General features: G+C 35.8%; 2 protein-coding genes and 1 non-coding gene across 11 annotated transcripts; 2 read left to right on the top strand and 1 right to left on the bottom strand.

The window, feature by feature from the left end:
• Positions 1 to 13,938: 13,938 nt before the first annotated feature.
• Positions 13,939 to 112,091, bottom strand: Bdp1 (BDP1 general transcription factor IIIB subunit). Of its 9 annotated transcripts, none has more exons than XM_076857119.2 (39): positions 111,735 to 112,091; positions 106,630 to 106,906; positions 105,177 to 105,286; positions 103,640 to 103,699; positions 100,846 to 100,977; positions 97,911 to 98,044; positions 96,352 to 96,446; positions 91,558 to 91,612; positions 89,432 to 89,575; positions 84,665 to 84,934; positions 82,300 to 82,447; positions 76,737 to 76,892; positions 75,372 to 75,531; positions 72,447 to 72,538; positions 71,297 to 71,498; positions 70,392 to 70,531; positions 62,736 to 64,179; positions 61,543 to 61,730; positions 60,460 to 60,682; positions 57,743 to 57,921; positions 56,600 to 56,810; positions 54,995 to 55,134; positions 50,444 to 50,642; positions 49,353 to 49,546; positions 47,985 to 48,372; positions 43,314 to 43,436; positions 38,321 to 38,357; positions 37,764 to 37,856; positions 35,929 to 36,157; positions 35,366 to 35,526; positions 33,703 to 33,853; positions 33,302 to 33,482; positions 30,276 to 30,339; positions 29,691 to 29,871; positions 28,376 to 28,580; positions 24,066 to 24,102; positions 22,233 to 22,500; positions 20,509 to 20,758; positions 13,939 to 16,887 (listed from the first exon to the last, which is right to left on the bottom strand). In XM_076857119.2, the coding sequence occupies exons 1-39, from the start codon at positions 111,944 to 111,946 to the stop codon at positions 16,756 to 16,758; spliced, it is 7,665 nt and encodes a 2,554-aa protein (XP_076713234.2). In that variant the 5' UTR covers positions 111,947 to 112,091; the 3' UTR covers positions 13,939 to 16,755. The 9 variants fall into 9 exon arrangements, with proteins under 9 accessions (XP_076713234.2, XP_076713237.2, XP_076713236.2 ...); XM_076857122.2 differs by having other exon boundaries at positions 35,929 to 36,094; XM_076857121.2 differs by having other exon boundaries at positions 60,460 to 60,679.
• Positions 83,844 to 83,951, top strand: LOC143400550 (U6 spliceosomal RNA). Its single transcript, XR_013091470.1, has one exon. It is a non-coding gene; the product is annotated as a U6 spliceosomal RNA (small nuclear RNA).
• Positions 112,092 to 116,705: 4,614 nt separating the features above from the next.
• On the top strand, positions 116,706 to 123,676 carry LOC143399362 (small EDRK-rich factor 1). Its single transcript, XM_076856072.2, has 3 exons — positions 116,706 to 116,882; positions 117,663 to 117,771; positions 123,412 to 123,676. The coding sequence occupies exons 1-3, from the start codon at positions 116,876 to 116,878 to the stop codon at positions 123,482 to 123,484; spliced, it is 189 nt and encodes a 62-aa protein (XP_076712187.1). The 5' UTR covers positions 116,706 to 116,875; the 3' UTR covers positions 123,485 to 123,676.
• The last annotated feature ends 9,596 nt before the right edge of the window (positions 123,677 to 133,272 follow it).

Here is a 133,272-nt window from a genome sequence, read left to right as displayed (position 1 = left end):
TTACACACTTTTCTGATTATTTTCACTACGTGATAGATTGTGGATCTCAGTGTTGAGATTTTTAGATAGAACCCTACACATATTCATAAAAATTAAAAACACTCTACAAAATGCCTTGAAACTTTTTAATTCAAATGTGTATTGAACATTTACTGCCCACTACTCGATTGGTTGCTTAGGCGACTGAATAAAGGTAAAAATCTGAGGAACCTAGGAAGAAGCGGGCAGAGAGAGAGTGTGTGGCTACCAGCTAGAAATAAACCTGGTTCCAGACTTCAAGGTGCTTTGGAAAAAAAAAACAAACCGAAAAGCGGAGAGGGTGGGGAATGATAGTGGCCAAATTATATTGTTATATTTTGTGCATGTACAATGTATAAAGCTAATCCTATCATTAGGTACAACTATAATGCGCCAATAAAAAGTGTGGGAATTAAATTAAAAATAATTTTTAAAATAGAGAACTTCAGATGGGGCAGAGTACATCTCTCTCAGAACTTGATCTTCCGCTCAACAACGACAAATACAAATCAAATGATAATATTAGCTGTGATATCACCACAATTAATATTGTCATAACATATTAATGGCAAAAACTGTTTATAAAATGATTGCTTTTAAAAAATAAAAATAAAATAAAAAAATTTTAATGTAATACAATTGACCACCTAAGTGTCAGATTTGTAGGAAAGACATTAAAGGAACAGAATGCCATGAGGAAAATGAGGTAGCTGAACAAAGCCTTGCTGAGGCTCCTCAACACCCTCTACAGTACTGGGGATTGAACCCAGGGGCCTCTACCATTGAGCTATATCCCCAGCCTTTTTTATTTTTTTATTTTGATCCAAGGTCTCACTAACATGCCCAGGCTGACCTAAACCTTGTAATCCTGCTTGAGCCTTCTGAGCCACTGGTATTACAGGCTTGAGACACCACTGCAGCTGGCTTTGCAGCAGCTTTGAATATGAATAGAGCCCCAAACTTGGCTAGGCTTGGTGCAAATGGAGAACAGCCAGCCGCATATGGGGCAAGCACAAGAGCAGGAGCTCAACTGGAAAGTTCTGATTTACAATGTGTGTGCTGCCAGTGTTCAATAGAAAAATGGCTCTAAAAACTGACTCTTCAAATGCATCAAGGTAACAGGAGACTGTGTTTGACATTCAAATTGTCACACTTTTTCTCTAAATAGTTCTTCAATAATGCAAACATACTAAAAAAAATCACCTTCTGACCACAGAAAAGACAGGATAGAATATAATTCCTTACTTTCTTTAAAAATCTTCCATTATGTTTATTTATTGTAACTCGATGTTGTTGTTGTTGTTGTTCTTGTTCTTGGTGGTGGTGGTGGTGGTGGTGTTTTAATACCAGGGATTGAACCCAATGGCACTTAACCACTGAGCCACATCCCCAGTCCTTTTTACTGTATATTTGTTTGTTTGTTTGTTTGATTCAGGGTCTCACGTTGCTGAGGCAACCTTTGAACTTGCTATCCTCCTGCCTCAGCCTTTTGAGCCACTGGAATTACAGTGTGCACCATTGTAATCACATGAAGCTCATTGGAAATTGTATAATGCTCCCAGAATAGGGAAGTAGAAAAATGCAAAAGGTCAAGTGACCCCCAAATTACCTAGCATTTGTTAGTGTCTGGTATCTATATTCACTACTGAGATTATACTCAGAGGTTAGAGTTATGACTTAGCCATCTGATGATTTTTTTAAAAATAAATTTTATGTTGGAAATAAAAGAATTGAATTTTCGTCCCCAGGGCCCATCTCTATAGCCTGGGGTCCTCCTTTCCCCTCTCCCCTCAGCCCCACTCCCATGCATTGCTTATTCCCATGGGTGGCCCTCCTCTACATGCTTTCTCTCTGCCCAGGGCAGCTTTCCACCACCACACCTTCCTATTCTAACTACTACACATGGTGGGTTCATACACAACCTTCAAAACATGGCTTAAGAGTCCCCTCTCCCTCAAAGTCCTTCCTGACCTGCCCTTTTTACTTCTTTCAATCTCAAGTAGACCTCTATTGTGGCTCAGGTCACACCTGTGTGGTTAGGGCTCATTTAGTTTACCCAACTACAGATCTTGTCAGAGTCACCTTCTCCTTTGTCCCATGCCCAGCCAAGTGCATGACAGATGCTAAATTTGTTGAATGAACACATGAAAAATAAGTTCCTTTAAATAACTCTCTCTCTCAGGACACCTGAGAGAGAGAGTTATTTAAAGGAAGGCAGGAAGGTGGAAAGTCAAGGTGGGCTGCTGGACTTCTACAGGCTCCCCTCTACCATCAGGTGTCCTGTTTCCCCTTTCTGACCTTACCTAGGATATTCCATAGCATCACTTTGGCATAACTCTACTGAATTCAAGGGGAGGGGACATAGATTCTATGTCTCCATGGGAGGAGTGTCAAGGTCACTTACAGACAATTGGGAGGTAGTATGTGGTTGTTTATACCAGATGACTGCATCCGTGTTTTACATTTAGCCCAATCCAGTTTTATATTTTGTTTGCCTTGTTCTAACTCCTTTAATCGATATCCATATCCCATAACTGCTGCCCATATAAATTGGCAAGCAACTTTCTCTTTCTAGGCCATGTTTAGTACTTTTTGGTTTATGTTGGAATTAACTCCTCTTAAGATCCAGAGGCAAGGGGCTGGGGTTGTGGCTCAGAGGTAGATCACTTGCCTGCCATTCGTGAGGTCCTGGGTTCAATCCTCAGCACCACATAAAAATAAAATAAAGATATTGTGTCCACATATAACTAAAAATAAATAAATAAATATTAAAAAAAAAAAAAAGATCCAGAGGCAAAGAGATGTGATAGGGCCCCCAGGAGAACTGGAATCAGCTCATAAGGCAAATACCTCATATGAAGTGACTGACTTTACATAGAGGAAGGCTATTTAAGAAGGGGGTGTGGGTATGAGGGTGAGTTGCTTCCACTTCTGGGAAAATCTTAAGGGGTTCTGGGCATTTGAAAATCTTGGTCTAAACCACATCTACCCAAATGTTTCCATGCAATTTTCCCAGATTTCCATTCCTTCCTATATATGGTCCCTTTGGCTGGGGGGAGGGGGAAGGGTGGGGGAGGAGATCAGGGAGAGCACAACTCCAGTCCTTTTTATTTTTTTATTTCAAGACAGAGTCTCTCTAAATTGATGAGTACTTGTACTTGGAATCCTCCCGCCTCAGTCTCCCAAACTGCTGGGATTACAGGTGTGTGTGTGTCACAACAGCTGACATGTATATAGGGTCTTTATCATCTATATTGTGCCTTTAGTTGGCACCTCAACTCTGTATCCATTCTGTCATACCCTGGCCTTATCCTAAGCCAAAGTGCCCTGGCATCTATAGAAGACAATACACTCAAAGCTGTGATGGAGGCTTTCTGAGGTTTCACCCCTATCATAGAAATCTACTCAAGAGAAAAGTAAACATGCATACAAAAAGTTGTGCAAAAATATTGTTAGTAACTTTATTTGCAATATACAAAAACTCTAAACAACCCAAATGACCATTAACAGGTCAATGGATGAACAAACTATGATTGATGTACTCCTCTTGATGACATTCAGATGCCAGGGCCATTCTCTTGGACTTCTTGTTCTCCAGACCTGTGAGCTAAATAAACCTCTCTATTTTATTTTTCAGTACTGGGGATAGAACCCAGGACTTTCTGCATGCTAGGCACACACTCTACCACTGAGCTTCTCCCCAGCCCTCTATTCTTTATGAATTTAAAATACATAAGATAAATACTGCCTGTGGGAAAATAATTTATGTAAAAGACCACCTCAAAAGATTAGTCAACAAGGGCTTGGGATGTAACTCAGTGGTAAAGTACTTGCTTGCCATGCATGAGGCCCTGGGTTCAATCCCCAGCATGACAAAATGCATTTTTTAAAATGGTTACACAAGACCACATCAAATTTAACAATTAACTGGAAGGAACTACAGAACTCACAAAAGCTGACAGATACAGATTAAAATAAATAACTATAAAATTGTTAGCCCAAGGCATCAGGTATTCAAAAGCACTTTTAGGCAGGATATTCCAAGGGCTTGAACGTCCCAAGCCTATTAATTAAATCTGTACTGCACAGATTGCACTGTAAGATTCCATTTGTACTCTATTCTCAAATGAAAAATTGTAATGATGGAGAACAAGTTGTACAGGTATTAGGGTTGAAGGAGAGAATGCCCAGGAGAACAGCATAAGGAAGATGGGGGGGTGGTGATGGAACAGTTATGATTATAGTGAAGTTATGAATCTACAACATATGAGATAAAAGATAAAATTTCATAGAATTGTATATACACACAAGTACCTGTAAAAATGACAGTCTCAATAAGATCTAATATGAAATTGAAAATCAACGATAAAAGAAGTAAGGAAAAATCATGCATCACTTGGAGAATGAACAATAGGTTACTGAATGATCAATGGGTTATAGAAGACATCAAGGAGGAAATTAAAAAATTCTTAGAGATAAATGAAAACACAGACACAACATATTGGAATCTATGGGACACATTGAAAGCAGTTCTAAGAGGAAAACTCATTGCTTGAAGTTCATTCCTTAAAAAAAAGAAAAAACCAAAAAATAAATGATCTAATACTTCATCTCAAAATCCTAGAAAAAGAAGAGCAAAACAACAGCAAAAGAAGTAGAAGGCAAGAAATAATTAAAATCAGAGCTGAAATTAATGAAATCGAAACAAAAGAAACAATTGAAAAAATTGACAAAACTAAGAGTTGGTTCTTTGAAAAAATAAATAAAATCGACAGACCCTTAGCCACGCTACCGAAGAGAAGAAGAAAGAGAACTCAAATTACTAGCATACGGGATGAAAAAGGCAATATCACAACAGACACTTCAGAAATACAGAAGATTATCAGAAATTATTTTGAATCCTTATACTCCAATAAAATAGAAGATAGTGAAGGCATCAATAAATTTCTTAAGTCATATGATCTGCCCAGATTGAGTCAGGAGGATATTGACAACCTAAACAGACCAATATCAATTGAGGAAATAGAAGAAACCATCAAAAGACTACCAACTAAGAAAAGCCCAGGACCGGATGGGTATACAGCAGAGTTTTACAAAACCTTTAAAGAGGAACTAATACCAATACTTTTCAAGCTATTTCAGGAAATAGAAAAAGAGGGAGAACTTCCAAATTCATTCTACGAGGCCAACATCACCCTGATTCCTAAACCAGACAAAGACACTTCAAAGAAAGAAAACTACAGACCAATATCTCTAATGAATCTAGATGCAAAAATCCTCAATAAAATTCTGGCGAATCCGATACAAAAACATATCAAAAAAATTGTGCACCATGATCAAGTAGGATTCATCCCTGGGATGCAAGAATGGTTCAATATACAGAAATCAATAAATGTTATTCACCACATCAATAGGCTTAAAAATAAGAACCATACGATCATCTCGATAGATGCGGAAAAAGCATTCGACAAAGTACAGCATCCCTTATATTCAAAACTCTAGAAAAACTAGGGATAATAGGAACATACCTCAATATTGTAAAAGCAATCTATGCTAAGCCTCAGGCTAGCATCATTCTGAATGGAGAAAAACTAAAGGCATTCCCTCTAAAATCTGGAACAAGACAGGGATGCCCTCTCTCACCACTTCTGTTCAACATAGTTCTCGAATCACTGGCCAGAGCAATTAGACAGACGAAAGAAATTAAAGGCATAAAAATAGGAAAAGAAGAACTCAAATTATCACTATTTGCAGATGACATGATTCTATACCTAGCAGACCCAAAAGGGTCTACAAAGAAACTATTAGAGCTAATAAATGAATTCAGCAAAGTGGCAGGATATAAAATCAACACGCATAAATCAAAGGCATTCCTGTATATCAGCGACAAATCCTCTGAAATGGAAATGAGGACAACCACTTCATTCACAATATCCTCAAAAAAAATAAAATACTTGGGAATCAACCTAACAAAAGAGGTGAAAGACTTATACAATGAAAACTACAGAACCCTAAAGAGAGAAATAGAAGAAGATCTTAGAAGATGGAAAAATATACCCTGTTCATGGATAGGTAGAAGTAACATCATCAAAATGGCGATATTACCAAAAGTTCTCTATAGGTTTAATGCAATGCCAATCAAAATCCCAACGGCATTTCTTGTAGAAATAGAGAAAGCAATCATGAAATTCATATGGAAAAATAAAAGACCCAGAAGAGCAAAAACAATGCTAAGCAGGCAGTGTGAATCAGGAGGTATAGCTATACCAGACTTCAAACTATACTACAGAACAATAGTAACAAAAACAGCATGGTACTGGTACCAAAACAGGCGGGTGGACCAATGGTACAGAATAGAGGACACAGAAACCAATCCACAAAATTACAACTATCTTATATTTGATAAAGGGGCTAAAAGCATGCAATGGAGGAAGGATAGCATCTTCAACAAATGGTGCTGGGAAAACTGGAAATCCATATGCAACAAAATGAAACTGAATCCCTTTCTCTCGCCATGCACAAAAGTTAACTCAAAGTGGATCAAGGAACTTGATATTAAATCAGAGACACAGCGTCTGATAGAAGAAAAAGTTGGCTATGATCTACATACTGTGGGGTCAGGCTCCAAATTCCTCAATAGGACACCCATAGCACAAGAGTTAATGACTAGTATCAACAAATGGGACTTACTCAAACTAAAAAGTTTTTTCTCAGCAAAAGAAACAATAAGAGAGGTAAATAGGGAGCCTACGTCCTGGGAACAAATCTTTACTCCTAACACTTCAGACAGAGCCCTAATATCCAGAATATACAAAGAACTCAAAAAATTAGACAATAAGATAACAAATAACCCAATCAACAAATGGGCCAAGGACCTGAACAGACATTTCTCAGAGGAGGACATACAATCAATCAACAAGTACATGAAAAAATGCTCACCATCTCTAGCAGTCAGAGAAATGCAAATCAAAATCACCCTAAGATACCATCTCACTCCAGTAAGATTGGCAGCCATTAGGAAGTCAAACAACAACAAGTGCTGGCGAGGATGTGGGGAAAAGGGTTCACTTGTACATTGCTGGTGGGACTGCAAATTGGTGCGGCCAATTTGGAAAGCAGTATGGAGATTTCTTGGAAAGCTCGGAATGGAACCACCATTTGACCCAGCTATTCCCCTACTCGGTCTATTCCCTAAAGACCTAAAAAGAGCATACTATAGGGACACTGCTACATCCATGTTCATAGCAGCACAATTCACAATAGCAAGACTGTGGAACCAACCTAGATGTCCTTCAATAGACGAATGGATAAAAAAAATGTGGCATTTATACACAATGGAGTATTACTCTGCGTTAAAAAATGACAAAATCATAGAATTTGCAGGGAAATGGATGGCATTAGAGCAGATTATGCTAAGTGAATCTAGCCAATCCCTTAAAAACAAATGCCAAATGTCTTCTTTGATATAAGGAGAGTAACTAAGAACAGAGTAGGGACGAAGAGCATGAGAAGAAGATTAACATTAAACAGGGATGAGAGGTGGGAGGGAAAGGGAGAGAGAAGGGAAATTGCTTGGAAATGGAAGGAGACCCTCAGGGGTATACAGAATTACATACAAGAGGAAGTGAGGGGAAAGGGGGAAAATATAAGGGGGAGAAATGAATTACAGTAGAGGGGGTAGAGAGAGAAGAGGGGAGGGGAGGGGGGAGGGGGATAGTAGAGGATAGGAAAGGCAGCAGAATACAACAGACACTAGTATGGCAATATGTAAATCAATGAATGTGCAACTGATGTGATTCTGCAATCTGTATATGGGGTAAAAATGGGAGTTCATATCCCACTTGAATCAAAGTGTGAAATATGATATATCAAGAACTATGTAATGTTTTGAACAACCAACAATAAAAATTAATTAAAAAAAATAAGATCTAATATGTGATGTACATCCCAGGCAATGTGCTTAAGAGACTACAAAAACAGAAATAAATCTCATCCTTTTATACAGCCATGTAGATGTGCTCCATATCATACATGTTTACAAGATAAAAACTAGTCCTCAAGTAAGGGGACTTGGCAGCACCATCACACAGAGTTCATACTAAATTCACCACCAGGTGAAATGGGGTAGTTACTTGTGTTTGGTAATTGCCTTGATCCAAAAGAAAATTAAATTCATCATCTTAATAATAGAATGTAGGTTGCAATTTACTGGGTGCCAGCTGAAGTTGGGCTCCTGCTTTTCCACAGAACTGAGAAATAGGGACAATATCTCCCTTGGTTTCATGTTAAAGAGATGTTTCTTGGTTCCCTCAGAAAGATTCTTTGGTGGGGGTGGGAAGGAGGAAAAGAAGAAAAATCTGGCTAAGGGTGGTAGTGCACTTCTGTAATCTCAACTACTTGGGAGTGAGAATTGCAAATTCAAGGTCAGCCTGGGCAATTTAGCAAGACCCTCAAAATTAAAAATAAATAAATAAATAAAAAGGGCTAAGGATATACCTCAGTGGTAAAGTGCTCCTGGGTGCAATTCCTAGTACCACACACACACACACAAACACAAAAAAAATTCTAGACAATTCATCATGACTAAAAGCAAATTAATGGTTACCTGGAGAGCTGGGAGAGGTTTGGGACACAGAGAGGAGCAAGAAGCAAGGGGAGAGGGACAAGGGGAGTGGTAAAGATCTATCTTTATTGTGGTGATGGTTTATGGGTATACATATATCAAAACTTAATTATATACTTAACATATGCAGTTTGTTGTATGTCAAATATTGCCAAGGCTATTTATAGAAAATCCAGGCATAGTACCATATATCACTTAATTGATAATCTCTGATGCTAGAATCTAAGCATCAGTCATTTTTAAACTTGCCAGGTGATTTCAATAGGTAACCACGTTTGGAGGGCCTCTTAGAATTTTTGAGGTAACATATATTTGGGTTGGCTGCTCCAACCTACTGACAGGATAACCCATAGCCTGCGATAACCAAAGTCTCTAAAGTGAGAAAGAGGCTCTGCAGAAGATTCTGGATGCGGGAAAGATGCTCTATGGAATGTCGACTAAGAACTATTAGGACAATCACATTGCAGACTCCTAGATTTGGAGTAAGGACAAGCCCTTTGGGGCTGTGGATGTAACTCGGGGTAAAGCACTTGCCTAACGTGCAATGCCCTGGATTCAAAATATACAAAAAGTATTCTACCTTTGCAAAGCAGTTACTGACTTAACACTGCTAGAAACTAAATGCTTGACCTAGTGCATTGCCCATCATACAGCAGTGCTATTTGATCCAATGAACTATAAAATGGGACATGCACAAAAGAATTGCAGTGTACAGGAAAATGGATGGAACTTGAAAGCATTATGTTAAGCAAAATAAGTCAGACCCCAAAAGTCATGTGTTTTCTCCCATTACATGGAAGCTGGAGAGAATCTCATGGAAATAAAAGGGAAACCAGTAGAGTAGAGGAAGGGGAGGAAGGAGAGGGAAACAGGAGGTACTGGGGAATGAAACTGACCAAATTACGCTGTGTATATGTGTGAATCTGTTACAACAAATTCCATTATTGTGTATAAATATAATGCAGCAATACTTATTTTTTAAAAAAATTCCAGTGTAAAATGGAAGTAATATATAGAAAACCAGGCTCAAGGAGGTCTAGAATGCACTAATGGAATTTTGGAGGCCCAAACTCCATTTGCTCACCCCTCAATTTATAGCTATGGGTGTATGGAAAGTTCCCAAGAAAGGGGTGGAGGAAGTATGGGCTTGGTTTAAAGATGAATCCACAGCACTGGCTACTGAGACTGGTCACTGTAAAACAGCCCACTCTCTGTTGGCCCTAGAAAGCAATACTAAAGGGAAACTTATAGAGTAAAAAACTGGGCAGCATATTTGGTAGTTCCTTTGAAGTGGGAGAAGAGATAGCCTGAGGTCTGATCTACATCAGTTCAGAAGCAGTGACTAAAGATTGACAGACTATTAATAAATTTGGAGAAAACAAAAATTGGTGACCAGGAAATCTAGGGCAAAATATGAGGCTGAAAATAAATGTCCACAGGAGTAGACATTTCTCAACATTCAAATGGATAAGTAACCCCTTTTTTTTGGTACTGGGAATTGAACCTAACCTAGGGGTGCTTAACCACTGAGCCATATCCTTACCCCTTTTTATATTTTGTTTAAAGACAGGGTCTTGCTGAGTTGTTCAGGACCTTGCTAAGTACTCGAGGCTGGCTTTGAACTCATGATTCTCCTGCCTCAGCCTCCCAAGCTGCTGGGATTACTTGCTCACTCATCTTTTTGATGTCAGTCTCTTGCCCTGCCTCCCAGGACTTGCTAAATGGGCTAATGCATGGATGGATTTCATAACAAGGCCTTCTCCTTACCAAAAATGATCTGGTTCCCACCATTACTGAGGGCCCAACCTGCCAATACTGAGCTCCCGATATGGCACCATTTATCAGGGAGATCTGGTGGCAGGGTGGTTACATAAGGTTCCTCCCATCATCACAAAGGAAACAGTCCTTTGTTTTAATAGGCACACACATATATGCTAGGTATGGAATTGTCTGCTCTATTGACATTTCTGCCAGCAACCATTGTTGGTCTCATAGAATGTGTTATCATCATTGTATATCCACACAAACACACACACAAAATTGTTTTAGACCAGAGAATACATTTTACAGCAGTGGTCTCAAGCACTTAGAATTCACTACTGTACGTATCTTATCACCCAGAAATAGTTGGTGTGATAGAACAAAATTGGCTGCTATAGTTCCAATCAGGAAAAGCTCGGGATACAGTATATACCTTAAATCAGTAGCCAATACAAGCTGCCATTCTCCTTAGTCAGAATCCATGGGTCTTGGAACTAAGAAGTATAGGAGGGAGGTGTCCCTCACTATCACACCTATCTATCACTCATTTGGAGAATGTTTGCTCCCCTCTCAGTACCCTTGGGCATTTGGAGGTCCTGGTGCCTAGTAGAGGATACTCTCAACCTCAACAGGGAACATAAAGGCTACTTCAGGCTCTTCATTTTGCTAAACCAACAGCTTGAGAATGGTACAACTTACTTGAGAAAATGAACCCAATTAATAGAACTGTAGGATCCAGCAATTCTATTTCAGGATATGTACATATCCAAAGGAACTGAAGTCAGTATGTTGAAGAAATATCTGTATTCCCATAATCACAAAATCCTAAGTGTCCATCAACAGATGAACAAAGAAAATAGTTTGTGTACGTCACACACACACACACACACACACACACACACACACACACACATTATTTAGCCTCAAAAAAGGCAACAAACCTGTTCTTTGTGACTACATGGATGAACCTGGATAATGATGAAGTGAAATAAGCCAGGCACTGAAGAAAAAACCACATTCTCCCTTACATGTGGAATCTAAAAACCCCAACCACCGGCTCTGGAGATGTTGGTCAAAGGTTATAAAATTTCAGTTAGAAAGGATGGTGACTAGTTATTAACAATGTATCCTTGAAAAGCACTAAGATTATAGCCATACAAAATGGCACACACCTGCAATCCTAACTACCTAGGGATGGCCAATCAAGGCCAGGTTGGCAAATAATCTAGACCCTGTCTCAAAATAAGGAGCTGAGAATGAAACTCAGAAATAGAGTATTCCTGGATGAAAAAAAAAAAAAAAAGAAAAAGAAAGCAGCATTGTGGGAAGGAGGGGGATCAAGGACTGAGGTTTTAAGTGTTCTTACCATTAAAATAGTGAAATAATGTATATGCTAATTAGCTTGATTTAGCCATTCTAAAATGTACACATATATCAAAGCATCATGTTATACATAACAAATATATAATTTGCCATTAAAAATTAATTAATTAATTAGAGGGGGCTAAGCACAGTGGTCACACCTCTAATCCCAGTGACTCAGGAGACTGAAACAGGAGGACCAAGAATTCAAAACCAGCCTCAGCAAAAATGAGGCTCAACAACCGAAAATATTTTAAAAAGTAATTAGAAATAAAAAGGGGGAAAACTGGGTTTCTGCTACACAATGAAAACAAGGACAACTATGTCTAGGAGATTTGAGGAAGTGACTTTTTATTCTGTTTTATTTTTGTGGCACTGAGGATTGAACCTAGAGGGGTTCTGCCACTGAGCTACATCTCTAGCCCTTGTTATTTTTTGAGGACATCCTTAACCTGCTGAGGCTGACCTTGAACTTGCAATCCTCCTGTCTCACTCTCAAATCGCTGGGATTACAGGTATGTACAATGATGCCCAGCTCCCTATCAAGCCCTTTATGAGAGTACCTAATACAATTCATAAGGGCAGAGGCCTCATGAATGGATCCCCCTGTAAAGACTGCACATCTTAATACTGTTGCAGTGGAAACAGTTTCAGCATGAGTTTTGGAGGGGACACCATCATTTGAGTGGACAGCATTGAGGCTGGAATGTACCTAGCACTTGTCTAGCATGTACAAGGCCCTGGGTTCAATACCTACCAATACCAAAACAGAGAGGAGGGTGGGGAATGGGAAGAGGTAAGCACAGTGTCTACCGTATTAAATGGTAGCTTGTCATTTCATTCATTCATTCATTGATACCAGGGATTGCACTCAGAGGTGCTTTACCATTGAGCCACATCCCTAGCCCTTTTTATTTTTTAAGACAGAGTCTAAGTAGCTTAGGGCCTCTCTAAATTCCTAAGGCTGATTTTGAATTTGCACTCCTCCTGCCTCAGCCTTCTGTGTTGCTGGGATCCTGCCTCAGCCTTCTGTGTTGCTGGGATTACAGGTGTGCTCCACCACACCCAAAAGTAGCTAGTTATTTTTAAAAAGTTACAAATTTTTTAAAATCTACGCAGGGGGAAATGAGGATATATAAATCAGAGTTAGTTTGAGTTTAGAACACAAAATGTGTGACATAAAGTATTCTATTTTGCTAAAGGATGTTTCCAAATTCGGTTTTGCAGTGCAAAAGAAAATAACATAAGAATTCACATAGCCCAACCAGGCACAGTGGCATACACTTACAATCCCAGTAACACGGGAGGCCAGACTCAGCAACTTAGCAAAGCCCTAAGCAATTTAGCAAAACCCTGTCTCAAAAGAAAAAATTAAAAAAGCACCCTTGGGTTCAATCCCCATTACCAAAAACAAAGAATTCACACAGTCATATAAGCAAACAAACAGAACAACAACAAAAAACAAACAAACAAAAAACCAGACCAGTTGAATAGAAGCACAATTATTTCCGTCACTGAGACCAAAGAGAAATATTTCCTATAGGTTTCCATAAGAAAGATATGGGGTAATACAATAAAGTCCATATTTTTGTAGTAAAAATATCTTTAGGCTTTTGTACAATTTCACAATGTTTCTAAAAGTGATCAAATAAGACAATGTAGTCCATGTATGTATCTTTGATGGTGTAATAGAATCTAAGACAACTTAGCCTTTAGGAAAGTTACCACAGATATTTCTCTCAGCTATATTTTTTTGGCTGAAATTTTTCCAATAAACACTTCAGAAGTCCAAGTTTATATTACATTGATAATTAGCTTCCCACTTGTCTTTCTTTACAGAGAAAAAAAAAATGGGGAAGAATGGGAAAAGCATTATTCAAGCAGTAAATAACTAAAAAAAGTAAGCAACCTCTCCTTATATGTCCCATATTTGTGTGTGTGTGTGTGTGTGTGTGTGTGTATGCACGTACATGTGTGTGTTCGGAGGTGGCAGGGGCATCTGTTCTTTATTCTTGCAAGATCAAAAAAATTCAATCATAATGATCATATAAAAATAAAAATTTATTCTTTCAGCTATACTTCATTTTTATGAAAAAAAAACTTGAAAACAGCAACTAGTTTCAGTTAACTGAAATAAAGATCTTCCTTACTGTTTGAAAAGAATACAACACAAATGATATAAAATAACTTTTATTTACATAATTTATACCTATAGAACATAACTGCTTTCTTTAGAACAAGAAAATTTACATATGACAGATATTGCTTTTTTTGTCAACAACTTCTTCAAGCGGTAGTATACATGGTTGCGTCTTTTTAAAATAATATGGTGGTAAACAATGGATATTAATATTTTTATCGGTGCCTCAATCATTTACCAACAATTAGGCTTTGAAGCCATCATGTTGATCACATGCTAAGATATAAGTGTTTAGGAGGAAAAGTCAAGAAAAGAAAAGATAAAGACTTTTAATCACATCTCCTTCAAGATTTATAAAATAAATTCTTTGCAACACCATTACATCAGTCAGACTTAACACAGATCATTCTATCTTGTAGGGTAAGTACAGTGATTAAACTTCTCTTTATCCAAGATAAGTTTTAAGACTATAACAGTAGGATAATTTGTTAACTGACTTGATTCTCTATACAATGAATGCCCTATATTTGTTATACAATAAGAAATTATCATCCATAAAACTGGTTTATTGTAGATGTTAGCAAAGTTAAAAAATAAATATTATACAGGGATAAATTATAATTTAGTCATGGCAATCTAATACCCAAACTAACACTAATTAAGAATTTCAGAATGAGTTTTGTTTGGTTTGGTTTTTGAGATAGGTTCTCACCATGTTGCCCCCGATGGGATCAAACTCACCATACTCCTGCCTCAGCATCTCAAGTACCTGGGATTACAGACATGTGTCACTGTACTCAGTACAATATGAGATTTTTAAAAATTTACATAAATAGGTTATTAAAATAGCAATGTGATTTACTACCATGATTTTGTGACATTAATCAATAAAATAAATAAATGCATACTTATATAGAGAATTTCCACTCAGATTTACAGATCTTCATTCTCGAGAAAAAGTTAAATTGTAAATTTCTCTGTAAGGCAATAAATAGAAGATGCTCTAATAGCAAGTTCCAATAAACTGGCATCACTGTTAAACTTGCTAAGCCATTATCCTCTTTTTAAAGAACTTGAAAACTGGCCACCATTTTTTCAATATACAAAACCCTAAAATTATCTAGACTTTAAAATATTTTCCCAATTGAAATACTGATCATTTCATAATGCAATCAACACAGTTTTAACTTATAGGCACAACTCATAACTCCAATGACAAATAACTTATACATACAGATATCAGCACCTTAAGGTAAGAAAACTATTGTTTAATGTAAGGTTAAACTAAAAACAATCCAGCCATGGCCCTTCATTCAAGTACTGTCTGTGGCAGAGTTGCATAGCTGCCACACAGACCAGCTGGCCTGCAAACTCAAAAATATTTTGCAGAAGTTTATAACTCCAGAGCTAATATATAATGTCCACCTAGGAGGCTTTTCAAATAAAATCAGGATAAATCTGCTCTTTGAGAAATTTAATTTGAAACAGGAAAGGTTTGTTCAGGTAGAATGAATGGAAATATCAATCTCAAAATTAAAAATACTTACATTCATATTGATGACAATTACTGACCTTATAAAATCTTGTTCTTATTTTGTTTTTAACATCACATTTATGTTCTGTGGTACATGTTCTTTAAACAGGGGTTGGGGGAGGAGCTATCAAGAAACATTTTTTTTAAGGAGTGTATGTAAAGGAGACTGAGTTTTTTTGTTTTTTTGATACCAGGAATTGGACCCAGAGGTGCTTAACCACTGAGCCACATCCCTAGCCCTTTTTTTGAAAATTTTGACAGGGTCTCACTAAGTTGCTTAGAGCCTCACTAAACTGTAGAGACTGGCTTTGAACTAATGATCCTCCTGCCTCAGCCTCCTGAGCTGCTGGGTTACAGGCGTGTGCCACCGTGCCCCACAGAAGACTGAGTTTTGTGTGAAAATTTGTCTCCTAAGTGAAGTTGAGTTTTATCTCTCCCTGAAAATCCTGAGATTACCCATGAAATAAGAAAAATAAAAATTCACAGTACAAAGTCAATATACTAAACTATGAGGAAAAAAAGCATTTAAACCATACATACTACCCAAACATTTTTAGTTATATCATTTTAAATATCTACAAATAAAGAGGGAAAGGAGACAAACATAAAATTTGTTAATGCCTTCTTTACCCACAATCTGAGGGGTGCATATAATTAAAACTGAGTATGTTTTTAAATAAAAATTTAAAAATAAATAAGCTCTTTGATGTATCAACTTTATAAATAGTAAATTTAAATACTAGTTCTTCAATTAGGACTAATGGTACATCACCATGAATTAGAAAAATACATATTTTTGAGTGAGTCAGATACACAACTGATAATAGAAAAGTTTTTTAACTTTACCATACAAGTGGACAATTTGCTTTCATATACTTGGAGGCAACTGAAAGGGCCTTCATCATCTCCCCAAAAAGGAAAATAAAAACAAAAACCTTTACAAAAGAAGTTCACTGAATGTTAAATACAATCAACCTCCAATGTCGGCACTGATTTATACAGACATTAATCCACAATATTCCCAATGTCCATGTGTGCTCAAAACAGGAAGCATCAAAATGTAAACAAGAGTTGTTATTTCTGAGAAAGCAGTCTTAATTTCTTGGTATTTCCAAAATGCTGATTAATCAGAACCAAAGGAACCTCAGCAATGTTTTCCATTAATTATAAAAGCTTTAACTTGAGCTCATTAGATGTTCAAACTTGACCTAAAGAAAAATAAACAGTGATGCTTTTTTCTAACTGCTGCTTTGCTGATGTAATTGATTCTGGAAATTCCAATACTTAAAAAAAGAAGAAGAAACCCAAAAGATTGTTTCATTCTGTTTCATCTACTTCAATGAAGATATCACTGAAGAAATATTCAGAGACTGTGGTTGGCTCCTGATCAGGTGCCCGGTGTTGGCCACTTTTATGTTCTTCTTTCAGTAAGGGCTGATCACAAGAAACCTAAAAAGGTAATAAAAATAAATATGCAATACAACATTTATATATCTCTAGTGAGTACTTGTCTAGAGTGCACAAAGACCTCGAGTTTGATCCCCAGCATCACTGGGGGGAGGGGAAGAAGTAATTCTAAACACAACAGAGTTTTAACAATAAGGTAATCTGTTACATCAGTTATAACAATAAAATTGGACACATCCTAAATATACAATACTTCAACATGATTTGGCAAATTATAAGATACTCAAGATCCATTTCTTCATCTTAACTCTCAAGAAAAAGTTGTAATAACACAGAAAAACATAACATTGTTGAATCAGTAAATGACACTTCAATTATTGATGTAACAACAGATAGACCCATAAAACAGAAAAGCACCCAAAGGCATCACAAATCATAGATCTTATCAAATACTTATAAATCTATAAAAAATTAAGATAGCATAGTATTGGCACAGGAATATATACAGATCAATAAAACAAAAGATTAGAAATAACATGGAAATTTACTATCTGATGAAAGTTATATTTTGATGAACAAATGAGAAAAATTAAGATTATTCAGGAGCTGATTTAGGAGAGCTGTATAACCACTATAGGATGAAAAACCAGTCAGACCTATATTTTATCAACATAAATTCTAGATTAATCCAAAGACCTAAATGTAAAAACATTAATTAAAACAACCACAAAAAAATGTACTAAAATATGCCATAGTAAAATACTTATAATCCTGGTTTGGGAGGGGAGTGATATCTTTTTAAATGACCTGAAAGTCAGAAGCCATAAAAGAAACAATTGATAAATTCATCTACACAAAAGCAAAAGGTAAGGCACAGCAAAAGCTAACAGATGGGAATAAAAGACAAAGGGCATGTGCAAAAAAAAAAATGCAATCTATATCACCAAAGGGCATTTTCCTCCCTAATAAGAACTTCTACAAATCAGTAAGAAAAGATAAATAATTTTTTTAAAATGTCAAATTTTATCAATATATGTGTCACTGAAAATAAAGCATGAGCGGGGTATAGTGGCAAATACTTATAAACCTAGCTACTTGGGAGACTGAGGCTACTTGGAGGATCACAAGTTTAAGGTCAACCTGAACAAAATAAAATAAAAAGGGGCAGCGGGTATAGCTTAGTGGTAGAGCACTAGCCTACACGCACAAGGCCCTGGGTTCAATCCTCAGTACCACACACACACACACAAAAAAAAATCACATAGAAACTAATAAAATCCATATGGAGAACAATCAGGCAGTACCTATCAAAGGAATAATCATTCCTTTTAATATTAAATCAATTCTATTGCTAGGAATTAAACCTATGGGTATATGTGCAAAAATGAGTCATTTTTAAGTTAAGCTATTACCACATTGCTTAAAATAACAAATAATTAAGAACAACCTAAATGCCTAAGAATACTAGACTATGATTATTATAAGATACAACCAAATAATGGAATACCATATAGTCATTAAAAACAATGAGGGTACTCTTGGACACTTATCCCTGAAAAATAAAAATTAATGTTTATATGGAACATACACATGAATGATCATAACAATTTTGCTCATAATAGCAAAAATTCAAAACAACTCAGATGTCCTTTAATGGCTAAATGAATAAGTAAAACTGTGGTACATTTATAATAGGGAATATTATTCAGCAACAAAAAAATCAACAAACTATTGATACATAAAACCACTTGGAAGAATCTCCAGGAAATTGCTAAATGAAAAAAGCCATCTTGAATGTATGATTCCATTTATGTAACATTCTTTTTTTTTTGTGTGTATATATATATATATATATATATATATATATATATATATATATATATGCATGCTGTAGGTGAATATTTAGTATCTTTATTTCATTTTTACGTGGTGCTGAGGATTGAACCCAGTGCTTCACACATGCTGGGCCAGCACTCTACCACTGAGCCACAACCCCAGCCCCATTTATGTAACATTCTTGAAATGATAAATTCAATGGTGAACAACTTGCCAGCAGTTAAGAAGGGAGTGGAGGGCTGGGGATACTGCTCAGTTGGTAGAGTGCTTTCCTAGCATGCACAAGTCCCTGGGTTCAATCCCCAGCACAAAAAAAAAGGGGGGTGGGTGGGTGGGAAGTGGAAATGAAAAAGAAGTGGGTGCATCTTAAAGGGGTATTATACAAAGGACACTTGCAGTGATAGAGAACAGTTCTGCATTCTGACTGGAGCAATGTCAATATCCTGGTTGCAATACTGGAACATATTTTGCAAAATATTACCAATGGGGGAAAATAGATAAAAGGAAGATGGAACTCCTCTGTATTACTTACAACTAACTACATGTGAAACTACAATTATTTTAAAATGAAAAATTCAAATTAAGGAAGATAGAGACAGAGAAGAAGCTCTTCACTATTCTCCAAAGGTTTCTAAGACATACTGTTACATTAAAAAAAGTAGGATATAGACAGATGTGTTGGTAGTTCAAGGTACTTGGGAGGCTGAGGCAGGATCAAAAGTTTGAGGCCAGCCTCAGCAACTTAGCAAGACTCTATCTCAAAATAAAAAGTAATAAGGGGGGAAAAAAAAAGTAATAACGGGGCTGTGGTTGTGGCTCAGTGGTAAAGCACTTGCCTAGCATGTGTAAGGCACCACATAAAAATAAACAAACAGGGGCTGGGGTTGTGGCTCAATGGTAGAGTGCTTGAAACATGTATAAAATATTACTTAATTCAAAACAAAATGTAATTGAGATTCTTGCCTCATATTATATACTAAGTTGCCTAGGCTGTCCTTGAACTTGCAATTCTGACTCAGCCTCCCATGTAGCTGGGATTACAGGAATGTACCACTGGGCCTGGATAAACACAGTCAAAAATTTAAAACTGATTACTGAAAAATTTAAAGCTCTGGAGAAATATTTCTTAAATAATAAGCTATACGCAGCAAAAAAATAATCAACAAAAAATACAAAAGAAAATTCTAGTAAATATATAGGGAAAAAATCAAGTCATTAGTAACTAAAGAAATGCCAATTAAAACAATAAAACAGTGAAAATTATATTTTCACCTCTCCATCATTATATTTAATAGAAAAAAAATTTTGAAGTGTTTTTAATATCTAACACTGGCAAGGATATGATTAAACTGGCACTGCCTTACTGCTAATAATTATAACTGTTCTATAAAATAATTTGGCAATGATAATCAAGATTCAGAAGGTTCACAAATTTTTGCCATTAGACAGTTACAAGGATACAAAGAAATGAAACACTAATTCTAGTTTTAAGGTTCTAGTTTATCCTTGTGGGTGTCAGGATATTTGTCCTAAGGCAAACAAAATGCAAGCACTGCTTCATTTTGCTTCCACAAATCAGAAGCAATTGGATAAAAGAAATGGCAATTAAGTGTCCATTTATGGTTCTGAACTAAACTAGGTGTAACTTCATAATCCAATACCTTATTTTTTCCAGGATAGAGGGTTTGATAGGGGAGAAAACTGATGTGAATTGTTCTGAAATAATTTCTGATACCCAAATGAAAACAAAAGTACCATATTTTTCCTGAGTCTAATATTCAACTCATTTTATTATACAAACAATAAAATATGGTAATTGTCACATACCTGAGCTGATGAACTGTCAATATTCTCCAATTGAGTATTAGTAGCAACACTTGGAGATGGAAGCAGATCAGAGGACTCTTGATTTTTTTTCTCGCCTTCACTAAGTGGATTAGATCGTTTCAAATTCCTCCTCGATACAGGTATAAGAGGTTTTACGCGCTTCTTACTATGGATGTGAGTAGGTTCATCAGATTCCAAATTATTCTTTGAGCATATTAAAGATAAAAATCCCAGTGGTCTTCTGCCACGCCTAGAAATGCAAATGTAAAGATATTCACGAATATCCAAGGAAGACATATTCTTAATGCTATCTTCTTTCTACTAATGCTAAAATGGCACACTCACTATGTACTGGTGTCACTAAGCCATAACATACATCTCTGACAGGGTCAAGGCTTACTCTAGAGTAGAGCTTCCCATGTTGAAAAGTTCATATCAATCACCTGGCAACGTAATTAAAGTGAAAATTCTGACTGAAATGCTAGTGTGACCTGAGTCCTGCATTTCTAACAAGTTCTCAAATATGACCACACTTAAGAGAAGCAAGGCTCTGGAACAGGAGTCAGAGCAAATGATGGTCCAATCAGATTGTGTAAGTAAGTTTTACTGAAACAGCCATGTGCATCTGTCTATGGTTGCTTTTGGGGTTTTTAAAAATATATTTAGTTGTAGATGGATACAGTAACTTTAGTTAGTTTGTTTGTTTATTTATTTTTATGTGGGGCTGGGGGGCAAATCCAGTGTCTTATATGTGCTAGGCTTTGCCACTGAGCTGCAGCCCCATATGGTTGCTTTTGTATTGTAACTGTAAAGCTAAGCTGAGTAGCTGCAAGAGAAACCACATTGTCCACAAAGCCTAGAATATGTACTATATGACCTTTTATATAACAAGCTTGCTGCCCTCTGTTCTAGAACACTGCTTCTCTTAGCTTGTTTTAATCTAAACCCCTCATTCTATTTTCAGTACCACTCTAAAGACAGAAAATATATCACTGAGCTTTACTTTCTATATAGTTTAGATAATACAGACAACAGATTTATTAAATAAGCATTTTAAAGACATGTCCTTTCTCCTTAGTGGAGGCTAGGGTATGTTGCCCTCCCTTCCACTCACCATGTAAATTTTTTCTCCTTTTTTTTTGGCAATAGTGGGGATTAAATGCAGGTCCTCATGGATGCTAGGCAAGCACTCTACCACTGAGCTACATCCTCAGCCCCATATAAATGTTTTGAATGCTGCTGACAAACCAATAATTGTTGATAACCTAGAAGACTCACTTCTAGAGTATGAGAAAAAACAATGTGGGAGAAGTTGGCTTTGGGCTTAAATTTAACTCTTAGTCTTATAGAAAGCAAGCCATGGTTTAATATGAGATAAAGAAAATGAGATAAGGAAAGAAAATGAAACATTATTTGGGAATTCAATAAAACAACTTCCAGCAATACCTCTGTACCAATTCTATGTCTCTTATCATCAATGTGTTCATTAGCAACTACATATGGCAGAATGCATAATGACCTAAACAATAACCACAATCTGGGGAAAAATGTGTGCCATATATCTAAAAAAAAGTCAAAGATGCTCTTCTTTATATTACTGATAGAGAACATGTTTTTAAAACATCAACTTTTGTATTGAATTTCATCTCTATATTCGTGTTATAGCTATGTTATATTTTTTCAGAGGGGTAATGGAATATTTATTAAAGATTTGCACATGATACCTGGACAGTGGAGTTTTTGAAGGTGCCATTCTGCTACCCATTTGTTCAGATGAAGAAGCAGAATCAGTTCCTTTTTCTTTATCAGATACAACCATCTCATCCTGAGGCAACTGAGGCATATTCTTTTCTATACACATATCTCTTATCCTACCAACAGACCTAGACCCTATATTCTGAGAAGTTGTTTCAAGTTTCTCTTTTTGAGGTTCTGGAGTTGTTCGTGTGCATCCTGAGGTAGGGAAAATACCTCGTTCCTTGTAAGAGTCCCCTTCAAAAAAAGAGAACAAATGGTAAGTATGTATATTAAAATTAATACTTATTTTTAATTGCAATATTTGAAGGGAAAAACCATGGTATCTTATAACAAACCTCATCTAATAAGAGAAGCCTAAATTATAATTAGTGGAGTTATTGGAAAATTAAAAATAACTGAGAAAAAGTTATAGTAACACCTTTGACAAAAAGAGTGGTATTACTATAAAAAGTTTTTTTCCAAAAATATATCTTGAACTATCAAAATGAAAGGATGATCACTTTAAAATAATCTAAGACTCTTTAAACTATAGAAGCTAAACCAACCCAAAATATAGGTGGTCACTTGGGTATCTATAGTCTAGTGGAAAAGAAAACCCCACAGGTTCTTAAACACTCAGGTTAGCTTTAAAGAGTTTTATTTTCCTAAATAGTAGATAAAACCCAAAGCAGCAGTTAGTTAGAAATGAGAAATTTCTTGTTAAACAAAAAATAAAAAATAAATTTCCCTTTAGATAGCTATTTCTAATGCTCAGTTCCCAGTGAGAATGTCCTAGGCTCCCTGAAAAAAGAATGAAGTTGGTAAGTATACCTACCTTTAAAAAACAAAACAAAACATGATTAGGGATGGCATATGAGGGGCTGAGATTGTGGCTCAGAGGGAGAGCGTTCACCTCGAATTCGTGAGGCACTGGGTTCTATCCTCGGCACCACATAAAAAATAATATAAAGATATTGTGTCTACCTATATAACTAAAAAAAAATTTTAAAAAAGGATGGCATATGATATATCACTATATCACTAATACTTCAGAGTGTTGTGATCTGTTAACACTTTTATCAGAGAGGAGGAAATAAATGAAACAGATATTAGAACATTTCTAAAAGCTGGAAACCGTAACCAGATTACAGTTTCACAATTAAAGTTGGACAATTAAGATTAAGCCAATGACATTGTTATTATCTTGTAAGTGTCTTTAAAAAGCCAGAACCAGGTCTTGGGGAGCAGCCCAGTAGTAGAGCACTTAGTTAGCATGAATGAGGCCTTGATTTTGATCCCCAGCACCATACAACAAACAAACAAAAACCTCAAATCATCAAACCCTTCTTTTCGAATTCTAACTCTACAAAGATGTCACCATTAATAATTTTTTTAATTCTTGAGAATTAAATTTTTAAAAAAGTTCTTAACCTTTGCCATAGTTCAGCAATGGCTTAACAGGCCTAAGAAATGGTAAGTCTCAAAGAAATGAGGAATAATAAAAATTCAGGGCAAAGTTAAGGAGCTATAAGAACAACTGCCTTCATACTACTCAATTAATTCCTAAAATGTAGTTACTGAGCTTTTACAAAAAATCTTTGTACAGTCATTATGTTTTTCCATTAATTACAGGATGAAAGGAGCTTATTTTGGCTATCAATATGCCAAATCCAATGTCTTAATAGGAGAGTAAATACTGACAATAAAATTAAGGTTCTTAAAAAAATAAAAAGTGAGCAAGAGTGCTTCAAGCTCAAAATGTGTGGGAAATAATCAGAGGTACTTAGCAATGTGATCATGTTAAAATTTATTTCACTCACCTGTTTCCTCAAAAACATTTAATTTCTCTGAACACACCTGTTTTAAGAAAATTTACAAAAAAATTTAGAAATCTATTTGTCAAATAAAATCCCCTCCCTCCATTCCCTTCTTTCCTTTCTATAAAGAAGGCATGTATCTCCCAGGAAGCTCTAGAGTCACTAATGTTTTATAGAAATTCTAGCAAGCATTTCTGGAAATGATTTGGCAACTGTTAAACTGGCACACAGGAGAGGGAAAGCTGCCAAATGCCTCTTATCTCAAGCATAATATCGATACCAACTAAACATCAAACTTAAATGTCAAGTGCAATAGTACAATTGTGTGTGTGTGGTGCTGGAAGTTGAACCCAGGACCTTGTACATACTAAGCAGGTGTTCCACCACTGAGCTACACTCCAACCCCTCAAATCAAATATTACAAGTAGCACATCAATAGACTAGCAAATATATAATAATCAAATAGTTTGTTTCAGGAATGTAAAGATGATTCAACATTAGAAATCTAATATAATTCAATAGACCTAAGGAGAAAAAGCATTTATTAACAGTATTATTCATTCCTGAAAAAAGTAAATAAAATGTACTAGATGTGTTTTCTTTTTTTTTTCCTTTCTTTTTCTTTTTTTTTTTTTTTTAAATATAAATGGGGTCTCGCTATGTTGTCCAGGCTAGTCCTAACTTGTGGGCTCAAATGATGTTTTTGCCTCAACTTTCCTTCCTTCTTTTCTCTCTGTTTGGTACTGGGGATTGAACCCACAGCGCTTAACCATTGAGCCACATTCCTAGCTCCTTATTTTATTTTGAGACAGAGTCCTGCTAAATTGCTGGCTTTGAACTTGAGATTCTCCTGTCTCAGACTCCTGAGCTGCTAGGATTACAAGCATGCACTACCACACCTAGTAACATTTTCTTAATGCCATAAAATACAACCATTGAAAGGTGAAAGCTGGCATCCCACTTAATAGAAAGTATCCTCATTAATCAGGAATAAGAAAAAGATGTCAACTTTGGGATTACTTTTTTAACATTATTTTTTACTTATATCAGTCATTACAGAAAAAAATTAGGACTATAAAAAATAGAATTGAAATTTCAATTGCAGATGAGATGCCTGTTAACCTACAAAATCTCGAATCAACTGAATGCACATGAGGAAATTCATAAAATTCTCTTAATTAGAGAGAAAAGAGAGTGATTGAGCTCAAAGATAAAAACAATATGATTAAGTTCTCAAGGATAACATAATAAGAAATGTATGAATTCTATAAGAGCTTAAAATAAAATTGAAAAGTCACATAGCAACACTTAAATGGAAAGACATTATGTTTTTTGATTGGAAGATTCATTATTATAATTATATTGTCAATTTTCCTTATGTTCATCTGACGAATTAATTAATAATTAATAATTAAGAAAATTCTTAATTAGAGAATTTTCTCTCTAATTAAGAGAACTTTCTGAATAAAATTAATGCAAATTTTAAAGACTTCAACAAACTAATGCTAAAATCCATATAAATTTGAGAACACAAGCAGTAATGAGAAGTCTGAAAAAAGAATAAAAGTATATGTTATTAGAGGAGAGACTATTCCTATAAAATATTAAAGCATAAAGTTACAAAACTTAAAATAGTATGAGACTGTCCCTGGAAGATCAGGTAAATCCACATTAAAAAAGTCCAGGAAGATATACAAATATATATGGAGATGATAACTGAAAAAAGTATAGTTTTCATCAGTGAAAAAAAGATGAATTATTCAACATATGGTGTTAGAACAATTGAAAAGGCATCATGGAAAACTTAAGTCGGCCCTATTCTTTACACCAAAATAAATTCTACATAAGTCAGTAATATTAGCTAGAAATTTTAAGACTCAAAGGATTTCCCAGAAGCCACACATAAAAAGATTGATGTTTGCATGTCTTTTTTTTTTTGAGGGGGGGGACAGTGATTGAACCTAGGGGTGCTTACCCACTGAGCCACATCTCCAGCTCTTTTTTATTCTTTATTTTTTTTAAAATAACTTTATTTTATTTATAATTTTTATGTGGTATTGAAGATCAAACCCAGTGCCTCACACATATTAGGTAAGTGATCTACCACTGAGCTGCATCTCCAGCTCTGTTTTGTATTTTATTAGAGAGAGGGTCTCACTGAGTTGCTTAGCGTCTCACTTTTGTTGAGGCTGGTTTTGAGCTCACAATCCTCCTGCCTCAGCCTCCCGAGCTACTGGGATTACATCTGTGCGCCACCACATCTAGCTGCATGTCTTTTTGAATGCACTCTATGTATTATTCTAGAATGTCTTTTTGAATGCACTCTATGTATTATTTTAGAATTCTGCATAAGAAATTCTTTTAATTGTTAAAGTACTGAAAACAAAAGTTAGACAACAAAAATCACAAGTAAGCCAATAGACTATTTCTTACATATTCATAAATGTACACTTATCATATTTTAGACCTATTATAATCTGGTAATGTTATTTCATAATGTTTTGTATTTGATAATATATTATGATCTTTTTCATATGTCACTAACTATACTTTTAAAATCAAAACAGTCTCTGCATGGAATGCTAATAAATTGCTGAAACTGGTGACTAGTACATGGGAATACATTATATTCTACTGTCTATCTCTGTCTAGGTTTGAAAACTCTTCCATCAAAAAGTTAACCTTGAGCCAAGTGTGATGGCACATGCCTATAATCCCAGCAGCTCGGGAGGCTGAGGCAGGAAGATCCTGGGTTCAAAGCCAGCTTCAACAAAAGCGAGGTGCTAAGCAACTCAGTAAGACCCTATCTCTAAATAAAATACAAAATAGGGCTGGGGATGCAATTCAGTGGTTGAGTATCCCTGAGTGCAATCCCTGGTTCAATAAAACAAAAAACAATTAACCTTGGCAGGACTGGGTTGTGACTCAGTGGTAGAGCACTTGCCTAGCACTTGAGAGGCACTGGGTTTGGGTTTGATCCTTAGCACCACATAAAAATTAACAAATAAAATGCAGATGGCATGCTGTCCATATACAACTAAAACAAAATCTTTTTCATTAAAAAAAAAAAAAAGAGTTACCTTTAGTACTGTAAAAACAAAAGTTAAATAAATCTGCCTAAGAACACAGAGTCAAAAGATAAATGAGGGCTAGGGTTGTAGCTCAGTGGTAGAGCGCTTGCTTCACATATATGAAGCCCTGGGTTTGATCCTCAACATCACATAAAAATAAATAAAAACAAACAAACAAAAAAATTCTCCAATTAACTAAAAAAAATTAAAATAAAAGATAAGTGACAAACTGGAGGTAAAAATTTGCTGCTCATTACCATATCTATCTCACAGAATTTTTCCAGATCTATAAGAAAATAGCAACACTCTTTTTAAAAAATGTGTAAAGAATATAAATTCATTTCATAGTCAAAGAAACATAAATGGCTCTAAATCATATGAAACGATGTTCAATCTTACTCATTACAAGAGAAACTAAAACTATTCTGTGATACAATTTTTTTTACCTATCAAAAACATGAAAGTATACTTCCTCTGTATCTGCTCTCATCTAAGAACTATTGGTCTTCAGCTCTCCCTTTGAAGAAATAGAATTTCAATTGATTTGCCATAGTATAGTTACAAATTATGAATAGTATTAGAAATAAAACAAGAGGATACTAGGAAACCTACAACATGATAACTAGTGATTAAATCTACATCATGGAGTTTGACTTTCTTGAGGCACTGATGACTGAGCTAGAGCAGTCTGCAATGTTTTACAAGGTAATGTTTCATATAGCAGGGACAGCAAACAAAATGCCTTGGGACATGAAGGATTATAGTGCATTTAAAGATGGCCAATGTGGCTAGAAAGTGAGATGAAAACTTGCACAAAATCATACTAGAGACAGAAATGGGGCTCAGACTCTCTGGTTTTATTCTAAGAGCAATGGAAAAATTTACACATTATGTTACTATTATTTTATACATCAGAAAATCGATCCTGAGAGGTAAAGTATTTTATTTACAGTTCTATAGCTGTTGGGTGGCAGAGCTAAGATCCAGGTTTACATAATACTTTTGGCCTTATTTTCAGCTTACATCACAGAACTGAGAGTAGTTTTCCCGATTATGTCAACTGATTTTTACACTGAACTAATAAAAAAGTGATAATCCCAAACAGGCCTTATCTATTATTTATGATGATAAGTGTCTGAACTAAGTTTATGTATCTATAAAGGTTTTAAGAGCCAGAAGGAAAAAATAGAAACATGTCTCTTCCACAATGGCCATCGCACTTACCTAAAGAGTCTATCTTACCTCAGAAGTATATTGTTGACAACCATCTCCTGAAGCGAGAGACCTTTTTTTGGCAGGAGAAACATGGTTGCTTTCATCAAGCATGCAATGAGATCTCTTCCTAGATATAAGATCCAAATTAGCAGGAGGCTGTTCAGAAGCATCTCTTGCAGAATTAGATAAACACATGGCATCTTGACCAACTGAAGTTAGTGGTAAACGCTTACTGCATAGAAAAAAAATGCAGAGAAAAATCAATGAATCAAAAGTTATTTAATGATGTTAAAGACTGAGCTATTCCAATTAAATTTCTAATGAAACCAAATTCCAAATAAATAAATTCAAGATCACGGTCATTAAGATTCTAGTTCTGAGCTGCATTCATACTTAAAGGCTCACAACCTAATCTCCCAATATTTAATTAAATCTGAAGAATATGTGTTCATGTCTTTAAACTTTTAATCTAAAATGTCCCTTCCTAATATAAATGGCTTCAATTTCTAATGCTACTTCATAAGTTTTCCAATGGTAATCAAAATACAGCTTAACAGTTCTACATGAAAGAATTAAGAGTATCAAGAATATATGAAATTGAGACGGGCATGGCAGCAGGCACCTATGATCCAAACTATTTGGGAGGCTGGGGCATGATGATCACAAATTTAAGGCAAATTTGCCTGGGAAAATTAGTGAGACTCTGTTTCAAAAAAAGGGTAAAGGGTATTCCTACGGGTGTAGCTCAGTGACACAGCACTAGTCTAATGTGTGGGGGCCCTGGGTTCAATCCCCAGGACCACAAAAAAATTTAAAAATCAAAAGTATTACTTCTCTGTACTATTTTTTTCCCAACTTTTTGTGAATGTGTATTCAGTTATGTGTATATAACTATATTTGTAATAGATGTCACTATAATCTAGGCTACTAAATTTTTTGGTTGTCAAAACAAAATATTAATTTTCTTTTTTTTTTTTTAAGAGAGAGAGAGAGAGAATTTCAATATTTATTTTTCAGTTTTCGGCGGACACAATATCTTTGTTAGTATGTGGTGCTGAGGATCGAACCCGGGCCACACGCATGCCAGGCGAGCGCGCTACCGCTTGAGCCACATCCCCAGCCCCAAAGAAAAGAAAAGCAAAATATTAATTTTCATTTAAATGGTACCTTCTACCTTCATCAACCACATTATTTTTTTTTTTTTTCTTTCTGTAAGTTACCACATAATTTAAGATCTACACAATCAATACAAATTACTGGCAGGGACAAGTTCATTCAATCAATACTATCAGATTCATAAAGCATCTTTCCCCCTAGAAGAAACAGTTAACTCATTTCTTACCTCATATCGCCTATTTCTTCAGTATTAATGGATTTGACCAATATGGGTGCTGGTAGTAAAGGGTTTGGCATTAACTGAGCAGCATCCGTAAATTCTTCTGTAGCATTGGTTGGGATTTCTACCAGAGTTAAAATGAATGCTTGTTCATCCTCTCCATCTTGTACATCAGCAAACAGATTCACTATCGAAGTTGAAATGTTATTAATGAAAATCTAAACCATGAAATAACAAAAAAATCATTTATTTCATCTCTAAAAAGAGAGCCTCATGACAACTTGTCATCAAGACTAAAAAACTAAATTATACCCCCAAGCATCACTACAAATAATGTCATGAATAGTACCAAACTATTGAGTAACAGGTTGCTGGATCTTTCTGGATAAATTACTTACTAACCAAAAGAATAATTTCACAAAGGGCACAGCCGGAAGAATTTATAATTCTGAATAACAAAGCATATACAAAATAGTTTATTTGTTGCCTAACTATAAACACTATAAACAAAAAAGAATTTGTTTTCCATAGTTAAATTTAAAAATCATATTAATTAATACTATGATACCTCACTGAAGCATATTATTATACCTGTTAGGTCTTCAGAATTGATTACACTCTCTTGTTGGACTTCTGGAATACTGGTTGGTATACACTGCCATAAAAAAATAAAATGAAAGAGTTAGGTTTTAAAAAGTTTTCCTGATAATGTGATACATAGTGAAGAGATAACTTCAAAATGCAATGACTTATCTTAAACATATACAATTTTTCCAGTTGAGATGATTTTTGAAGTGACATAATAGGGAGACCCAAATCCCTCAACCTCTCTGATCACACAAGCCATATGTGACATATGAATGGAGGCAAACTGTTCTCCTCGGCTCCAGAGTGGCTTCCTCCAATTTGTTTTCCACAGAACTGCTAACACCATTTTAAAATGCAACCCTGATTGTAATTCTCCAGTGCTTAAAATCATAACACTTTCATTTTGCAAACTGTCAATAATTAATTCAGGGAAGATTCACCAAGGGATGCCAAAATTATTGAGTAACAGGTTGCTAGATCTCTCCAGATAACTTACTACTACAAAGTAGAAAAGATGCTTTTATAATGAAGAAATCTGTCAAGTACCATTCTAACCAAGTGCTCAGTCTGACATGTAATACAAAAGAAGACAAAATCACCTACATAATAATCTTGCCTAAACACTGAATCCAATAACAATATCAAGAGCCAGGTGTGGTGGTATATGCCTGTAATCTCAGCAGCTTGGGAGGCTAAGGCAGAAGGACTCGAGTTCAAAGCCAGCCTCAGCAACTTAGTGAGGAACCATCTCTAAATAAAATAAAAAAGGGATGGGGATGTGGCTCAATGGTTAAGTACCCCTGGGTTTAATTCCTGGTACCAAAAAATCAAAAATAAAATCAGAGGCTGGGGTTGTGGCTCAGTGGTAATACACTTGCCTAGCACATGTGAGGCACTGGGTTCAATTCTCAGCACCACATACAAACAAATAAAATAAAGGTCGATCAACAACTAAAATATATATATATATATATATTTTTTTTTTTTTAAATAAATAAATAAATAAATTCATACTGTGGAGCCATCTAAAATTGTTTAAAATGTTAAGTTCACAAACAAAAGAGAGCTACTGTAGATATTAAGGAGAGTAAGAAGAAATGACAATGAAATGCAGTGTGACAATCTTGATTGGGTCTTCAGTTAAAAACAAAAAAGCTCTAATGGACATCATTGGGACAAGGGTGAAACCTGAAAACGAACAATATATTAAGTGATATTATTGAATCAATGTAAAATAGTATGATAATACTACTTGTGAGAAGAGTACTCTTACTTCTCTGTAAGAGAATATCCTTGCTTTTATTAATAGATAGAAGATACAAACACACTATTTAGGGGTGACAGCTTGTGTTTGCAACTTACATGCTGCTTTTTTTGTTTTTTAAAGTACTAGGGCTTGAACCCAGGGGCCTGGTGCATGCTAGACCAAGTGCTCTACCACTGAGCTACATCCTTAGACCTTTTTATTTTTTATTTTGAAAGTAAATCTTACTAAGTTGCTGAGTGTCATGCTAAATTGCTGGGGCTGCCCTTGATTTTGCGATCCTCCTGCCTCAGGCTCCCTAGTCACTCATGGGCTTGTGCCACCAACCCTGGTTCAAATGCTTCAGGTTTTTAAGGTATTTATCAATAGAGATGGATAGCAAGACAGAGTAACAAATGAAGCCAAGTGTTAATAATTAATGAATCCAAGGGAAAAGTATGAGTTCTTTGTAAGATTCTTATAACTTTTCTTAGTTTCAAGTTATTTCAAAATAAAAGGCTACAATTTAGAAGTTGGAGGTGGGCAGGAATCTCAACTATGGAAGGAGCCAAATTCCTTAGGGAGTCATCAAACTCCTTTTATGATTTACCTTCCTAACTTCCTCTCTAACCACTTTCTTCATTTATATTCACTCAGTGATTTGGGGGGTGGTTGGGGGGACACTGGGGATTGAACTTAGGGGTATTTTACCACTGAGCTACATCCCCAGTCCTTTTTATTTTTTTATTTTAAGGAAGGGTCTTGCTAAATTGCTGAGGCTGATCTTGAACTTACAATCCTGCTTCAGCCTCCCAAGATGCTAGAATTACAAAAGTGTGCCACCATACCCAGCCTCAAGTTGATTTTATGGGTTGGGGAGCATGGTGCTGTGGATTATACTCAGGGGTGCTTTACCACCACTGAGTTATTTCCCTGGATCTTTATAATTTTTATTTTGACACAGGTTCTCACTGAATTGCTGCGGCTGGCCTCAAACTTGTGATCCTCTTGCCTCTACCTCCCAAGTCCCTGGGATTACAGAAATACACCATGGTGCCAACCCAACTCAGTGATTTATAATCCTTGAACATGTCATACTGTTTCACATCTTATTTTTTTTTACACGTGTTCTTCACCATTTTATTGACCGTTATACTCATTCTTCAAGGTCAAGCATTCTCCCACTTAGGGAACTTTTAAAAGAAAATCTTATTGTCTGGGCCTCATTCCCAGAAATGAGATTGGTTTGACTGGGTGGAGGACAACTGGTACAGAGTCCTGTTCAAATCTCCAACAAAGTATCTTTCAAACCAAGTTTAATCATTCATTTAGTCAGCAGTTTCCTGAAGATTTATCTTCCAATATCTCACAGTACCTCAATAATACTTGCTCTGTTAATAAACTCCTCAGATCCAGGAGCTAAGAAACAAGAAATGAATTCTCTGTGTATGTTTATTTAATTTTTTCTTCACAACAATCCTGAGTAACAGCTCTATTACCTCTATGCTCCAGAGACCAAATACACTCTATTGAAATTCTACCACAGTAGAGTTTACGAAAGTAAAACTATAGGGAAAATGAATCAGTGACTATCAGAAGCTGGTAGGGAAGGAGAAGGGTGACTATAAAAGACAAGTGGGGAATAAGGATGATGGAACTGTTCACATACTGGTTACATGAGAACTTCTAAAACTAAAAAGGGTAAAGTTTATTACATGCAAATTATACTTCAATTTTTCAAATGGGAAAAACCCCTCCTACCCCTTCTTATAATCTGTTCTTTTACCTCTGGCACATGATGTTTGAGCACACTGTCTCCTTCTGTGTTCTTTCTCAGGGGCTCTTCAAAAGAACTCTCACCAAGATCCCTACCCGAATCAAGGGTATGGGGTCCTTGCTCAGAGGAAACAATTGGAGTAACTGACACTATCTCAACCTCTTGAGATCTCTCCTCTTGATCTTCATTTCTGAAAGAGAGTTGTAGCATATGTTACCTGAAATCAGGCAAACCATCATGGGATTATTTTTAGAGATTGGTGTAATTAGATCATCCAATTTAATGATTTTCAAGATTTTAAAATATATTTGATGCAACAGAACTCCTCAAGCAAATTCTTACAGTTACAGCCTTTGGTTACAGCTGAAAAAGAATATGAACTGAATTTCAGACTCTATTCCCTCTTTTACCTTTCTGTTAAGTTTGCTTCTTGTGAAATACTGGTCCCTTTGATATCATGTACAGATGCCAATTTGTTCTGCTCCTTACTCTCTGTTGTTGTAACTTGCCCAAGGCTTTTCTCTCCTAATTCTGTTGCTTTGGAAGCATTTTTCTCAGTTTCTTAAATAAAAAAACACACGTAAGATACAGTTCAAAACAGAACAGCTAAAAATCTCCATATTAGAAATATTCTCTCTTAAATAATAGACCACTGTGTAGTAACTCCTCCAAACTCTTCTTAATCCAAAAATCAACATGGCAGCAGAATGGTTCTGGCCAACGAGATTGCTGAATAGTAAACAGATGTTTAATGAATCTTGTACTGTAATACATTTCACTCCTGGCTGCCACAGCAATTGTGTCCCTACTTTATGGTAACAGTACTCTAGTACTATCATCAAAATAATACTGTTGTTAAAAACTCCCACCCAAAAGAGGTACAGAGTATAGATGAAGTCTGGCTAGGTCCACCTTAGGGGAGATTTTGGGAAGGAAGTTGTATGACAAAGATGTCATAAAGGAGAAGAAAATATTTCTAGATAAATAGAACAATTTGGTTCAACAGAGTGAAAATTTCTGGATACTGCTCAAGACAGAATAAGAATGAATTAACTAAGTGCATAAGAACACTGCACCACAGGCATTGCTGGATGAAAGGAAATCCCAGAAATCAGTGAGTCCAAAATACGTAAAAGATAACGCTAACATCCAGATGTTCTAAACCTGAGATCAATATAATATAGGTAGCCTGTTGTTTGCACTACTTTTGATGGTCTTAGTATTGCCATAGGGGGTGGGCCATTGGAAAGGAAGGGAGACAGAAAAGGAAGTGGACAAGCAGTCAACAGGTACATCACAATAAGGCCACTTAAATAAAAATTAAAAAATTAAATAGGGTGGTATGTGATTATATCAAAAGATTTTTTCAACATATTAAGCCTGAAAAATAAAAGATACTGAAACACAAAGAATTTTTTTTTTTTTTAAGACTTGGGAAATCAAATTCAGGGCCTTGTGGATGTTAAATATGTGCTCTACCCTTGAGGTATACACACAGACCAAGAAGTCTTAATAATAAAAAGACAAATACTCAATTTATAAATAAGCAGAGAATATCTCTTAGAAAGATATACATGACTAAGGATATAACTCGGTGGCAGAGCACTTGCCTAGCACATGTGAGGCACTGGGTTCGATCTTCAACACCACATAAAAATAAATAAATAGAATAAAGATATTGTGTTTATCTACAAATGAATAAAAATAAATAAATAAAGCCATGCTGTTCATCTGTAACTACAATAAATAAATAATAAATAAGATTTTTAAAATGGGAGGGGTATACACAGAAGACACGTGGCAAAAATGTTTATCTTTCTAAGAGACTTTTGAGTATTCATACACACACACGTACATACACACACACCAAAAAAAGAAAAAACCTGATTAGGCAAATACAGCAAAATGATACCAATTACCGAAACCAGTTGGCAGATTTATTTTATAGCTCATGTGATATTTTGTATTTAAAAACAAAGTTAAAATAATTTTAACAAATCATCCCTTTGAAATACTAATATGATTTCTGTGTCAAAGCAATTTTATAGTTTGTAAGTGAAAAATAAAATTTACCTCTTTGAATTTCTACTTCTTCCCCTTTTAAAACACAAAAACCGGGAACTTTCTGATGAGCATGAAACCTGTTGGTCCGTAAAACCTTTTCAAGATTTGGCTTTGGCTTGACAAATCTACTTCTCATTCTCAAATTATGGGTCACTTTAGAAGTTGTATTCCTAAAATGTACAAAGATAATAGAAATTTATGAATTACTAAAGAATTCTCTTACTCTCTCACACTGATTGCAGTTAACGCAATACCTTTCAGGTATCATGGTATATATAAGTGTTCATTTCTTAATTCTAAAATTACTAATTACTACATTTACTGGAGGTCTTGAGAAGAAAACCTGTAGAACATATCTGTAGAACAGAGAATACATTTACATAAATCTTTTAAATTAAATCTTCATGACAGATAACACTGTTATAACTTTAATAAGTAAATCATTAAACTCTAGATCAACCAATTTGTAATTTAATTGGTGAGAAAATAACATTGTTACAAGCATTACTCAAATCTATTAACTAAATTTATGATGGGTTTAATAACATTTAATAATTGAATATAAAATAAACCTGGTCAACGTAGCATTCTTCTTGACTTCTTCCATTAAACCAACTTCTTCTCTAGTACTTTGTTCCTCCAGTACAATCTTGTTTTCTTCAAATGATGCAGGAGATGTACTAATGACAGGTGAAAAAACCTCCTGATATTCATGAACAATTTTGTGATTTACATTATCTGGGATAAAAGGGATATGACTTTTATCCTTTGAATGGACATCAGGAAACACACATACTCCTACTGCAGAAAAAAATAGGAAATTAAAACTGACCCAGTATAAATAGATATCCAAGTGAAAATTAATTCTTCAACATTTAATAATTATAAAATTCTACATTATTATTAAAGATTGCTCTTTTTGGATCCAAACTTAAATTCATGATCTCATATTTCATTTTGGGGATTTGACCTGTAATGAGCTTAATAATTCTTATGACTAAAATTTTGTGCTACTGAAAGTAATGCATCTCCCCACCTTTTTTAATAAAATTAATGGCCTATATACTTGAAATTATTATTATTTTTTCTTTTTTAGTTGTAGTTAGACTCAATACCTTCATTTTATTCATTTATTTTTATGTGATGCTGAGGATTGAACCCAACGCCTCACACGTGCTAGACAAGAGCTCTACCACTGAGCCACAATTCCAGCCCTGATCTCTTTTTTAATTACTTCCAATAATCAATAATTGCATAATGCCGAATGGATTTCAAGACAGGACTGTCTTCATTTATTAGCTTTTAAGATCCATATTTTATGTCTTCAAGATTTGTGACAAGCGTTACTATAATACTCTGTCATTGACAATGAAGCTCTATAGTATAGGGAACACAAATCATACTTTCCTAATAAATATAGTGTAACAAGCATAAACATCTAACAACTAAAATGAATGGCAGATAAGTCATTAACAAAGTAATTACCAGAAACACAATTAGCATGATTTTTCACTTAATGTAGTTAAAGATAATCAATGGCAAAGACCATAACTTGTAAGTCCAGCTTAATATATTAAAAAAATCTAGATTGGCATTGTCATTTGGCTTCTGTCCAAACTATCACAACAGTTTAAATTCTCTCAATGATTGTGAAAATCTTTTCAAGCAGCAAATCCTTTGCTAATGAAAGTGACAAAATAACCTCAATTAACCAATGATGCTTATGATGATAAACATAAGCCATTAGAGCAACTATTCAATGAATCCAAATTATTCTTTTCTTTTTGGTACGAAGGATTGAACCTAGGGATGCTTAACCACTAAGCCACATCCCCAGCCCTTTTAATTTTTTGAGACAAGGTCTCGCTAAGTTGCTTAAGGCCTCACTAAGTTGTTGAGGCTGGCCTTGAACTTTTGATCCTTTTAGCCTCCCAAGTTGCTGGGATTACAGGCCTGTATCACCACACCCAGCTTCAAATTATTCTTAATAAACTAAACGCACTATCTCAAAATGGTTTTCACCACACCTAAACAGGCTGACAGTGGATGAGGACAGGCACAGTGGTAGGGAGGCTGAGGCAGGAAGATCTCAAGTTTGAGGGCAGATTCCGCAATTAAGCAAAGCCCTAAGCAACTTAGCATTACCTTGTCTCAAAATAAAAAATAGAAAAGGTTGGGTATGTGGCTCACTGGTAATGTGCCCCTGGGTTCAATTTCCAGTACAATCTAAAAAGAAAAGATAGCAAGAGTGGGAGGATGGATCAACACATAAGTATTACCATTTCTGGAAAACAACAGTGATGACAATTTCAAATGTAAAAGGCTTATTTATTCAAAACATGGGTGTAATTTCTTAACAGATTTTAAGTTTTTTTTCTCATTAGTAGGACTTAGCTTTCACTCTTACCATCACCCTGTTCAGTGCTGATCTCTGACTGCAATACTAGATCTCCCATTGTTAGTAAAGTTATGGCAGCTTCAGTACTTCCATCACTGGTACCTTGTGAGGAAATATAGCAAAATTAAAACAGAAAAACAAATCTGGCAATCAGTTTACTTTAAAAAGACTGTTAGCTCTGTTGTTTATTTTCTAGCAATGGGTTTCAATATCCTCTTGTTATTCCCTTACTAGTGCTGTGTTTTGTTCAGTTTTTACAAATTTAAAAAATCATCAACTGGTGGCTCTTATTTACTAAACCATTTTCTCCCATAAATAATACATTCAAAGAAAATGTCCTCATCTGTGCAAATTAAGAGGAAACGCTCAACAAATACTTTTCTGAACTTTCATCTCACCTTTTAAAAGTAGTATCCCGAGGGTTTAAATTTATAATAAAGATAACATACAACACCTGAACATTTTTGTTCAATTCTTCAGCAAAGTGCCTCATTCACTATGACCAGTGTGCTAAATCACTGTGCTAGTGCTAATCAAGTAGTTTTAGCAGTTTCCTTAACAGTTACCTGGTTCATCTTGGGTCTGTTCACCTGTGGTTATTTCCTGAAAGAGGAAAAGATAGGGAACATCTGAAGTATTTCCCCCAAACACATGCACATTCTCTCAAGAAGTACTACATTTTATAGATCTTTCTATACCTTTAGTTATAATAATATTTTAAATTTATGATTATTCATAATATTTCATAAACAAGAAGAAAATAATAGCAAATTCTTTTCTCTCTTGCTTCTAATTTTACCTCTTCTTAAATGTAAGTTTTAACTCTAATCATACTGCTATGTACACCTAACCATTTCTACTTTTTTACTTTTATAATCCTTCAAGTCCAGTCAAATCTGTTACTAGCTTTTACTGAAATCTGAAGAACATCACAAATTTTTTACCCTACTAGGTGGCTTAAAACTTGGATATAGATGGCATAAAGCTCAGTAGATGGATTAGCCTAATATATTAAAAATCTAGTTTGGCATTTCTTTTGGCTTTATCTAAACCATTGGAACAGTTTAAACTAAATTACTGCAATGAATGCAATTGACCTTCATAACATACTTGTCATCTAATTGTGAAAAACAACTTGTGTTTAGCATGCAAAAGCCCAGAAGTTCAACCCTCAGTACCACCAAAAAGAAGAAAAAAAAATTAATAAATTGAGAAATTACAGGATCCATTTTAAGAGCAATACCATGAAGAGCTCCACTGATCCATTCCCCAGTAAAACTGGTGAAAATAACATAAAAAAGCAAATCATTTAAAGCCTCTGAAAATGGCCCTAAAAACAAAAGGTGAATGTGAAGAAACATCAATTCAAGATCTATAAAAATTTATTTATAAATAAAGGCAACCATTTATGTGAACCTTGGGTGCTCTCTCCTCCTTTTCCCAGTTCTCACGATAGAGATGGCACCTCAGACTGCTACAGCCAAGAAAACAGGGTCCCTCTCCCATTGGTCCCAGCTGGAAAGCTTTCTTCCCAAGGGGAGTAGGACTTCCAACATTACAAGAAAACCACATAAATATGGACATAGAAACCTTCAATAAAATAATAAACTGAATCCAGCAACAAATAAAAATGACACATCATAACTAAACAGGTTTTATCCCAGGAAAGTAAGGTTGACTTAACATCCCAAAATCAATGTAATACAACTTATCAATATAATAAAAGAAAAATCATACAATCATCTCCATGGATAACAGAAAAAAATATATGATAAATTCTACCATCCTTTCCATGATAAAACACACAAAAAGCTAGAAATAGAAGAAGGGAATTTCCTCAACCTAATAAAGGGCATCTAGGAAAACCCACAGCTAACATTATTCTTCAGTGAAAAACTGGATGCTTTCCCCAAAAACCAAGACCAAGTCAAGAATGTCTACTCTTGACATCTACCTATAATCCCAGGGATGTGGGAAGCTGAGACAGGAGGATCACAAATTTGAGGCCAGCCTCAGCAACTTAGTGAGACCCTCCTCAACAAATAAAAAGGAGTGAGGATGTAGCTTAGTGGTAAAGGACCCCCAGCTTAAATCCCAAGTACAGACTTAAAAAAAAAGAATGTCCACTCTTTAAGAAACATTTAACTAGAGGTTCTACTCAGGGAAATTAGGCAAGAAAAAGAAATAGCATTCAGATCAAAGAGTGTTGCAGGCTGAATTGTGTTCCCCATAAAAATATGTCACCCTTATTCCAATATATCTGGTGTCCTTATAAGAAGATGAGAAAAGACACAGACACATAAACAAGGAAAATGCCATGTGGTATTAGAGGCAGAGAATGGAATTATGCTGCTCAAATCATGAAATGACAAGCACTGCCAATAACAACCACCATGGAAATCATGAAATGATTTCCCCCTCAGAGCCTCCAGAAAGAACCAATACACTGTGATTTGGGGCTTCCTTCTAAACTTCAGAACTCTGAGAGAAAAAATTTCTGTGGCTTTGAGCCACTTCAGTTTGTGGTGCTTTGTTACAGTTATCTAGAAAACTAGTATAGAAAGCATGAAGTAAAACTAACTGTATTTGCAGATTATATGATTTTGTACAGAGAAGATACTAAGGAATCCACTGAAAAATGAGTTTAGCAAAGTTGCAGGATACAAGATCAACATAAAAAAATCAATTATGTTTCAATATACTTGCAATAAACAATCCAAAAGTGAAATTAAGAACACAGTTCCAATCACAATAATGGTAAAAATAATAACACACTTGGAAATAAATTTAGCAAGGAAGTGCAAAGCTCACATTCTAAAACTACAAGCCATTTTTGAAAGAAATCAAAGAAGTTCTAAATAAATAGGAGGACTACGGGTGTAGCTCAGTGGTAGAGCTACAATGGTGGGTGGAATGCTTGTAGTATGCATGAGGTCCTGGATTCAATCTTCCAAAGAAGGAATATACCCCATGTCCATGGATTGAGAGTCAACATGGTTAAGGCTGCAACTTCTTCCAAAAGATCTATAAATACAATGAAATTCCAAACATAATCCCACCTGACTTCTTTGTAGAAACTAACAAGTTAATTTTAAAATCCGTATGGAATTAAAGGGACTCAGCCAAAATAATTCTGACAATAATAAAATATTTATTGTATTTATTATAGCACTTCTCAACTACAAAACTTAGTACAAAGCAACAATAATCAATGTAGCATCACTAACCTAAGGATAGCAATGGGTCAATGGAAAAGAATTAACAGTCCCAAAATAAATCCAAATATCTATTATAAACTGATTTTTGACAAGGATGCTGGGACCATTCAATGAAGTCTCTTCAAACAAATGGTGGTAGGGCAACTGAATAGTCACATACAAGAAGGAAGTTGGATAAAAAGATTATCACAATATTTACAAAAATTAACTCAAGATAGATCAAAGACTTAAACTATAAAACTTTTAGAAGAAAAATAGCGGTAAACTTTTATGACTTTGGATTTGGCAAAGGATTCTTGATATGACACCAAAAGCAAAAGCAACAACAACAACAAAATCAATCAGGAGCCAGGCAGAGTGGTGCACACCTATAATCCCAGTGACTTGAGAGGCAGAGGCCCGGAGGATCGTAAGTTCAAAGCCAGCCTCAGCAACTAAGCAAGACCCTAAACAACTTAGCAAGATCCTGTCCCTAAATAAAATATAAAAAGGGTTGGGTATGTGGCTCAGAGGTTAAGAGCCCCTGGGTTCAATCCCTGGCACCAAAAAGTAGAAAAATAAAATCAATTAGACTTTCATCCAAAGTAGAAATTTTTGTGCTTTAAGGCAAATAATCAAGAACATGAAAAGATAGCTCATAGAATGGAAGAAAATATCTATCAATCATACATCTGACAATGGAATTGTACCTAGACTATATAAAGAATTCTATGGGATGGGGATGTAACTCAGTGGTAGAGCAACTGCCTAGCATGTGTAAGGTCCCTGGTTTAATCCCCAGTATCACACACACACACACACACACAAAAAAAAAACAAAAAACAAAACAAAAAAAAACCTTACAACTCAAATAATAATAATAATAAAATAGACCAATTAAAAAAGATCTGGGAGCTGGGGTTGTAGCTCAATGGTAGAGCAAGTACTTGCCTCACATGTGTGAGGCACTAGGTTCAATCCTTAGTACCACATATAAATACATAAATAAGTAAGTTATTTATGTATTTACAACTAAAAATAAAAAATAAAAATATAAAAGATCTAAATCAACATTTTCTCCAAAAAAATACTGATGGGCAATACACACATAAAAGATACTCAACATCATTAGTCATTAGGGAAATGCAAATCAAAACCATAATGAGACAATACACTCACAAGCATAGATCAAAAGAAGTCAAATAAGTGTTGGCAAATGTGAATAAACGAGGACCTTTAAATACTGCTGATCATTATACAATATTATACTATTTCTATAAAATGTCCAGAATAAGAAAATCTATAGGCAAAAAGCAGATAATTGGCTGGGCACAGTGATGCACATTTAACTACTTGGGGAGGCTGCGGCAAAAGAAGAGGATTACAAGTTCAAGTTCAGCAAGTTCTTTATGAGATCCTGTCTCAAAATAAAATATAAAAAAAGGCTGGGAATATAGCTCTAGGGTAAAGTGCCCTGGGTTCAATTCCCAGTACCAAAAAAAATAGTTGGTAATTTGTTCCATAAGCCTATAGAGATTTGAGGGGAAATAAGGAGTGACTACAAATGGATATGGAATTTGTTTTTGAGGTGATAAAAATATTCTAAAAATTGATTTGTCATACTTGCACAACTCTGTGAATATACTAAAAAAAAAATCACTGAACAGAACACTTTCAATGGGTGAACTATACAATGTGTATAATTATATATCATTAAAAGCATTTTCAAAAAGTTACAATTCCGTGCTGGGCCTGATGGCACACTGTAATCCCACCACCTTGGGAGGCTGAAGCAGAAGGATTGCTAGTTTGAGGCAAGCCTCAGCAACTTAGCAATGCCCTCAGCAACTTAGTAAGACCCCGTTTAAAAAAAAAAAAAAAAGTTAGATGTAACTCAGTGGTAAAGCACCCGGGTTCAATCCCTAGTGCCCCCCCACCCCCACCCCCCAAAAAAAGGACAATTCCAAGTGTTCATTTGCAAAAACAAGGTTAAATACTAAATATGGAAGAATGGCAAACAAAATGAAACTAAATATATTTTAAGTAATTTACATTTGACATAGATTTAATGCAATAGAATTTTCATATAAAAGTCTATCACTTATCAGCCTTTTGGCTAAGATCAAATGTAAAGTCAACAGGGACATTAAAAGCTCTACTCACACACACACACACACAAAACAATGCTTTCCAAGTCAAATACAAAATCCACGACTATTCACAAACTTTTACTATTTATACTAACAACTCCATACATGAGAGAAACAGCAAAGAACTGAAAACTTAAAGCAATCAAAGTAACCCTATAGTCTTTTGAAAGTAAACAAAGGACAAAAGACAAAACATTAACATGGATACTTACAAATGATGATGTATTCAAATTTTTTTCTTCTTTTACTTCCTGAGTAGATACATCTGTGTTTGAAAGCTCATGTTCAACAACAGTTACACATCCTATATCTGCAACATTCTCAGTTATTTCAAGCTGTCAAAATAAATGTTTTTATTATTTTCCACATGAACAAATAAAATTAAATTTCAAATGAAGGAAACAATTCACATTCACACAAAATTTTAAAAAAGAAATGTGATTCTAAAAACTGATTGATGGCAATTTGTCAAAAGTAAAACATTTAAAGTTTTTGAGAGGGCTGTGACTATTACAACCAGTAACCAAAAATTTTAAGGCTTAATCATAGTGCCTGGCATTTCATTTCTCATCCTCCCCACCCTGCCCCTATTTTTCCCCAATTTCTTCCATTTGTTAACATTTATGAAGTGCTTCCTAAAAACCAGAGGGATATGAGCATAGAGGCACAAACCAAATAAGGCACATTTGTTCCCTGCCTTCAATAACTCACAATATACAAGAAACACAGTAATCAATGAACTATACAGTGTCATAAATGCTATAATAGAGAGGAGTTAAAGTGCTTTAAAAGACTGATCATCACCTCATCCCCAGTACAACAATCTTTTCCCAAAGTCCCAAAGCCTACACGATTCTTGACACCCATGGAAATGGGTTCACTCACAGTTATTCTCATGTGGCAGCCCTACTAGTCAAAGAGCCCCTATGATCAGAGTTTAAAAAGACACTAATTTAATCTCCTAAAATATATACGCTACAGTATGGCTCCTATTCCCTTATTAATAGAAAGATAAATGCTGCGCCTCTCCCCTGACTCAGGCAATGGCAAGGCCCTACTGAGGTGGATGATGCAAGGCGTCCATCCTCTGGAGGAGTGCAATATGTTTCTGGGAATGGACTGGTTTGTTTTTGTATTCCTTTAATAAGTATAGTTGCGATTTCTCATATGACCATTAAGTATGAAGGAAAAAACATGACTTTCCCAATTAATACAACTACTTCTAAGAATAGATCTGTTTGCTCTAAATGCAATGATTCAGCTGTGGAGCATAAATTGTTAATGTCTAATGAAAACTCCCTGTATTCCTGTCAAGGAAGTTTTTGAGAAATTAAATTAAATCTAGAGAAGAAGAATTAATGTTAAGAAGACAGATTAGTGCTTAGTACTGGGCAACTTGTTCTTGTTCCTGTGCACAATGGTTTGTGCTCTTACTCTTGTTTAATTAAAATTAATAACAAGTTAACCACTTGCCGTAACCATGGCACCGGTTCCAGTCATTAAGTCAAGAAAGAATAGTCAAGGTAGAGACCAATAGTTGGGACATTTCTATTATTAAAAGTTAACTAAACAGAAACAGCTCAAAGCAAAACGCGAACTGAAAGGAAAAATGCTTGCTTATGCATAAGCCAAGATACATTCTTCTATTCTAATTGTAGCTACATAATATTTTGTTTCTTTGAATAATGATTCCTGTTTTGTAACCACAAAGTACTGTGAGCCTGCCAAAATGAAAAGTATATATGATCAACTTCACAAGTAAAGATTGGGATCAGCACCTTCACTTTGGTGTCTGTGTTGTTTCTCCACCCCCCTTTCGCCGACTCCTCACCATCTGTTCGTCTCCTGAGACCCCCTGTTGGAGCTGGACTCCGACAAATAAGTATAAAACACTATGTGATTCAATAGAATCTATGAGTATAGGAATGAAGTCTGAGAATCTGTCTTCAAGATGTAGTTACTAGGGCTGAGGTTGTGGCTCAGTGGTAGAGAGCTTGCTTAGCATGTGTGAGGCACTGTGTGTTCAATCCTCACCACCACATAAAAAAATAAAAAAGCAAATAAAGTTATAAAAAATAATGTTTATTTTTTTTTAAAAAAATAGTTACTAAAGTTCTTTGTCTTTCTTCAAATGCAAAACTAAGAGAAAAATCTTCATTAATATCCAAAAGGACTGGAATGAATTTAAAAATTCAAGAGATTTGTGAAAATAAAATACATTCCGAAAAGTTGGAAATGGGTAGGGAAAGGGAATATTCTAGATAATTTTAAAAAGCTGGTTCTTCAGGCTTCATACAGCTTACCAATGCTGTATTTTTTTTTTATAAGAGCTATAGTAAGATATAATTTACATACCATAAATTCATCCTTTTCCTTTTTTATAGTACTGAGGATTGAACCCAGAACCTTGTGCATGCTAGGCAAGAGTTCAAAACCTGAGCTACCCCCAACCCCAATTCGCCCACAAAGTGTACAATTCAATATATTCTGGAATACTTACAGATGTGAGCAAACATCATCACACTCAATTTCAGAACATTTTCATCTACTCAAAAAGAAATCCCACACCTATTAGCTATCACTTTTCCAACTTCTCCCCTTCATTTCCCAATCCCTAGGCAACCACTAATCTATTTTTTCTATAGATTTTCCTACTTTGGACATTTGATATAAGAGTAATCATGTATGTGATCTTCTGTGACTGGTTTCTTTCACTTAGTATGTTTTCAAGTTTCATCAATATTAGAGCTTATATCATTTCATTTTATTTCAATGCTTTTTAAAGAACATATAAACAAATGTTGACATGTAAACAAATGTTAACATTTAAACAATTTTCATTTTAGTAAGCTGACTAAAAGGAATATAAGTTTTCCCTGTTAAATTATTATTATTACTGCTATTAAATAATAAGATATTCTGTGTTAATTCAGGGATACATATTGAAATCTGACTTTCAGAAATTAATTTCTGATATCAGTTTTCACTAGCAATCTACCTTCATGCAAAGAAAAATAGAAAATATATAACTAAACTAACTATCATGTAGTATACTAATCAGCTGTCTTTCCACAAAATTCACTATTCTTCTGTTTGATTTCAACTAAATCTTTAATTATCTTTAAATTTTTCATTACAAAAAGCCACCTGTTTTGTGTCATTTTCAGTTAGTTTCAAGAATCTATAGTATGCTATGATTAATAGTGAATAAAATAAAATTAAGTTTCGATTTTCATTCTTAAGTGTGACTCTACAGATTCAGGCAATTCATTACTTCTTAATGGATCTACCTTAACATTAAGGTTAACTTTAACATTATTTGAACTGTTTTATGTTTATGTTTCCCACTGATTACCCTACCACAATTAGCTAACTCTTGATTCTACTTCAAATGATTCAGAAACTATTATGAATTCTTAGACAAAACTGATTCAAAATGCTTCTCTTTAGTCAAATGACTGGCTAAAACTAACAGAAAAAAAAAACTTTTGAATTTACAAAGCTGGAATACTAAACCAAGAGGAAAAAAGAGGAGAAAAAAAAGACTAAGGAAGCAAAATATGTTCTACCTCAAACTCATTAAGATAACTACCACTTTAATTAAAAATGTACAGCTGAGTACAGCTCAGTGGTGAAGTGCAGTATCTAGAATTCATGAGGACCAGGGTTTGATTATCAGCATAGCAAAAAAAAAAAAAAAAAAAAAAGTTAGAAAATAATAGCTGTTGGGTAAGGATATGAAAAACTAGAATACCTGTCACTGCTAGTAGTAAAATGATATAGCCACTATTAAAACAGTGACAGTCACTAAAAAAGATTCAATATAGAATTATTTTGTAATCCAGTAATTCTACTTATGAATACATCCCCCAAAAGAACTGAATGCACAGATTCAAAGAGATATTTGTCTTACATGTTTACAGGAAGACTAATTAGAATAGCCAAAATGTGGAAACAATTTAAGTGTTCACTGATGGACAAATGGATGAACAAAAGGTGAAACAGACACAAAAATATTATTCATCCTTTAAAACAGGAAAGACATTTTAGGCTAGCCACATAGCCCAGTGTCAGAGCACCTGCCTCATATGTGCAAGAATCTGTCTGGGTTCAATCCCCAACATCACCAAAAAAACCCACGAAATTAGGAAGGATATTCTGACATATGCTACAACTTTATAAATGAACCTTGAAAACATTATGCTAAGTAAAACAGGCCAGTCACATAAGGACAAATACTGTATGATTCCACTTGCACGAGGTTCCTACAGAGTTAAATTCAGAGACAAAAATTAGAATGGTGGTTGCCAAAGGTTCAGAGGTAGGAGAAACGAGGGATTATTGATTAACAGGTATAGAATTAGAATTCTGCAAGATGAAGAGTTTTGTGAAAGGATGGTGATAATGGTAGCACTGAACTGTACAGTTAAAAAAATGTTAAGATGGCAAATTTTATATAATGTGTATTTTATCAATTTTTTTCAAAAAAGAATAAAAAAGTCCCTTCTATATCAACCAGAACTAAGTCTGACCCTATTATAAAAAGTTAACAGGAAATATCTTCCCAAACATTTTAAAAATTAATAAAAATATATTAAGCAACTTCTACATATAGGCAGAATTCTATCATTATTGTTCTACCAGTTCCCTTGCTGAGTCTTAGACACAGGGGCTGAGTCATCAGAGGAGGTCACAGAAGGCCACTTTTAGTGATTCCTTAAGCTATTCATTAGGTCCTAAACAGATTATATCTGGTGGCAGTTTATTTAGAAAAGGAACTCTTCAAATCCTAATATCTACTAAGAGAAGAAATAATGATCCATTAAAAGAAAAAGGAAGAAAAGTATAAGTTGATGAAATGTTAAAGATTCAAAAATTATTACCTCTTCCATTGTTTCCTCAATCTGAGCAGAAACAGGTTCAGGGGATCTCAGACCAATGGGAACAAACACTGGTGCCTTGTTTAATTCTTCTGGGGCAAGATGATCGTTTTCTTCTTCATAGTCAGATTCAAAATCTTCAGTATCATCTTCATCTTCTTCCTGGGAAGCCCGAAGAGTCACCAGCGTTGACTTGGAAGCTCTAGGTTCCTTCTTTGAGGTTTTACCCCGAGTTCGTTTTGATCCACGCCCTTTAGTGACATTTGATTTGATCTTCCTATGTGTTCTCCTTTCACTATGATCTGTCTCACACACAGAGGCAGTACTGATAGTTGTTCTTCGATCCAGAGCAATTTTGGAGGAATCTGATTCTTTTAACAATTGTGGACGGCTATATGTTTAATCAAAATAACAATATGGTCATATATGCAATAATTTAATGAAAACCAAAGTGTTGAGAGTGAAGTCTCAGTTCAGTCATTAAAACGAAAACTCCCACCACCAATTATCTTAAAGACTTATGCCGTGAAAATAATAATTAACTACTACTTATTTCTCATTAAGAATTCTGCACAGTAATGTTTAAATTCTGGGCTATTTTTCCCCATTATAAGTGGTGGTAGAGATGAAATTTAAAAAAACTTGTAATTATTAAAACAAAAAGGGATAAAATACATGGAATAATTATAGACTGTGGGATCAAATAGTGACACTGATTTATCTTACAGGGTGAATAGTTTAGGTTAAAGGAAAAAGGGCAGACAAAAAATTTATCAGAGCAATGCTGTTTTCTAGAACTTAGGTTCCTTCCCACTTTCTTCAAAAACTAGAAAAGAACCGGGTGTGGTAACACCTACATGTGATCCCAGCAGCTCAGGAGGCTGGGACAGGAGGATTGTGAGTTCAAAGCTAGCAATGGTGAGGCACTAAGCAACTCAGTGAGACCCTGCCTCTAAATAAAATATAAAATAGGGCTGGGGATATAGCACAGTGGTTGAGTGACCCTGAGTTCAATCCCCAGTACCCCACCCGACCCCTGCAAAACAACCACCTAGAGAAGGGTACCATTCATTCGTGCTTACAACCTCATATGAATTAGTACTCTAATAAACATTACTCTTTGATCAGGCATTTGCTATTATCTAATAGACTTGACACCCACAAATTATACATCTGGGTGCACAACTGAAAAACAGAAAAAGGTAAAATGTAGTAAATAAACACTAAAATTAGGAAACAGACTTATAAATAAAAAACAATCTCACTTCTGTTCATAAGCCATGTTTTTGCTCTAACAGTAATTTAGGGTAAGACACCCATAAAGAATGAGTGATTTTTATTTCCTACTCTATTTGTTAAAGAAAATATTACCTTGTTACTTTACTGAGATATTGCTCTTCTACAATTGAAGACACAGAATTAGTTCCTACATTTTCCTCTCCAACACTTCCAGATGGTCCAACTTCTTCTAATTGAGCATCTTTTTTGGCCAAACTAGATTCTCTAGAGCCTAAAAAATCTTTTCTTGCTGAAACCTCCGTAGATGACAGATTCTCCGCTTTTTCCTTAAATTTAAGATGAAAAAAGGTAATATTACCACAGAAAGAATCTCTATGTAAGTTTAACTGTTTGGCCTAAAACTCTAATACTGCACAAATACATAGTGATCAGTTTCTAAATGTTTCATGAAAACAGTTATAGTATAAAAGTCAAAATTAGCCAGTTACGTGGCACACACCTATGATCCCAACTACTCATAAGGATAAAGTAAAAGGACCACAAGTCCAAGACACGATGGCACACATCCATAATCGCAGCTACTCAGAAGGGTAAAGCAAAAGGATCACAAGTTCAAGACCAGGCTAGCAATTTAGCAAAATCCTATCTCAAAAAATAAAATGATCTCAGCTACCCAGGAGGCTAAGGCAGGAGAATTAAAAGTTTGAGGCCAGGCTGGACAACTTAGCAAGACCTTATCTGGAAATAAAAAATAAAAAGGGCTGGAGATATAGTTTAGTAGTAGAGTGCCACTGAATTCAACCCCCAGTATTGCAAACAAAATAAAATAAAATAAAAAGGATTAGGGATGTAGCTCCATGACAGAACAATTGCTGCAATGCATGAGGCTCTGGATTCAATTCTAGAACCACGCAAAAAAAAAGTTAAACTAGTAAGGTGTGGTGGTACACACCTATACTCCCAGCTACTTGGAAGGTTGAGGCAGAAGGATCACAAATTCAAGTGAGATCCCGTACTAAAATAAAATTTTGTAAAAGGGGTTGGGGATAATAGCTCCATGGTAAGAGTACTTGCCCAGCAAGAGGAAGGCCCTAGGTTCAATCCCCAGTATTGCAAAACAAAACAAAACAAAATAAAAAGTCAAAACTGTATTTCACCAATACTCTCCTTCACAATTCTGACAGAAGAGAGCCTGCTAAAAGAAACTTTCCCCCAAAACTTACTTTTAGAAAGAAATGGATGTCAGAATTTCCTTGCTGTGGCAAATTAACTTCTTGTTTGCTTGTCTTACTTTGATATGTACCTTTTTCTATACCTGGTTCCTCTTTCTTACTGTGTGCCCTTCCCAAATTTGGCTTAGACTTTTGGAATTTCCTTCTTATCAATTGTGCTGGAGTAGGAACATATGGTTTATTTTCATGTCTGAAAGGAAGTGTAAATCACATTGAAAAAATAAAATCAGAATTCCTTATTGATATAACAGCTATTCAATGATGTTGGATACAAACCAATTCTAAATTCAAAGCATTATATACAAATTGGAGATAAAATCAAGTAAGTAAAATAAACTCCTACATTGCTGATATAAAAGTAAATAAAGGCATATAAGCTTTTATAGCTTCCATTTTATGTATATATTGGGAATATTTTTATAATATGTATCTTTTTTACTTTTATTATTGATTTTGATGTGTAGTTTCATGCTGCTTTAAGTAATTTTTAGAGAAATAACTGAAATACCCAAAACCAGTAGCTGAAAATGATTTCATAATGGTATGTCAAGCAAATGCCTTCTATTAGACTCTAAAGCCTACATAAATACACAATAACCATCAGGGCCTTCTGGCTCAAAAGCAGGCTTGAGTTTAAGAATCTATTTTTCTACCATATTTCTGAAGGCTCACAGAAAACGTGAGGCCCTGGGTTCAATTCCCAGCACTAGGGATGGAGTGGGAAGGAGAATACAACTCTCACAGAAAAGGGTTTATTGATAGTCAATGTCTTAAGATTTTTAACTTAATCCATTTGTAGATGCCATATCAGACAAGGTTTTAACATTCAGAAGTAGAATCACAGATTTTAGGACAACCCAAATATCAATCTTATGGTTTCCCAGAAATATTTAAGCAACTGGCAAGGAACTAAATTAAGAAATATAAAACCTAACATAAATTTTGTTATATGAGTTCTCTAAAATATTTGTATTCAAAAACTAATCTGGGGCTGGGATTGTAGGTCAGTGGTAGAGTGCCTGCCTAGCAGGTGTAAGGCATTGGGTTAGATTCTCAGCACCATATATAAATAAATAAAATAAAGGCCCATCAATAACTAAAAAAGATACATTAAAAAAAAAAAACTAATCCTAAGAACATATTTAAATAAAATATCTAGAAAACAAAGTACATAGACATTTCCAAATATACCAATCTTACAAAGTTCTAGTGGTAAAACACCAAGAAAGTTCACATCATGTTTACAAAGATACAGTTCTGGCTAATGCATGCCAGTATAAGCTAAAGTATTTGGGAAAACAAGTTATATTTAAGTTAACTTAAATAAGTTATACTATAAGTTATACTACAGCTTTATCAATTATGATTTTGCAAAGATATTAAAGAAAAAAAATACATACATAAATTCAACGTGCTTCTGAGACAAAAAGAAACAATAAAACATTAGACATAAGAATAAGCTATTTTAAAACTAAAAAATTTCAAATTTTACAAGTAAGCTGAGATGGTTTCTCTTGGCCACAGTACAGCAACAGTTGGTATAAACTTTATGATCTAGAAAAAGTTAAAGATTAAGACGGGACTGGGGTTGTAGTTCAATGGTAGAGTGCTTGCCTAGCCCACATGAGGCACTGGGTTCAACCCCCAGCACCACATAAAAATAAATAAAATAGCCGGGCATGGAGGTACATGCCTGTAATCCTAGCAGCTTGGAAGGCTGAGGCAGGAGGATTGCAAGTTCGAAGACAGCTTCAGTAATTTAGCAAGGCCTAAGCAACTCAGTGAGACGGTCTCTAAATGAAATACAAAAAAAGGGCTGAGGATGTGACTCCTGAATTCAATCCCTGGCACCCGCTCCCCCAAAAAGAAATACTAATATTAATAATAAATAATATAAAGATATTGTATCCATATACCACTTTAAAAAATATATTAAAAAAAAGAAAGAAAAGGCACAGGATTGATTTCTACACAGGAAGTCTTAATAGTTAGAATTCTCTCATTAAAAAATACAAAGGCTAAGCTGGGCATGACTGTAATCCCAGCAGTTTAGGAGGGTGAAGCAGGAGGATTTCAACTTTAAAGCCAGCCTGACTGAAATTTAGCGAGGCACTTAAGAACTTGGCAAGACCCTGTCATAAAATAAAATATTTAAAAAGGGCTGGGGATGTGGCTCAGTGGGTTAAACACTCATGGGTTCAATCCCTGGTACAAAAAAAAAATAAAAAGGCTAAGCACATTTGAATCATGAAAAGCTTCTTTCAGGAAACACTGTTCATATATAGTAGAAGCTTACCAATCTGAAAGTCATAAATCCTGAAAAGTTAAATTTAAATTCTAAATTTCCAATATTACTTTAAACTATTTAAGTCCTCCAGGTCTACTTAGTCAATTATAGATGAGAACATTAAGAGAAACCAACCTTGAAAGTCACTAATACGTAAAAGCCCACTAAAGTAAATATCAAAATCCTCACAGTGTCTCTACACAACCTATCTTGATCGTCCAGCCTTTAACTCTCCTATGTCTACCATTCCTTGCTCTCACTCTGGTCCACACTGGCCTTTCTGCTGTTTCTACAAACATGCCAGGCATACTCTGAGTACTTCTGAATTGCTGTTCCTACTTCCTGGACATTCTCTTAACCTATTCCTTCATTTCTTTTATTTATTTATTTAATTTTAAAATTTTTAGTTGTTGGTAGACCTTTATTTTATTTATTTATATGCGGTGCTGAGAATCTAACCAAGTGCCTCATACATGCCAGGCAAGTGCACTACTGCTGAGCCCCAATCTCAGCCCAATGTTCCTTCATTTCTTTTAACTTTTGTCTCCAGTGGTACTCCTTCTCCAGCACTTTTTGTTTTTCTCTAATTTATTAGTTATTTATTCAAGTTATTTCTCTTGTTTGTAATCTGTCTCCTCTATTCAAAATAATCTTCACAGTGACAAAAAATTTTGTTTCTTCAGTCTCTTATTATCATCACTTAGAACAATGTCTGGCACAAAGAGGACACCAAAATATTTGTGAAATGAATGAATAAGAATAAGGTCATAAAATTCTGTCAGATCAAAACCAGATTAAATTATATACAGAAAAGAACAACATAATTAGTAACTAGGAGAGTCAAAGATGTAAACAGGTTCATCTTTAAAGTTTGGGAGAAAGTGTTTCCTAGAATCATTAAGGGAAATTAATTATCAATTCTCCTTGGGATTAGTCATCAACCTAATCCAATAGCATTTCTGAAACAAGTGTATTTGTAATACACTTTAGTGAAAAAAACACCACTAAGCATCAGTGACTTCATTTAAACATCAAATTATTTTAAAAATGAAGAAATGGCTTACCCATTTCTTAGTCATTTCATTAAGAATTTGAAATTAATGGGAAGCAAAAATTGACCTTAATCATAAAATGAAAAGACTATCAAGAAAAGAAAAAGTAAACAAAATGAATCCATACTAAACCAATAAATGTTTTACATTAGAAATCTATTCCAATGAAAGCAAACTGTTTAAAACAACCTAAACTCAACAGCACCCTGTGTTCAGAAAGATGACATAACACGGTTAAATTTTTTTTCTATGACTTCACTTAACTATAGAATAAAAAAAAAGATATAATAATGTCTCTTCTGCACCACCTCCACCCTCACCCCCCACACAAAACCACTATCACTCCATAACTAAAGAACACTGGACAGTCAAAGTAAACCCATAGGTGCTGAAGACATCCTAGAAGAAAATGAATAAATATTTCACTAAAACATACTCTAGTTATAAAGATAACATCATAAATTATATGGATCATGAATTATATTCAGAAAGGAAAGGTGTTTTTTTTACTAAAGAAGCTAATACTCCTACTTTAATACTAGTAATAAAGCAGACTGCAAGAAATATGTAAAAGCATTAATGACAAAATGTCTACTAACTGCAACTTATTTAAAAGATCATTTTACCATTTGGCTTAGATGTAGTTACCTCTAAATAGAGTATCTAGTAAGTACTTCATAGCACTTATTAAGTCTGATTTTTACTTATAAATTTCTAAAGATACAAAGGAATCCTTTAAGTATTTTTTTAAAATAAAGCAAAAGAAAAGAACCTTAAAATATAACAGTTTAGCTTTAATGACAAAACTAAGGATAGCTGCCAAACATTCAGAATATCAGCAATGTGACTCTTAAAAATATTTAAAGAATTAAATTTAAAATACTCTAGTTCATCCAGGCACGACAGCCAACACCTACAAACCTAGCAGTTCAGGAAGCTGAGATTAAGAGTATTCAAGTTCAAAGCCAATTTTCCAACTTAGTGGAGCCCTAGGCCTGTCTCAAAAAATAAAAAGGGCTGGGAAAGTGGCTCAGTGGCTAAGTACTCCTGGATTTAATCCCTAGTACCAAAAAATAAAAAACCTTCTAATATAATTATTACTTTATCCTTTCATATAATTTTCAGAATACAAAGTTATATAAAATTATGCAAAAATCCAAACAATGAAAACTTTTATGCTTTTCTCATTAAAAGCAAACTTACCTCATCTTTTCATCTAAAATATTTCTTTCATTAACATGAAGGTTTTCTACAAGAACCACATGACTTTGATTTTCATCCATTCTGCATTCTGAAACTTTGGAGGATACAGCTTCAATTTCAGTTTCAAGTTGAGAATTTGACTGAAAAGATAAAACCATATTAATGTATGTATGTGTTTATTTTACAGCAGAACATACCTCCCAAAATATTTCAGTCATTAAAAAGCCTATCTAGTTTATTTTTTTCTTTTTTTTAGTTGTAGGTGGACACAATACCTTTATTTTATTTATTTATTTTTATGTGGTGCTGAGGATCACACCAATGCCTCACATGTACTAGGCAAGTGCTCTACCACTGAGCTATAACCCCAGCGCCCAGGTATCTAGTTTTTGTTTTTAGCTTTTGGTACTAGAAATTGAACCCAGGGCCTTTTATCACTGAGTTATATCCCCAAGCCAGGGTATGTAGTTTTGTAAAATTAAGATTCAATAATGCAGCCCCCCCACACCCAAAAAGGCAAAAAACTTATTATGCAGAATATATTACAAAAAATCAGTAAAAAATAAAAATTAAGATTCAAACTGGGTAACTGATGTTCATGTTTTGTTGTGAAAACAAGAGTGGCTAGGTCAGAAAGAAAATTACAATGACTATCACAGTAATATGTTTAATGCTTGAAAAACTACCAAAAAAAAAGTTTAACAGATTTTTTTTTAAGTATTTTGGCTCAAATAAGGATTATTATAATCATATAATCACTTTAAATCTAGGTTTTCCCTTATTACAGGAAAAATAAGGACTACCTGAAATAGTTTTAGGAATTATACTATTTAGTTTTTTTCTAATATCAAAAGACTCACTAAGAGATTTCTTAAATTATCATTCAAAATAGCATTGTGGGCTGAGATTGTGGTTCAGTGGTACAGCACTTGCCTAGCACGTGTGAGGCATTGGATTCAATTCTCAGAACCACGTATAAAGTAATAAATAAATAAAAGTTCATCAACAACTAAAACAATATTTTAAAAACCCACAGTACTGTCACATAGCAAAAAGGGTCTAAATCCTATTTCCTGATATAAAAATCCAATTATAGTATTAAGTGTGTGCATAAGTGTGCATGGAGATTAATTCGGTAAGATAGGTCAAAAGATTCTCAGTGGTTATCTCAGGTGTTGACACTTGAGGTTTAATATTTCTTTGTTTTGATTAAACATTTCACATAAGTGTCATTAGTTGGGCAGGTAATGTCTTTTCGGTTTAAAAAAAAACAAACCTGAAATAGTAAATCCAACAAAATTGGGACACATTATGTATTCACTAGGGAGAATAAGGGTGAGATGACTATATTCTACTTCAAGCCTGAGCTATCAATTGATGTTTTTTGTTTGGGGAGGTACCAGTGATTGAACTCAGGGGCCCTCAACCCATAGCCCAGCCCTATTTTGTATTTATTTAGAAACAGGGTTTCACTTTTGCTGAAGCTGGCTTTGAACTCCTGTTCCTGCCTCAATCTCTGAGCTGCTGGGATTATAGGCTTTCCACACAGGGCTTGATGTTTTAATATGCATTTAAAAGGATTGGTTTAGTTATATGATAACTCACCATTGTCAGGGACTTCTTATTACTTTCATTTTTTTGTAATAATGATCTTTCTTCCTTAATTATGCCTTTGGCTTCATCATTTTCTACTATTTGCCTGTGTCTAGCCTTTCTTATATTTGGTTTAGGTCTCTGAAGTCGGCCCCTCACTGGTCCAGAACTTTGGATAACACTTTCCTTCACTTCTTGTGGGAAAGCTTTAATTTCAGGAGTCCTGTAAAAGAATAGGAAGAGAGAGAGAAGGCCTGATAGTAAAAAGTTGAAAACCATTGTAAAAATATGTAATTTAAACCTCTTCTAAAAGCCTCTATAAAAAATACTTCTTACCATTAAAGGAAATGACGTTTTTGATTATAAAAATATTTTAGAAAAGTTTTAAGATAAGGGAAGTTAATGCTTAATGGGTACAGTTTCAGTTTGTAGGGGGGAAAAAAAACAAAAACAAAAAAAGTTCTAGAGATGGATGATAGTAATGACTACAGAATAATGTAAACATACTTAATGCCTCTGGTATGTATGCCTCAAATGGAAGAAAATGGTAATGAATTTACGGCATACATACATGTATTTTTTAAATGAATTTCTTTGTAGAGAATCTTAAGTAGGGGTGGGGTTGTGGCTCAGTGACAGAGTGCTTGCCTAGCATGTCTGAGGCACTGGATTCAATCCTTACCACCACATAAAAATAAATAAATAAAATAAAGGCATGCTGTCCATATATTAAAAAAAAAAATCTTAAGTAGTTAACAGTAAAGCATTAAAATGTCAATCTGAGCCAGGCATGATGGGGCATGCCTATTACCCAGGAGACTCAGAGGTTAAGGGAGGAGAACTCCCAAGTTTGAGGCCAGGATCAGCAACTTACCAAGGCCCTAAGCAACTTAGTGAGACCCTATTGGAAAAGAAAAAATAAAAAGGGCTGGAGATGGAGCTCAGTGATTAAGTGCCCCTGGTTTCAATTCCCAGTACCAAAAAGTACCAAGTTGAATTCAATTTTATTTTCTATGTAGGTAGTCTGCCATATCAATTAAAATAAACCAAATATTCTTTATATTCCTTTTTAAAAAATATTAGCACACTTAAATAATAGTAAAAAACTTTTCAAAGAAATGTCTCTTAGATTTTCAAGGAAATATCACTGTTTACCCTGTAGGAACAACTACTTCATTTTCCTGTGTTTGTGTTGACTGAGACTCCTCTTTAGGTTCATGAGAATTTGAAGGTGAGGTGTCTTTTTCAGTCTGTATACATGGTAATGTGACAGTCTCCTCCTTCTTGTGACCCGATTTATCTTTTTCTCTTGATGTTATTGGGGAAGCCACATCCTGGAAGGCAAAAAAAAGAAATCATTCCGAGTTGGTAAAAGTATAGGGAAAAAAGGCCAAGGCAGAAGGATCTCAAGTCCAAGGCCAGCCTGGGTAACTTAGCCAGACTCTGTCTCAAAATAAAATTTTTTAAAAGGGCTGTGTATATCAGAGGCAGAATGCTCCTGGTTTAATTCCCAGTATCCATTCCGCTAAAAAGTATAGTGAAACAAAAACTTTCATACACCACTTGAAGTAGAAGGCAATGGGGCAGTTATTGATCAAAAATTTAAAGTCCCAGCAATTCCACCTCTAGAAATTCATCTTAGGAGCTGGGATGTGGCTCAGTAGTAGAGAACTTACCTAGCATGTGTGAGGCACTGGGTTCAATCCTCAACACCATACAAAAAATAAACAAATAAAAGTATTGTGTCCATTTATACTTAAAATATATATATAAAGAAAAAGAAAGAAAGAAATTCATCTTATAAAAATATTCAAATAGGGCTGGGTTGTAGCTCAGTGGTAGACTGCTTGCCTAACACATGAGGCACTGGTTCAATCCTTAGCACCACATATAAATAAAATAAAATAGCTGGGCTTATTGATGTACCCTATAATCATCCCAGCAACCTGGGTGGCTGAAGCAGAAGGATCCAAGTTTGAGGCTAGCCTCAACAACTTAGCAAGACTCCAGAACATAAAAAAGACCAGACATGTAGCTCAGTGTGTAAAGCACCCCTGGGTTCCATCCTCAGTACTCCCTTCCAACAAAGTACCTATGAGCAAATATACAAAGATACTTATTAGAATAATTTAATAGCCCCCACCCACCCCCAAACAAACAAGATATTGGACATACAACAGATCTATGAGTGGGATATTATATAAACTTTAATTTCTTTGCAATGCAATATGACATAGACATTTAAAAGACAAATTTTACCAGACATGATGGAACACACGTATAATCTCAGCTATGTGTGAGGTCGAGTCAGAAGGATGGCAAGCTCCAGGGCAGCATGGGGAAACTTATCAAGACCTTGTCTCAAAATAAAAATTTCAATAAAGGTCTGGGGATGCAGCTCAATGGTAGAGCACTTGTCTAACATGCACAAAGACCTAGGTTCAATCCTCAGTACCTCAAACGAAGACATTTCTCTGTATTGATCCAAAGAAAATGTTCACAGTATTGTGTTAAGTAGAAAAATCAGAAGGCAAGAATGACGCCATTTTTGAAAATAATAAAAATACTTGTATATTACTTTATAAATAGCTACACAGAAAAGTCTAGGAACAAAAATGCAAAGCTGCTATATGATTAAATGGGATGGAGGGATAAGACATTATAAAGGACTCTCACTTTTTAGAACATAGGTATTTTTTTCCAAGTTAAAATTCTTATAATCAGAAAAAATAATTAGTTAAAAAGTAGTTTATCTTTTATAAACATAAGGTCAGGAAAAATATAAATACTGATGCATGATAAAGAACTAAAGTACTTTAAGATGCCATGTAAGAATTTTAATTCTTGTTATGGACCATATACTGATACTCTAATTCATACCAAGTTTTTAATTTTTCATTTCACCTTCACAACAGAGTAAAATAAAGCACTATAATTCCCATTTTCCTAGAAGAAATCTGTTACATCATTTGGCTACAGTTGCGAAGCCTGTTTTGGTTTAGATATGAGGCATCCCTCAAAAGTTCATGTGTGAGACAATGCAAGAATTTTTTAGGTAAAAAGAGTTAGAAGTATAGCCTAATCAATGGATTAATCCATTCTAAGTATTATCTGGGTCAAAACAGTAGACAGGTATGGTATGGCTGAGAGGAAGGTCGTCACTGGGTGCATACCTTGGGGTTTACATTTTGTCCCTAGAGAGCAGCACACTGTCTCTGCTTCCTGATTGCCATGTCCTGAGTTGATTCCCTCCACCATGTCCTTCTTCTATAATGTCCTACAAAGCTAAGAATCTGGCCAACCAAGGACTGAATCTCTGAAACCATGAGCCAAAATAAACTTTATCCTCTTCTATGTTATTCATGTCAGGTCTTTTGGTCAGTGACAAAAAGCTAAGGGTTAGGGATATGGTTCAGTGGTATAGTGCATGCACAAGGCCCTAGGTTCAAACCCCAGCACAAAAGTTGGAGTGAGGGTGGAAAGATAACTAAAACATAGCCAGAAACCTCAACTTCCTATGACACATTAAGATTCCTACACAAACTCTGCAGAATAATGAGGCACATAAACGTGGGAACGTAATCATACAAAATAAAAATTATATGAAGAAACTTACAACTATAGTAACTAACCCCCAACCCACATACACAAGCATCATCTCTTCTTTTCTACCAGGAATTGAACTCAAAGGCACTTAACCATGGAGCTACATCCTTGGCACTTTTTATTTTGAGGCAAGGTCTCACTAAGTTGATTAGGACCTGCTAATTTGCTGAGGGTGGCCTCAAACTTGTGTCAGCCTCCTGAGTTGCTGAGATTACAGGCTTGTACCAACGCACCCAGCTCCCACAACCTCCATCTTAATCACTCACATGTTGAGAAGGGAGAGTACTAGCTTGTTCACTGTCCTGCTGTATCACAGTGATCTCTACTTCATCAGTTTCCAACTTCTTCCCATGTACATATTTTTGTGCTTTTGCAGTCTCTTTCTTTAAAGCTGCTCTTGTTAAATTTGGTTTTGGTCTTTTTAATAGGCTTCTCACAAAAGGTGCTGGTTTAACTTCAAGTGCCTTCTGTTCTTGAAGAAGAGATCTGCTTTGGGAACAAGGATTATCAAACTTTAGAATGAACTGAAGCGGCAGTGCAAGTGGGGTTGAAGGACAAACTTAGCAATTAGCAGTAAACATTAAAACCTAATTCTTTTTCTGATTAAATTATTTATTTATTCTAATTTGTTATATATAATGGCAGAATGCAATTCATTTCATATTACACATATACAGCACAATTTTTCAAGTCACTAGTTGTACACAAAGTATTTTCAGACCATTTGTGTCTTCATACATGTACTTAGGCTAATGATGTCTAACTCACTCCACTGTCTTTCAAATCCTAATTCTTTTTTTTTTTTTAAATAGAGAGTGAGTGAGAGAGAGAGAGAGAGAGAGAGAGAGAGAGAGAGAGAGAGAATTTTAATATTTATTTTTTAGTTATCAGCAGACACAACATCTTTGTTTGTACGTGGTGCTGAGAATCGAACCCGGGCCGCATGCATGCCAGGCGAGCGCGCTACCACTTGAGCCACACCCCCAGCCCCTCAAATCCTAATTCTTAACAGGAAAACAAATCAACTTATTTGGTAGATTCCAAAAACCAAGAGTAGTACAATCCAGGCATGAATCCAGGGAATTACATTGTCATTATACAAAGAAAGCAGTTTGTAAAACCTATGTTGACTTAGGAGTAGGTGGTCTGTCAATTTTATACATGATAGTGATTCTTACAAGCCAGTGTCAGAATGACCTCAATCCCATCTCCTAGTCTTCCAAAAACTATTTAAAAATCTCTAACACTATCCCGTATGTTATGCCTTGAAACCTTAGTTTGACATAATCTATAAATACAACTTTATATGCTTTTTCTTTAAAAACACTTCGACCTTTATATACTTATACCTTAAATTAATATCTGAAAACTGTTCTGGAACATCTGGAGATCTTATCTCCTGGTCTTCTATTTCACCAATTTCAGAAGTTTGTGAAGAAGTCTTCAAATGACTCAAATGACAGGATACCTCCTTTTCAGAATATCTGTTTTCTTCTGTAGGTATATGTATCACTGATAATACTTCACTGCTAATATTCTAAAAAAATAGTTACAGTGAATGAGCACATACACATTCTACAAGCATTTCATACATTACAAACTTCAAATGTCTATTGTCTTCTAGACACTTTCCTTTAAAACTTTCGTTCTTAATTTCTAAATAAAATTTAACATACAAATGTTAAAACCCAGAACCAAGGAAAAAGTTTTCCTTTTATATTGTGCATTAGGATTTTTCCAAACCACAAGTGCCATTATCTAACCAAAAAAAGGTCAGAAAAAGAGGCTGGGGCTGCAGCTGGGGCTCAGCAGTAGCATACTTGCCTGGCATGTGTGAGACACCAGGTTTGATCCTCAGTATCATATATAAATAAATAATATAAAAGTCTATCGACAACTAAAAAAATATTTTTTAAAATGTGTATTTAAAAAAAGTCAGAAAAAAAATTCTTAAAAAAAAGGATGAACTTTAAATAACATGAACAAGATGAAATTTCAACAAAAGAAACTTAGAAGTAAAGTAAATCAGATAGAGCAGTAAATAAAGAGAAATACAGACACAAATATGGCCAAAATAAAAATTTCAGCATATGTTCACACTCCTTTTATAAAAAAAAAAAAAAAAAAACCTTCAAATAGTTATTAAAAATTTGTTCGGCATGGTGCCATATGCCTATAAAAACAGTGACTATGACTACAGAGGCTGAGACTAGAAGTGGAAGATCTCAAGTTTGAGGCCAGCCTCAACAATTTAGTGAGACCCTATCCCAAAATAAAAAATTAAAAAGGAGAAGTGGATGTGTCTCAGAGATAAAGTGTGTCTGATTTCAATCCCCTGTATCTAAACTTTTTTTTTGTTTGTTTTTTAAAGAACACAGTTTTCAAGGTCCAAAATATAAAATTTTAAGACTGGGAAAGACTTGCAACTTTTAGAGATTTAAAGTGTTATTGGATTTTTAAAGTCAATAATCATGGAATTATTTTGGTAACTTTGACCTGAAAAAATTATTTTTAAAAAACTTAAAGGACAAAAAATACATACTTTCATATCTAGTGAAGGTACGGTACTGGTGTCACCACTACTGCTCTGCATTACATTTGCTTCAGTTTGCTTTGAAGTACTGGATTCCTCTGATTCATTTTTCCTTGGAGAAATGTCTGTTTTTCCAGTTTTTTCCAAATCTGCCACCATTTCCTCGGTAACACCCATCTTTTCAGATCCTCTCTTCCCCAAAGAATTTTTTCTTTCAGTATCTTTCAAATCTGCCTCCATTCCTTCAGTGCCAATCATCTCTTCTGATATGGTCTCCATCAGGGAAATGTCTCTTCCAGTATCTTTCAAATCTGCCTCCATTCCCGCAATAGCAGTTATCTTTCCTGATATGGTCTCCATCAGGGAAATGTCTGTTTCAATTTCTTTCAAATCTGCCTCCATTCCCTCAATGGCAGTCATCTCTCCTGATATGGTCTTCATGGGGGAAATGTCTCTTCCAGTATCTTTCAAATCTGTCTCCATTCCCTCAACAGCAGTCATCTCCCCTGACACAGTTTCCATAAGGGAAATGTCTATTCCAGTATCTTTCAAATCTGCCTCCATTTCCTCAATGGCAGTCATCTCTCCTGCTATGGTCTCCATCAGAGAAATGTCTCTTCCAGTTTCTTTCAAATCAACCTCCCTTTCCTCTAGGTCACTGACTGTCACTAGCACCTTTTCCCTTTGGGAAATATCTCCTGAACTTTCTTTCAGATCTGTTTTCATTTCATCTACAGTTGTGACTTTCTCTGGAGCCTTTACTAACGCAGATATTTCTCTTCCTTCAGTTTCTTCCAAATCTGTCTTTCTTTCCTGAGTGACATCAATCTTTTGTGGAGTCCTGTCGCTTATGGGCATCTCTCTTCCAGTTTCTTTCAAATTTGTCTCCATCTCACCTATAGACTTGATCTCTTGGACATTTTCCTGTGGGGATATTTCTCTTATTCCAGTTTCTTCCAAATTTTTGTCTATTTCCTGAATGGCATCAATCAATTCCTGCACCTTCTTCCTTGGGGAAATCTCTCTTCCAGGTGTTTTCAAATCTGTCTCCCTCTGCACAGTGCTCTCGGTCATTTCTGATAGCATCTCCCTTGGGCAAATTTCTCTTCCAATTGCTTTCAAACCTGCCTGCATTTCCATTGTATTATCAGTTATTTCTGGCATCTTCTCCATGAGAGAAATGTCTCTTCCAGTTTCTTTTAAATATGACTTAGTTTCTTTAGCAGTAGTGGTTGTCACTGGTACTTTCTCCCTCGGTAGGGTGTCTAGTTTTACAATTTCTCTCAAAGCCACTGTCATTTCTCCAGAGGCAAGAATCTCCTCTGGTACTTCTTCCTTAGAGGATCTCTCTCTTCTTCCATTTCCTCTTCCTATATTTGGCTTTGGTTTCTGAAATCGGGTCCTTGAAACAGGGACTTGTTTAACAACATTTGCTTGTTTATCTTCTTGAATGCTATTAAAAAAAAAAAAAAAAAAAAAGAGGAGACAATCAAATTTTAAACAAGAATGCCAGCGGAAGAAATGATAGTCAAGAAATCATTATGAAAACACCAGATATGCTCCAATTTTAAAATATTAAGGGGCTGGGCATAGCTCAATGTTAGGGCATGTTCTTGTATGACCCTGGATTCAATTTCCAGCAATAAAAATTAGAATGAAGTAAAAATAAAAACAATCAAGGAAGACCCCAGGATCACTGGAGAAAATTTCAAAATCAAAGGAGAAAAAAATTATCTTTTTAAATTATAGTAAATTTTATTTTATTTATTTTTTATAGTAAATTTTAAAGTAATAACTGCACCTACTTATACAAGACACATATAGAAAGGTCATATATTAATGAGATCAATCACAGTAGCCACTAATTGTCCCTGAATAGTCCCTTTCCAATTGTCATTCTCACTATTCCATGCAAATACTAGCTGGGAAAGACTCTGATAATCTATGTTGGTATTACTTCATGATGTTTTTCTGTATTTCCCTCTCTTTGCTCCAATTTTCTTCTACCCAGACATACACTTTGCGATGACAGACTTGACCATCTCAAACAGTTAGATGAAAATATGATTTGAATAAGAAAGTCTTCTGAGGAACTAGGTCTGCCTTCCAAACATTTTTTTATTTGTTCTAATTAGTCATACATGACAGCAGGATGCATTTCAACTCATTGTACGCAAATGGAGCACAAGTTCTCATTTCTCTGGTTGTACACAATGTAGAGTCAAATCATTCATGTAATAATACACATACATAGGGTAATAATGCTCATCTCATTTCACCATCTTTCCCATATCCACACTCCTACTCCCCTCTGCCCAATCCAAAATTTCTCCATTCTTCTCTCCCCCACCCTCATTATGGATCAGCATCCATTAATCAGAGAAAACATTTGGCCTTTGGTTTTTTGGGGATTGCTCATTTTGCTTATCACCAAAGTTTTTTTAGTTGTATATGGTCACAATACTTTTATTTATTTGGTGCTGAAGATCAGACCCAGTTTCTCACATGTACTAGACAAGTGCTCTACCACTAAGCCACAACCCCAGCCCCCAAACATTTTTTAAAAATTTTAAATGACACAATGCACTAAATATATATATTTTTAATTTTTAGTTGTAGTTGGTTGGACACAATACCTTTATTTTACTTATTTTTATGAGGGCCTCGCATGTGCTAGGCGAGCGCTCTACCTCTGAGCCTCAATCCCAGCCCACAATGCACTATTGGACATTTTTTTTACAATCACTATCCACAACAAGCACTTTGTTCTCCAGAAAGCAGCAGCATTCTTTGCTTTGTATTTTCCATGATAGCTAGTAAAACCAATTGAAATACATACACAAATGAAGGAGCTTAGTTAGTATTGAGAGTCGTCATTAATCTTAGGCAAAAGCTAGATCAAAAGAAACAAAAAAGATTTATTCAGCCATGTCAGGCTGAACAAGTATATAATTGCACATTTAACAGCTTTAAAAAAAGATTTATTAGGGGCTGGGGTTGTGGCTCAGCGGTAGAGTGCTCACCTAGCACAAGTGAGGCACTGAGTTTGATCCTCAGCACCACATATAAATAAATAAAATAAAGGTATTTAAAAAATAAAAAATTTAAAAGAATGTGTGTGTGAATTATCCTTAAAATTCACGAACTTTAAAAAAATATATTAAAAATTATGACTGCAGAAGGAGGAGATGAACAGAGGATGGTTAACATGTATGAGGGCATAAATATGTAGGAGAAATAATGTCACAGAAGGATAACTATGATTGACAATAATTAATTAGATATTCAAAATAGCTAGTAGGGATGATTTTTTAAAAATTGTTTTTGTAGATGGACACAATACTTTTATTTTATTTATTTATTTTTATGTGGTGCTGAGGATCCAACCCAGTGTCTCACACGTGCTAGGCAAGTGCTCCACCACTGAGCTACTACCCTAGCCCATAGAGAGAATTTTGACTGTTCCTAATTCAAAGAAATGACAAATGTTGAGACAACAAATTTGCAAATTACCTTGATAATTATACACTGAATATAAGTACTGAAATATCCCACTATGCTCCATAAATATATGTAATTACTATGTGTCAATTAAATATTTTAAAACATTTTTAAAATAGAGGAGCTAACAGACAAGCACTTCTTGTAATTAAGAAAAAATATTTTTTATTTTTTTGAAAAGAACTAAAGCTAAGCATAATGGCGTATACCTGTAATCACAGCTTCAGCAACTTAGCAAGGCCCTAAGAAACTTAGTGAGACCATTTCTCAAAATTTAAAAACAGCAGGGCGGAGGGGACACATTGGGGAGGATACGCAGGTCTGTCACTCAGTGCTAAAGTGCTTCTGAGTTAAATCCCCAGTATAAAAAAAAAAAGACTAAAGTTAAATGACAGGATTTTCAGGATCTTGCTCCTTTCATACCTAAAAACAACAGAAACTGCACCATTCACCTGGGGTAAGTAAACATAGAAAAGGGCCACAATGTCAGGTTGCCAACTTTAGAAGGAAGGATGACCAATGAAAGAAAATAAATGCAAGGCCCACCCAAGTGCAAAACTCCCTCCTACCAACATGAGCCCAAAGTCAGTGGGCAATACAGTATAGGCCATCTCAGACCATAAACATTTTGAGATTTGAAAAAGATACTATATCAAAGGGATAAAAAAATAACAAAAATAATGAAAAGGAAGCTATTACTTGCACAAATTTTTGTAGGATCTAAACTTTCTTCACTGAAATATCTGTTTTTTTATAATGTGATTTTTTACTTAAAAAAGTCTTTAGGGAATAGACTGATTTTCAAATTGTACTTGTTTATATAACTGAGGTATTTATATCTATCACTAACTTTAGTGAACAATAAATGCAAAATTAATATAAACTGACAAAGGAAATTTAACGTGGTTAATCCTGGATGGATTTCACTCCACTCCTTTTTTTTTTAATTATTAAATATTTATTTTTTAAGGGCTGGGGATATGGCTCAGTTGGTAGCTCAGCTTGCCTCACATGCACAAGACCCTGGGTTCAATCCCCAGCACCACAAAATAAATAAATAAATAGATAGATAGATACATATTTTTTTAGTTGTAAGCCAACACAATACCTTTATGTTATTTTAATGTGGTGCTGAGGATTGAACCCAGTGCCTCAAGCACACTAGGCAAGCATTTTTCCTCTGAGCCAAAACTGCGGGCCCTTACTGGATTCTTTGATTATCCTCATCCAAAAACACCTAGCTTTTAGTGAGGTTACTCTGCTAGGAATATGATTTGAGAATCATGAGAAAAGAGAATTTTTATAAAGTCATATTTTGAACACTGGTTTATCCTTTAAACATATAAATGCATTAATAAGCAAATACTTTATTGGTAGTTTCCTTATTTCCGTATCAATTCAAATTGTAAGATACAAACATGAAATGTTATAATTGTGCTTAAATAGCTGAAATTGTTTTTATATAATAAAAGGACTTTCATAAGTTTATTTTTATGGATAAAAAATATGATATATGATAACTCATTGAGTTCATGAATAATAAATCAATAAATATTTCTAAGTCCTATTACATCCCAGAAAGTACCTATGAACTGGTAATAAAATGATGAGCAACACAGACCTTTTCTCATAGAATTCATATCAGCTGCATAATTAACTGAAGGGCAGTGTTTGAGACTGGAATTCAGATATGTAGTTAATTCAGAATATTTCTCAACTTAAAATATACAATGGATCCATAAATTCTCTCCAAGGATCACAGAATTTAAGAAGAAAAGCAAACAAAGGAGATCATGACTAAAGAAAGGATAGGCACAAAATTATACATCTACTTCCAGGTCTACATTGTGTTTTTCTAAAATGTAGAGTTAAGAATCTACAAAACATTTGCATGCCTCCTTAAGATAAATCATCAATCATGACACAAGCCCCAATATTTATATAAAAGATACATAATTGTCTAGAAGATTGTTTGAAAAAAACATTCACTAATTTATCTTAATGAAGAATTTTTTAATACATTATCCATTTCTCTTACACATCATCTTGAACAGGCCAAAGTGTTCAGAGTAGAGGAAAGGGAAAACTGCCTAGTAAAGACAAAGAGATATATGATTTGACAAAACACAGAATTTTAGAATTTTTTTTAATGATCCTGGACATTCAGAAAGTCAGAAAAGTCACATGATAAAGCTACCTGTGGAGAGGAAAGTTGCTGTGATCAAATTGTGTACTGGTGTTAACAATATCTACTAGTTTTCTGAAACTCAGAGGCACCCAAAGAAAATCTAATTTTCTACTAAGCCACATTATTATTATGTGTGGTGCTGGGAATTGAACCCAGGGCCTTTTGCATGTGGCAAGCACTCTACCAATTGAGCTATATCTCCAGCCCCACATTAATTTTTAAGTGTTTTTTTCATTTACATTTTTTTCAGTTGAATACAGGCTCCAACCTGTCAGTTTCCTGTAAATAAAATCTGTATCAGAGATACATAACAAGTAATATAATTGAACAGGTTCCTACTCAAAAAATTCTGTGGCACATTGGTAGCGAAAGAGTTGAGGGGTGAAGCAAAAATAGTAGAGGAAGCAAGAAATACAGAAATTTTTCTGTTTTAATAAAGGTTTAAATACATTTAAATTGGTGTAACAAAGCACAGCAGCTGGGTATGGTGGTGCACACATATGATTCCCAGCTAACTTGGGAAGTGAAGGCAGGAGGATCACAAATTCAAAGCCAGCCTCAGCAACTTAGTGAGGCCCTAAGCAACTTGGTGAGACCCTGTCTCCTTGGACAGTGTATACATGGGAGTCCATTATTGTTCTCTCTGCATCTGTGTGCATTAACCATTCCCAAAATAAAAATTTTTAAGGTACACTAATAAGTCCATTACTCTGGTTTAGTACCTTCCAGAGGGGAAATAAAAACTTTGGCTACAAAATAGTATGGGTTTGGGGCTGGTGTTGTAGCTCAGAGGTAGAACACTTGTCTAGCATGCAAGAGGCACTGGGTTCGATCCTCAGCACTACATAAAAATGAAATAAAGATATTGTGTCCACCTAAAACTCACAAATAAATACTTTTAAAAAAACAGATGGGTTTTCATTAATAAGTTCTACATAAAATTTATATCAATCTTTTTTAAAAAAATTTTTGTAGTTGTATATGGATAGAATGACTTTATTTTGTTTATTTTTATGTGGTGCTAAGGATTGAACCCAGTGCTTCACACGTGCAAAGCAAGCATTCTGCCATGAGCTATAGCCCCAGCCCTATAGCAATCTTAAATAAAAGCAATATGTGATCGATCTAATACCAAAAAATAAATAAATAAATAAGAAATAGCATTTGTAGGCTGGGGTCGTGGCTTAGTAGTAGAGTGCTTGCCTCGCACGTGTGAGGCACTGGGTTTGATCTCAGCACCACATAAAATAAATAAAGGTATTGTGTTTATCTATAACTAAAAAAAAATATTTAAAAAATAGCATTTACATATTTAGATACAGGCATTTAACTTAATATGCATATTAAGTGATAAGCTACTCAAGTTAACACAAATTCTAATTTATGGTAAATAACTCTTTTCAAGCCACCAATAACTAAGAAGTCAAAATAAAAGCTATGACATAAAGTTCCTTGGAGATCAAGTTGTACTTTGAAATATCTTTGAACATTTTATGACTTGTACTTACCACACAGAAAATAAATCCAATCTGATTTGGTCTAAAAGAACTGATTAAGTTCTAAAACCATACAAAATTAAGCTTGGCACAGTGATGCACACTGGTAATCCCAGAAACTAAGAAGGCTGAGACAAGAGGATTGAAATGAAAGGGCAGCCACAGGTCCTTAGGGAGGCCCTAAGCAACTTAGTGAGACCCTGTCTCAAAATACAAAAGAAATGGGGAGATAGGGTTGTAGCTCAGAGGAAGAGCACTTGCCTTGCATGTGTGAGGCACTGGGTTCAATTCTCAGCACCATATATAAATAAATGAATGGAAAATAAAGGTCCATCAATGACTAAAAATATATACTAAAAAAAAAAAAAAATGAGCTGGGTACGATGTAGTTCAGTGGCAAAATGCTCCTGGGTTAATTCTCTAGTACCAAAAAAACTATACAAAATTCAAAAATTACATCATCAATAAAATGATGCTTACCTTAGACATTCACTAAGAGTCTTGGGCTCATCTGGTTCCACTTTTTGAAAAGAAGAATCTTTTCTCTCAGGTTGTGATAAGACATGTGACATTTCCCTATTAAAATTTTTACATGACTGATCTTCTATTTGTTGAGGAATCTTAATAACAAAGAAAAAATTTTTAACATTTTAGATTTCACAAAGATAATTTTTAAAAATTGCACTGAATATTTTGTGTTATTTGAGAAAAATGAAAAAAACTTCAAAACCATAAAATGAAATTCAAAGGGTTCTTTTTAAATGTATTTTCTTTAGGTATCTCAGAAAAATTTCATAAGCCACAACTTTTACCTTATCTCAAAGCTCCCATTCTTTTCTGCCAAATCACAGAGCAAGTAACTATTTTAGACTGATCTGTGAGAATTATTTCATGGTGTCCCTCTTTCTGAATCTTTCTATTTATTATAATTGCACTACAACCAGATAAATTACAACAGGAAATCCAAATCTTACATCATACCAACCTTCTTATAAAGACTATGTAAATAATCTAAAATTCGTGATCTTTGTTCCTGGAATTATGGTTTAGAGGAAAACTTTCAACATCTTATTCTATTTGAGCCAATACTAAAAGTTACTCATTTAACTATCTTTTCAAATGGAAAGGGTAATTCAGAAATTCGTTGAGTAATAGGGAAAAAGCAAGTCCAAATATGAGGGAATGTGAAAGCAAAGTACAAATCATGTCAATGATCATATTCTAAAATGGCTTTACAGTTAGCAAAACTGGTATCTATGACGATAAATTTAATAATCAATATAACACAAATTATTTAGCCATTTGTTGTTTTAAAAGGAATGAAAGATTTATGTTAAGACTATGTACTTACTTAACACAATGTGAAAAAAAATCAAAGTACTTACTTCTCTATCAACACAGGACTCATTTTCATTATTCTCCCTATCAGCCCCAATTTTTTCCTGTGATCCAAGAATTTCTTTTCTTTCTGCAGCTTTCCCTATATTTGGCTTTGGCCTTGGTAATCGGCTCCTTATTGGTCGTGTAGGTCTAAAAGCCTTTGGTTGATTATCTTCATGCAGACAAGATTTGTCACTCAAACTAGAACTACAAAAAAATAAAATCAATGTTTATTTTGAAGTCACAAACTGCTTGTTTTTTAGTATTTCCTTCTCTGTGATATTAATGAGAAAACCATTCAGAATATAAAATAATTCACAGGTATCCTCAAGAACATCTTCAAGGTTATTCATACATCTACTCCCTACTCTTTTGAATAGATATAATCCTGGAAGCCTGACTACAAAAAAGATTTTTAAAACAATTTTTCATTACAAAATTGGTCAGCCAGGTATGGTAGTGTACACCTGTAATCCTCACTACTTGGAAAGGTGAAGAAGAAGGATGGCAACTTCAAGGGTAGCATAGGCAACTTGGTAAAACGCTGTCTCAAAATCAAATAAAAAAGGGATAAAGAGGTAGCCCAGTGGCTGAGCACTTTTGAAGCTTACATCAGGTCCTGGATTCAATCTCCAGCATCACAAAAAAAGAAGGAAAAAAAAAAAACTGGAAAAATCTACATCAATCAAGGATGTGATGCTAGTATGCCTCATACAGAATACTACTATATGTTATACAATTCCAGGATATTAGTCCCACATTATAGTATAAATTGGACCACCTGAAATAGCCCAGAACCTACTGGTTAAAGTCACATTGGAGTGGAGTTGTTATGGTTCTCCACACTGAGTTAAATATTCCCTTCTGAAATCCCTTACTATAAAATTTTCCAGAAATATTATCTTAACCATTCCTGTATTTAACAACACATTGTGAAAATTACAAATGTAATTGCTAATTCAATGGGTCCAAGCCATTTGTATTTATGATGTCAAGCATAGAAAACATTATTAAAATGTTTCATCACCACCTACAGTTGAAAATGGACTTAAATTAGATGAAAATAGTAATAGAGTTTATCAAGCAGAAAACAAGTGATTAGAATCATTCCTAAAAGTTAACTGCTTTTAAAAATATTACTTTCTAAGTACTTACTTAGATACAGTTTCAGCTTCTAGGTTCTCTCTTTCTGTATTCTCCATTTCAAAACAGTCACCTGTATTCACTTCATTTTTTTCCATGTGATTCTGTGAATTTAATTTTTACAGTTAATCTACTTATTATTAAAAAGTTCAAACTTTGTTAGAAACAAATGAAAATTAAAACAATGAAATTGCATTTTTTGTATTTATACCAGGAAAGATTTTTTAATAATCCTAAATGCAAATGAGAATATTATAAAACAAATAATCTCATTCATTAATAGTCAGCCCTTTTCAATTTGAAGAGTCTCAAAAATGTTCATATTCTTTGACTCAGTAATATCTTGTGAAGAATGTATTTTAAGAAAGTAAATGGAAAAATATCTACACACTAGATTGTTCAATGGAACATTAAATAAAATAGCAAACACTGCAGACAGACAAATTTTCCAAAAATGAGAATATGATTAAATAAGTTTGGTTACACACCACTGTAAGAGTATCACTAAAAACCATGTTTTCATTTTTGCCTTGTACCGAGGATTGAACCCAGGGCATATTACCACTGAACCACTTCCTGGCCCTTTTTTTATTTTTTATTTTGAGATAGGGTCTCGCTCAGCTGCTTAGGGAGGCTGTCCTTGAACCTCCAATCCTCCTGCCTCAGCCTCCCAAGAAGCTGGGATTACAGGTGTGTGCCACCAAGCCCAGCAAAAACATGTTTTTCAGAAGTTTAATGATATGAAAAAAAAAAATTTGTGAAATGTTAAATACCAAAAGATATAAAATTAAATTTATATCACTACTCAATTTTATAAAAGAAAACTTAGGATGATAAATGTGAAAAGACTGGTTGCATCTGGATAATGAAATTACAACTTATTTTTGTTTTGATTTTTAAATCAACCTGTATTTTCCAAATTTTCTAGAATAAAATCCTATTATTAAGATTAGGATAAGATAGCTGTACAAAAAACACACATCTCCCCTCCCCCCACAAAAAAAGCTAAGAAAGATACTTCACTTAAGAAAGAAAATAACTAATCAAAACTGATCAATGGCCAGGCATGGTGGTACACACCTATCACCTCAGCTACTTGGGAAGCCAGGTAGAAGGATTACAAGTTTGAAGCCAGCCTGCACAACTTACAAAACACCTGTCTCAAAATAAAAGGGGCTGGGAATGTAGCTTGGTGGTTCAAGGCCCTGGATTTAATTCCCAGTACTGAAGAAAGAAGGCTGGCCAATGTTTTAAAAAGCGATTTAGCCAAAATTAAATTTTTCTAATATAATTCTCAGAGAAAGAAGGAAACAGGAACATTCACTCACTGATAACAGCAATGTAAATAGATTCTTTGACAATGCATAAGAACCATAAAAATATTTTAATTTGAACCAATAATATAATCCCCATGACCTATAAAAGTATCGTTTCTTTAAGAAAACTCTACTTAAGCTGGGTGCAGTAGCACCATGCCTGCAATCCCAGCGGCTCAGGAGCTTGAGGCAGGAGGATCACAAGGTCAAAGGCAGCCTCAGCAATGGCAAGGCGCTAAGCAACTCAGTGAGACCCTGTCTCTAAATAAAATACAAAATAGGGCTGGGGATGTGGCTCAGTGCTTAAGTGCCCCTGGGTTCAATACCTGGTACCAAAAAAAAAAAAAAAAATGAAGAAGAAGAAGGAAGAAGAGAAAACCCTACTTACAAGATTTATTACTTTTATTTTTAAAAATTAAAGAAAAACAAAACAATCATATAATCCATTAGAGAAATGATCAGGTAAATCAATAATGTTAATCCAATGAATTTTTGGTCGTTCGTTCGTTCGTTCATTCATTCATTCATTCATTCATTTTTGTGGTACCAGGGATTGAACCTAGGAGCACCTAACCACTGAGGCACATTCCAGCTCTTTTTATATTTTATTTAGAGACTATATAGAGACTATATTTATATTTTATTTAGAGACTTTTATATTTTATTTAGAGACTGAGTTGCTTAGAGCCTTGCTCAGTTGCTGAGGCTGGCTTTGAACTCACAATTCTCCAGCCTCAGCCTTCACTGGGATTATAGGAGTATGCTACCATGTTCAGCCCAATACATTATTTAAAAGTTCAGACCCAAGAATATATATATGAATAGCTCCAGAGAAAAAATGTTTTAACTATTGTACACATCATGGTTAGGCACTAGAGAAATGTTTTCATACACAGAGAAAGTTCATAAAGTACAAATAGGAATGTGACTGCCTATGTTCAGATAAAAGTACTATAGATGGTTTAAGAAATATTTTTTAAAAGTTTTTATGTAAGTAAACAAAAGATTTATCATTACTGAGGATGTTTCAAATGATACGTCCCCTAGCTCTAAAGAAAATATATAAAAGAGGGGTTGGGGTTGTAGCTCAGTGGTGGAGCACTTGCCTAGCATGTGTGAGGCACTGAGTTCAAGTCTCAGCACCACATGTCAATAAATAAAGTTCTATCAACAAACTAAAAAGAAATTTTTTTAAAAAGAAAATATATCAAAGGGCTGCTGTTGTAGCTCAGTGGTAGTGTGCTTACCTATAATTAAATAAATAAAGCAAGCTCCATCAACAACTAAAAAATATATAATTAAAAAAATATGTAAACAGGAGACTAATAAGATAGGAACAAACCTAACTAACGTTGATGTGTAAGTTATTTTATTGGTTTTAATATCAGTAACAGTCATCTGTAATTACAAGGTGAATTTTTTTTTTTGGTAGGGTTCTTTTTTTTTTTTTTTTTTTGTCTTTTTTGGAACTGGGGGTTGAACCCAGGGCTTTGAGAATGCAAGGCAGAAGCTTTGCCACTGAGCTACATCCCAGCCCACAAGGTGAATATTTTTATTACCAATTTCTTAGGAAAAAATTTTATTTTATAATTTTAATTCCAGTATGTCTCCTATGTCATACCTTCTCAACTGAAGTTTCTGAACATGAACTCTTGCTCTCTGCATCTGTTTTGTTTTGTGAACGAGTTGATTTCTTCCCAACTGCTCTTGATAGATTCGGTTTAGGTTTCTGGAGTCGACCTCTCAAAATTGGTTTTATGTTTTCTGCCGAATCCATCTCCCTAAAAAAATTACTTAAACTGTAAGCAACATGCAGTTATGTTCAAGTAAAATTCTGAACCAGAAAGAATTTCTTTGAAAGTTTACTTACTATAGAAATGGCAAAGAAAATTGAGAGACTAACTTGTTCTATTAGATGTGACAAATATACTGCTGAGCATCAATAATTAATGCAAGTAGTGGTATTAACATATGAATAAACAGATAAATGAAACAAATTCCAAACACTGATTCTAAAATGTATATTTTAACACATAATAAAGGTAGCATCTCAAAACAGTGAGGAAAAAATGAAATACAAAATACAGTGTTTTAAAAAATATACTAGATAAAATTAAATAAATGGTGATGAAAACACTGAATAACATTGAGAAAAAAATAAAACAAGCATCATCTCTTATACTGTGCTGACAATATATGCGAAGTAGATCAAAGATTTAAATTAAACCATAGAAGTAATATGGATGAGTTGCTAAGGCTGACTTTGAACTTGCAATCCTCCAACCTCAGCCTCCGGAGCTAGTAAGATTATAGGCATGTGCCACCACCACGGCCCAGTCATTTCATAGCAGTTAATGTCTGAACCATATGAATGTATCTATTGCATTGTGGTCCATGCCTGTAACACCAGCAACTGGGGATGTGAGGCAGGAAGTTTCCAAGTTTAAAGGTAGTCTGGGAAACTTAGCCAGAGCCTGTCTCAAAATAAAAAGGGTGGAGACTTAGCTCAGAAGTAGATTGTCCTGGGTTCAACTTCTGATTTTTTTTAAAAAAAAAGCTACTATCTTTGAAAAAAATTAAAATAACTCAAACCACTACAAGTAAAATCTCATAGCAAATATTTAATCTTCTGAACTATTTTAGAAGCTCACTGCTAAATTACCACCTTGCTGAAAGCTCACACATCAAATATGAAAAAGAAAATTTGTATAATGGAATAAAGTTAAAAAACCCTGATATAGCACTAACAAGACCACAGTTAAATTATAAAATAAATGGTCTATATGTTAATGATCCCTTGTAATTCGTAAATAAAATGATGCTATAATTTAAGAATGCTATTAAGGGTTGGGGGTTGGCTCAATAGTAGAGGTTTGCCTAGCACTTGTAAGCCCTGGATTCAATTACTAAGACAGAAAAAAAATTTTAAAAATTGAGAACCTTATTAAAATATGAAGAAAAAAATCCTATCATATAAAATACTTACAGTGATTTATTCTTCAGGTCAACATTTCTTTCTCCTGTACTACTCTCAGCATTATTCACCTCACATGATGTTCTAATTCCAACTTCTGATGTAGGCAAATCTGAAGTGCTTAATTCTGAAAACTCAGTTGCTACTGGCATGGTATCTTGTTGATTACTAAGGAAATGAAGACACATTAGCAAAAAAAAAAAAAAATTCTAGTAATACATTATTTAATACTATTTAAAAATTTTTAAATAGATAACACCAATACTTTGGGAAATTATCCCTCATTATGGAATAAGCACAAGCTATGCTGGCTTTTCTATGATACTTCTTGCATAATGTTATAAAGACCTGTACCTTCAGAGAAAGTAACCACCACATACCACCAATAGGCTTGGGAGAACTCAAGAAATGCCAAAATCAAAAACTATAATTCAAAGGGATTCACAAATCAAATGTGTGTGTAAAATTATAATGATATTTAGGAATTAGTTTTCATTAAAATTTTATGTAGGCAGTCCTTGCTTTGCATGGGGCTGTTAATCAAAAGTCACATAAATGAGGACACAGTTTCCATAAGCACAAATTGCAGTTAACACTACTATGGAAAGCAAAGATTATTTTTTATTATGAAATATATCAACTAACAATAATATAACTGATAGTCACACATTACCTAGCATTGTTTCAACACATATTTAGTCTTTTTATTTTATTTATTTTTTTGCTTATTTTTTCTACTAGGTGTTTTTCTTTTCCTGATGTATTAAGAGTTCTCTATAGGGGCTGAGGCTGTGGCTCAGTGGTAGAGCACTTGCCTAGCATGTGCAAGGTGCTGCGTTTGATCCTCAGCACCACATAAAAATAAATATTTTTATTTAAAATAAAATAAAGGTATAAAAAAAATCACATCAATCTTTAAAAAAAATAAATAAGAGTTCCCTATATATTTTTATTGGCCAGCTATTATACCTAAACCTCCCAATCAATAGCTTGCCTTTTACTTTACTTATGGAGTCTTTATTAATAGAAGTTATTTTTTCCAAGTGTTAAGTAACTCTTAACATCGCAAAGGTATTTCCCACATTTCTTCTAAAACCTTTAAAGATATTTTCTTATATGTGTAGTCCTTAATTCATCAGGAAATTAAAATCTGACAGGGCAAAATAGGGATATAATATCATCTTTTTCATATCTCAGCACCACCTAATGAATAGTTAGTTTAATCTTTGCCCACTCATTTCTAAAGCGACCTCTGCCATAAAAGATTCCCAAATATCTTTTCCTACATTAGATATTCAGTTCCACTGAGTAAATCTGTCTATGCCTGTTATCAGTATCACAGTGCTTTACTCTAGCTTTAGAATAAGCCTTAATATATTCCCTCTCCACAGCTGTTTTTCAAAACTTTCTTTACCATTCATAACTCATAGCTTTTGCAGACAATTTTTCAATCAATTTACTGTTTTCCAAAACTTGTTGGGATTTTAACAGCTATTACAAGATTGTTGTTTTGTTCCTATAACAGAATAAGTCTTAAGTATGGTTTTGTGCATAATTTCTGAAATTAGTTTTATCTTTGAAGTCACACTTTATAAACTGAGAGCTAGGCGTATAGCTCACTGGTAAAGTACTTTCTTTAGCATATGTGAAGCCTAGGGTTCAATCCCCAATACCTAAAAAAAAAAAAAAAATGAGGTATAAACTGTCAACCAACAACAAACCACTGAGAAATAGTGTATAATTACACTGAAATGTAGTGTAGAAGTTTCTAGAACAGGTAGATTCTTAAAGAGGAAAAGCAGATTAGAGATTACTAGGGTTTAGGGTAGATGGGAATTACTGCACAACTTAGAATTTTGGTTTGAAAATACAAAAAGGTTTTAGAAATGGTGATTGGTACACAAAAATGTAAGTGTAATTAATGCTACTGAACTATATGTTTAAAAATGGGTTCACACAGCCTGGCGAAGTAGTGTGGGAAAATACCTTTGTGATGTTAAGGGTTTCTTAACACTTGGAAAAAAATAACTTCTGTTAACAAAGACTCTATAAGTAAAGTAAAAGGCAAGCTATTGACTGGGAGGTGTAAGTATAATAGCTGGAAAAAATATATATATATATAGAGAGAGAGAGAGAGAGAGAAAACTCTTAATGATAATCCCAGGGGCTTGGGAGGCTGAGGCAGGAGGATCACGAATTCAAAGCCAGTCTCAGCAACTTAGCATGGCCCTAAGCAACTCAGTGAGACCCTGTCTCTAAATAAAATATAAAAAAGGACTGGGGATGTGGCTCAATGATTAAATGCCCTGGGTTCAATCCTGGCACAACAACAAAAAATGGTTAATATATCTAATATATATACACACACACACACACACATACACATACACACATATATACATATACGCACGCATATATACATATAATATATATAAATAAATTGGCATACACATATATGTGTGTATATATATATTTTTAAACCACAGTAGAGAAAAAGATAATAACTAAGACTATGAAAAGAACTCAATAATGAAAAGAACTCAAATCACAATTCCAAAAAGATTAGAGAATCCAAGCAGAAGTTTTTTAAAAAAGAAATCTTGAAAAAGAACAAAGCTAAAAATAATCAGATTTTAAAACGGACAAGAATTTAACAGACATTTATCCAAAGAAGAACACCAATAGTTAAAAGGTATATGAAAAGGGGTATAATATCACTAATCATCAGGAAAATAAAAATCAAAACAAGGTATCACTGGCTACCTGTTAGGACACTAGTTACCAAAAAACTCAATAAAAGATTTAAAAAAAAATAGTCACAGAATATATAAAAATGAACCCTTAATAATAAAAGTGTTGGTGGGAATATAAATTGGAATACCAGGTACTGGAAACAGTATGGAGAGTTCTTCAAAACACTAAAATTAGTCAGGCTCAATGGCACATGCCTATAATCCCAGTGACTCAGGAGGTTGAGACAAGAGGTTCACAAGTTTGAGGCCAGGCCCAGAAACTTAGCAAACCCCTAAGTAACTTAGCAAGACATTGTCTCAAAATACAAAACCAAAAAGGGCTAGGGATGTGGCTCAGTGTTTAAGCATCCCTGAGAACAATCCTGAGACCAATTTAAAAAAAAAAAAAAGGAGAATTACCATATGATCCATCAATCCCAGTTCTGGAGTTCTTTTAATTAAATCAGGATCTCAAAAAAAAAAAAAAAAACAACTTTTTGCACTTTTATTTTCACTGCATAACTCACTAGTTAAGAGATGGAAACAACCCAAAATATCTATTAACTAATAAGTGGATAAAGAAAATGTTGGTATATACATGCAACTGAATATTATTCAGGCATAAAAAGTAAATTCTGCCATTTGCACAACACAGATAAACCTTGAAAACTAAGTAAAGTAAGCTTGTAAACTAACTGAAATAAAGCAATCATAGAAGTTGAAATCACACCATAATTTCACTTTTATTAGGTCTCTAAAGCAATCAAACTCATGGAAACAAAATAGATTGGTGGTTGCCCAAGGCTGGGATGAGGAGAAAACGGGGAGTTGCCATCCAATGAATCGAGTTTCAAGAATGCAAGATGAAAAAAATGTCATAAGTCTGGTATACTATACTGTTCTTATAATTAACAGTACTGCATTATACACTTAAAAATTTCTTAAGAGGGGCAAGGGATGTAACTTAGTGATAACAGCACTTGCCTAGACTGTACAAAGGTTTGACACCTACCCCCTCAAAAATAAACTACATTTTAGAACACACAAGATAGGAAACATCACATTCAGTGTGATGAAACTAAAGAGAAAATCTTCTACCAATGCCAATGATCTGTATCCCCAGTCCCAAAAAGAAAATCTTTATAGAAAACAATAAGAAAGCATAGGGCCCTGGGTTTGATCCCCAGCATGTACACACACACACACACACACACACACACACACACACACACACGTATAAACCCATGTAGACACTAACCAAAAGAAGGCAAAAGTATTGTCAGAAAAAAGATCTGAATCAGTCGATAACAGGCACAGTGCTGCATGCCTATAATTCCACTACTCATGAGGCTGAGGAAGAAGGATCACAAGTTCAAAGTTAACTTTGGCAACTTCATATGAGCATGTCTCAAAATGTTTAAAAAATTAAATAAAAAGAGCTGAGGTGGGCTGGGGTTATGGCTCAGTGGTACAGCGCTCGCCTAGCATGTGTGACACCCTGGGTTAGATCCTCAACACCATGTAAGATAAATAAGCAAAGGTATTGTATCCATCTACAATTGAAAAAAAAATAAGTAAGAAAAAAGGAAAGGACAAAGGAGAGGAAGGAGAAGGGAGGAGGAAAGAAGGTAGGAATGATGGTATATTGACTTAGACATCATTACCCTAAGTACATGTAGGTAGACACAAATGGTGTGAAAACATTTTGTGTACAATCAGTGACTTGAAAAATTGTGCTCTATATGTGTAATATGAAATGAATTGCATTCTGCCATTGTGTATAACAAATTAGAATAAATAAATGATTTCATTAAAAAAAAAAAAGATGCGCTGGGGATGTGGCTCAAGTGGTAGCTCGCTTGCCTGGCATGCGCAGGGTGCTGGGTTCAATCCTCAGCACCACATAAAAATAAAATAAAGATGTTGTGTCCACCAAGAACTAAAATACAAATATTAAAAAAATTCTCTCTCTCTCTCTCTTTAAAAAAAAAGAAAGAAAGAAAGAAAAAGAAAAAAAAGGGGTGGGGAAGATACAATGATGACTTAATAGCTTTTTCTTCCTAGGTAGACTCATTTAGAATGAAAGTGATTATTTAGAAACCCATTTCATTCTAAGTAAATGTCTTTAACCTAGGAAAATAAAACAGCAACTTCTGGCTATCTCCTGGGGGAAAAAAAAAGTCGGGGAGGCTAGAGGTGTAGTTCAGTGGTAGAATATCCCTTGGTTCAATCCCCTAGTACTGAAAAAGAGAGAGGAAAGGTGGGCGGGGCAGCAGAAGACAGTATATAATAAGAGATTTCAGCAAGATGATACAGTATTTATGCAACTAACAACAAAGCTTCAAATAAATGACATAAAAACAAACAGAACTATGCTGGGTACACTGGCACACATCTGTAATCCCAGAAACTTGGGAAGCTGAGGGAGGACTTTAAGTTTGAGAACAGGCTCAGAATCTTTCTCAGACCAGCCAGACCCTGCAGATAAAAAGTGGGGCTGGGGATATGGCTCAAGTGGTAGTGTGCTAGCCTGGCATGCGTGGGGTGCTGGGTTCGATCCTCAGCACCACATAAAAATAAAATAAAAATGTTGTGTCCACCGAAAACTAAAAGAAAAAATTCTCTCTCTAAAAATCAATCAATCAATCAGATAAAAAGGGTTGGGGATATAGTTCACATAGTTCACTGGTAGAGTGCCGCCAGATTCAATTCCCAATACCATTTAAAAATAAATAAATAAATAAACGAAAAAGAGAAATACAAATCTCCAATTACAGTTCGAGAATTCAACACTACTCTCTCATCAAAAGATGAGATAAAGCCAATGAAGATATAGAAAATACCTTTCTGAAAGGACAGGGTCAGCTCTCTTCTCAACTTTTTCACCAGACGCTAAACTCACAATGTCATCTCTGTTCTGTGCACAGGGAAGCTTCTGTTCCTTATTGCTTTCACCTTCATTTACTTCAGGCCTTGAAGATGGACTTTTATCTATGAATATAAAGTGCATGTTATTCTAAAAAAATTACAGCAAAAACACAAACACCTTCTTTCATATATCTATAAATATTAATATACAGATATATTAATATTAATACACATACATATATATTTTAGTTATAGGTAGACATAATAATACCTTTATTTTATTTTTATGTGGTGCTGAGGATCGAACTCAGTGCTTCACGCATGATAGGTAAGCATTCTGCCACTGAGCCATAACCCTAGCCCAAACACCTTCTTCTTTAAAACTACAAAAATATTTACATGTAAGACTCTTTTTTACCCATAAAACAATTCAATCAACATTCAACTTCTTATCAGTAAGACACGATCTTAGAACGTAATGAAAATTTAATCAACTTACAATGGTTTGTGTTTTGAATATCAGCCCAAGTTCCTGGGAAGTTTGTAGCATTTTCCCTTATCTTTCTGGGAATTTTTTTTTTTTTTTTTTTTTTTGGTACCAGGGACTAAACCCAGGACCTCGTAACCACTGAGCCATATTTCCAGCCAATTTTATATATATATATATTTTATTTTTGAGACACAAAATCAGATAAAAAGGACTGCGTTTCAAGTATCTTATGGCCTTGTCAAATTGCTGCTGCTGGCCTTAAACCTGGGATCTTCCTACCTCAGCCTCCTGAGTTACTGGGATTACAGGCATACATCACTAAACCCAGCATCTTTCTTAAATTTTAAGTGGTTAATGACTTGCTTTATTATGTCTTGTTGGGAAGCTAAAAGTGGACTTGGTTGTTCTTTTGTTCCTTCAGAAGTGTAATAATTAATAATAAGGTAATAGCTACCATTTACTTACTAAAAAGCAAGAACACAAGTCTATCAGATGTATTATCTCACTTAATACTCAAAAATCCTATTAAAAGGTATCATTGTTAACCCATGATAGAGAAGAACTATCTGAGTTCAGATACATTAACTGACAGTCCAATGAGCTAGAATAAAATACAAGAATTAGCATTAAAAAACAAAGCCTGTTTAACTTCCAAAATCTGATTTCTTAATCAGTAATCTTTCCTGCTTTATAAGCAATGTCTCTTGTAACAGCAACAAAAAAGCATAATGTTGTTAGGCTTATAAAATCATACTACTTTAACTACCAGAATTAATTTATTAAAATCATATTAATGAAGATGAACTGCATGATATTTAAATTCTATAAAACGTGTTCTGGTCTGCTACAACTTTTTCTTCCTGTCTTTACTTGATTATGTGCTTTTATTTTTTCATGTTGGGGATTAAACCCAGAGCCTCAGCACAATCTCCTGAGTCTCTGGATTACAGGTATGTGCCATCATGCCTGACTGCTTTTCTCTCTCTTTTTTAATCAATAATTTTTTTTCATTTAATTAAAAATAAAAGGGTGCTTTCTTTGATAGTACATATACTAAAAACAGGAACAATACAAAGAATATTATCATCGTCCCTATACATGAATGACATGCAAATTTGTAAAGCATTCTGTATTTGAAAAATAAATTTTAAAAGATAAAAATGCTTAACACAGGGGCTGGGGTTGTGGCTTAGTAATAGAGCACTCAAAAAATATATATATATTACAAAAGACTGGGGGCTGGAGTTGTAGCTCAGTGGTAAGAGTGCTTGCCTTGCGTGTGTGAGGCCCTGGGTTCCATCCTCAGCACCACGTAAAAATAAATAAATAAAAATGAAGATATTATGTTCATCTACAAGTTAAAACAAAAGAGCGCTCATCTAGCACTTGCCAGGCGCTGGGTTTGATTCTCACCACTGTATATAAATAAATGAATAAAATAATGGTCCATCAACATCTAAAAAAATTTTTTTAAAAACACCTAACACAGTACTATCAGTACAGATCAGTTAACAAACCAGGTACAGCAGCATATACCTACAATCCCAGTAACTAGGGAGGCTGAAGAAGAAGAATTATGAATTCAAGGCTAATCTCAGCAACTTAGTGAGGCCCTAAGACACTTAGTGAGACCCTGTCTCAATAAGAGAGACTAAGGACATGGGTCCGTGATAAAGGACCTCTGGCTTCAATTCCCAGTACCAAATACATACATACATACATACATACATACATACATACATATATACATAGCATTGTTCAATCTATCCAAAAGAAAAGTACTTGTTATATACCACATTATTGTATATCTTAAAGTAATATAAGGCTATTAAGATGCATTAGAAACTTACTCTTGTGTTTTTCTTCTTTAAAAGGGACTGACTGAACACTGGCATTTCCTAAAAGAGTTTTTACTTCCTGTTCATTAGCATCATCTTGATTCTTCCTTCTCTTTTTCTTTTCATTTCGGTCTTGTTCTAATTCAACTTGTTCTAAATCTTGTCCTGATAAAGTCAGAGACTCTTCTTCAACTGTCTGAGCATCCTCCTGAGTATCTGAAATTTTAGTACTCCCAGACTCATCGGGATCATCATTTACTCCTTCACTAGTAACTTTTCTCACTGAAAATAAGTGAAATAGTGATAAATATATAAACAACCTACAAAAAAATTATTAAAGGTAGAGAAAATAAATACTCAAGGATATCCTCTATAATACTATTTATGTGAACAAAACATTGAACAAAACTAAAATATTCAAAAGGGAATAACCAAATAAGTTATAATACATTCATGATTTAAAAATCCATGCAGAGATGGGCTGGGGGCAAAGTTCAGTAGAAGAACACAGGTAGAATATGGCCAGACGTGGCGGCAGATACCTGTAGTCCAAGCAATAGGGAAAGCTGAAGCAGGAAGATCCCAAATTTGAGAATAATCTCAGTAATTTAGTAAGACCCGGTTCCCAAAATTAAAAATAAAAAAGGCTAGGAATGCAGTTCAGTGGTACAGTACCACTGAATTCAATCCCCACTACCAAAAAAATCCATGTAGAGTGTAGCTCAATGATAAAGCACATACTCAGCATGCACAAGGCGGGTTCAAACCCTAGCACCACATAAATACGAAATAATCCACAAAAGTAATAACAAGATGGGTTCATATACAGTAAAGTGGAAGATTTCAAAACATACTGTTGTATTTAAAAAAAAATCAAATGACAGAAATATGTGTATATTTCTAATTCCATTTTTATTAATAAAACATACATCTTTAGATAAGCACATATATATGAACAGAAAAATGTTTATAACAGGTGGGAGAGAGTGTTAAAAATTTAATCTTCAGCGAGGTGGGCTGGTGCACACCTGTAATCCCAGTGGCTTGGGAAGCTGAGACAGGAAGATCACAAGTTCAAAGCCAGCCTCAGCAGTGGCAGGGAACTAAGCAACTCAGTGAGACCCTGTCTCTAAATAAAATACAAAATGGAGCAGGGGATGTGGCTCAGTGGTTGTTGAACTACATTCCTAGCCTTTTTTATTTTTAATTTTGGGACGGAGTCTTGCTAAATTGCTGAGATAATTCTCAAACTTGGGAGCCTCCTGCTTTAGCCTTCCATATTGCTTGGACTACAGGTCCAAGTGTGCCACCATGCCTGGAAAAATCTATATGGATTTTTCTTTTGAAGGGGGGAGTATTTTTTGCTTTTGTAATGCTAGGGATTGAACTAGAATCTTGCCCATGGTAGTAGGCAGTTGTTCTAAATTAAAAAAGAATTTAATCTTCACTCATTTGTGCTTTTTTCATATTTTTTATTAGTGCATTGATTGTATAGAATGGTTGAATTTGTTGTTACATATTCACACACACACAATATAAAAATATAATTTGGCCAATATCATTACCCAGTATTTTCTCTTTCCCTCCTCCCCTCCCTCTTCCAGATCGCTTTCCTAGACTCTATAGCTGATATTACTTTGATTTTTGTGAGACCAATCCTCCACATATTTTTTCCTTTTTCTCTGTTTTTCAACAAACAACAACAAATATATGTGCATATGTGTGTGTGTGTGTCTGTCTGTCTGTAAATAACACAAGGTCCCCCACATGCACACCTTTTTTTTTTTTTTTTTTTTGAGATAGGGTCTTTTAAAGTTGCTTAGGGCCTTACTAAGTTGCTAAAACTGGCTTTGAACTTGCAATCCTCCTGCCTCAGTCTCCCAAGCCACTGGGATACAGAAGTGTGCCACTACCCCCAATTCAAAGAAAAATATTTTTAACAAATATTTGAAAATAACTGCTAGTGCCCTACCTACTAGCAATTTTATGCAGTAGACATATTAATAGTCAACAGCATAAAATATGTGAAAACATGAATTATTTTTTAATTATTTCAAAAGATTAAAATGGAAAAATAATAGAGATCACCATGAAAATAGTATTTTGGTTTGAATATCCTCAAAAAACTCAAGTTGAAATTTAATTGTCACTGTAACAATTCATCAATTGACATCTTTATGAGGTGATTAGACCAAGAGTGCTGTCCTCACAGAAAAATTAATAACCAGTATTGAGAGGAGCCAAGTTCATTCCCCTCTTGCTTTCTCTCTTTGACCTTCTACCATGTGATGAAGGAGCAAGAAGGCCCTTGCCAGATGACAGGTGCCTTGATCTTGAGCTTCTCAGCATCTTGAGCTATGAGAAATAAATTTCAGTTCTCTATGAATTACTCAGACTCAGGTATTCTGTTACAGCAGCACAAAACAGACACCAAAAACAAGAGCAAATTTAACTTCAAAACCATGGTTGATCAGATATTTTCTTTAAAAATATCCAATCCCAAAATATAATAAAATTCAATTTCATTCACTTACATTTTTTAAAAAGTGAAAATAAACCAGGCATGGTGGTATATGCCTATAATCCCACAGACTCGGAAGGCTGAGGCAGAATAATTGCAAATTCAAAGCCAGCTTCAACAACTTAGCAAGGCCCTAAGCAATTTAGCAAGAAGACACTGTCTCAAAAAAAAGAAAAGAAAAGAAAAGAAAAAGAGTGGGAGAGGGGCTGGGGATATGGCTCAAGTGGCAGCATGCTCACCTAGTATGTGTGAGGCACTGGGTTCAATTCTCAACACCACATGAAATAAAGATATTGTGTCCACCTCAAACTAAAAAATAAATATTAAAAAAAAAAAAAGAGTGGGAGATATGGCTCAGTGGTAAAGCGCCTCTGGGTTAATTCTCTGGTACCAAAAAAAAAAAAACAAAAAAAACAAAAAAACCTCAGACTGTAAAAAAGAAAAAAAAATGAAAAGAAGATTTCAAAATTGAGAAAAAACACTTGATTGATTCACTTGATTTATTCAGTCAAAATAACCAAAATTTTCTAAATTTTGAGTAATAATAATGTATCTTTAAAATTCTTACATTAAATAAGATATAGTGTTATGCGTGCTATTTACATGAAAATCAAAGAAGAATTAATACATCTTAATCTCCTAAAGCTAAATATAGTAAGTTTAAAAACATTTCTTTGGCTAATAAATGAAATATGAGCTGGGCACAGTGGCATACACCTGTAACCCCTGCTACTCAGGAGACTGAGGCAGGAGGAGATCACAAATTCAAAGGTCAGCCTGGGAAACTAAGCAAGATCCTGTCTCAAAATGAACTTAAAAACAAAAACAAAGTCTTGGGGCTGGGGATGTGGCTCAAGCGGTAGCGCGCTCGCCTGGCATGCGTGCGGCCCGGGTTCGATCCTCAGCACCACATACAAACAAAGATGTTGTGTCCGCCGAGAACTAAAAAATAAAATTCTAAAAAAAAAAAAAAAAAAAAAGTCTTGAGGGTACGCCTCAGTGGTAGAGCACTTGCCTAGCATGCACAAGACCTTACCTTTAATCTTAGTGCTACCAGAAGAATAAAGTAACTTCAGTTATCAAAGATAGAGGTAGCATTCTAGAAAAAGAAATTCTAAATTGGCTTTGTACAGAGAAGAGTTAATACAACAGGTTTCACTGTCATCTTCTGAAAGGTCTGCTTAGGAGTTGGCTATTGGGCCATGTCCGGGACAATGGTTTGGGGAAGGTTTCTATTACTCTAACTGATAAGAGTGGCTTGCTGTGCCTAAACTGTTTGTACAAATAATATGGTTTATGATGAACTCTCTTCCTTTTGGTAGTCTGGAATTTTGGTATATGCCAGATACAGGGTGCTGAAAACTGTTAGTCCTCCTAACCAATAACAAAATATGGTGGTGGTCTTGCAGACCTCCACCACAGGCTCTCACAATTCTACCTTGAATCCTACCTCTGCCCCACCTTAAATTCTGAGAGCATAGGAAAAAGTTATGTAGGATCTTTGGGTCTGTTTTTCAGTGATTAAAACAACGGAAAGGGGCCTGGGATGTGTTTCAAGCTTCTTTAAATTATGGGATTATAGCTGAACATCATTCTTAAGAGTCCAGAGTAGAAAGGTTTAATAAAATAAAAGCCTAAAAATAGAAATACCCACACAAATGCAATTTTCTTCCTGGGTACAAGTCACTGTCAACCTTCAGAAATTAAACTATGCTCAAAGAATACAAGATAGTCACAACCCCAAAAATATTAGAGTTCTACCTTTTTTTTTTTTTTGATATATATATTTTTTAGTTGTCAATTAACCTTTATTTATTTATTTATTTTTTTAATGGTGCTAAGGAGCAAACCCAGGGCCTCATACATTCCAGGCAAATGCTCTACACAACCCTAGCCCTGAGTTCCACCTTTTAAATATTATAATTTTATAACATATTTGTTTTGCAGAACAATAATAATAAATAACCAAACACAGAACATGACACTTAAAATCTCTGATGCTCTTTGATTAACCAGAAAAATTTGTTAACTGCCAGAATGATGTCAAGTAGCCCAATCATGACAATTATAAAATTTTATAAGGAACTGCTGTTTTGACCCACTCAACTGGCTGAGTAAAGAAAAACTAAGTCTGTCCAATTGGATTCCCTCATGATCTCAACTACCTGAGCTATACTTAAATTCTCAATTCCTGAGAGACAATATTGAAAGTTCATTATTAATAAGTAAAACTGAACACTTTCTTATAAAATTAATACCTTTTACATTTTTCCGTGGTTTGGAGGATTTCTTCTCCTTTAAATTCTGACTTTTACTGGATTTTTGTTTTCTTTTCTCTTCCTCAGCAAGAACTTTCTGAAGCAAATGAGCAAAAAAATCGAAGTCAAAAGGACGCTTTTCCTCTGTTTAAAAAAAAAAAATGGAAAAGAACCTTCAAGTATTTATTTTTTAAAAAAAAGAAGAAGAATTTCTGGTTTTTAAAATAGTACATTAGCAAAAGCAAGTTTATTTACCAGCAAAATAATGGATAAACAAGTACATAACAGACCATGTAGAAAGGAAAAAACTATTAGTTTAAAAAATAAAAAAAAGAATTAGTGATACAAGCAACATAATGAGTTAATTTCAAAAACAGGGAGTAAAAGAAACCAAGCACAAAACAGTACATACTATAGGATTCCATGAATAAAATATTCTGGAACATTCTAAACTAACCCATGGTGATTCAAATGAAGAGTGGTTACTTGGGGTCAAGAGGACAGAATTCAATTGATTGAAAGGGAACCAACTGACCTTGTTAAGCAATAAAAAGTTCCATCTTAAAAAAAAAAAATGGTCCATACATGTTTGGGGTGGTGATTACACTACATATTATTTGTCAAAATTTGAACTACACTTTTAACTATGTGTAAACATGTCTGGTTCTTTTTATTTGGACAGCAGAAACTGAACCCAGTAGCATCTAACCACTGAGCCACATCCCCAGTTCTTTTATTGTTAATTTAGAGACAGGTCTCACTAAGTGGCTTAGAGCCTTCCTCAGTTGCTGAGACTGGCCTCAAACTTGCCATCCTCCTGCCTCAGCCCCCCTTCATCGCCGCCCCAGCCACTGGGATTACAGGCATGTGCCACCATGCCCAGTTATAAATTGACATTTTGGGGGGGCGGGGAGGGTAACCAGGGATTGAACGCAGGGGCACTCAACCACTGAGCCACATCCCCTGCCCTATTTTGAATTTTTTAAATTTAGAGACAGGGTCTCACTGAGTTGCTTAGCACCTTGCTTTTGCTGAGGCTGGCTTTAAACTCACAATCTTCCTGCCTCAGATTCCCAAACCTCTGGGATTACAGGCTTGTGTCAACAAGCCCAGCTATAAATTGATTTTTAATTTTTTAATTTGTTTTAATTAATTATACATGACATTAGAACGAATTTATGCACTTGGATTTATCATACATAGATGGGATATAATCTCTCATTTTTTCTGAGTGTACACGTTGCAGAATTGTATTGGTTGCACTCACATATATACATACAGTAATAATATCTGTTTCATTCTACTATTTTTCCTATCCTCACATCCTCTCCTCTCCCCTCCCATCACTTCCCTTTACCTAATCTAAGGTAATACTATTCTTCCTTAGTGTCCCCACCCTATTGTGAATTAGCATCTGCTATATTAGAGAAAACATTCAGCCTTTGGTTTTGTGAGATTGGCTTATTTCATTTAGCATGATATTCTCCAAATCTAACCATTTACTGGCAAATGCCATAATTTCATTCTTCTTTAAAACTGAGTAATATTTCATTGAGTATATACTCCACATTTTCTTTATCTATTCATCTATTGAGGGACACCTAGGTTGGTTCTAGCTATTGTGAATTGAGCTGCTATAAACACTGATATAGCTTCATCACTATAGTATGCTGATTTTAAGTCCTTTGGGTATAAACCAAGAAGTGGGATAGCTGGGTCAAATGGTGGTTCCATTCCCAGTTTTCTAAGGAATCTTCATACTGCTTTCCATAGTGGTTGCACTAATCTGCAATCCCACCAGCAATGTATGAGTGTACCTTTTTCACCACATCCTCACCAACATTTTTTTTTAAATATCTTTATTTTATTTATTTATTTTTATGGGGTGCTGAGGATCGAACCCTGGGCCTCCTATGTGCTAGGCAAGCACTATACCGCTAAGCCACAATCCCAGCCCTCACCAACATTTATTGTTGCTTATATTCTTGATATATTATTCTTGATATATTCTCCATTCTGACAGGAGTGAGATGAAATCATATAATTTTGATTATACCTACAGCCAAAGAGGATTATTTTTTAGCCTCTTCAAATGATATTTTGTAAAAAAGGTCAGAAATACTTACGAAATGCTTTGTCTATTCTCCATCCATTTGTCTTTTCTTCACGTTTAAATTTATTCTGTTAAGAGAAACAAACTTATAGTAATTTTTACCCATTAAATGAGTAAAGGTTATTTTTAAAATTAGCAAACATTAAAATAAAACTGTTATGAATAACATACTATTCTCTACTAATTGAATATGCCTTCACTAAAAGGCAAGTTAAAGTTCACTTTTTTAAAATGAGGATGAAAGGTTTATACTAAGTTTCTGATCTTGCTCCTCCTCCTTATTGTTATTTCTCAAATTAAAAAATAAAAGAATTAGGGATATGGATCAGGAGATGAGTGTCCCTGGGTTAAATCCCCAATAGCAAAATAATAGTAATAATAATAGTAAGGAGGAAGAGGAGAAAGAGAGGAGGAAGAGGAGGCTGAGGCAGGGCTTAGAATATAGCTCAGGGCAGAGTGCTTATCTAGAATGCTCAAGACTCAGGCTTTTATCCCTAGCATCACAAAAAAAAAAAAAAAAAAAAAGAAAAGAAAAGAAAAGAAAAACCCACAAGACAAAAACCAACAGGGTTGAAATAAGAACATTTTGGTAACTGAAAGCCAGAGAAATTTTTTCAATAGCAGAGTACTGGGCTGGGGTTGTAGCTCAGTGATAGAGCACTTGCATAGCATGTGTGAGGCACTGGGTTCAATCCTCAGCACCACATGAAAAATAAAGAAAGAAAATAAAGGTATTGTGTCCAGCTACAACTAGAAATATTAAAAAAAAAAAAAAAATAGGCAGAGTACTCATTCAGAACTACAGGAAAAAATGAAAATCACCAGAGCCGGGCAGGAACATGATTGTAATCCCAGCAACTAGGGAGGTTGTGACAGGAGGATTACAAGTTCAAAGCCAGCCTCTAAAATTTAGTGAGGCCCTCAGAAACTTAGTGAGACTCTGTCTCAAAATAAAAAGGGCTGGAGATACAGCTAAGTGGTCAAGTACCCCTGGGTTTAATCCCTAATACCAAAACAAAGAAAAAGAAAAGCACTAGGAAAGGTAAATATGTACTCAATATATTGAAGACTAACTTTGTTTTTCTATTTAAATTTCTTAAAAACTAAAGACTCCTTTTTTCGGGGGGTGGTGGGGGGGCAGTACTAGGAATGGAAGCCAGGACCTCATACATGCCAGGCAAGTGCTCTATTAACACTGAGTATATCCTCGGTCCTTTTTTATTTTGAGACAGGGTCCTGCTAACCTGCCCAAGCAACCCAGTTGCAATCCTCTTATTGTAGCCTCCTAAAGCATTAGGGTTCAACACACCCAACAAAAAGTATATTGTAGAATCATTAAATTCATTATAAGATGGGGTTTATAAGGCATGCAGAAGAAAAAAAGGACTTTAAAGATCATAGCACAGGGATTGGCAACAAATAAAAGTACATTTGTGAGAGGGTTTTTTGTTTTTGTTTTTTGGTACTGGAGATTAAAGGCAAGAAGGCTTTATCACTGAACTATATTCCAGTCCTTTTTTTTTTAATTATTATTTTACTTTGAGATAGGGTCTCACTAAGTTATCCAGGATAGTCTCAAACTTGTAAACCCCTGCTTCAGCCTCCAAAATAACCAGGATTAGAGGTATGTGCTACAGCACACAGCAAGAGGTTATTATTTGTGTAAGCCAACCTCAGAAAATCAAGGATCAAATGTTTCTATCATATGTGGAAGCTAGAACAAAAGAAGAGAATGAAGGAGAGGAAGATCAAATATCATAAAGATTTAAGGATGATCAGTAGAGTAGAAGAAGGAAAGAGGGAGGGAGAAGTGAGGGGAAGGGGGAGGAAATGTGGAAGGAACTTTAAAAAATAGTACTATGTGCAAATATACCAAAGGAATTTCACCCTTATATTTAAGTAGAAAGAACCAATCAAAACTAAATAAAATAGATAAGCAAAAGGAAGACCTGTAGACTACAGGAAGGAGGATAGGGGGAGGGAACAGGAGAAGAAAGAGAAGAGGAACTAATAACAAATTCTATGTATGTACAATTTTTGTCAGAATGAACTCAACTACTATGTATAACTATAATGCTCTAATTAAAAAAAAAATAAAAAAGTTGTTGGGCATGGTAGCACACACTAGTAATCCCAGAGACTCAGGAGGCTGAGGCTGAGACAGAAGGATGGCAAGTTAAGGTAAGCCTTAAAACCCTGTTTCAAAAATAAAAAATAAAAAGGGTTGGGATTCTAGCTCAGTGACTAAGCACCCCGAATTCAATACCTTGTACAAAAAAAGGTTATTATCTGTGAAGTATAAAGTAAAAAGAGAAAAATGATATAACAGATAAAATAGATTTGATTAACCCAAAAGAAAATAGAAAAAAGGAATTTAAAAACTGAGATAGAAGCTGGGCATGGTGATGCATGCCTGTAATCCCAGTAGCATGGGAAGCTGAGGCAGGAGGATCATGAGTTCAAAGCCAGCCTCAACAAAAGTGAGGCACTTAGCAATTCAGTGAGTCCCTGTCTCTAAATAAAATACAAAATAGGGCTGGGGATGTGGCTCAGTGGTTGAGTGCCCTGGAGTTAAATTCCTGGTAACAAAAAAAAAAAAGCCAGGATATAGCTCAGTGGCAGAGCACTTGCCTCACATGTTGGAGATCCAAGTTTCAAACCCCAGTACCATCAAAGGAAAGAAAAAGTTAACCCTGACATTAACACAAATTGACTGATTGCAAAGACTTGTAATATGGATAAGGGGGAGGAGGGAGAGAAAACAAACTCTCAAACAAGGTTATTACCATAGATCCTACAAACATTAAAATGAATATGAGCCAGGCCTAGTGGTGCACACCTGTAATCCCAGCAGCTCAAGAGGCTGAACCAAGGATTTCAAGTTCAAAGCCAGCCCTGACAACTTAGCAAAGCCCTAAGAAACTTAGCAAGATCTTATCCTAAAATAAAAAATAAAAAAGGGCTGAGAATATGGCTCAGTGATTAAGTGACTCTGGGTTCAATCCCCAGTACTAAAAGGAAAAATAAAGATAAATAAGTAATGAGATAGCATGAAATCTGATGCCTGAAGCATTAAAACTGTTACAAGAAATTGAAACTTTTTTTTTAAGGATAGGGTCTAATTGTAAACTCCTAGGCAAAATCAATTCTCCTGCCTCAGTCTCCTAAATATGGGAAGACAGGCACATGCCATTGTGCCCAGTTGTAACTGAAAATCGGAATGCCCTAAATGATACTTTAAAAATTGAATTTATAATCTAAAGTCTTCCTCCAAAGAAAATCATCTGATTAGATGATTTTACTAGTGAATTCTATCAAATGTTAAAGGAGAAATAATATTAATCTTAAATTCTTTCAGAAAGCAGACAAGGGAACATTTTCCAACACATTTTCTATAATCCTTATACCAAAATAAGACAAAGACATTAAAAAAAAATTACAAGGGGGAATGGGGTTGTGGCTCAGCAACAGAGTGCTTGCCTAGCACAGGTGAAGCCCTGGGTTCGATCCTCAGCACCACATAAATAAGTAAGCAAGTAAATAAATAAATATTGTGTTCAACTACAACTGAAAATATATATATAAAAAAATTACAAGGGCTAGAGATATGACTCAGAAGTACAGCACACACTTAGCATGTAGAAGGCCCTGAATTCAATCCCCAGCATTTCAGAATAAAAGGAAACAAACAAACAAAAAAATACAAACCATTAACAAACAAACAAACAAAAAAATACAAACCAATATTCTTCTCATGAACAAAATTAGAAAAAAATCTCAAAATGAGCTGGGCATGGTGGCACATGCCTGTAATTCCAGGGACTTGGGAGGCTGAGACAGGAGGATTACAAGTTCAAAGTCAGCCTTAGCAATTTAGCAAGGTCATAAGCAACCTACTGAGATCCTGTCTCAAAATAAAGAATAAAAAGGGGTGGGCATATGGCTCGGTGGTTAAGCACCACTGGCTTCAATTTCTGATACAAAAAAAAAAAAACATAATAAGCAGTTTCTGATCTCTTGAAGAAATGCAGTAATGCAGCGAGGAAGGATATTTCATCATACTGTACAATGCACCTTACATAATGTGCCCAGGCAACCAATCAATGTCTAATCTGGTTCTAGAGGGAAAAATGATCTTTCCTATTGGCAATTTTTTATTAATGTAATGAATATGATAGGGTGGGAAATGAAGGCCAAAGACCATGACTGGGTAATGTACTACAGCAACAGAGTAATAGCATGCAGAGGCTCTCCAATTCAGGAAACATGTATGAAGAAAAAGTCCTCCCAGGAATGTTACAGCTATATTGACATCACTGCTACTGCTAACAATGCCATTCTTTTCTTTATGCTGTCCTAGAAAATTTAGTAATATATTTTGGGTTCCAAAGGCTACTCTTAAGGATAGGAATAGAGCTCAATGGTAGAGCTCTTGCCCAGTATGCACAAGGCATTAAATTAAATCCCCTCCATTACCACCAAAAATGGTGTTCTTATATATTTATCTTCTTTTTTCATTCATTGTCCAACTCTTATTTAATTTCAGTAACTTTACTAATACACCCTCAAGTCCATGAGAAACTTGATCAAATACATGAGAGACTTGATCAAATTAAGTAGAGTAATACTAAAAAAGATTTTACCAATGATAGAATTGAGAAATATTGCTTTACTTCTCAGGCGATAAAGGGAAAATGTAACATAAACATCACTGTGAAAATCAAGAATTATGAATAAAACCAAAGTTTAAAAAAATTTAGCAACTTTTGAGTTTTTCTAATCAACAAATATTATGAGTTTACTTTACCTTAATTTCTATCCTTGCTCTGTGAGGAAACAGTTGTCCAATCATCGAAAAGTCAGTTCCTACCATGCTGATGGCTAAAAAGAACATATCTGTTTCTGTAAAAATTAGATAGAGAATCACTAAAAAGTATTTTCAGAGGAAAGAAATCTTACATAGCACATATTATGAGTTAAAAATAAATTCCACAGTACTTTCTTATTGAAAAAAAGAGTCATGGAATATCTAAACAAATATCTTGAAACATTAAAAGGGGGGGTAGAATAAGAAATTTTTATGCTCATACCAAACCAGCCAGAATTTTTTTTTTTTTTGGCACAGAGGCTTGAATCCATGGGTGCTTTAACACTGAGCCACATTCCCAGCCTTTTTTATTTTATTTTACACTGACTTTATTTATTTTTATGTGGTATTGGGGCTCAAACCCAGTTCGTCACACATGCTAAGCAAACGTTCTACCACTGAGCTACAACTCCAGCCCTTATTTTTTATTTTGAGACAGGGTCTCCCTAAGTTGCTTAGGGCCTTGCTAGGTTGCTGAGGCTGGCCTTGAATTTGTAATCCTCCCATTTCAGCTTCCCAAGTCTCTGGGAGTATAGTCATGCTCCACTGCACCCAGCCAGAATTTTTTAATAAGACATTGTTCTCTGGTCTCATTCAAAACACCTTGAAGAAAACTGTCAAGTCATAGCCAGAAATGGGTATGTGTGCAACTAAGATGTCCTAAGTCCTACATAAAAAAGTAGCTAAAAATAAAAAATAAAAATACATGAGAAACTTGATACAAGTCACCTCAGGAGAATAGGAATAGGGTAGTCAGAGAAAGGAAGTAAAGACTCTTTCCTTCTGCTCTATATCCTTCTGTCATATTTGAATTTCTTCCCAAAACTCTATTGTTTATATAATAAAAAGTAAATAATAAGCATCACCATGCAATAGGTACTATATACTTTAACAGCCTAACTTTTATCTATAATAACTTTAGGGGGCTGGGGATATAGTTCAGTGGTAGCATGCCTAGCACACATGAAGTCCTTGGTTCAACTCCCTAGCACACAGGAGGGGGAAAAAATAGAATCTTTACTAGTTAAATTATCTTAAGTAGAATAATGACCATTAGAAATGTTGATTTTTTTTCATTTAAATGGTATTTCTTTGTAGTAGAATTTGACACAGGAAGATTTCAGACAAAATGACCAAAGAACTAATTCTTCAAAAGATTTCTAATTTAAAACCAGGAAGGGTTGGGATTGTGGCTCAGCGGTAGAGCACTCGCCTCGCATGTGCGAGACCCTGGGTTCAATCATCAGCACCACATAAAAATAAATAAGTGAAATAAAGGTATGTGTTCAACTACAACTCAAAAATAAACATTTGAAAAAAAACAAATCCAGGGATATAGTTCCACAGTAGGAGCAGGTGGGAGGAGTCAATAAAATTTGCTGAACAGAAAACAACATGGTAGTTTACATTTCACTTAGCTTAAGAGAGATTTGATTTAAGCCAGAAATATAGTTTATTTCAAGTAGGAACTTAAACAATTTTTAATGAAAATTTGTTACCTTTATTGGACCATGGCTTAGAATAATAATTTTTTCTAAAGCTGGAATATGTAGTTGTAGAACCACGCTCAAATATAGGATCATTTTCCTCAACAACACAGGGGCCTTTTGTCCTTAAAACTTCTACAGTTAAACTGAAAGAAACACATTTTCAAACAGAGCCAAAATAAAAACAAGTAAAAAGACAAATAGTAGATGAGATTTAAACAGCTATACTTTAGAAGTATACTATGCATTTGAACAAAAATGACAATAATATGTATTTGAAATACGTAGATATTCAGACATACATACTTACTGACTAACGAATTGTTATTTATAATGTGATTACCAAGAAGTATAAATAAGTACCAATCTGTTTTCAAAATCCATAACAATAATATAAAATTGAGAAAATAACTTTGGGGCAACTAAGCTAGGCATGGTAGCACACATCTGTAATTCCAACAACTCAGTAACCTAAAGTAAAAGGATCACTACTTTGAGGCCAGCAATTTAGTGAGATCCTATTCCAATATAAAATAATTAGGGATATATCCCATGGCAGAGTAACCCTGGATTCAATCTCCAGTATCAGAGAAGAAAAAAAATAAAAGGCCAGCTATAGGGTCACACACCTGTAATCCCAATGGCTTGGGAGGCTGAGGCAGGAGGATCATCAGTTAAAAACTAGCTTCAGCAACTTAGCAATGCCCTAAGCAATTTAGCAAAACAATATCTCAAAAGAAAAAAATAAAAAGGGTTGGGGATGTGGCTCAGTATTTTTGAGGCACCTAAAAAATATTTTTTGTTGCCTTCTGTATGCCTCTTATAGGCTATACATATTTATTATGCTAGGCATTATGAGAATATTGATAAATATAAGCATTTTATATTTTACATGCGTGCAAACAAAGCAGTTAAATACATTTTTAACTCTTTATCAACCAGTAAACTCACCATCACAAACTAATGGAAAAAAGCAAACAAAATTATTACTATTATTACTAGCACTATTACATTCATGTTTCATCAGCATAGTTTTTTTTTTTAACTATTATTAGTATTTTTTACTTTATTTTATCTGTTTATTTTTATATGATGTCAGGGATGGAACCCAAGGCTTCACACATGCTGGGCAAGTGCTCTACCACTGAGCCAATACCCTGGCCCCATCATCATCATAGTTTTATTATTGGTGTTTTTTGGTTGGGGTTTTGTTTTGTTTTTTTTTAAAGTAGTGGGGATTAAATCTGGGATGCTTTACTACTGAGCTACATTTCTAGCCATTTTTTTCCCCCACGCTTTTTCACTGGTGCATTATAGCTATACATAGTGATGGGATTTGTTGTTACATATTCACACATGCACACTCTGGTCCTTTTTATTTTTTTTAATTTTTTTTTGAGAGGGTACCCAGTATTGAACTCAGAGGCACTCAACCACTGAGCCACATCCCCATTCCTGTTTTGTATTTTATTTAGACAGGGTCTCACTGAGTTGATTAGGGCCTCACTAATTTGCTGAGGCTGGTTTTGATCCTCCTGACGCAGCCTCCCAAGCTGCTGGGCCTTTTTTACTTTTTTTTTTTTTTTTTGGTACTGGGGATTGAACTCAGGGGCACTCAACCACTAAGGTACATCCCCAGCCCTATTTTGTATTTTATTTCGAGACAGGGTCTTACTGATTTGGTTAGTGACTCACCATTGCTGAGGCGGGCTTTGAATTCACGATCCTCCTGTCTCAGCCTCCTGAGATGCTGGGATTACAAGCATGCACCTCGGAACATGGCTGGGCCTTTTTATTTTTTGAGACAGGGTCTTACTAAGTTACTGAGGTTGGGTTCAAACTTGTGATCCTCCTGCCTTAGTTTCCAGAGTTGCTGGGATTACAAACACCATCACACCACCCAAATTTAAATGCTATAAAATTTTTTACTAAACCAAAAGCAATAATGCATGCCTATAATTTTAGCTATTTGGGAAACTGAAACAGGAAGATGCAAGTTCACAGTCAGCCTCAGCAACTTAACAAAGCCCTACACAACTAAGCAAGACCCTGTTTCAAAAATAAAAAGGTCTGGGAACATAGCTCAGTGGTAGATATACTGCATTCAATTCCCAGTACCAAAAACAATAAAAAATTCAAAAAGAGCTCAGTGGTAGAAGGTATCTGGGTTAAATTCCCAGTACCGGGGAGAGGGAAAAAAAATTATTTTTATTAATTAGGCAAGAAACTTCTCATTTTTTTCATATTTACTAACTTATTAATATAGCATATCCTCTTTAAAAAATACACTTTAGAAAGAAAACTGAATTCTGCAATGCCAAACTGAGAAATTTAATTTTATAACTGTGAAAGTGGAGAGTAAACAAAATCTCACCTTAACAAAACTCCTAAAATGTCAAACCTTTCTCATTGTATATCCATTATTTATCATCGTATACCAGAATATGGTATTAATTAATTACATGAAAACTTGAATACTGACTTCAAGATTAAGTTAATTCCAGAAATCTATTCTCAGTGGAGAACAGCATATAATTAGTTTAGCAGCTCAGCTCAATTACCAGTAAGGTTAGTAAAACAATGGTGTTAAGACAAATGTATGACAGAACAACAGTATCATCTCATACAAAACACATAAAAATTGCTAAAAATGAACTGGGCAGGGTGCACATGCCTATAATCCCAGCTACTGAGCAAGCTGGGGCAGGAGGATTCCGCGTTTGAGGTCAACCTGAGCAATTTAGAAGGCCCTCCTCTCAAAACAAAAGAAACAAACAAAAAAAGCTACAAGTTTTGAATTAATGTAACCCACTTTTCTGATTATAGCATTCAGGATATAAGGATAAACACTGTGGTATAAGTGATAATGACAGATTCAGAAACAGGATCCCTCTTTTTAAATAAAGCATGCTTTTTCTGGTGAAACCATAACAAATCTCTAACTTACCTTTCTTCATCCAAAATAATAGAACCATCCTCTGCCACTTTTACTCGAGGAACCAGCAATGGCCCATCATCTGTCTCTTCTTGCATTTCTTCATTATCTTCAACATCAAGCGTGCTCTTATTTTCCTGCCTACTAAATGTAAAGATAAGTTAATTCACATAGCTTAGAGAAGTATTTCTTGGGACAGAAGTGTGACTCAGTAGTAGCACACATGCTTAGCAGGCCCAGGGCCCTGGGTTTAATTCCCAGCAACAAAATTAAATACATTAATTGATTAATTAAAGAGAAATAAATGCTCATCTTTCCTACTTCAACACAGTATTAATACAAACCATCCGGTTATTATGGAATTAACAATAATAATCCTTACAGTTACTTAGCACTTGGTTCCAGAACATTTAATTAACTCTTTAGTATTTTCATACTCACTTAAGCCTTAGAGAAAATAGAAAACTTACGCTCTAGATTACACAACAGTAAGGACAGTAAGGATAGAACAAAAAGCCAAATAGGCTTTTTTTTTCTTTTTTTTAGAAAGCTATGTGTATGTATATATTTTTATTAGATTTTAATTTTAGCTGATACAGAAAAACATGAAAATTGTACATATTAATGGGGGTACCATCTACATGATGTTTCAATATGTGTATATGCACTGTCTAAATCAGGTTAAACAAAAACATTTATCATTTCTTTATGTTGAAAATTTTCAAATCCTTCTAGGCAAGTGTGGTAGGTGGCATATGCTTATAATCCCATCTACTCAGGAGGCTCAGATAGAAGGATGAAGAGTTCAAGGCCAGCCAGGGCAACATGGCAAAACCTTATCTCAAAAAAAAGAATCCTTCTTAAAGCTTTTTGAAATATACAGTACATAACTATTAGTTATCTATAGCTACCCTACTGTGCAATAGCACACCAGATTATCTTGCTTCTAACTTTTAGTTTTTCAAATAACGATTCCAAATTCCACACACTTTCCAATCTACTACACTGTTGGATATGTTTTATTGAAGTCAACATAAATTATAAACCTGTGAAGCATAAACTATTTTTAAAGCTTCAGAAATGTACTTTAAACATTATGCATCCTAGGCAAAATAATAAGCTTACTTAACCCTTGAAGTGATAGCTCTAAAACTGTTTTAATGTTTCTGCTAAATTTCAACAATCCTTCAATTTAAAATATACAGCTACTTGGGCTGGGAGGTAGCTCAGTAGCAGAGTACTTGGCATAACATGTGATTAGGCCTTGAGTTTGATCCCCAGCCCCACAAAAAAAAAAAAAAAAGAAAGAAAGAAAATACCAATAACTTCCTAAAAAGGTCTTTTGGTGGAATTTCTTCAGAATAAACTAACATGATAGTTTTGAATGTGAAAAGCATAGGGAGCTTGTGCTTATACAGACTACATCTAGTGGCATCAAAACTAAACTTATTGGGGCTGGGTATGTGGCTCAAGTGGTAGCACGCTCGCCTGGCATGCGTGCAGCCCGGGTTCGATTCTCAGCACCACGTACAAACAAAGATGTTGTGTCCGCCGATAACTAAAAAATAAATATCAAAAAATTCTCTCTCTATCTCTCTCTCCTCTCTCACTCTCTCTTTAAAAAAAAAAAAAAAAACTAAACCTATTGCCAGGCATGGTGGCACACACCTGTAATCCTAGCAGCTTGGGAGGCTGAGACAGGAAGATCACTAGTTCAAAGCTAGCCTCAGCAAAAGCAAGGTGCTAAGCAACTCAGTGAGACCCTGTCTCTAAATAAAATACAAAATAGGGATGGGGATGTGGCTCAATGGTCAAGTGCCCCCAAGTTCAATCCCTGGTACCAAAAAAAAAAAACCAAAAAAAAAAAAAAAAAATCAAACGAAACCTATTGCAGGACAGTGTATATAGGATGCTAATTTTAATGTTTAAAAGAAAAAGAAGCTAGGCTTAATCAGAGGTAGAAGAATTTTTATAATATTCATTTTTGTTCCTTTTGAGTTCTGTATCATACAAAAATTATTTTTCTAAAACAACAATAAAAAAAGCTTTCTTATTCTAACAGCTTTAACTTAATTAACATCATAATACTGGTCAGTTATATGTGCATAACTGACCAGCTATATATGCATTACACAAATAGTGTGGGATTTTCAAGCTCATTTAAGTAAAAGTCACTTTTATTCATAGGTGAGTCTATTTTAAAAATTCAAACAAGGCTAGTAGTGTAGTTCAGTAGCAAAGCATCTGCCCAGAACACACATGACCCTGGGTTCCATCCCCTGCACTACAAAAAAATAAATACAAAGATCCAGTCAAGCCAAGCGTAGGAGGCTGAGGGAGGAGTATCACAAGTTTGAGGCCAACTTCAGCAACTTAGCAAAGTCCTAAGCAACTCAGCAAGACCCTATCTCAAAATAAAAAAAAAAAAAAAAGGGCTGGAGCCATGCATGGTGATGCACATCTATAATCCCAGCATCTCGGGAAGCTGAGGTGGGAGGATTTCAAGTTTAAGGCTAGCCTCAGCGATTTAGCAAGCCCCTAAGCAACTTAGGGAGACCCTATCTCAAAATAAAAATTTAAAAAGGGCTGGGGATTTAGCCCAGTAGTAAAGTGCCCCTGGGTTCAATCATTTCTTTTTTAAAAAAATTTTCCTTTAGAGAACTTTCTCTATTTTTAAATTAACTGCTTATTTAATTAGAAGACTGAAAAGAAAAATCTAGACACAGACCTCAAAATCATTTCATTTTTTTGAAAAGATATTCCCATAATAGAATATATTCAAAAAAGAATAAGATGGAATACTTACTCTCTTGACTGGACGGGAGTCAATGACTTTTCAGTTTTCTTTTCTTGTTCTAGTGAAGAACTATTAAACACAAATAACAATACTTTTTAATGACTGAATTTATGTTTTGCCAATTCTATCTGTAAGCAAGAAGAAAATTAACTTCTATGTGTTTTCTCAAAGATATAATAAACCATAGGACTTCATTAATAATGGCACAGTTTAACAATCAATTTTTCAGTCACAGCTGGGGTTTTAGCTCAGTGTATATTTAGTATGCTTAAATCCCTGGGTTCAATCCTCAACACAGGAAACAGGAAAGGGAAAAGAAGGGAAAGAAAGAAAAGGGAAGGAGGGAGGAAAAAAAATTTTCAGTCAAAAATTTGTAATCAAGTACAAATAATCTGTTAGGTTCATGCTCTTAGTAATTCCTGATTCCTTAATAAAGGGAGGCTCCCAATCCTGAAACATAAAAATACATACATAGCTTGTCTTCAATGTGTGTATGTCAAGCAACTCAAAATCTAGGTTTCTGGCCCTTCCTTCAACTGGGTCAAACACTTGGTGAACCCCAAAAGGTCCTACTAAAAAATATGCTACCTCTATCAGCTAAACTATCAACAACAATGACCAGATTTATTTAGAAGACTTCTGTCCCCAACCCCAACCAAGACTTTGAAGCTTTATTCTTGGAAGATTTGCTAATCAAACAACCATTGAATTTAATCAAGATGTACTGCTTAAAATCTTAGATAGCTCCTTTAGATTAGGTTATAGTACATAATAAAGAGAAATTGCAACCTTGATTATAGAAAAGTTGCCTAACTGGTTTTACTACATCCTGTTAATTAATATAACAAAGGAAAGTTATTTTTCATATCATAGATAAAAAGTATCATTTGCCATCCCCAGAAAACAGTTAATTGCAATCACAGCTGGGGGTATAGCTCAGCAGTAGAGCACAAGCTTTCATACAAAGCAAGGCCCTGGATTCACTCCCCACACAAGGAAAAGGGAGGGGAAGGGAAGTGTGTCTTCTTTGTCATTATTTATACATTCAAAGATTTTTCAGATTTAACTTCAACTACTTTGATTTCTTTTCTTTTGTATATCAGAAAACTTTCTTTTAGGATCTTTACTCTTATGGTTGAGATACAGATTTTTTATATAGATTTTTCCCAGCATGAGGGGAGGGGAGGGGAGGGAAGAAATAAAACAGGCAAGAGGTACGGGACTATAATCCCAGTGACTCTAAAGGCTGACACAGGAGGATATCAAGTTCAAGGCCAACGTGGGCAACTTTTCCAAGACCCTGTCTCCAAACAAAAAAATGGGTTGGGGATGTAGCTCAGTGATGCTTAAGTGTGAAGTCGAGAGTTCAATCTCCAGTGCCACAGAAAGAAAAAAAGATCACTAATAGTTATCATAAAATCTTCAGTCACAGTATAACATATGTGCTACAAATTTTTTCAACATGCTTTTAGAAAACAAGAAACTATACTCTAAATGTGGTACTTAAATCACTACAAAGAAACTAAAACAAATGAATTTTACTTACGTCATTGGATTATTATCTGGCAGGTAATATATGAAGTCTCTCATAGTCATTTTTGAACGATCTGGTGGCCTCTGACTTTCATTTATAGCATATTTGTTTTTCCATTGTTTCTATATATACAAACACACAGATCCACTTTTATTTTATAAATATAGAAGGATTTCAAATGTACTATAGTCAAATATATGGACCACTATTACATTCATTCCAAGAGTTTTAATATTATTCCTATTCTGATTATATCTAATTTTAGGGAAAAAATTATGAGCTGAATATTAAAAAATTGTAGCACATTACCCATAATAGTTTTTAGTTTTTAAAATCTAAAGTGATTGGGACTGGATGAAAGTTCAATGTACAAAAGTCTGCTCACTGGAGCTGGGTGTAGCTTTGCAGTAGAATGCTTGCCTATCTATCATGCATGAGGCCCTGGATTCAATCTCTAGTACAGAGGGGGGAAAAAAAATGCTGACATTTGGTGGACACTTAATATTTTCAACAGAATTTTTTTTTTTAAAAGATGGGGTCTCACCGTGATGCCCAGGTTGGACTCAAACTCACAATCCTCCCACCTCGGCCTTCCAAATAGCTGGGATTACAGGCATGCACCACCACACCAGCACTTACTATTTTCTAGACTTAAGTTTAAATATGTTTCACATGTATTAATTCATTTAATGTTCACAATCCTTCAATGAGGTAGATGCTATTATTGGTCCTATTTTACAAATGAGAAAATAGACATAGAAAGATCAATTAAACTGCCCAACATCACATAGCTAAGACTCAAAGCCTAAGTATCTAACTCCAGAGCCAGCATGCTTCACCACTATTACCATGTCCTTCCAGGGGAAAAAAAAAATCAGTTTTCAAGATTATAAAGAACATGGACTCTACTATATGCATTGCACAAATATTTCCCATTTGTAATTTTCCACACAGTTAACTTAGAAAAATTGCCAATTCATATTGCTCAACCATGTTAATCTTAATTCAAATACCTTTATCTTAACAAAAATAAATATACAGCATGTCACATGGATATCTTTATATGAAAAATCCGATTCAAGGTTAATTTTACAAATATGCCTATGTATCTATCTATATGTTCTTATAAAACTTTTACTTGTTGCCCTCACTAAAAACAAAGAGGAATGATACTGGCCAAATTATATTGTACATACATAAATATATAGCAAATCCCATCATTACATACAACTATAATGCACCAATAAAAAAATAGAAAAAAAATAAAAAACATAATTAAATGAAGTACATAAAAATTTTTATTAGTTGACTATGAAGTTCAACATACTTCTCAATCATCTATTAACAAAAGGAGATGTTATTTTGGTTTTGCTACAGATGCTTATTTTTCTTCCAAATGATGCCATACTAACCTAAAAACAGAAATCTAGCAAGCAACATTGAAATTGGGATTTTCCTCCCTTACCTTCTCTTTTCTCAATTCTTCTTTTAACATTTCCCTCAGTTTCTGGGCTTTATATATTCGGTATCTGTCTGAGCATGGCTGTTTCTCTTTTGTTGGAATGGGGTTTGGCTGTGGAGCATCTTGATTAACTGTAGATAAGGGATGAGACTGTGAAGGAACACTGACACTAGGCTTAACCAAACTAGAAGTACTTGATATTCGCTTTCTTCTCTGTGAAACAGTGGAGGACAATTTGCTGGATTCTTCAACATTATTTTCACCACCAATCTTCTCATCACTGTTGAAATTTAAAAGACAGAGAGAAAGAAAGAAAAGAAAAACGAACACCATGAATCTTCTTTCGTATGTCCTAGTTTTAAAACCTAGTCTGATAAAAATCCAAAACACTAAAGTCTCATTATTAAAAAAAGAATTAATGGGGGTCTAGGGGTACAATTCAGTGGTAGAGAATGTGCAAGACCCTGGGTTCACATTAGCATGTCCAATGACTTAAGATTTATGCTGATTACTATAAGTTTTGTTTAAAATCTTTTAAACTTATATAAATTCTAATGAATACTGTTAATCTTTTCAAATATTATGTACCTAAGCTCAGCAGACAACATAATTATATGCTAGTTTCCTCAAAGCAAACAAAAACCTAAGTTTTTACAGAACAAACTTAATCAACCTACTTTGAATAACTGAGGATTTTGTTTTAAGACTTAACTTTTTTGTTTTATGTTTCTGTTTTACATATGATGCTGAGATGGAACCCAAGGCCTCGTGCATGGCAGACAGAGAGGTTTCTTTTCAAATACAGTCTATACATCACTTTGACATCTCCCTAAATTGGTTTAAATTATTGGCACTATATCAACATGAGATCAGTCAAAGCAAATACACAAAACTTCAAACTTATAAAATATTTGTATTGCAGTATTTGAAGACATACATTTAACCTCATTAGCCAAACCAAATTCCTTTTTTTGTTAGTTTTTGTTTTGTTTTGTTTGTACCAGGGATTGAACCCAGGGGTGCTTAACCACTGAGCCACATCTCTGGTCCTTTTTATGTTTTTGAGACAGAATCTCATTAAGTTGCTTACTGCCTTGCTAAGTTGCTGAAGCTGGCCTTGTACTTGCAATCCTCCCGCCTCAGCCTCCTGAGCTGTTAGGATTACAGGTGTATGCCACTGCACCAGACTCAAACCAAATGCTATTTGGAGCAGAAATCATTTATTCTTTTTCAGGTACAACTCTACTTACACAGCCGAAATATTCAGTCACTTTGAAATTCATATTAGATATGGTACAGATAAGACATAAATAATTCAAGAATGCCCTAAAAACAAATCAAATCAAGAAAAGACAAGAGGGTGAAAGTTGGATAGAATGAATTACTTCTAATATACTATAACACAGTCAGGTGATAATATAATTGTAGGGTTAATAATAATTTTATATCTCAAAATAGCTAGTAGAGAGAATTTGAAATGTTCCAAAGACAAAGAAACACTTTTGAAGTGATGGATACACATTGATCTGATCTGATCATTACACATTGAATACATGTACTGAAACATCACACTGTACCCTATAAATATGTACAATTATTATGTAACAATTAATTTTCTTAATATTAAAAAGAAAAAAAGGGGCCAGGGATGTAGCTCAGTGGTAAGAGTGCTTGCCCCAGCATATGTGAGGCCCTGGTCTTGATCCCCACAACCACAAAATAAGAGAAGAAAAAAAACAAAAAACTTTTTTCATATTTTATAATTGGTTTTTATATAAAAGTGCAAAATGCTTTAACCTATGGAATAACCTTTCCAGGAAGTTTCCAGTTTAAATTCTTATCTCAGGCTGAAGAGGTAACTGGTAGCAGAGTGCCTGCCCAGCATGTTCAAGGACCTGGGTTGGATCCCCAGCACCAACCGCTGCCCACTCCCCCCAAAATCTTATCTCAGCCCTTATAGAAATGATATATGCATCATCTGCATTTTGCCCAACTATGTTGAATGCATAATGGCAGAATATACACCCTATCAATTTTTACAACTAGCAAAAACGCCCACACACAAAAATATGCAGTTCAAAAACAAAATATATTTTTTCATATACTTGTTGATTGATTGTATGTCCTCCTCTGAGAAATTTCTGTTCAGGTCCTTGGCCCATTTGTTGATTGGGTTATTCGTTATCTCATTGTCTAATTTTTTTAGTTCTTTGTATATTCTGGATATTAGGGCTCTGTCTGAAGTGTGAGGAGTAAAGATTTGTTCCCAGGACGTAGGCTCCCTATTTACCTCTCTTATTGTTTCTTTTGCTGAGAAAAAACTTTTTAGTTTGAGTAAGTCCCATTTGTTGATTCTAGTTATTAACTGTTGTGCTATGGGTGTCCTATTGAGGAATTTGGAGCCCGACCCCACAGTATGTAGATCATAGCCAACTTTTTCTTCTATCAGACGCCATGTCTCTGATTTGATATCAAGTTCCTTGATCCACTTTGAGTTAACTTTTGTGCATGGCGAGAGAAAGGGATTCAGTTTCATTTTGTTGCAAATGGATTTCCAGTTTTCCCAACACCATTTGTTGAAGATGCTATCCTTCTTCCATTGCATGCTTTTAGCCCCTTTATCGAATATAAGATAGTTGTAGTTTTGTGGATTGGTTTCTGTGTCCTCTATTCTGTACCATTGGTCCACCCGCCTGTTTTGGTACCAGTACCATGCTGTTTTTGTTACTATTGCTCTGTAGTATAGCTCACCATCTCTAGCAGTCAGAGAAATGCAAATCAAAACCACCCTAAGATACCATCTCACTCCAGTAAGATTGGCAGCCATTAGGAAGTCAAACAGCAACAAGTGCTGGCGAGGATGTGGGGAAAAGGGTACTCTTGTACATTGCTGGTGGGACTGCAAATTGGTGCGGCCAATTTGGAAAGCAGTATGGAGATTTCTTGGAAAGCTCGGAATGGAACCACCATTTGATCCAGCTATTCCCCTACTCGGTCTATTCCCTAAAGACCTAAAAAGAGCACACTATAGGGACACTGCTACATCCATGTTCATAGCAGCACAATTCACAATAGCAAGACTGTGGAACCAACCTAGATGCCCTTCAATAGACGAATGGATAAAAAAAATGTGGCATTTATACACAATGGAGTATTACTCTGCATTAAGAAATGACAAAATCATAGAATTTGGAGGGAAATGGATGGCATTAGAGCAGATTATGCTAAGTGAAGCTAGCCAATCCCTTAAAAACAAATGCCAAATGTCTTCTTTGATATAAGGAGAGTAGCTAAGAACAGAGTAGGGACAAAGAGCATGAGAAGAAGATTAACATTAAACAGGGATGAGAGGTGGGAGGGAAAGGGAGAGAGAAGGGAAATTGCATGGAAATGGAAGGAGACCCTCAGGGGTATACAAAATTACATACAAGAGGAAGTGAGGGGAAAGGAGGAAAAATATAAGGGGGAGAAATGAATTACAGTAGAGGGGGTAGAGAGAGAAGAGGGGAGGGGAGGGGGGAGGGGGGATAGTAGAGGATAGGAAAGGCAGCAGAATACAACAGACACCAGAATGGCAATATGTAAATCAATGGTTGTGCAACTGATGTGATTCTGCAATCTGTATATGGGGTAAAAATGGGAGCGCATATCCCACTTGAATCAAAGTGTGAAATATGATATATCAAGAACCATGTAATGTTTTGAACAACCTACAATAAAAATTAATTAAAAAAAAAAAAAAAAACAAAATATACTCCTTTATTTAAATTCTAAGAAATGAATTAAATACTCTAGATCATAAATGTCTCAGGACTACAGTCTGAGACCTATAACAATAATTTATTAAATTATTAATCATCATGCATTCCTACACTGTTAATCAAATCTCTCAAAACTTTATTAATTTAGCAGTAAGAGGTATTGTATCTCCATTTTAAGGAGAAATTTTAAATCAGATTCATGTAAAAAACTTGGAAATAACTGAGCATCAATGAACTATCAAAATAAACACCCTATAACTAGCACCAGCTTACTAGAGTAAGTTGTGCTCCCACAAAGGAAAATGTTCACCTTTTTGTCACAATATGAACAAAATTTGTACCAACTCACTGGCACTTAACAGGGCTGGTTTTCTACTATTTCCTTCTACATACAATATAAAAACAGAGACCACCTTATTAACCTGGCAGGTTTTTAATTTAATTACTTTCCACTGTCACCCTTTCTTAAAACTGAGAACTTTGGCCAGTGCCTGGGCACACCTGCAATCAGGAGGATAGCGAGTTCAAAGCCAGCCGCAGCAGAAGTGAGGCACTAGACAACTCGGTGACACAAAACAGGGCTGGGGATGTGGCTCGGTGATCCAGTGCCGCCGAGTTCTATCCCCGGTACCAAAAAAAAAAACAAAACGAAAAAGCAAAACTAAGAACTTTTATAGGGGAACTATTCTGGCCTGTGCTGTGCAAGTAAGTTATCTCTAATCTCCAAAATAACGCCCCCAAAGAAGATAATATTATCCTTATTTAGCAGAATAAATTTTGTCTAGGAAAAGTCTACTTAAATTGTTAAATTAAGTAAAAGAGTCCTTAATCCAAATGCGGTACACGACGCTAAAGCCATGATTCTAATAAAGTGCACCCCTCAAACCCAAAGCAAGCAACCGAAACTTCTTTCCTTGACACAAATCAGCAGAAGCAAAACAATCTGGGAACATAGCTCAGTGGCAGAGCGCTTGCCTAGCATGTGCGAGGCCCTGAGTTCGATCACCAACACCAGGAGAAACAAAAAAGCAATACTGGCATCTCCTTTTAAAAAATAAGTATTTTAAATTTTTTTTTAAATCACTCTCCTTGCAAAAAAAAACTTAAAAACTACGATAATTAAATTTTCAAGTGACAGCGTGGCTATTCTCCCTTCAGATTGCTATACTGGATTCCCATCACCACCAACTGGAAGACCAGGTCTCCTCGTGAACGTACAGATCCTGACGAAAGGTCAGAGGGACAAACTGCAGTTTAGAGTGGGTTCATCCAGACTCCGAAAGCAAGAGAGTACTCTTCTAATAATGTTCATCTGATCAGCTTCATTTTTCCTCTGCAAGCGCTTACCTGCTCCTAGGAGCCTTTTCTTGGGGCTCCGCTGCCCCGGATTCCGCCGCGGGCACATCTGTGGGCTCCACTGGCTTCGGAGAGGACTCCGCCGTAGGCTCCGGGGGCCTGGGGGACTCCTGGCCGCGCTGGGGATTGGGAGCGGTAGAGCCCCTGGCGCTTACACCAGGCCTGACATTCGGCTTCACGCTAAGGCGTGCCCTGCGGAACATGGCGGAGCCAGGGGGCCCGGGGAGGCGGCTCCACGGCCGCGCTAAGCCCCGAGCCCCGGCCGCTGCCCGAGAGGGGGCTAGGACCTACGCCCTCCCCACGAAGCCAGACCACCGGCCCCGCGGGCGGCTACCGCAGTTTCGTGCCCCCGCCGCCGCCACCTCTCTCCCACCACCGCCTCTTCTTCATGACCCTGCCACACTAATAGCTAAGTTTCTCCCTCCTCGCTGCTCCCCCGCCCTCAGAGGGCGCCGGAACTGACGCGTCATCAGGCAGCGCAGCTGACTGACGTCAGACTCAGGGCGCCGGGAGCCATGGCAACTGCCCAGAGCTTGGGTTACCTGTGAACCGGAATTTGAGAAACTAAGATGTGTGCTATTCTTTCTGCAGGCGTCCTTAGGAGTTGTTGAAAAGAGAGAAAGGAGGCCGAGTCGACTCCACAGCTCAAAGCCTTAAATTTTCCCCTCCCGGGGCTGGGAATCGAACCCAGGGCTTTCCGCTTGCTGAACATGCAATCTACCGCTAGGCTACCCCCTCAGCCCCCTCGACGAGGGGCTTAATGGAAACTAGTAAAATAACCGGCCAATTTTATTTTTAAAGGGTCTCCAAGAGCATTTAAGCATATGAGACCGGCGCCTGCACACCAGTATATGGGGATCCCCAGGGCTCAGAAATTCTAAATTGAAGCCCGGCGCGGTGGTTTAGTCCTGTAATCCCAGCAACTCTGAGGCAAGGCTGAGGCACTGGATCGCAAATTGGCCGCTGGGTTCAAAGCCCAATACCAAAACATAAATAAATAAAATTTAAAAATTGTTTTCCAGCTTTCAAGAAAATCAAAATTGAATAGAATATAGATTAGAAATTCTGTTGTGAAGATGTGATTACACTTGCACCCTAGGAAAGAAACCAGGTTTCTGCTAAGCATCGTGGGAAGACAGTTCACTATACACCCTTGTGTACTTGCGAATGTATTGCCCATTCAAAAATTATTGTAATCGAAACTTTGCAAGTCAGCATGAGTATTCTTAATCTACTTCAAGAGGTAGCAATACAGCAATAAAATGTTCTTGGCTGGGGAAGAAATACAACAACAAAAAATTTTTTTGTTTTGGTTTTGGTTTTGGTACCAGGATTGAACCTAGGAGCACTTAAGGACAAGCCACATCCCCAAACCTATTTTATATTTTATTTAGAGACAAAGTATCACTGGGTTGCTTAGCCCAGTGCAGTGGCACACACCTGTAATCCTGGGAGAATCACTAGTTCAAAGCCAGTCCCAGCAATTCATCAAGACCCTGTCAAATAAAATATAAAAAAGGCTGGTGATGTGGCTTAGTGGTTCGGTGCCCCTGGGTTCAACGTCCCTGGGTTCAATCCCTGGTGCCAAAGTGTGGTGTATACTCACATTCAATGTCATGAAATAAATTCAAATAATAATAGAGAGTAATGAGGGACCTTTATGGTGGGAGGCAAAATAACCAGAGATAAGGCTCACCCTGTAGGTATGAAGCAATGTTTGAACCTGTGATACAAATCCCCTGATTTATGAAAACAACAAAGGCCTGATTCCTTCTTGAAAGGAGAGGGGAATTCCATAAGAACATCCCCTGACATTAGTAACAAAACATCAAAGAAACAAAATCCTGTACTGGCTGAAAAAAAAAAAAATAGGTCATCTAGAGGGAGAAAGAAAAGAAGCAAGTGCTTTTGAAAATATGAAGGCAAGGCTGAAAGTAGAGATGAACTAAGAGATTCCTTTAAGAATGGGAAGAAAATGGAGGTCTGTAAGTTCTGTGGGCCCTCTCCAGTACTCTGGAGATAAAAACCATGATCTCAGATTAATTTTTTTGTTTTTCTTGGGTTTTGTTGTTCTTTTTTTTCCCCTAAGATGCATTTAAAGAAGCTCACTGCTTAGCCTGCACAAGGCCCTGGATTCAGTTGCCAGCACCAAAAAATTTTAAAAAGCCCAAAAATTGAAAAAGAATACCTTGCCAGATGGACATAGTGGCACACACCTGTAATCACAGCACCTTGGAAGGCTGAGGCAGGAGGATTGCAAGTTCCAGGTCAACCTTGGTAATTTAGTGAGGTCCTGAGCAATGTATTGAGACACTGTCTCAAAGTAAAAAATATAAAGGGCTAGGGTGTAACTCAGTAGTAAAGCACCCCTGGGTTCAGTCCCCAGTACAAAAAAAAAAAAAAAATCCTGCCAAAGAAAAGATGTCTCAGGATCTTAGAGCCATTGGTAGGACCATACAGATTTGGACAGAATGTTCTGATGCAAACTGAAGACACAAGGCCTTCTTTCAAATGTTCTGTTCCACCAAGAATCTAGAGCATTACAACAATTTTATAGGTAAAGAAATCAATAATGACTTAGATTTAGTTTTCTTCTAGTAAAGGTATGGCAGTAAAGTCAGATTAAATTTTTACTATTAAACACAGTCATAAGACATTTGTAACACACCCAAATTTGTGGAGTAAATTCTTAGTGTCATTAGTGTTTTAAAATCTCCAGTATTACACCTATAATCCCAGGGACTCAGGAGGTTGAGACAGAAGGGTCACAAGTTCAAGACCAGCATTAGCAACTTAGTGAGACCATGTCTCAAAATAGAAAATAAAAAAGGTTAGGGATGCATCTCAGTAGTAAAGAACTCCTGAATTAAATCCCTAGTACCAAAAAAAAAAAAAAAAGAAAAAAGAAAAGAAAAAGAAAGAAAGAAAAGAAAATCTCCAGTTTTCTCTGGAAGACACACTTGATATATCTTGTGTATATGATGTACATCATGCGTACCCCTCCAACTCAAATACTATAATTTCAGCTGCAAAGGAAAAAAATCAATCGTTATAAATTGAAAACACAAACAAAAACAAGCTTTTTTTTTTTAACTATGATTGTGGATTGAATCCAGAGACACTTTATCACTGAGCTTTTAATCCTTCTGCTTCAACTTCCCAACATACTGGGATTACAGGCTTATACCACCATGCCCTGTACAAAAACAACCCTTACCCACTTTCCAACCCAAAATTCATTCCATCCCTCCCTCTTTAGATGATCTCTTTATAATAGGTGGGCCACAAAGTTAATCTTTTCCTTCTGCTTAAGTTACTCAAGAAAAGTTCACATCCACAGAAATGCAAAAAAAAGGAGGAGGAGGAGATCTATAAGCAGTATTAAGGAGAGGGTCAGGAGGAGCATGGGAACAGTGATAAGTATGCAAAGCTAAGGTTGACAGAACAATGAAAAAAAATAGCTAACATATTGAATGCTACCATATGCTGATGCTTCACCAAATACTTAAAATACTAATCAATCAATGAGGGAAGTACCATTGTACCTTACATTTTACAGGTAAAGGACGCTTTAACACAATGAGTTCCCAGGTTAACAGAGCTACTAAGTGACAAAGCTGGATTTTCAACCCAGAGATTGCATTTCCAGAGCCACTTTCTCCTGCCTTCTCTAACATAGGCAATTTTGTAAGGTGCAGAGGTGCATGCCTGTGATCCCAGTGACTCTGGAGGCTAAGGCAGGAGGAGGACAAGTTCCAGGCAGCCTCAGCACCTTAACATGACTCTAAGCACCTTAGAAAAACCCTGTCTCAAAAAGGGATGGAGATGTGACTCTGTGAAAAAGTGCCCCTGAGTTAAATTCCCAGTGCCATAAATAAAAAATAAAGAAAGAAAATAAGCAATTTTATAAGATAGTAATTGTTGAAGTTTGGTCAAAGGTACTTGGGGGGTGCATTATAGTATTTTCCACACTTCTGTATATATTTGAAATCATCCAAAAATAAAAACAAAAAATTTTTTAAAACCCCTTTTTTCTTTCCATATGGGGGGGACATTATAATTGTACAAAATGAAACCGTTTTTAAAAACACCGACCAATTTAGGGTGTCCGGATTGTCTCTTTTGTAACAATGGAATAGGTAAGAAAATACGAATCAGTCAAACAAAACACACAAACATTTCTTCTTTTTTGTGTATGGCTGTCGCTGGGAGTTGAACCCAGTCTCTCACACATGCCAGGCAAGCATCCTACCACTAAGCTACATCCCAGCCTTGTGGAAGGCTCACATGTTTGTTTCTAGCTAAGGCAGATGGTCCCCAGTTTTTGCGTAGGCTGAGGTTATTCTGAGCTATTCTAAATTCTGCCCTCTTCTTCCCACCTCACAATCCAAGCAGAGAGCCAGTAACCTAAAACTCCTAAAGCCCTATTTACTGCGACAAGGGCACTGGGATAAAATGAGAAATGTACAGAGTTTAGAGTTCATGTTAAATTTGATTCTCACTCCTATAAATCCCTTCTTGTTAAATCAGCCTGTTCTGTAAAATGAGAACAATGAAGCCTACTTTGCAGGGTTCTTGCTAGAATAAGGAAGGAAAACAGAAATGGTCCACGCTGTCATCCGCAGTTAACCCTTTAATTGTTCAATCGCCTTCCTCCCCTTTTCGCCTCTGCAAGGGGATCTGAATGAAAGCTAACGTTCTTTGTCAAAAATTAAGATTTTGTAGTGTTTATTGTCCCTTGTTGTCAAAAACGGCTGATTAAGCCCCAGTGCGTGGGAAATCCACACACACCTAAGCCTCTCTCAGACACGGGACCTGCTTCTCCGACACCTGCAAACGCCAGGAGCAGCCGGGCCGAGTGCAGTCGAAGCTCTGGAGCTGCGACCCCGCCCTCGGGGAGCGACCGCCCCCCCCCCCAGGCGCGCACGCGCAGTAGCTCGCCAGCCACGCCGGCGGCTGTTGTCAGGGCTCAGCGGGGCTGGGCGGCTAGCCGACTGAGCGGAGGCGTTGCCCCGCGGAGGGCGGGCGCGGGCTCAGTTTTTCAGATCGACGGGTGGCGACGATAGCTGAGCGTGCTAGGGAGCCGTTGCTCTTCCGAGTCGCTCTCTTCCAGGTTCCGTCCGGTGGTCGGCATGGCCCGTGAGTGTGCAGACGGGTGAGGGAAGCGGCGGGCGAGGGAGCCCAGTACCTAGCCCGACACCGGGGCAGAGGCGCGGCGGGAGGGGAGCGGGGGCTGCCGAGTGAATCTCCTTGGGTTCACGCGGACGGGGACTAGGGCTGCCCTCGGTAGAGGGATGGTCAGTTGGCTCCAGGTGTCACCGGCGCCTTGCCCTCAGCTGCGAGTTTGCCTGGTAAAGAACACACCTCCAGGAGGCGTGGGGCGACAGCCACCCCAGGAAGGGTGCTAGTCTGGAGGCGGTCCGTAGCTGCTGCTACCTGAAGTCTGAAGGCCTGATGAGGATTGGGTGGGAGTCCGGACTGGGTGTTCTCCCTAGTTCTTTTGTTTGGCCCTCACAGGTGATGTTTTATGAGCATCTGCATTTGCTAGCTTTAACAATCCAATTGTGATGGGCTAAACTTGAGCTAGGTGGAATCTTGTGTGTGTCTTTATCCACCCACACCCTTCAGATGCTAGAACTTATTTTGGAATTCTGGCCCGTATAGACATACCATTGCAGTGCCTGTTTTAAAAGCTTGGGTATTTATAGCTAGTGAACACCTAGACTGATATGATAATACTCTTAAGTTGTTAGGTATTTACATTTAAGCTTCCTCGTCAAATCTGGGAGCACCTCTGTGCAGTGTTCTGCTTGCTTATTCATTAAAAAGCAAACTTCAGACTCCTTTAAATAAAAGCTCTTAAATGCAATTATTAATAATTTTGAAGATGGGAAAGAGCATGACTGTCTGTCTTTGTAGGTGGAAATCAGCGAGAACTTGCCCGCCAGAAAAATATGAAGAAAACCCAGGAAATTAGCAAGGGAAAAAGAAAAGAGGATAGCTTGACTGCCTCTCAGAGAAAGCAGAGGTGAGTGGAACTCATAGAATTTTCAAGTCACTGAAATTTTTATTAAAGCCACATTTCAGGAAATGGAAAGCATTTTTGAAGCACAGAAGGGGATAACAGTTATGAATATCCATTTTGTGCCAAGCATATTGAAACCTTGTGGAGTAATCATCATCCCCACCTGTGGACAAAGAATTTAAAGCTCTGACGCTCTCATTTGATTTGAAGAGAATCTCACACAGCTTCTCCACAACTATAATAATTTTATTCAGCAAAATAGTAGAACATCTTCCATACACAAAGCAGTTAAATGCTAGGGATACATCTTTAAAGCAGTGAGCCTACCCAGACTAGTCTGGGTGACAAGTGACTGAATTACAGTAATAACTGTCCTGGAGGCAGTAACAAAAAAGTACATGTAGCTACACTGACTCCTGAAGAGCCATTGGGTTGAAGAGAATGCATGTAAATAGCTTGATGATATATGACCTTTAATGACAAATAGTGCTGAGGACAGAGCACAGTGGTAGATCACCTGTTTAGCATGTGTAAGACCCTAGGTTCCATCCACAGTACCACCAAAAAAAAGTGAGGGGTACTGAAGCTGTAGCTCTGTGGTAGAATGCTTGCCTAGTATGCTTGAGACCCTAAGGTCTAATTCCTAACACTGCAAAAAACTATATGGCAAGTAATACAGAATAGCCACAGAAATACTTTAGTGAGAGCTTAGGTGAAAAATGAGTGCATTCATGTTTTTTAAAAGAAAAAAAAACTAAACTAACCAAAGGTTAATTTTACTCTCAAATCTTTTTATTTTTCTTGGTGCAGAAGACTGAAGATTGAAATTAGGTCTCTTAGTACCCCTGAGGTACACCCCCAACCCCATATTCTAAAATCAAATTTTATTCTTTCTATGGAACTTGGAGGTCAGTGAATAACTGACTAAATGTGCTTCATTGTGACTTGGGGTGGTTCTCAGTCCTGCACATGGGCATCACCTGGCATCACAGCTGCTTAAGTCTGTGCCCTGTACTCAGTTTGATTTTTTTTCTTTTTGGTACTGATGCGCTTAACCACGGAGCCACATCCCCAGCCCTTTTTATTGCTTTTTTATTTTGAGATAGGGTCTCACTAAGTTACTGAGGCTGGCCTTGAACTTGCTATCATCTTGCCTCAGCCACCCACACCACTGGGATTAACAGTGTGTACCACCACACCCAGCCCCAATTCTGATTTAATTAGCCTGGTGTTGGTCATTAAAAGCATGCTGGGTAATATTTATTTTACCTAAGTTATAAATTAAACCTGACTGAAAAATAGTTCCCCAGGTGATTCCATTGTGTAGCTGCAGTTAAGATTCAATTGTTGGTCAAAAAACTTCAATATCACTTTACACTTTCTTCTAGTGACAATTGTTATTTAAGCAATGAGCTTTGCCTTAAATTTCTTTTTACCCACTTTGGGGTAAAAGTGGTATACATAAGTGACCCTGAAATAGTCTTTTTACTGCAGAACTTATTTAAGCTTGGTTCAGAAATAGCCATTATTTACTGAGTACTCCTTATAAAACTACTTATAAAGCTACTCCTTATAAAGCTCTGTGCTAGCTGTTCTGTATGTGTTATCTCTATTCATAATAGCTCTTTTCTTTTTCTTTTTTAAAAAAATTTTTAGTTGTTGATAGATGGTTATTTCATTGATTTATATGTGGTGCTGAGAATTGAACCCAGTGCCTCACACATGCCAGGCAAGTGCGATTCTGCTGAGCTACAACCCCAGCCCTGCATCATAGCCTTTTTCAAGATAATTGTTTTAATCAGCTTTTTCACTGCTGTGACTAAAAGATCTGAAAGAACAACTATAGAGAAGGAAAACTTTACTTGAGGGCTCATGGTTTCAGAGGTCTTAGTCCATAGAAGGCCAGCTCCATTCCTCAGGGCTTGAGGTAAGGCTGAACAGATTTATTTTTGGTGTATCAGGGATTGAACTCAGGAGCATATGGCCACTAAACCACATCTCCAGCCCTATTTTGTATATTTTATTGAGAAACAGGGTCTCACTGAGTTACTTGGTGCCTTGCTTTTGCTGAGGCTGACATTGAACTCATGATCCTCCTGCTTCAGCCTCCTGAGCCACTGGGATTACAAGCATGTACCACCATACCCAGCTCCTCTGAACCTTGTTGCATTGTTTCATATGTAAGCTTTTGGGGGACACCTCACATCCAAATCATAACATTCCACTCCTGGCCCACAAAAGCTCCGTTCTGTCCATTCCCAAGAATCCCCGTAGTCTCAACAGTTCCAAGATTTTCCAAAAGTTCAAGTTCAAAGTCTCCTTTGAGACTCAGGGCAAGCTTGCATTGTGAGTTCCTATAAAATTACCAGCAATTTACAAGTATCTAATTTTTTTAAAAAAGGGGGGGATATAGAAAGAAGGGCTAGGTCCAAAGTAAGACTGAAGTCCAGCTGGGCAAACAAGTCCTATAGCTCCATGTCCGGCATCTGGGGCATATGACATGGTGATATTCTGTTCACTGGGCTTCTGTAACTCTGCCCCGTGACCTTGTTGGTTACAGCCCAACTGGCTTTTCTGTTGGCTTGTCTCTGCTTGATTCCTGCAGCTTTCCTAGGACAATGTCTCACATTACTGGCATTTCTTAATCTTGGAGGTTTCCACTGCAGCTTAGGCTTCTTCCTCACCTCTCCACACTTTGCCCTCTCAGGGCTGCTTGCAGGGACTCTGACCCTGCTGCAGCTTACCTGACCTCCCAGGCTTTCCTTTGAAATCTTGGTGGAAGTCTCAAGACCTTCTAACTCCAGCATCTTGCGTTCATGCAGAATCAGCACCACATGGTTGATGCCAAGTTCTGCTGCATCTTAAGCAGTAGTAAAGCCTACAGGGACCACAGCTGTAGCAGCCTCTGAGTGCCTGGGTAGCCTCTGTACCTTTATATATTGGATATTTGTAAATTGCTTTTTAATTTTTACAGGAACTCACAATGCAAGCTTGCCCTGAGTCTCAGAGGAGACTTGAGCATGTTGAAAAAAACTTCTTAGGCCTCTTTGTGCAAGAAAGAACCCTACTACTCTTTTCTCAAGAGAATTTTCACTTTTATTCTCTTGAGCCCAAAAGCTCACATGTGAGACAGTGCAAGAAGGTTCAGAGGAGAAATGACTGGGTTGTGAGAGTCTTAACTCAATTTGTGAATTAATCCCTATGAGAGGGGTAACTAAAGGTGGTAGGGTTTGTCTGGAGGAGGTGGGCATTGGGGGTGTGGCTTTGGGATAAGTGGGTGTGGTCTTACCAGGTCCTGAGATTCTCTCAAGCATTCTTTCTTATTGTCTCTGGGCAAAGTCTTCAGGATTTCTTTAGTGGCAGCAATGTCTTTAACAACTGCAACTTCCTTAGCCCAGGTTTTACTCCTGCCTTTCAAGTCCAAGTATTTCAAATCTTTCTTTTCTGCTTTCTGCTCCTGATTATCACAATAAATTTGGCTAAAAGCCACCCGTAATATCCATGCCACCTCCTGAATGCTATGCTGTCTAGACATTTCTTCCACCAGATTAAGAAGTCCATTACTTTTAAAAAATCAGTCTCAAAGTCTCAGGACATGGGCAAAATGCAGATAACTTCTCAGAATGGCCTCTACTCCAAATTCCAATAGAGTCCTCTTCTGAATCCTCTTGAGCCCATGGTCCTATTGGCATTGTCTTCTGAGCTCCCGCCAGAATTGGCCACTAAGCTCCATTTACAACAATCTGAAGCATTTCCAGCTTGCACTACCAAACATCTCAAAATTCCTCCCGCCAATTTCAAAAAGATCCCAAAAGCTTCTGAACCACATAGTCAGGAGAGTCACAAAACGATCCCACTTCTTGGTACCAATTTATGTTTTAGTCAGCTTTTTCATTGCTGTGACTAAAGGACCCAGCCAGAAAAATAGTATTCACACCAGTCTGTAGGATAGGAAACTAAAGCTTTGGACTGCAGTAACATTACTAAGGTTATATAGCAAGCACAACAGAGCTCAGTTTCAAACAAAAGTAACTATATGACTGTTCTGTTGTTCTATATTTTTTTCTTTGTAGCCATCTTGTTTTTCCTTCTTTATTTTTACTGTTGGCTTTGCATAAATATCTTAGTCATAGACAAGGGTATTCAATCCTCAATTAAAATGTAATTCTAAATCTTTTCAATAACAAAGAAAAGCCTAGAATTTGAAATTGGATGGACATTGGTATTTATATGATTTGGAGAAAAATCATTCAGTGCTAAGCTTTTTTTAAAATATCTGAAACATGGGCTGGGGATGTGGCTCAAGCCGTAGCGCATTCGCCTGGCATGCGTGCGTCCCGGGTTTGATCCTCAGCACCACATACAAACAAAGATCTTGTGTCCGCCGATAACTAAAAAATAAATATTAAAATTCTCCCTCTCTCTCTCTCTAAAAAAAAATATCTGAAACATGGAGACAATAACTCAGATTTAGACCGAGCCAGTAGTGCTTGACACATAGTGGGTGTTAAATATATAGTCATTAGTATATTTTTACAATATGAAGCTAGGGTTGTAGCTTAGTGGTGGAGACCTTGATTAGCATGTGCAAATTAAATGTCCAGTGCCAAAATGCAAATTTTTCTCTTTTTGTTTTTTTCTTATAGTGCTGGGGATTGAACCCAGGCCTTGCACATGCTAGGCAAACTCTGTAACACTGAACTACAGCACCACCCCATAAATTTTTTAAAAAGTAAAATAAGGATCCCATGAACTCATGAATCACCTAGTCCAGATAGTCTGGTTAGAGTTCACAGTTAATATAACATATGAAAGTTCAGTTAGAGATAAAGGGTTAAGAAAGCACCCTGAATATCTGGCTTTTCTTAAGAGTAAGCCAGTTTTAATTACTAGCTATCGGGCTCCTGGCTTGTAAGAAACTGAATTGTTTCATAACATATGTGTACTAGTTAAGATGTCTAGGAGACTTCCTGAGTTCCTCTTTCAGGAAGAAAATTAGAGTGAATTAATCTCAACAACCTAGAGTAATTGCCATTATTTCTGCATATAACTGTCTAATGTCAGACACTTTTAAATATATTCATAACTGTTTCTCAGAACAACCTTTATATACAAAATTTCTCCAATTCTGAAAGAACTTTGAGATTATTTGCTCAAGATTATGATAACAGTAGAACTGGTGTTCAAAATAAGATCTGACTGCAAAAGCTTTCTAGTCTTTGCCTTTCCATTCTGTTATCATCTATAAAAACCAAAACCATGCATATTTATATCTACTTTTTAAAAGTGTCTTCTGCTGGGCACAGTGGTGCATGACTATTATCCCAGCAGCTCAATAGACTGAGGCAGGAGGATCCAGAGTTCAAAGACAGCCTCAACAAAAATGAGGTGCTAAGCAACTCAGACCCTGTCTCTCAATAAAATACAAAACAGGGTTGGGATGTAGCAGTGATCGAGTGCTCCTGAGTTCATTCCCTGGTAGGGATGGGGGGGATGTGGCTGGGGATGTGGCTCAGTGGTTAACCACTCCTGGATTTAATCCCTAGTCCCCAAAATAAATAGTCTTCTAAAGTACTGAGTTATGTATAGAAAACAAAAATTAGTTTTTCTGTGACAAATTAACAGCCTTTTCTCTCATTATAGGGACTCTGAGATCATGCAACAAAAGCAGAAGGCAGCTAATGAGAAGAAGTCTATGCAAACAAGAGAAAAATGACGAATGGCCTTTGGAAGACCTGGGTGCTACAGCCAACTGGGTGCATCATACGCTCTAAGATTTCTTAAGAGTGAACATTCATTACATATAACTTATCTTTATAAAACTGTCTATTTTAAACTTTACTTTTCAGCCTTGGTGTGATGTTTTAGCACTGTTCTTCAAAGAATAAAGTACTAACCATGCATGTGACTTATTGGTGAACATTATTTTTTTATCAGCTGTGAAATTTATGTAATTTAGTAGCTAAGTAATGTGACTCAGTTGCATCCCTTATATAACTCTAAAATTAGATGTGAAAATTTAATTTTATTGTATAAGGCTGAAGATATAGCTCAGTGTTAGAGTGCTTTCCTAGAATGCACAAGGCCCTGGGTTCCACCCCCAAATCCACACAGAAATATTGATTGTATAATTTGAATGTAAGATTCCTTTGTAATGTACATGGTGGCACATGCCTGTAATTCCAGCTACTCAGGAGGCTAAGGCAGGATGATCGTGAGTTCAAAGCCAGTCTCAGCAACTTAGTGAGACCCCTGTCTCTAAATAAAACATAAAAGGCAGGGGGTGGGGGCGGCTGGGGATGTGGCTCGTTGGTTAAGTGCCCCTGGGTTTAATCCCATTACCAAAAAATAATACTAATAATTTTTGCTTCATAATCAACTGGTTTTTGTATGAATAAGTTACAATTCATAAAAAAAAATTTAAAGCCATAAGTAGAACTCGTGCTGAGGCCTCTCATTTATATTCATTTAGTTGGTGTTCCAGGTAGTTAGTGCACTACCACACCTGGCTTAGCCTGAGGTTTTTGTTGTTTGTTTGCTATGCTGGACACTGAACCCAGAGCACTCTGCCATTGAGTTACATCCCCAGTCAATTTTTTTTTTTTAAGGCAGGTTAAGTAAATTGCTCCAGCTGTCCATAAATTTTTAATCCCTCTACCTCAGCCCCCAAGTAGCTTGGATTATGGGCATGTACCATTGCACCCAGTTAATTCTTGTATTTTTTAAAATATTGTTTTTAGTTATATATGGACACTTTATTTTTTTAAGTGGTGCTGAAGATTGAACCCAGTGCCTCACACATGCTAGGCAAGCACTCTACCACTGAGTCACAACCCCAGCCCTAAATTTTTTTTATTAAGATAAATCCTTGCTAAATGGCTCAGGCTGACCTTGAATTTATGATCCCTTTGCCTCATCCTGCCATGTAGATGGGATTACAGGAATGCACCATTGCACTCAGCATGGTCTGAGTCTTTATCTTCATAAGCACAGATCTTTTTATGGTCTATCCCTTGGATTAACTTTGGTCTTCAACATTTTCTATGGTGGTAGTCACAAGGGCAAAAAAGTTACAACCATTTAAGTTGCATTCTAATAAAAGAGATTAAGTCTGATTGTACCACAAAGATTCATTATGGGTCTGATTTCTGTAAATCTTATCTCCAAAATTTCTATGCAAAGAAATAAGCCATGAATACAAGAAACTTTTTAGGCTTTAAGCTCTATTATTTATTTGCTTTCTTTTCAAGCAAATAATTTCCATATTAAATTATCCTATGGAGTTGAAGGAATTTTAGGCTTTTGAAAACTTAATTCCTATAAATCTAGGGAAAATTAGTTTCCAAAATAACATGGATATTAGAATAAAGATGATGTCTCGACTATAATTAATCCTTATAACACAAATTCAAAACTGTTCTTGAATAATTTTATGGCACTTAAATTCATTGCTAAAATGAGGTCTTTTTGTTTCAGGTACGAGGGATTGAACCCAGGAGTGCTTAACCATAGAGTCATGTCCCCAGACCTTTTTATTTTTTATTTTGAAATAGGGTCGAATTAAATTGCTTAGAGCCTTGTTAAGTTCCTGAGGCTAGCTTTGAACTTGTGATCCTCCTGCCTCCTAAGCCAGTGGTCTGCACCACCACACCAAGCTAAGGGTTTTATTTTTAACTTCAACATGACCATAAAGTTCCTTAAGGCAGACAAGAGTTATCTGAGAAGAAGAAAATTAAATCTAATTATTGTTGTCAATGGACCTTTATTTTATTTATTTATATGTGGTGCTGAGAAACAAACCCAGTGCCTCACACATGCTGGGCAAATGCTCTACCACTGAGCCACAACCCCAGCCCAAGATAAAGTTATTTAGGTAAAGTAGTACTAACTTTAGAATTTAATTTGGAAAATATCAAATTCCATGCAACACTTTTGTAGGCATTAAAAATACTGTCTTAGCTGGGGGTAGTGGCACAGGCCTATAATCTCAGCAGCTTGAGAGGTTGAGGCAGGAGGATCAAGAGTTCAAAGCCAGCCTCAGCAACTGCAAGACGCTAAGCAACTCACTGAGACCCCGTCTCGAAATAAAATACAAAATAGGGCTGGGGATGTGGCTCAGTGATTAAGTGCCCCTGAGTTCAATCCCTGATACCCCCGCAAAATTTAAAAAATACTGTCTTAGCCAGACATGGTGATGTTTGCCTGTGATCCCAGCAACTCTAGAGGCTAAGGCAGGAGGATCCCAAGTTCAAGACCAACCTCAGCATTTTAATGAAACCCTATCTCAAAAAATAAAAAGGAGCTGGGGTGTGGTGGCAGACATCTGTAATCCCAATGGCTTGGGAGGATGAGGCAGGAGGATTATGAATTCAAAACCAGCCTCAGCAATTTAGGCCCTAAGCAACTCAGCAAGACCCTGTCTCTAGATAAAATATAAAAAAATGGCTGGGAGGGTGCTGTAGTTGTGGCTCAGTGGTAGAGCACTTGCCTAGCACATGTGAGGCCCTGGGTTCAATCTTCAGCACCACATAAAAGTAAATAAATAAAATATAGGTATTGTGTCTGTCTACAACTAAAAATATTTTTTAAAAAAGGGACTGTGGATGTTGCTCAGTGGTTAAACACTGTTTAACCACTGGTTCAAACCCAGTACAAAAATAAATAAAAAGGACTTGGGGTGTGATTCAGTGGTAAATCACCCCTGGGTTTAATCCCCAGTAACAATTTTCTTAATTTTTTTTGAGGGGGGTACCAGGGATTGAACTCAGAGGCACTCCACCACTGAGCCACAACCCCATTTTTTTTTTAATTTTTATTATTGGTTGTTCAAAACATTACATAGTTCTTGATATATCATATTTCACATTTTGATTCAAGTGGGTTATGAACTCCCATTTTTACCCCCGTATACAGATTGCAGAATCACATAGGTTACACATCCATTAATTTACATATTGCCATACTAGTGTCTGTTGTATTCTGCTGCCTTTCCTATCCTCTGCTATCCCCCCTCCCCTCCCCTCCCCTCTCCTCCCCTCTTCTCTCTCTACCCCATCTACTGTAATTCATTTCTCCCCCTTGTTTTTTTTCCCTTTGCCCTCACTTCCTCTTGTATGTAATTTTGTAAAACCCTGAGGGTCTCCTTCCATTTCCATGCAATTTCCCTTCTCTCTCCCTTTCCCTCCCACCTCTCATCCCTGTTTAATGTTAATCTTCTTCTCATGCTCTTTGTCCCTACTCTGTTCTTAGTTACTCTCCTTATATCAAAGAAGACATTTGGCATTTGTTTTTTAGGGATTGGCTAGCTTCACTTAGCATAATCTGCTCTAATGCCATCCATTTCCCTGCAAATTCTATGATTTTGTCATTTTTTAATGCAGAGTAATACTCCATTGTGTATAAATGCCACATTTTTTTTATCCATGCAACTATTGAAGGGCATCTAGGTTGGTTCCACAGTCTTGCTATTGTGAATTGTGCTGCTATGAACATCAATGTAGCAGTGTCCCTGTAGTATGCTCTTTTTAGGTCTTTAGGGAATAGACTGAAAAGGGGAATAGCTGGGTCAAATGGTAGTTCCATTCCCAGCTTTCCAAGAAATCTCCATACTGCTTTCCAAATTGGCGGCACCAATTTGCAGTTCCACCAGCAATGTACAAGTGTCACAACCCCATTTTTTGTTTTGTATTTTATTTAGAGATAGGGCCTCACTGTGTTGCTTAGTGCCTTGCTTTTGCTGAGGCTGGCTTTGAACTCATGATCCTCCTGCCTCAGCCTCTAGAACCAGTGGCATACGCTACTGTGCCCAACTCACTTAATTTTTTTTTTTTTTTTTTTTGTACCAGGGATTGAACCCAAGGGTGCTTAACCACTGAACCACATCCCCAGCCCTTTTTTATATTTTATTTAGAGACAAGGTCTTGCTAAGTTGCTAAGTATCTTGCTAATCTGCTGAGGCTGTCTTTGAACTCAAAATCCTCCTGCCTTAGCCTCCAGAGTTGCTGAGATTATAGGCGTGTGCCATCATGCTCAGCTTGACTTAAAAATTTTTAAAAATTAAAAACTGTCTTACATCATCCTCAAAAGGAGGTAGTGCATTATCCTTAGCAATTTTCATGAGTCCTGTTGAAAATAAGGTGTACTGAGTCAGTTTCACAAGTTACTTGATTCTTTTTTTTTCTTAGAAAAGGTTTATTTTTGCTCCCTCGGTTCTTTCTGAAAAAAATTTTTTATTAGTGGCATGTATAAGAAATTGTGATCCATTTATCAAACAGTAGCCTGTTTGTGAAAAATTAAGCTAAAAGAGAAAATTGATCACTGACATTTTTCTGACTTTAAAAAATATTATTTCCTAACTTTTAAAATATGCACTTTTGTTCTTTTTCTTTATATTTTTACAGATGACAATAGTTTACCCACTTCCAAAAATTAACAGTCTTTTTTGTATAAGATTCTTTTCAAGGGCTGGGGATGTAGCTCAGTGGTTAAGCACTCATTTCACAGGTGAGAGGCCCTATGTTCAATCCCTAGCACAGCAAAAAAAAAAAATCCCTTTTAAGCATAGTGATGGTTGCCTATTATCCCAGCTACCTGAAAAGCATGAAGGTGACAAGTTCAAGGCCAGCCTCAGTGACATAGCAAGACCCTGTTTCAAAAGAAGAAAAAGATTCTTTTCAAGTTCTACCTTGTAAAGAAAGCTTTTCTGTTCAAGGCAGTACCATGTAGTATCTTAGCTTTGAATCTACAGTCTGCTTCAAAACTAGTGTACTTCGGAAAATATCCCTAAAGTGAAACCTAATAAAAAAAAATTAACTTTGAAAGAATATGATATTTTTGTTTTACCCTCTGTATCAGGGTTTTCTAGCAGTGATATGACCTAAACAGGGAGCATGTTAACTTCTTTAGATTAATTCTAATTCCTTTTGGTGATGAGGACCCATTAAAGCAATTACAACAAAGAAAAATTCAATTCCTAGTACTGTCAAAAAAAAAAAAAAGTCTACTATAGTTATCAATCAGTTCAGAACATCTATTAAACTGCCTGCTAGGCTGGGCATGGTGGCACATGCCTATAATACCAGTGGCTCGGGAGGCTGAGGTAAGAGGATTGGAAGTTCAAAGCCAGCTTCAGCAATTTAGGGAACCTTTGAGCAATTGAGAAAGACCTTGTCTCTGAATTAAATTTTTTAAAAAATGGGGATGTGGCTTAATGGTTAAGCACTTGTCTTCTATCCCTGGTACCACAAAAGGGGGATTAAATAGGACTGTCAATTATAGCCAGGGACATGGTTCAGGGTTAATGCCCTTGGGTTCAATCCCTGGTACCAAAAACAAAAAACCTGTCTCCTACAACTGTCTCCACTAATGTACTTGTTATATGGTAACTAAATATTAGACTTATTATCTTTAGAGATGGCCAAATCATAAAAATATCACCGAAAAAGAAGAATGACAAAAGTATGGGGCTGGGATCGTAGCTCAGTGGTAGAGTGCTCGCCTAGCATGCATGAGGCACTGGGTTCAATCCTCAGCCCCACATAAATGTAAAATAAAGATATAATGTCCACCTAAAACCAAAAAATAAATATTTAAAAAGTATGCTCAAACACACTTCCCTATAAAGTCCATGAATAACCAGGCCTGGTGTCCTATTCCTATAAACCTAGGTAGTGAGGCTGAGACAAGAGGATCACAAATTTCAGCCCAGCCTGGGCAAATTATCGATACTTGTCTCAAAAAACAAAAAGAACTGGAGATGTGGCTCAGTGGTAGAGCACCCCTGGGTTCAGTTCCCAGTATTGGGAGAAAGAAAATAGATGTTTCTGTAACACAAATAATCTAATGCACATTAGAACTTCATAGATTAGTCTACAATTGGATCATTTGCCTAGAGAAAATTGAGATTTTCCTAATTTGATATCATAATTTGTAGAAATATTTTCCATGCCACATACTACTTTTGCTACTTTGCCAACTGTGTATGACTTTTCTTTTTTTTTTTAAAGAGAGAGAGAGAGAGAGAGAGAGAGAGAGAGAGAGAGAGAGAGAATTTTTATTATTTACTTTTTTTTTTTTTAGTTTTTGGCGGACACAACATCTTTGTATGTGGTGTAAGGATCCAACCCGGGCCGCACGCATGCCAGGCGAGCACGCTACCGCTTGAGCCACATCCCCAGCCCCTGTATGACTTTTCTTACTGGATATAGTACAGAAATGTTTCTTTTTCTTTTTTTTTTTTAAAGAGAGAGAGAGAGAGAATTTTTTAATATTTATTTTTTCTTTTTCGGCGGACACAACATCTTTCTTTGTATGTGGTGCTGAGGATCGAACCCTGGCCGCACACATGCCAGGCGAGCGCGCTACCACTTGAGCCACATCCCCAGCCCCCAGAAATGTTTCTTTAAGGACAACATAGTTTTGTTTGTTTGTTTTTTGGTTTTGTGGTACTGGGGATTGAACGTAGGGCCTCACTTGTGCTAAGCAAGCACTCGACCACGAAACTATATTCCTTTTCCACAGGCAGCATAGTTTTATTATTGAGCTTTTTTTCATACTTGTGTGTTTACAAGAAATTTCTCTACCAATCTGGCTATAATTGACAATCCTATTTAATCCCCTCCCCCTTTTTGGGAATAGAACACTTGCTTATCCGTTGAGCCGCATCTCCAGTTCTTTTTTAGTTTAGTTTTATTTTTAATTTTTTTTTTTAGTTGTCAATGCACCTTTATTTTACTTATTTATATGTGGTGCTGAGAATTGAACCCAGTACTTCACACATGCTAGGCCAGCACTCTACCACTGAGCTACAACCCTAGCCCTCTTTTTAGTTTTTGTGATAGGGTTTCACTGAAGTTGATTAGGGTCTCCCTAAGTTGCTGAGAATGGCATCAAACTTGCAATCCTCAGTCACTGAGATCACAACCATGAGCCAACACTCCCAACCCTATTGCATATTTTTATAAGCATTAACTACATGACAAAGACTTTTATTAAAGACATTTCTTGTTGGAGTGATGCATACCTGTATCCCAGCGACTAAAGCAGGAGGATCTTAAATTCTAGGTCAGACTGGGCAAGTTAAATGAGACCCTGTCTCAAAACAAAAAGAGCTAAGGATGTGACTTAGTGGTAGAGCACTTGCTGGCAAGTACAAGGCCTTGTATTCCATCACCAATACTGGGGCTGTGGAAAGACTACTTTCCGTTGTTCAAAGTCTCATTTGACCTTGAATCACTAAAGGTGACTATTAGAGTAGCCTATGAATGCACATTTAATATAGAGTCAGATTGTTGTTTGTTTTTTTGTTGTTGTTGTTGTTGTTGTTGTTGTTTTTTGGTACTGTGCTTTGAACCCAGAGTTCTCTACAATTTTGAGACATGGTCCCGATAAGTTGCCAGGGCTGACCTTTTACTTTTGATCCTCCCACCTCAGCTTCCCAAGTGATTGGGATTACATGTGTACACTACCATGTATATATGCTTGAAGAAGTACCTTACCGGCCAAGTGTGATGGCACATACCTCTAAACCCAGCAATTTGGGAGGCTGAGGCAGGGGGATCACCAGTTCAAAGCCAGCCTCAGCAATTTAGTGAGGCCCTCAGCAATTTAGTGAGACCCTATCTCAAAATAAAAATAGAAAGGGCTAAGGATGTGGCTCAGTGCTTAAAGCACCCCTGGGTTCAATCCCTGGTACCAAAACCAAAAAAAAAAAACAACAAAAAACCACACACACAGAAAACCTCTGATTTCATATTAGAATTTTTGTTTGCAAGGAACAGAATGAGATTAATTTATTAATAACAAAATATTTGAATGGGTAAGACTCTAGAGTCAAGGAAAACTTGAAGATTCAAAGAAAGGTCAAGAATGGGAATAGCTCCAGGTTCCTTATGAGTAGGTGCTGTAAAGGTTTTCTTTTCTCACAGTGCTGCTGCTAATCAGGTTGAAAAATTTGACAACTATGTATAGTCTTTATGTCAGAGTGCCGCCAACTGAACTAATTTGGATTATGTTTCCAACTCTTAGTAAGGGGAAGGCAGGTTGCCTACATTGATGGTAAAATCAAGACTACATCTTGTAACCAATTGGTAGTCCTCCAAAGCAATTGAGGTTCATTGCCAAAAGGTGAATGATTTCTGGGCCAACTAAAACAATAGGTGTTCAACTCTCTTATTACAAGGCTAAGACTAAATCTTATTTATTTTTAAGACTAAATCTTAAAAATACAAATACACGATAAGGCAAATCATGAAGGGATTAGGTGAATATCTGATTTATGTCTACCAACATTTTAAACCCCCGAACTGCAGTGCTTCCTCATTTCAGGAAATCTGGTAAAATGAAAAGAAGGAGAAGGAGAAGGAGAAGGAGAAGGAGCTAAAAGAGACTTGACATTAAATTCTAAATAGAAGTTTCTTAGAAAACATCTTTCCTTTTTTTTAATCCTCCCCCTCCCCCAGTACTGGGGATTGAACCTAGGGACACTCTATCCCTAAGCTATATCCCCTTTTTTAATTTTTTATTTTGGGACATGTTCTAAGTTGCTAAGATTGGCCTTGAACTTGCAGTCCTCCTGCCCACTGTACTTGGAACCTTTTCACTTTCTTAATGGAGTTTTTTGTTTGTTTTGCTCTGTTTTGTTTTGTGGTGTGGTGTTGGGTATCAAACCCAGGGCCTCACACATACTAAGCTTTCAACTCTACTACTGGGCCACATCCCCAGCCCTTAACCAACCTTATTAATGCTCTTGAATTTATCTGTCTTTTACTTTGTTTAGTGTTATTTATGTTGTGCTTACTTTAAAAACCTAAGCTCAGGCCATGAAGATGTTCTCTTTTTTTTTAATTGATACCAGGGATTGAATTTAGGGGCACTTCACCAGTGAGCCACATCACCAGCCCTATTTTGTATTTTTGCTGTGATTTTGTATTTTTTTTTTTTTTTGGTGTAATTTTTGGTGCTGGGGATAGAACCCAGGGCCTTGTGCATTCAAGGCAAGCACTCTACCAATTGAACTATACCCCAAGTCCCCTGAGACTGGTTTTGAACTTGTGATCCTCCTGTCTCAGCCTCTTGAGATGCTGGGACTATAGACATGCACCACCATGCCCAGCAAGATGTTCTCTTTTAAAAGATATTTTCTTTTAAAATTGAGCTGGGGGTGTGGCTCAAGTGGTAGCGCGCTCGCCTGGCATGCATGCGGCCCAGGTTCGATCCTCAGCACCACATACAAACAAAGATGTTTTGTGCGCCGAAAACTAAAAAATAAATAAATATTTAAAAAGAAAAAAAATAATAAAGTGCTGGGCCACTGTACCTGGCTCCCCTTCTTTTTCTCTCACTTTTCTCCCCATGTCCTTACAAAAAAAAAAAAAAATCTCAGACTGATGACTGACGCAGGGTCACTCAGGGCACTCTGCCCCTAAGCTATGCACAGGTAAATGTGTGTGCTAAGAAATAGCATAGTAGACTTCTTTTCCTAAAGTAAATCTGACCTGCATCCAC

This window comes from Callospermophilus lateralis, chromosome 5 (genome assembly GCF_048772815.1).
Source record: "Callospermophilus lateralis isolate mCalLat2 chromosome 5, mCalLat2.hap1, whole genome shotgun sequence".
Taxonomy (NCBI): domain Eukaryota; kingdom Metazoa; phylum Chordata; class Mammalia; order Rodentia; family Sciuridae; genus Callospermophilus; species Callospermophilus lateralis.
This window is presented reverse-complemented; position numbering and strand designations above follow the sequence as displayed.

Excerpts from the sequence above, each read along its gene's own strand:
- LOC143399362 (XM_076856072.2), top strand. Across the intron at positions 117,772-123,411 it reads GCCTCTCAGAGAAAGCAGAG|GGACTCTGAGATCATGCAAC; the intron begins GTGAGTGGAACT and ends CTCTCATTATAG.
- Bdp1 (XM_076857119.2), bottom strand. The coding sequence starts at position 111,946 with ATGTTCCGCAGGGCACGCCTTAGCGTGAAGCCGAATGTCAGGCCTGGT. Across the intron at positions 98,045-100,845 it reads ATTATTTTGGATGAAGAAAG|TTTAACTGTAGAAGTTTTAA; the intron begins GTAAGTTAGAGA and ends TGTTTCTTTCAG. Across the intron at positions 76,893-82,299 it reads GACCCTGTCCTTTCAGAAAG|TAATCAACAAGATACCATGC; the intron begins GTATTTTCTATA and ends TCATTTCCTTAG.